General features: G+C 37.0%; 1 protein-coding gene across 2 annotated transcripts; it reads right to left on the bottom strand.

Annotated features, from left to right (window-relative positions):
• Positions 1–25104: 25104 nt before the first annotated feature.
• LOC131038959 (phosphatidate cytidylyltransferase 1) lies at positions 25105–84671 on the bottom strand. Of its 2 annotated transcripts, none has more exons than XM_057971582.2 (11): positions 84119–84671; positions 81546–81796; positions 81139–81290; positions 80162–80303; positions 50718–50874; positions 50352–50399; positions 50140–50226; positions 29095–29223; positions 28904–28960; positions 25765–25848; positions 25105–25672 (listed from the first exon to the last, which is right to left on the bottom strand). In XM_057971582.2, exons 1-11 carry the CDS (start codon positions 84200–84202, stop codon positions 25574–25576), a joined length of 1290 nt encoding a protein of 429 aa, XP_057827565.1. In that variant the 5' UTR covers positions 84203–84671; the 3' UTR covers positions 25105–25573. The 2 variants fall into 2 exon arrangements, with proteins under 2 accessions (XP_057827565.1, XP_057827564.1); XM_057971581.2 differs by having other exon boundaries at positions 50125–50226.
• Positions 84672–144179: the final 59508 nt, after the last annotated feature.

The following is a 144179-nucleotide window of genomic DNA, read 5'->3' on the forward strand; positions in this document are numbered from 1 at the left end:
TGGGTTTTTTGCTATTATTCCATCAACCTTTTTATCTTTCATTCACAGGGAGCTTTTGTTTTATATTCATACATATTATATTGTGTTTGAGATGGTTTGAACATATATAGTTATTCTGCTATTTCTGGGTAGTTGTTTGTTTGCCTTTTGTTTCCTTCAAGCTTTTTTTTGGGCTGTTTATTCTTTGTGACAATGTTGTTTAATTTTATTTATATTTTTTTCTAGCTTTTTTTTGGGCTATTTATTCTTTGTGACAATGTTGTTTAATTTTATTTATATTTTTATCTAAAATAAATTTGATTTTAGTTTTGTATTCAAGTGGTACTTTTTAAGTCTGGTTTTGATCATTTGTTGTTATTTTAATGATATTTTTTTCTTTGTATTTTAATAAGGTACATTCTATTTATTTACAAGTATTTATTCAAAAAAATTTAGTTTAGTCTGTGTGAATTTTGTTATGAAAGGCATCCCAATCTTATATTCTAATGTTAAGAAAAGAAAAGAAAAAATACAATCTTCAGATTATAAAACACAAAAATATAATTTTTAATGTTCTAGAACTTAATTTTGGCTCCTCGCGTCAAAATAAGGCTTAACTAAAGCACTTTGGTTATATTGATGTGGACCTCTTCAAGATCTTGAATTTTGAAAAAGGGGGGCTTTGCTTCCCAAATCAAAAATAATGGCCTTGAGATGTTGGGTCTTCTATATTGAAAATGTAAGAGTGTCTAAAGTATAAGAAGATTCTAAGAGGAAGTCACACTCGTTGACCACTTTATAACGCATGTTATGACACATCATAAGGTATCTTTGATTGAGATATTGAAGCCAAAATAGAGCACCCAAGTTGGTGAGTGAATTATAATGAGCTTACAATAGTTGGAAGGGACATTTTATCGTGAGCCTATGGGCTCATCTTGTGATTTGGGTGATAAAGTTTGACTAAGGAGCTGGGTGCACCCAATTACCATTTGGTGGTTTCATGCACCTATTCATGAGTTCTATTTTTTTAGAGTTTGCAAGTGTATTGCAACTATTGATTACTTAATAATATAGTGAGTTGCTTTGGAGTGTGGGGTTTTTCTTAGGTAGGAAATTTCTCCATGCAAACTATGCGGGAAATGTGGGTGACAAAAACATAAAAGTCCAATTCCAAAGTGTCCACACACCAATGGGACTCTTGGTGCAAGTTATGGGAGCTATATTGAATATCTCAACTTCCCAAGGGGTGTTCCATTGTTCTGTATCTCACAGGATCCCTGAAGTCAATGTCTTTGCTCTCAGATCACTTAGCAAAGTGACTTAGGAATGACAACTATAGGAATGACAACTCCAAGAACGAGTAATGTTTTCTTATAAGTTTGAATTCATTCCTACAACATATATGATATTTGAGACTAGAATGATTTAAACTAGTATGAATATAATGCTATGATAAAGATTAGTAATCCTATCCTAACAATATATACTAGTCTAACATGGATATGCTTATGACATTAAAATGCTTCTAAATGTTTAATGTGTTTTAACAAAGAGAGGCTTGATGCTTAGTAAAATGACTATAAATTAGATGCATGAAACTTGGATATTTGAAAATGAGAGAATGAGAGCTCTATTTAATTGGAAAAATAGGGCAATGGATGGTCAAGATTGGATAATCCTAACAAGGGTCGGGATTGAAAGTTATCAATCCATGTTTACAATTCTCACCAATGAAATGGTGACAATTGTCAACAAGAGGTTGCTTGAGAGGAGATGAAAGAAGCATTAAATATTTGAGAAGACATGATGGTTACCTTAGGAGGTAAGGGTTAAGGTTAGGTTAGGGTTATCCATTGGATAAAGCTTTTACCCAAAGGATAAACTCTTGTGCAAGGGTTAAAGGGATAACCAAGGTCAAAGCCATGAATGCTTGATGAGACCCTTGGGTTAGATGAGGGTTGAGTTAGAGAGAAAGTCTCTAATCATGCAAAAAGGTTGAGTTAACCAGTAATGGTTATGTAAGAGCATGTAATGGTTTGGAAGACTTTAAGGGTTTGAGAAGTGACTTCCCTTTGCTTAGGGATGTGACAATATTTAGGAGATGGATTAGGTTAAATTAGAAGTGATCAGAAGAATCTAGAAGGGGTTTAGGGAGGCAAGTGGGAGATGTAGGAAAATGCAAGTGGAGGAAAAAGGATTTTAATTAAAATAAAATTACTTTATTTCAATCAAATAGATGCAACTTGCATAAATACAAGTGGGGGATTTAAATAAATAAATTAGATTTATTTATTTGCAATGATCAGTTTAATTAAATGTAAATTTAATTAAAAGAGGAGAAAGGGGAATTAATTAAATAAAGTGATTTATTTAATCAAAGGTTATGAAAAAGGCTTAGGTGAACTTGATTAAAGAAATTGAGTAATTCATTTAATTAAATAGATGAATGTGAAGAAATTAATTAAATGGAATTTAATTAAATAGAGGAATGAGGTTAAAATGAATACTAAATATTCACTTATGAAAGTGGTCAGATTTATACGTCTACACAAACCATTGTGTTATAGTATATTATTTTTGTGTTTGTTTCCTTATAATATGATGATTGATTTTTTTTTTAAATTACATATGCCTCATTTGAAGATTAGTGTAATAAGTGTATTCCACACCCCTACTTTCTTTCAAATTAATGGTGTGGCCTTGGTAAGGCATAAGGTTTCTTGCTCATTATTTTTTATTTTTTCATATTACTTGCATAGGATAAGTATGAGACTTATTGCATTGATTTTTCCTCTAATCCTACCTTAATTTGACCTTTTAATCTTTCCCTTAATGTGGATTATGGACAATAAGATGCCTCTTGTCTTGCCTTGTACAAACTTTGTTGTGAATGATAGAGAGAATGACATCAAAATGAGCCCAAAAATTTGCTTAAAGAGTTTACAATGAGTTGGTACTTCTGATACTCACATTGGTGTTTTTGTTTTAATAATTATCATGTGTTTTGTGTAAATAGTTTAAAATTGTAGTTTGCTAGCTAACTATGTAGATTGTATCCCTTAAGTGCAATCCTTTACCACTTGGGTTAAGCACTCTTAGCATACTCATGTTATTATGCTCACTTGGATGGCAAGAGCTCCAAAACCACCAATAAAGGTACCCAAATAAAGCTCTTCATTCCAAATGAACATCACCCTTGGCTTACCTCCATGAAAGCTGAAAGGACACTAATTTTGGCTCTAAACCACAACTTGAGTGTCCAATCTTGTAAGATAAACATTACAATAAATGTAATAAATGATGGAATACCAATACACATATTGCCTCTTCCAAGCCCCCATTTCGATAATCCCAAAGGTCACTCATTTATCCACTTCCTAAGTCATTAAATGTCTTATTCTAGGCATCCACAAGTGAGAAAAAACAATATTAAAAATTGTATTCAAAACCCACCTTTATCATTGCTAGTGGAACCCATCACTCCTTATGAAAGTATTACAAACAATAGTGGGAATGAATATTACAAAATATTTTTTCTAGTACACACTAAATGCCTTAGCAAACTTTCCAAGGGTGTTGGAACCATGTCTTAAGATTTTCAAGGTAGATGGCACCTTAATCCTAAAAAACACTTCATAATTATCACACTTGGAAAGTGAAAGTTTGACTACTTATTCAATCTAAGAGATTACGTCAAATGGTCTAGACAACAAATGTATACTAAATATTTTGAACAATTTACCAATTAGAAATAGTTAGGTGAGGCAATGGGTATCATAGGCCTTCTTCTTTTCAATAATTTTGCACTTTTACATTGCTAGTTGTACTACTCCTAAACAAATGTGGGATAAATTTAATACTCTTTGGTATAGTGGATGAGTTCAAAATATTACAATTAGATGCAGAATTTACAACATTGTCTCTTGATGCCTTCCCTTCTATTAAGACTTCTTGGTTCAATTTAACCCTTCGCTTTCTAGTCTAAATGGTTGTGGAGAAACAAAAATAGTCAAAGAATGTTTGTTTATGGTCCTATCTAATCTAAAAGGTCCTTATCATATGTTTGCTTCTTCTTTTTACTCTACAATATATGCTCTTGGGACAACACATGTCATACATTTGTTTGAATAGTATTGTGATAGAGTTACAAGAGAACAATCTAAGTTAATCTCTATGTGTGAATCACCTTCAAAATTCTAGAACTTCTTGTACAATAATCCAAAGAAAAAGGAATGAAATCTTCAGACAAACCTAAGATAGAATCAACTTCAATAATTGATCAATCATCTAAGAAAAAGACTAATGTTGACACAAAGGCATCATCTTCAAAGTCAAAAAAGAGTACTTCCAAGTACAAAAAGAAAAGCAAAGTTCAATGTACCTATTGTGGATTACAAAATCATGATATCAATTATTTTAAGAGAATTGCAACTTTAGAAGAGGCCATGAAGAAACACAACATTATCTTCCCAAACCTACTAGGACATGTCCTTATGGCTAGAGGTTTAGATTCATCCAAGGACAATCGAACTGTTGTCCTTGAGTATATTTCTGATAACACTACTTCTCATATCTCAGTAGGAAACTAATCAAAAAATCTCGTTTTTTTTACAAGTATAGTACAATTGATAGAGGGTAACATTGAGGATATTCTCTATGTTCCTCAAATTTTAGCCAATGTTCTTTCAATTTACCAGATTTTTCATACTAGTCATGGAAAGACAATTGAGTTTTCACCAAATTATGTAGCTATTAAATAACCCCGTCATCCAAAGAGGATCGTTGCATCGAGAAGAGTAGATCATGGATCTCAATTGTACAGGTTTCATGCTTTTGAGTCATCTTGAGTCATTTGAGTAGACTTTGGCACAAGAGGTTTGAACACCTCAATTACAGGTATCTTTAATAGTTGAGTACTCGTCATATGGTACTTGGACTCACTAAGATTTCATGGACCAAAGGCATTTGTTGAGATTTTATATTTGGCAAACATCATAAAGAACCCTTTCCAACGAGTAAGGCCCATCACGCTACTACCTTACTTGAGTTGGTTCATAGTGAACTCATGTCATTTTCAACTCCTTCATTTTCAAGAGCCAAGTATATACTCAATTTCATTAATGATTTCTCTTGTCACACTTAGGTGTACTTTTGTAAGAACAAAAGTGATGGCATAAGAACTTTCGGGACCTTCAAGGTGTTCATGAAGAATCAATTAGGCTCTTTTATTTACTAAATATACATAGATAATGGAGGGGAATATGTGAAATAAACCTTTATTGACTTTTGTGTTGAACATGGCACTCATTGTTAGTATTTGATTCCCTACACTCCTCGACAAAATAGTATTGTCGAAAGAAAAAACATATCATCAAGGGAGATGACAAATTGTATGCTTCAATTATGATCTATAAGTCCATCATTTTGGGTTGAAGCTATCAATTGTTCCAACTATATTTATAACCACACTTCCCACAAAGCAATTCATGATCTTACTCTAGAGGAGGCCTGGTCTAGTATCAAGCCTTATGTGTCCTTATTTAAAGGGTATTTGGTAGTGACGCTTGAGAATTCATATTAAATGTTCAACGTAAGGCATTGGAAAAGAAAATTCAAGAGTACATTTTTGTTAGTTATTGGGAGGATGTGAAATCTTACAGGTTGTTTAATCCTGCCACTAGAGATGTCCACTTTCATAGGGATGTCCAATTTGATGATTCTTTCACACATATTGATCCTCCAACTACTTCTTGTTCCACACTACCTACTCCACCTTCTTCACTTCATGAGGATATCTTAGCACTTGAGGATACTTTAGTGATGATCCTAATCCACCATCACCACCTCTTCCACCACTTCCACCTCCTCTCACGCATCTTGTTCCCAAGTGGACTAGGAATGTTGTTGAGGAAGTTGTTTCTTTAGTTGGTGATCCTACATCCTCTCGAGGAACTTGCTCACAAAATTCTAACACTAGTATTTTGGGTCATGTTATATCTCTAGATCCAAGGTTTTCCATAGGCTTTTGGTATTCTAAAGTGGGGCAGTGTTATGGCAAAGGAGTATTCTTCATTGATGAAGAATAATACATGGGATTTGGTTTCTCTTCATAAGGGAAGAAATATGGTTCGATGCAAGTGGATGTACTTCACCAAGTATGCAACAAAAGGTTCTATTGAGAGGTATAAGGCACATCTTTTAGCTAGGGGGATTTTATAAGTCGAGGGCATTGACTACTCTAAGGCATTTACCCCTATAGCCAAGATGGATTCAGTTTCCCTTGTTCTTTCTGTAGTTGTATCTTAGTGATGGTCAATGTATCAAATTAATGTGAAGGGGACCTTTCTACATGGGGATCTTCATAAGATCTATATGAAGCGGCCTCTAGACTTTGTCCAAGACACTTCACTTGTTTTTAGACTACATCATTACTTGTATGGTCTCAAACAAGCCCTATGGGGTTGGTATGATAATATTGATGGTTTCTTTCTTTCATATGGCTTCATACAATCTATATTCAAAGACATGGAGATGGTCTTTTGATACTCACCTTGTATTTTAATGATTTAATTCTAACCAATTGTTCATCATCCATGATACAAGATATTTAGAAAGGTTTGATGGCACATTTTGACATGACAAATCTTGGGCTTATGTATTACTTCCTAAGTCATCAAGTTCTTCAATCTACTAAGGGATTTGCATGTATTAGTAGAATTATGTCATTGATGTGCTTCATAGGTTTCATATGAATGATTGCAAGCCCACACCCACACCATTTCAATCGGGTGTCACTTTCACTAGCACTTGCACAACACTTAGTGGTGATCCTACTTTGTACAAAGATTTCATTGGTAGTCTTTTGCATATAACACACACTTATCTTGATATCACCTTCGATGTTGAGCTTGTATTCCATTTTTCACATGAAACTTAAGGTACATTCATAACACCACCCATTTTGGCATTCACTAAACACTAAGTGCTTCACAAATATAAGGCTTACCAGACTCAAATTGGGTAGGATATGTTGATTCTTAGAAGTTCACTTCCGGATTTTATTTTCATCTTGGTCATGGTCATGCGAGAAGGGTGAACCCACAATAGTGGGTTACACTTTTTTGCCAACTTTGACACTGCAATATTCATTTTCAGAAAAAACTTCAAATTCAGACACCTATTACTTGTAATTCGTAAGGAATTTGTAGATGATGTGAACTAGTGATTTGTGTCATTTTGTATGTAGATTCTAAAAATATTTTTTGATAATTTTTGGAATCAATTTGCTTCCATTTTTCTATCTCTCTCGAAAACTAGTTTTTTTCAAAAAAACATTTTTAAGGAGTAATACTCACTCTATATAGCATAACTTTTGTTCTATAATAGATATGAATCTGATTCTTTCGAATTTGGTTTTGTAACATCCATATCTAGTGTTTTCAATTGTCTTTGTAACATTATCTTCAATATTTCATATTTTATTAATATTTGAAGTCGAGTTAACTATAATTTTGAAATATGTCCATTTGATATTACACAACTTCTTGTATATGTAACGAAAAAAAAAATTGTTGGAAAGAGGACTTCAATACCTAGTGCATAAATATTTTTCAGAATTTTTTGGGTGACGTTAACTATTTTTCCATAAGATTGAACAAAGAAGTTCATGTTCAATGAAAACCCTACATTCATAAGAAATAAAATAAAAATATATTAATGAAATTAAATATATAAAAAAATTATACTATTTGGAAAGCTTATAATAAGGGCTAAATACTTTTAAAAAATAAAACTTTTAAATGAATTCATTTGACCCCCCAAAAGCTAATGTAAAATTGGTTTTTTATCAGCATTTGATAGATGCAAAGGAGACTCCATTGCAAGTATGATTTAGAAGTAGAGAGGTTCTATCCAAGAAATTTTTATCTAAGAGCCTTTGATCTAACTCTCTTCAATTAATTACTTCAAATGGGACCTCTTAAAGCTTAAATAATTATATTTTCTAAAAAATGTATGATTTCAGCAAAAATCAGGATGTACGAAAAAGTGGGAACCAGCATTGTGAGTTCACCCAAAAGAAAATTGTTATTGCATAATCATCCACTGAGATTAAGTATCAAGTAGCACTTCTTACTAGCTAGGAGGTACTAGGCTCAATAGCTTATGACAAAATTTGGTCATTCACCAAATCATCCTATTGTACTTTGCTGTGATAACCAAAGTGCCATTCATATTTCATATAACCTAGTTGAGAATCAATGAATGAAGCACATCAAGATTCATATACACTTCATTCAACAACTTATCCATTCAATGGTGTTCTATCCTTAGACTATTTAAGCAATAAGGAACAAGTTGTAAACATCTTCACTAAACCTTTAATATCGCCTTGCTATCTTGTGTTGTGCCATTTGCTTGGGGTGAAGGAAGTTATCCTTGGGGGATCTTGATTCCTACTTTCTTTGTATATACTTCTCTAGACTTTTATTTGTACAAAAATACCTTATTGATGCAGGAGTATCCCCGGTCTATGATCAATCTTTCATCAACCAAAAATATTTCCTTTCAGTTTTGTTCTTGTTCAATTCGGTATTGCAGCTTTTGTGTTCTTTCAGTGTGTTCTGGTAGTTGGTTGCTTTTCGATGCGGATCAGATTTTTTGGTTTTCAGGCTTTCTTTTCTTCATCATTCCAGATTTTTAGTTCATTTGGAATCTTTTCTAGAGAGTTATTCCTTTCGGGGTGTCTATTTCTTGGTTCCGAAGCAATTTTGAGCTTATCATCTATGTTGGAGATTTCTTCTCGTGCAGAGCGATTTCTTGGATTGTGGATCTATTTGGTGCCTTGCTTGATGTTCTTGAGTCCTTGGCCGACCTTTCATTCGATCCACACTTCTTGGTTGTTCCTTTTCAGAGGATTTTCCTTTCATTCTTGGGGCCGACCTATTTGCACATTTCATTTTCCTTTCTTGGTAAATGTAATCTAATGTGGCCAACCCGGATGTGTTCAGGAGGGTATATATATTGTTATATGTGATCCTTAGGAAGTAGTTCAAATTTTATGAGTATCTAGTAACTGGAATTGTAATTTGGATGCCTCTTGGAGGTCCAAATGGATTGCAATCTGGGATATGGTTTAAAATTGGGCATGTTGGCCTACATGTAACCAAATGATTATTGGATGTTCTATAAGGATAATATGATGGTGTGAATATTTGATTTTGCATTTTATCTATGTGTTGTTGTTGCTTATGTTGTGTTACTCTTGTTGCATGTTCTGGTTTGTTCTCTTTGACAACCCACCAGATTATGGATGCGTCAAGTGGTATCAGAGTTGGTTGTGAACCTTGAGACATTCCTTTGGGTGAATAGATTGCCAAGTTGAAGCAGGATGTGAATGTGTTCGATAGATCATCAAGTGAGAGGAAAATGAAACCGGTAGTCAGATCATCGAGTTGAAGCAGTTGCATCGGAGCAAGGGAGGAGATGTCGCTTAGAAGGATGAAACCCCAGAGGGTAGAACAAATGATGGAGGATTTCAAGAATGAGATGAGGAATGAGATCCAAAATGCATTGCCTGGTTTGCGAAGGAACCTGGAGTCTAAGGATGAGTATGAAGAGGTTGGAGAGGAGCTTGAGGTTGAAGAAGTTGAAGGATCGGAAGATGAAAGAGAGGAAAGATTTCTAAGAGCAGTGGCACAAGCAAGTAAAGTTCATAAAGTGGAGGTTTCAAACTTTTCTGGGACACTGAATCCAGAAGATTTGATTGATTGGACCGGAGAGTTGGAGAACTACTTTGAGTTTGAGGATATTAAGGACCCACAGAGAGTCTGGTTGGCACAGACTAAGTTCAAAGGGCATGCTTCTTTATGGTGGAAGGAGTTGCAGAGAGATAGAGTTGAGAATAGTGAGATGAAGATCACCCGGTGGAGGCAGATGGTAGCGAGATTGATGGCTAAATTCATTCTGATAGACTATGAGTTGGAGTTGTTCAAGAAGTTGCAGAACTTGAAGCAAAAAAAATGAGTGTGAAAGAATACACCAAGGAATTCTACAAGGTAATGATCAGATCTGGACATTGAAAGATGGATAGAGATAAGGTGGCTAGGTACATAAATGGACTTGCATTTAACATTCAGGATAAGATGACTATGTTGAAGATTTCCACAATTGAAGAGGCTTACCAATATGCTTTCAAGGCTAAGGAGAAAGTGAAAAGAAGAAAAGAAAATAACCCTAGAGGAAAGGAGAGATATAAAGAACATATGAGTGGAAATATAGAAAAGCAGAATGTTGAAGAAGAATCAAAACCTGAGTGGAGTAAAGAACTGGATCAGAAGACACAAAGAAAAGGGAGTAGCAGTAGCAACAGAGAATTTTTGGGTAGATATTTTAAGTGTGGAGAAACCGGAAATAGATCTTTTGAGTGCAAGCAAGGGATGGCAAGAAACTGTGTGGAAAATGAGGATCTGGAAGTTAGAGTTACCGGTGAAAATGTGTTGGAACCGGAGTAGGGAGAATCCCTTATCTTCAAAAGAGTCTTGATGGAGCAGAGCAGTGAAGATATCGGACCTACTCAAAGGAAGAATCTTTTTCAGATTGTGTGTTAATCTGGTGGTAAGTGTTGTAAAGTTATTGTGGATAGTGTAAGTACTAATAATTTGGTAGTTGAGGAGATGGTAGGGAAGCTTGGATTGAAGAGACTTAAGCACCCTTGTCCTTACCAGGTAAATTGGTTGCAGGATGATCAAAAGTTAGAAGTAAAAGAGTAGTGTTTGGTGAATTTTAATATTGGAACTTTTAGGGATGAGGTCTTATGTGTTGTTGTGACTATGAGTGCTTGTCATGTTTTGTTGGGAAGACCTTGGCAATTTGACAGAGGAGCTATTTATGATTGTAGAGGAAACCTAATCACTATTGAGAAGGACGGACAGAAGTTCACATTGGCTTCTTTGAGGGAGGAAGAGAAGGAAGTGAGGAATTTGAGCCTTGAGAGAAGTTGCAGTGCTAAGAAACCGATTGCAGAGGTTATACTAGAGGGAGGCATGGATTTGCAAAAGGGTCTAATAGATAAGCCCAATAGTAGGAAGAAAGCATATGGCAGTAAGGTTCTGGTAGAGAACCGGATGATGTCTTGTGGAAAAAATAAATTAGAGTTGCAAAAGAAAGAAAGAATTGGTCAAAGACAGTGTGCAGGTCTAAAGCAAGGAAACAGAAGCAAAGATAATCAAGAGTTAGATAATCCGGTTGAGGTTCCGAAGGAGGTAAGGAAGAGGTTTGCAGACAAGGAAAATTTTTGGATCATAAATGAGAATGGGGTCTATATTATGAATCCTTTTTGATGTTCACGAGTTGCCTCTCATGGAACATCTCTTTCTACCTAGGATGTTTGATGTAGGAGCATCCCCGGTCTATGAGCAATCTTGCATCAACCAAAAATATTTCCTTTCAGTTTTGTTCTTGTTCAGTTCAGTATTGCAGTTGTGTTCTTTCAGTGTGTTCCGGTAGCTGGTTTCTTTTTGTTGCGGATCGGATTTTTGGTTTCTAGGCTTGCTTTTGTTCATCATTCCATATTTTCAATTCATTTGGATTCTTTTCCGAAGAGTTATTCCTTCAGGAGTGTTTGTTTCTTGGTTCGAGAGAAATTTTGATCTTATCGTCTATGTTGTAGATTTCTTCTCATGTAGAGAAATTTCTTGGCTTGTGGATCTATTTGGTGCCTTGCTCGATGTTCTTGAGTCCTTGGTTGACCTTATGTTTGATCTACGCTTCTTGGTTGTTATTTTCGGGAGGATTTTCCTTTCATTCTTGGGGACAACCTATTTGCATGTTTCATTTTCCTTTCTTGGTAAATGTAATATATTGTGGTCAACCCAGATGTGTTTCAGAGGGTATATATATTGTTATATGTGATCCTTAGGAAGTAGTTCAAATGTTATGAGTATCTAATTACTGGAATTGTAATTTGGATGCCTCTTGGAGGTTTGAATGGATTGTAATCTGGCATATAGTTTAAAATAGGGCATGTTAGCATGCATGTAACTGGATGATTACCGAATGCTCTATAAGGATAATATGATGATGCGGATATCTGATTTTGCATTTTATATGTGTTGTTGTTGCTTCCATTGTGTTACTCTTGCTACATGATATGTTTTGTTCTCTTTGAGGACCCACCGGATTATGGTTGTGTCACTTATCAATGGTTGGACTCAATTTTTAGTGATCATCTCCCTAAATATCACTTAAGGGGGGGTGTTAGTGTGAGAAGTGTCTTTATGTATCTAGTTATCTTTTATCTTGTTCCTACACCTAGTAGTCTTATTCACACTAGCTTAAGTTCACTTTGAACATGATTTAGGTGTCTCACTTCATAGAAACTTGGCACATGCCTTCATACTTGTCTCAAGTGTTCTACATGTGTCACACTTCTTGGAGGATTAGTCAGACATTTTGTTTCACCTTCCTACTTCATCCCTAATCTTTACATGCAAAGAGAGTTCATTGGACATTTACATGTTTTATGACGGATTATTGGCTATTGCATTGTGCTTGATTCATTATTTGATGCTCCAACGGTCTATGTGTAACGCTAGCATCTCATGATATTTTATCATTAATAAGGCATTTTGAGACATTTTTCACTTGTCAACCTAATATGTCAATGAATACGGCTTTGAATGATTTTGTAATGAATTGACAACTCTTCCTTTCTTTCCTTTTCTTACTTTTAAATACACCTTTTTATTCCATAATCTCTTTGAATTCTCTTGGCTTGCTCACGCACAACTCTCTACAACTTTCTACAAAAACATCAAGCTCTTGAGATATTATCTCACAACTCTCTTCACTTCCTCAAACCTTCTTGGTAATATCCTTGTAACTTTGAGCATCTTAGGATTCATCGCATCCCTTATATATCAAATTATTTATCATTTTGTCTATTTGTCTTTAATCTATCTATTTTGCTAACTATTGTGGAGCTGGAAAGAAAAAATAGGGACTTTGACTTAGGCAAGTCCCCAAACTACCCCCAAGTATCTGTCTTCTCTTAGTGCATGCAAAGATTTTGAAGGCATTCAATTGCACTAAGGTTTTCATTTACTTGGTTATTATTTACACCTTTTTATTTATCTTGTTTCTTTATCTCTATTGTACAATATCTGCAAGTGTATTATGTTTCTAGGTTTTGTAAGTGTGTTGGAGCATTAAACTTTAATTATTTTTTGAGTGTTTTCTAGTTCATATGAGATGATAGTATTATGCATGTATGTACGTGCATCACATTGGCTTCCTTGATTGAGATGCTCAAATTTGAACCATAGATTCTATTTCTTCTATATTTTACATTTTTGTAATTAAAAAGTAATCATTTTCATTTATTGTTATATATTCTTGACAATTTACTTTCATTTAAGCATTTTAATCAATTAATATAATATAAGAGTATGTAGTGAGATCCACTTTCAAAAGAAAATAGTTTTCCTTTTGAAATTACCTTTCCTTTATAATATATATATATATATATATGTATGTATGTATGTATGTAAATGCATATACATGTGTGTGTGTGTGTGTGTAATCCAAAGTTTTCTCCTATATAAAAAAAATTATCCAATCACACAAAGTATACCCCTATTGTCCAAAGTCCAACAAAATCTAACCCCATCTTAGATAAAACTAGTGTGTTGAATTTTGAAGCCATCAAGGGATTCACAAGTCTAGAGTGACATTAGAAGATTCAAACCATCTTTAGATCTAACTAGTGTCGAATTTTGAACCCATTTAAGGATCCCGAATTTGGTATGGCATGAGAAGATCCAACAAGATTGGAACATGGAATAAAGCACTCTTATAAAAGACTTGGTTATAATTTCCATCCATATACCACATAATGAACTATTAGAACTTTCTTTGCTTAGGCGAAAAAAATGCATGTCCTATGTTTTGTATCCAAGTTTTTCAATTTATTTTGTACTCAATTTAATTAGTTATTTTTCTATTCATTGTTTTTTATAATTAAAGAAAAAAACAAGGGTGTTGTCCCTTAATACAAAGGCTTGCAGGTAAGAGAAAACCAAGGGAGCAAGTCCCCAACCAACAAAGTCAGCCAGGCCAACAAGGGAGCCTACCAAACCAATAAAATAAACCAAACCCCAAATCAAGGAGGGGTAGAAAAACCCTAGACTTGACTGGGAAGGTTTTGAGTGAGGGGGGAAAGCTTCCCCCTTCGCCTATGACAGACCACTGTCCAAGCGATACAATCATTAGGACTGGTCATCTAGAGAGAGATCATTCAAAAGAGACTCCGTAGGGTTGTAATTTGTAGCAGTGACAGAGTGTTGTTGTGGAGCTGTAGCAGGTAGCTGAGAAGCTACGACAAACTGCTACAAAGGAACAACATCAGCAGCAAGACTAGTAGGAGGCAATTGAGGTAGTGAAGCCTCACAAGCCGAAGGATCAGCAACAAGGTCATTATCAGCAACATCGACAATAAGAGGCATATCATCCCGAGACTCCTCACTAGTTGAATCCTCATCAGTAGCATAGATAGTCAGATGATCAATTGTAGCATCCTTCTACCAAGTGGCCACACCCTTATGTCGCTAAATAGAGCAATCTGAAGCCAAATGTCATGTGGAGAAGCATTTGCGGTAGCAAAAGGGAAGGCCCTCAAAATCTAGCGATTGAGTCCAAGGCCTATCCCCAACCATGAGAACCGCATCCCCCGAGAAAGGTAAAGCAATATCAATGTCGACTAAAATGCAGGCAAAGGTGGAGTGACCCATAGAGGAAGTGTCATCATCAACCTTCAAGAAACGGCCAATAGAGTTACCAATAACCTCATAGCAAGATTGCTCCCAGAAATGGAGGAGAAGATACGGGAGGTGAACCCAAACTGAACGCAGATTGAGTGGTTCAGTAAGAGGGTTAAAAGAAGTTGTCCAGGGATTGATAGAGAGAGGGTGGGCACCCCAGGCCCACAACTTGCCCAAAATCAAGTCTCGGTCAGTCAAAGAAGTAAAGGAAGCAATCAAAAAACATTTGGCACAAGGAAAGAACTCAATATTATAAGCAACCCAAGGCTTCCAGCAATCACTCACCCGACGATGGAGATTTGGTAACAAGGGCCATAATCTAGAAAATTTGCACACCAAGACACAGCATTGGTAGAATCCAATGTTGTCCACAACATCCTACCCACAGACAACCATAGGGGAAGGCTTGGCATAGGGGAGGGGACAAACACCCTTGGAGGGTCGAGTGGCAAATTTGGCCACACGAGTGAAGCCACGTTTTCCAGCAAAAGGAGGTTTGGGCGAGGCAACTACACCATCCGAAGAAGCATTTCCCTAAAGAGTAGAAACACCACGAGCCAGAGCAGAGACCACAATACCCATAGGCAAATGGTCTTTGGTTGAAGCATCTGAAGCAGCAACAACCCTAGAAGGGATGACTAATGGGGAACCCTTAGCCAAGCCAAAAGCACCAACAACAATAGTTACGATTAATATATTTTGACATTAAAGTTGGCAATTAAGCATGGCATTGACTAAACCTAAATCCATGCAATTTTAAGTATCCAAATCGATATATAGATTCCTCATTCTTTGTCCTAAATTGATCTATAGATTCCTCATTCCTTACCCTAAATTAAACCCACAACCTAAATCAATCTATAGATTTTGTTGATGGTGTTTTTACGCACTATGCAATACAGAATAAAATAATAAGTATTATATCCTCTCTTGAACAAATACTCCCCAAATGCTAAGTTGTGTGATCAAATGGGACGACTCCAAGGTTCTTGAATGTCAGGTCTTGACGTGCTCTTAGATAGACTCAGTTATTTGATGTGATATTATCGGAATCACAAAGTGCACTTATGTTGAATGTTTAATGCTTGAATGTCATTGGAATGTGGAATTTCACTTAACTTTTAAAAAAAGAGCAAAAGGATAGGGTTTAGAGAGCTAATTCTAATCCTCGGAATGTAAGAGCAATGGACAATCTTTGGTGAAATTCAACTAAGCTTTGCTTTGACATGCAGTGAACATCTTCACAAGGCTAGTGCAATCTTCTAAGGATAGCTTGATGATTTTCAAATCACCACAACAATCATAGATACCATCAAGGTGAAACATATCGATGAAGGAATAACAATTGAAGTTAAGCTTGGCTAAGACAAATCCAGTTTACTACACAAGACACTTTACAATCAGCAAGGTGTTAGTCATATGGATGTATGAATTTCACCATTGATCATGCACAAAGTTCTTCCATTCATCTAAACAACATGAAAATTAAACGAGAAGTAGAGACCGTGGAAATTGTTGAATCAACATATGAATTTCACCATATCTTCAATGAAGTTTGTGTGCTTCTTACAACAATGTCTTGGCAACAATCTTTTCCTTCTCTTCCTACTCTACTCTAATTGCTATCAGTTATTGAACTAATCTTCAACTACTAACTATTAACCTTTACAAATGAAAGAGTGGAGACTTTTATAGTGCTCTTATTACAATTGAGTGGCTCAGATTGATTCACAATCAATGGCCAAGATCAAAAGATAGAAACCCTAACTAGGGTTTGTTACACCCATTACAAAGCATTTAACGCTTGACCAATGATAAAATTACATTTAGTAGTACACATGCCCTTCATTGAATTATTCAACAATAGATGATGACAGTAGGTGCATCAAATTTTGTGCCCACATGTAGCAGTTATCCTCTTTGTTGGATGAGCTAGGTGCATTGAATCTGGACGCCTTAGCTTGAAATGATGCGATTAGATAAATGATGACTAGGCGCCACTTCCTTATATCCTTCTACCCGTTGGTAAAGCCTTCTATGTATGTCGTATCACATATTGCAATTGAAGTGTGTTGGTGTAAAAAAAATTTCATGTTGGATATTATTACACCTTACTTAAGTTTACTTAGGATAATACATTTCATAGTAGTTTGGGTATGAGACACTTGGGTGTTTGTGCCACATTGGGATAGTGTGTGTAGGAGAATTTCCACCTTTTGTGATCTTGTTACTACTCTATCATATCCACTTATTGTGGAGTGATAATTCCACCTTCGGTGGGTGATCTACCTCATGTGGAATATTTTATTGTTTCTCCTACCTACCACACCTATTTCCTACCTACCCTTGTTTCTCATTGAATCACATGTCATGTTTGTGTGCTCACATATCCATATAGCCTTGCCTATATAAGCAGGCTCATATTCATTGTATTGAACAACTACTGATCTATTGATCATTTATCTATTGACGAGAATACAGTTTATTCTTGTCCTATATTTTGTCTCTCTATTTTGTACTTTTCGTTGAGCTTTTGATCTTGGAAAAATCTCACATGGTATCAGAGTGGTTGGAGCACCTTTGTATAGCCTTTGGAGAGATTTTGAAGGAGTTCAAGAGGTAGATCTGAGGAGCAACATCTTTTAGACGTGTTCTAGACCATATTCGACCTCACCATTGAATCTGGAAGGCCATTTCCATGAATTTTGACTACAAATACGCCTATATTTGGGTAAAATTATTTTTGTAGCAAAACAAATTTAGTCAAAGGGCCATTTGGCCCCCACCCCAATAGCAGCTAACAGAAATTTTTTTTGTTATTATTTTATTTCTGCACATTCTTTTCAGATCTGGGATATTCAATTGTTTTGGGTGAAAAAGTATTTGTTTAGGACAATTTGTATTATTCAAGGCAAAATATTACATTGCGGCATTTATATGTTATTCAGACTCTGCACAGTTTACAAATTTGTTGTATATTGTCGCACATAATTTTGCATATTGGTATAATCTCTTTTGCAGATAGCATCGATTATTGCCCGTATTCTGGTTTTTCTAGGCTCATTTCATTGAACTAGTGGTTTCATTGCTTCTATCTGTGGTGAACTAGAGACATTCAACTCATGGGATCATCCTCTTGACCAAGCATTTGACCAGATCCGGTTCATTATTGTGTGACTTTTGCCATTTGAATCGTGTTATGCATTGTTCACCTTGTGTGCCTTGATCGATATTCATTATCTGCAGGATGTCATTTCTTATTGGCAGCTACTCCCATATTTTCTTTTGATTTGTCAGTGCAGGGAATCCTTGACGGGTCGATTAATTGGTGTCATAGTTTTATGATTTGGGGTAGAATTTCGTCTACTTTCTCATGGTGGAATTATTTTTTGATTTTGACGGACAGATTTTTCAGAAATCTCAGTTTTTGGTGACTGTACCTATCCAATCCCCGTTTCTGCAACTTTCGGAACTCCATTTAGGCTCATACGAACTCCTTTTCAGGGGCAGTTTTTTTGTTTAAGTTCATAATTTTTTCGTCTACTTTCATAATCTGCTATCATTTTGCAGTGATTTTGAGTAGAAATTGTACTTTCAGCATATGGTCTTTTTTGGCCAATTTCGCACTTGTATTGCATAGATCTATCATTTTGGTCTTTTGTATTGTAGTTCTTAGCCTATTGGGGGCAGTTGTAAAACAAACTCAAAATTCCACCTTGCCATTGTTTGCAAGTGGCCTATTGTACACGCACTACATATAAAGTGTCAAAATCATCATTTTTTTTTTTTTTGGGGGGGGGGGGTACTTTGATTGATTGAATTTGGGGGGGGTGTTTCTTGTGATTTTGTGCTCGTGTTCTTTATTTTTGTTGCTATGGGTTCTCCTGAGTTTCCTCTCTTAACTCCTCATAATTATGCTACTTCGAAAATTGATGCATGGAGTAAACTTATGGAAAAAGGACTAACTCATCATATTGATGGAACTATTGTTGCTCCCGCTGATCCTACGGCTAATCCTGTTGCTCACTCGGATTGGCTCACTAAAAATATCATGGCAATTGGTACCTTAAGAAAGTATGTATCAAAGGATCCCATCTTTCATATTGATAAATGTACCCTAATTAAGGATGTTTGGCAAATGTTTCAAGACTTGTATGGTCAAGTTGATGAGATTAGGGGATATCAGATTGATAGTGATCTCACTGTGTTAGATCCCAAGAACTTTGATACTATACAAGATTATGTCACTAAGGCAAAAGAGTTGAGGGCACAACTCAAAGATTGTGACATTGATAAGAAGGATACTCAATTGATCTTCAATTTGATGGGCAAACTTCTAGAAGAATATGCAGCATTTGTTTCTAGTTTCCAAACTCATAGGATGACAATGGGTTCAAGCTACACAATGCCTACATTTGATGCTTTCGCCGAAATGTTGATGATGGAACAAACTAAGTTGATAAGCATGGGCATTCTTCAGACTTCTAAGTCTCAAGCAGTAGTGGAAAATCAAGGGAGCAAAGGAAATAAAGGAAAGGACAACTCAAACAAGAAGAAATGGCAATCAAATCCTAAGGACAAAGCACCAACTTCTCACAACAAGCAGATTCATCCTCTTCCAAGAAGGACAATTCACCAAAGAAGGAGAGACCTACTTGTGCCTATTGTAAAAGGGTTGGTCATGAGGAGTGTTGTTGCCATTCTAAGAAGATTAATGAGCTCACACACATCCTCAAAAAGCACAACATTGATTTCCCTGATGCCTACAAGGAGGATTCATTAACTTCCACTTCCTCGCATTCAAAAGGGAAAGGGCAAGCATGAATGGCCTCTACAAGTGGGAAGACTCACTCTTTTGGGATAAAAAAGGAAAAGCTCTTTGTGCTACTACAAGTCATCATTCAGGGAGATGGCTTCTAGATTCAGGGGCTTCTCATCATATGGCATCTTCGCAGTCTATGTTTTCTACATTTGAGCCTTGCACCATGTTGTAGATTTTGATGGGCAATCATACATACATGGATGTGATTGGGAAAGGAATTGTTGCCATTGGCGATAACTCCTTCAATGATGTGTTGTGTGTACCCCATTTGACAAACAATCTCCTTTCCATCTATCAAATTACACATGGGGCAACAAAGAGAATTGTGGAGTTCACACCTGAGTCAGTTTTCATTAGAGACTTGGAGACTAGAGCTATCATTATGAATGGGGTGGTTGATCATGCATCTCGGTTATACTCATTTTCAAATTTTGTTGATGAGGATGATTTTGCATATAAAGATTCTTCACATGATGATTTTACATATGATGATCACACTTCTTGTGATAATTCAGATTTTGAGAACTTTGGGTACTTGAACTTGGGGATTCTCACATGTGACCTCATTCTTGAACCTTGTATTTCATCTCCTCCTATTGCTATCACATCACCTATTGCACCTGATGATGTGTATAGTATGACAATTTTGCCTTCTTGTTATTCAGTGCAGCAGGATATATCTTGTCTTTCGGCTTCAATTTCTTGGGATGACTACTTGACAAACATTGCAGGTTTGTTTGTGGGATCCTACATTGCAGATTTGGGAGACATCGTTGATGATATTCATCTTCTCTTTGATGAAGATGATCCTTCTCCGATTGTTGCGAGGGCACACTCTAACCCTCTTGTTCATTCTCTACATGATCATTCTTTCGAGGTTGACATGATTGTGGATTCTTATGTACAGCAGTTGGAGGAGGTCTCTTTATCGTTAAAGGAGACATGTGAGTCTTTGGATATTGTTCTACATTCTTCTCCAATAGATCTTGGAGTGCCTTTTTCAGCAGTGTGGAGCTGTTCACCACCTTTGGAGGGGGTATCTTTCAGCATCGACATGGGGACACTTGAGCAATTTTCAGAGACTTCATTTATCATGAGTTTTTTTCCCACATCTTCCCTTCATGATTGAAGAGACTTCATGGATACACCTTTGGTTTTGTTTCCTCCCAAGGGGAGGAATGTTGTTCGACATTCATGGAGTAGTTTCTTCATTCATTCTCGAGCTTCTATCATTGGTGCAGATTCTACATTGAGGGGGGGCTTCCTAGCTTCTCTTCTTCTTTCATATGGGGGGGGAGGGGGGGACTTTTTCCTCACATGGGGTTTTGTTCTTTACACACTTCTATGAGAGTTCTCTTTGTATAGTATTCATCTCTCTTTTGCGGGAGGGTTTTTTCCATTGGATTTTTCTCTCTTTCCCCGCTTTATGAAAGATTTTTTGGCATTGGTTTGCATGCATTTGCATTTGTACATGGGTACCTAACATGGCCTTGTAGTTGGGACCCATCTCGCATTGCTTAGTTGCATTGTAGACTTAAGTGCATTCCCCTAAGTTGCACTCAAGGGGGGGTGTTGGTGTAATTATTTATTCATGTTGGATATTAATACACCTTACTTAAGTTTACTTAGGATAATGCATTTCATAGAAGTTTGGGTATGAAACACTTGGGTGTTTGTGTCACATTGGGATAGTGTGTGTAGGAGAATTTCCACCTTTTGTGATCTTGTTACTACTCTATCATATCCACTTATTGTGGAGTGATAATTCCACCTTCGGTGTGTGATCCACCTCATGTGGAATATTTTATTGTTTCTCCTACCTACCACACCTATTTTCTACCTACCCTTGTTTCTCATTGAGCCACATGTCATGTTTGTGTGCTCACATATCCATATAGCCTTGCATATATAAGCAGGCTCATATTGATGAAAATACAGTTTATTCTTGTCATATATTTTGTCTCTTTATTTTGTACTTTTCATTGAGCTCTTGATCTTGGCAAAATCTCACAAAGTGTTGTAACGTATCATTATGCTAATCATGTTCTTTGCATTCATTGTCATCCTCATGTTGATCTTGAGGTCTTTCTTGTACAATGTTATCTTCTTCATGTGGTGGAAATCCTTCATTCCAAGCCTAGAGTCTTCTTGTTCTCCCCTTGATGTAGATGACTCCCACTCTTGCCTTATAGTATGTGATGACGATCCCATCAACTACCTTGCATGAGCTTGAGGCATGAAGAGCTACAATGTCATCCTTGGGCTCTTGTCTTTGCTTATGTAATGAAATCTTTATGTTGTATGTGTGTTGATAAGTCCTCATCTTGGAGTTGATCCTCATCACCTTTCTTTGCATGTGCATCTTACTTGCAACAAACCTGGAAACAAAAATAACTTGAATCAAAAAATTATAAAAAGTACTTATCCAAGCTTCCTACTACCTTCTCTAAATTTGGAAATGAATTTTCTAATCATGGAAACATCTGATTTTAAGTTTGATTTTGTGTCTCAGGCTTCTATGTATGATTTCTCACTTTATATGCCTAATTTGATGGGTTTTGGGTCTGAGAGGGGCCTGATTTGCATTGGTTACAAGTGGCAAAGGAAGTGTGTCGATCTCATAGGGCAAAGAAAGAGTTGTCAATGCCTTGGTTGAGCAAAATAAGTGTCGTCAAAACCTTGGTTGAGCAAAGGAAATGTTGTCAATGCCTTGGTTGAGCAAAATAAGTGTCGTCAAAACCTTGGTTGAGCAAAGGAAATGTTGTCAATGCCTTGGCTCGTGGATTTGACCCTTCATTGGAAGTGATTGATTTCCTCCCTAACTTGTCATCAATTCATCTTGCAATCACCTTCTTAGCAATGCACCTAGCATGATCATGATCTCATTGCAAACAATACAATGCAAAAACCTTAGATCGTTGATTGGAGGTGTCAATGGCAATCACTCAACCCTTAAGTCGCACTTTCAACATAGCAAAGGAAGTAATCAATCTCTTAAGTTGCACTTTCAGAGGGTCAATGGAAATCACATGATCCTTATGGCGCACTTTTAGGGGGGCAAAGGAAAACACCTTCATTCTTATGTCACACTTCCAAGGGGTCAAAGGAAGTAGTTAAAACCTTAAGGCGCACATCCATGGTAGCGAAGGAAATCACTAAGATTTCTTAAGGTGCACTTTCAACATAGCAAAGGAAATAGTGCAATCCTTAAGGTGCACTTTTAGCGGGGCAAAGGAGAACACCTTTATTCTTATGTCACACTTCCAAGGGGTCAAAGGAAGTAGTTAAAACCTTAAGGCGCACATCCAAGGTAGAGAGGGAAATTACTAAGATTTCTTAAGGCGCACTTTCGGCATAGCAAAGGAAATAGTGCAATCCTTAAGGTGCACTTTGAAGGTGTCAAAGGAAGTGCCACTTTATCGATTTTGAAATGCAATCAGCCATCTTGTTGATCTTGTTCAACAAATAAAATCCTTAAGTCGTCGATTGGGGAGGGCAAAGGAAGTGGCTAAAAGACCTTAAGTTCATGGATTTGATTATATATTTGTAGTAGCCAATCTCCTCCTTCACTTGATATCACTTGATCTTAGCTACATCCTTGTCAAACAATGATGGTTTTCATTCCAAAGTATTGTTGTGCAAGACTAGGGAAAGGAAGTGTCTAAAGTGCTTAAGGCGCACTTTCAAGGTGGCAATGATCGAGCTTGGATGCTTAAGCTGCACATTTAGGGGGTCAATGATCGAGCGTTGATCCTTAAGGTGCACATTCAGGGGGTCAATGACCAAGATCCAAAGTGCAAACCTAGAATGTCGATCCTCCAAAAACGACTTGCCTTAACCAAATTTCAACATTTCATTTCCATTAGAGCAAGCAAAGATGTGAATCATTCATTGACTAACCTAACTTCTCTAGAGAGGGAGACTTGATTACATCTTAGCCACTTAAGATGCAACACTTCTTACAAACAAAGGCTAATAGCTAAAAGACTCTACAACTATCCTAGAAAGCAAAAAAAAAGTAGGGGTCCCCATTTGCAATGGGGCGATGTGTGAAATGGTCGCAATAGATTCCTCATTCCTTGCCCTAAATTGAACCCACAACCTAAATCAATCTATAAATTCCTCATTCCTTGCCCTAAATCAAACCCACGTGTGGTTCTAAACCTGGTTCAAAACCATTGCTGTGATTTTGACTTCTAATCTTTCAAATTCAAATTAAATTATAGGCTCATGCTAACCCCCTTCCAACTAATCATTACTTCTCAACTTGTGCACAAAACAATTCAATCTACACATTTAAACCATATGTTTAAACATTCTGCAATTAGAACATCAACTTGCAATTAGAACATCAACTAGCAACATTTACATTGATAAAAATAGATTAGGCATCTTGCAAAAATTAGTACTGAAACTACATAATTGAACTAGTACAGAGAGCATTACCAATTTATCATAACACAATCTACATCAAAATATCTTCAAATCACAATGATTCTAAATATTAAAACCTTATTTATCAATTTTGAAAAACATATTTCTGTTAAAGACTTATCTCTAAAAAAGAAGTGAAATAACATATTATCCTGTTTTCACTTATGTAACTTTTATACCAACCAGCGCCCAGCGTACCTTTGGGTGCTAGCAGTAGAACATAAAATATTAATACTTCAAAATACTCGTAACTTTAAGATTGTGTAGACAGTAAACTAATTGCAAAATTAGTAAAGCAAGGGACTCGATAGGTTATTGTATCGAACTTTACACATCTTACACATCTATGTCATAATTGGAAGGACATTTAAATTTTTAGATTGATTTCTTTGGAAGAGGTCCAACTCAACCGAAAATGGTGCCACACATTATTATAAGATGTATGAAATAAAAATTGGATAATAACATGTGCATTGGCCGTCAATTGAGTATATTCTTTTGGTGTGCCAATGTATAAAATAAATATATATTACAGAACAAATATTCTATATTGATATCTAAACTACAATTTTGAGAAAAATGATATCATTTGAACATGTTGAGGTCTTTTGTTAAACCTCCATTTGAATTGACATAATGTGCTCGCAAGGTTTACATGTCTTAGAAATTTTGGCAACTACAAGGAATAACAGGAACTTGTCCAGGAAAAGCTTAAAACAAGAGGCAAGCTTATATAAGATCCCAGAAGTAAATAAGAAGGCAAAACCTGTACTTAATGCCAAGTTCATGTAATCTTTTTGTGAGAACATAAAGTGATAAAAATATCAATCAAGACGCAAAGAGATAGCCAAATAGGATTTCTTCTGAAAACAGTCTTGCTTGTCCAAGTTCTGTTTTACAGATAAACTCTAAACTAAAGTCACTATAACCTCGGCACACTTCTTCATTTCTGCAAATATCATGAAACTGCTTTTCCACCTTGACACATAAAAGCCACAGTTGTAATATAAGGAATTATAAAACAGAGCTTCAAATTATGCACACCGGTCAGACTAAAATGCATCATGCAATTTTCTCATGAATACCTACATGACACAAGTTTACTGCCTTTTTAGAATAGAATATCTCCATCAATGATACATTAAAATACAAATTATAAGGTACAGAGTCTGAAAATTTTGTCACAGTAGAACGGATCTACAGCTGGGCTTAATTAATTGCTTTTACAAAACGCAGAAATCCAGAATGCGCATTGGCCACTGATTGGCTAGTGTCCTATCTGCATCTTTGCAACTTCATCACTGATTGTGTAGGCATAATATACTAAATACTTTGCACCAAGAAAAAACTGTACACACTGTAAAATTTGCGTTTGGAGATGATGTGCAATAAGTGGGCAAACAAAAAATTTCATTGGAAAGCCATTATTATTTGATCGTGATGCAATGACTTGTGTTATTTGTGCCACTTGGATCCCAGCACGAGACACTCCGTACCATGAATCACATGATAGAATATATTACAAATAAGAAACTCCACCTTGTCCTCTCCTGTACAATACTTCCCCAAGCTGTTTGTACAAGCTTATCTGCTCCTCAATAGACAAGTTTCCTAGAATCTGAGCAATACGAAAGTAAATATTTCATGAGTACTAAGCATAGCCATCATAGAAGACGCCAGAAATTAACTACCAAAGTTGTCCAAACATACCTGATCTAGAATATTCTCAACCGAGTTCTGCTGAGGAATAACAACAGATTGATAATATATATATGCAAATACAGCCATCACCATCTACAAAAGAAATAAGGATAATTAAGCATGTTACTGCACAAGTAGTGATGCAAATGCCTATATTTCCTCCAAACCTCTACAGAAGCTCATGGTTTATGTAATTTGGTACTCTTTATGCTTACATTAAAACAAAGAAACTGAATCCATATACACTGATGGGCATCTTGTTGACTAGTATATTGGAATTTCCTCCGTAAATCAAAACTAAAGAGCTGAGATTCTTCCAGGAGCCCAGGAGTGATAATCCAAGCAACAAATTATGTAAACCTATGATACCAGGTTCTGCTGGAACCCCTGCCAACCCAACTCCCTGACCCTCACGGTGGTTTCCTAAAAAGCAAAAAATATGTTTTGGGCTGCGAAGGATGGAAAAGAAGAGATTTTCCATGGGGTCTTTTTTGTATAAATATATAATAGTTGAATTCCATTTATAATTTTGGTTTGCTGAGTCGGTCCTGATTCCAAGTAACGTTATTGATATAAACAATGTTGATTTATCTTCAAACATTTACGCTTTGACAAGTGACATTATATTAATAGGTATTTATAATTTTAGTTTGCTAAGTCAGTCCTGATTCCAAGTAATGTTATATTGAAATAAACCACTTTGATTCATCTTTTAACATTTATGCTTTGACAAGTGACATTGCATTATTAATTATCTGTTCTCAATTGTGTACTTAGTTTTTAAAATTTTGTGCAAATTATGGTTATAAATATAGTATGGTTGAACCCATCTAGAACAAACCCAGGGATAAAAAATCAGCAAATCACCAATCCCAAATCTGAACCAGTAACACATAAGTAACTCTTAGCATGCATAAGGAGCACTAAAATCAAGAGGGATGCTGTTAGTGACTTAGATCTGTCATAGATAATTTAATATGATTCTCAAACTTAAAGATCAAATGAGATTATGAATGCGCTAGTTGTTGGGTTTTTAGCTCAGATAAGAACTTCCGCACAGGTGTAGAGTGAATGTGCAGGGAAAAGTTCAAGCTGTTCAAGTTGATTTTTGAAAAATTAGATATTTAGCTGAATTAGGATAAAAATAGGTGCAAGATAGAAGAATGTAAGGCTTCAAAAGTTTTTTGAATGACTTAGAAACTAAAGTTGTAACATACCAGAACAACATAGTACAAGTTGATTTCCATGCAACTGTTAGTTTTATCAGTTGTGGGGGTTGCCTTGTAAATTTTGCGAAGGAATGAAATACTGATGTGAAGGTGTAATCATATATGCATGCTTCTGCATTTGAAGTTTTTATTATAGTGTTCTCTATGCAATTTAATTTAGCATTAGGCCATAGTCACTAGGTATTTTGAAAATTCTTCATTAATATGAACATATTAAATAAATCTATCTAAAAAAACACGGAGATATAATTTTTAATTTTTTTTAACTTAAGAATTATTAATTTTTTTTAACTTAAGAATTATTTTAATTTTTTACTTGACTTTTTACAAATTATTTTCTTTGTATTTGAAAAGCCAATTTTATTTAATTAGGAGAGTTACTTTATAGTTATTTTCTACAAGAGTTATTTTATTTCATTTACATTGTTTACTTTATTGTTATTTGAAGAAGTATTTTATTTACTCAAGTTATTTTATTTTATTTACTTCAGAGTTATTTTATAGTTTTTTTTTAACTTAAAATTATTTTATTTTACTATAGAACAATTTAAGAACATTTTTATTTTATTTACATTGTTTATTTTTATTTCAGAGTATGAGTTATTTTATGCTTATTCTTTTTCCTTGAGAGTTAATTTCTGTTTTGGTCTTTTAAATATATATTGGCTGTATTTTAGTTTTTAGGTACTCGGTACTAACAGGACTTCTTTGATGCCACTGTGGAGCGCCTATTGACATTAGTCATTACAAATTAAATTCATCTCACCCAGATGGTTCACTTTGTCTTCTAATGGCTTGTGGAAGGAAAATCACAATGTTTCAGCCTCTTGAAATTTAGGGATCATCTAAAACCTTTGTAGCAGTTATATGAGAATTTCAGCGATCGCTTAATTTTGCATAGTAGAGTAGTCAGATATTGAAGAAATATTCATGTAAGACCAATATGGTCCAGTTGCCCATTTCAGAGTCACTTTTTGTAATCTCAACTGCTCGTAGCAAATTTTGAATAGAACAATAGAGGCACAAACCATTTCCGTGCGCTAGAGTCTCCCACATAGGGTTTCTCCAGGGTAAAATGTGGTGTCTATGTGATGGTTTGCTGTTGTCATCTATCTCATTTCTTTCCGTGCTTTCCAATTTCTTTAAGTATAGCAGCAGTATATTTTAAATTTGCATTGAGGAATCACCCATTAAAATATCTGAAACAATTACAGACGTTTTGGTATCAGAGCTTAGTTAAATTTTTGTGTTGAAAAATCACCCATTGGAGTATCTAACACAATTACAGGCATAATGGTATCAGAGCTGTGTTTCTTGGAGTGAACCCCGGTTTATTTCTCTATGTTAATGCCCTTATACCAACAAGGAAATGGCAAGGTTAAAGAAGAATTGCAGCCTTTGCATCATGAGATATATAAAAGGAAGTGAAAAAAGGAATTAAGAGCTTTAGCAACAAATGATTTCTTTGGAGGACAACTTTAACACAGCCAGGAGACAGGAGGATTTGGCATGAAAAGAGATTCCTCAAGCTAGAGTTTGATGTGGCAAAACATTTCCTAATCCGTGAGTAAGCTTCATAGGTTTGAGTCACAAATAACAGCTCTAGGCAACAAGCTTAAACTTCCTTTGAAACCCAAAATTAAAGAGGAGGAAAAGAAAGAGCTGTCTAAGCTCAGAGAAGAGCTGCCTCAAGATGCACAAGCAACTTTTATGAATGCTCATGAAGGTAGTTAATGATTGGCAGCTTGTTACAAACATCAAACACTTTGAATGGGAGTGTATGCTAAAGTTTGCAAATCAAACTTTCCTTGTGAAGCAAGAAAAATAGCAAGCCTGAGAACCATGAAAACATTGAGATCACCATACAAAGAAAAACCCGAAAACAATGTGATTTTGAACAATTAAGACCCAACCATCACCTGACAGTCCATCCGATCGGTAATGCCACCATGACCAGGAATACTATCCCCAAAATCCTGTAATACACACAAATTATTTTAGTAAAATTCTAATGTCTAATGCACATAAGTTGAATACAATAACTCTTCCTCATCATGTATAAAGAAATGTGTTGGTAGATTACAAATGCCTATTCACATAAGAGAGTAACCTTAATTTTGAATGCTCGTTTGAAACCACTGGCAAAGAAACCTCCAAAAGGTGCAATACTTGATGCAAACAAACCAAATACCAATGCATGCTTTTGTACTGGTAGAACCGTCACTTCCTTCCATGGAAACTATATAAAGCAAAAGTTTGTGTTATGCCCATGTACAACATCTGTCAATCTTACATAGTGAGCAAGCTAGAATCAACAATAAAGTGACTTGCACCTCAATTCCTCAATGCATCAATGAATCTATAATGAGCCAAAGTGTAAATTTCAGTCAATGGAGATCATTAGGAATCATATCAACAGAGAATATAGGTTATTTATGACAAATCTTCAAAATGATAAATATCAAGGTAACAATTCCCTCACTTATCAGTACATATTTTCATTTTCATAAATCTTGTCAACTAACCAGAAAATCAATTTGAACAATAGATTACACACCCCATCAACATATTATCTTTTGCAAAAAACTATATTCAGACATGGAAAGTTTACCCGTGTAGCCTTTGATTTAAACAATGACTCCGCCTTGATGTTGAGTAAATTTTAACTAAAGCAGTCACTCTCCCATCATTTCGAGTCAAGAAGAAGTCTGTAATAGGATTCAAACTGATATTTATTAAAGGTCTTTGACATGAACATTGTCTCACTGATCTTGAACACGTCATTTCATTGCATGGTCTCTTGCAGCCCAAAACACCCATGTCTGGAAGTTGTAGGCAAATTTGGAACAAACAATACAGTAACATCCCAATTTCAATATTTTCTATCTATAAAATGAAACACCACAAAGATAAGCTGATTCTCATACCAAATCAAGGTCTTCAAGAATCCATTAGAACATCCAAAAGACAGTGATTTATCTTGCCAGCCTCTTTGTATATGGGGCGATTGACAATGAAATCATCCTCAAACCGAGGCTCTAGAAGAAAGTCTAAATGTAGGGGCTCATCTCATGAGAGGAAATGATTCAGCCCCATTCAAATTGATGATAACAATTCTCAATTTGTAAAGACTCAAGGAGTAATGTAAGATCTTACCGTTGGAGTAAGTAGTTTTTACTATTTATGTTTACTTAAGTTTAACTTAGGTAACTGGCGTATAATTGGGTAGTTGGATAGTTGTTGAGTTATGATTGGATTCTAACTCCTCTTATTTCAGATGGAGACACTTGTCCAAATCTTGTGTACTCTCATTTCCTGCTCTTTCCTATTTAAGCAAGGCCCCTTGTACATTTGTACTCACCTCTCAACTCAATACAACTTTGTGTTGAACCTCTCTTAGTTGTGGAGGATGTTCTGCAGATTAGCTCTTGGGATTGGGTACAAAACCTAACATGGTATCAGAGCTTTGCAATCTGCCCTCCTTCCTCTTTTGAGAGTTTTCACTATTCTTGAGTTTTGAGGTCCCAAGAGTCAAGCTGAAAGTGCAGATTGCTGGCTCATTTGCATCTCCAATTCCCGGTTTGTGAATAAATGATTCCCAGTTCATGGCTCAAATTTATTTTGTCTATTTTGAGTTTGTCAAGCCCAATATTGTTTAGGGGAGGCAAGTTATCACTTTGTCAGCCGATCTATGCTTTTTGCATGGTTCACAATCATAGATATCCAATCGGCATTTTGGGGCAGCGTTTTATCTCTGCTCAGCGCTTTTCTAAGCTTGGCTTTGCTTCATTTGTGACCATGCCATTTCATTTAGCAGTTGGAAGTTTGGTTTTGAGTTTCACCATGCTCAAGCTTCATTGTTTGGAGCAATCCAATTTTTGCATTGGCTTTCAGATCATTCATGGTGAGGGGTGATTTTGTGGGAAGTTCCCATGACCGGTTGGCAGGATTCTTTTCTGTCAATGCACCCTAAGGCTAGTGGAAGGGGCTCATGGTCTCTCTGTTTGCAAATTTTGCTTGCTTGACTGCATTTTTCAATGGCCGGTTTTTTCAAGACTTGAATCGAGCTGGGCATATTGCATCGTGGGCTCACGATATTTGGCCAGGCATTACCCTTGTAATCTGCTTGAATGGGTTCTTTCTTGTGAGGGAGCCTTGGCCTGTGTCAACCTCTTATTCCATAGGTGTATTGTTTTCCTTGTCACGAAGTGGTTTAGCCGTTTGAAGGCCCATTTTACTTTGCTCATCAAAAGGCTTCAAGTTTGTGGTCTCCATCTCGTATCACTGCAAACCAATTGGTAGGGTTTATGCGGCATTTCACATTTCTAAATGGACTTTTTGTTCTTGGCCATCTCTTGGCTGGCTGGTGTATCCCCATTGGTGTCACCCTTCTCTCAAGTGGGTGTATTGGCTCAACTCTTATTATTGACTACAGCACTTCACCGTGAATAGTGTGTGAACATTTGTGACTTCTGAAAGATTTGGTCAATGAATCTCGTCCATCACAAAACTTCTCTTTCATTGGCTCATTGTTAATAACTTTGAGTGGATTTCATGAAGTTTTTGTGTTAGGGTTTTGTGACTCACAGTTCAATGGACTCGTGAGACTTGTGACTGCATCAATCATTATTGTTCACAGCAGCGTTATTAATTGAGTTTGGCATTGATTTGACTCGAGGCATGGTTTATACTTTTGGTCGTCTTATTATTGTGGTTCTTTCTTTGCTCACGTCTTGCAAATTAACACCACAGGTTTATCACATATCTCAGCAGCTCAATTATTGTCAACACAAGCTTATGTGGCTTTAGAGAGCTACTTGTTTGTGCATGTGGTAGTCGTTTATGGTGTCGTTGAGCCTTGCTCAACCTGACTTGAGCACTTGCCTTTGTATGGTGACCTAAGTCCTTGCTCTCACAAGCGGTCTCATTGCATAGATGGTGGCGATACTGTTGCGAATGAGCATACAATTTTAGGGCCAAGGTTTTCAACCCATGTCATCTGTGGACTTGCAACTAGTGTGTGGTTATGATGCAACACGTGTCGATACTGTTGCAAATGAGCATACAATTTTAGTGCCAAGGTTTTCAACCCATGGCATCTGTGGACTTGCAACTAGTGTGTGGTTATGATGCAACACGTGTGGAGACTCAAATTTCTTGTGCGTAGTCATTTGATGGTTCATGGTTATGAGCTAAGTCACAGAATACGGCAAATTTCAAGGATGGAGTTCGAATTTTTTCGAATTTCAAATTTTTATAAAAAAATGCGTTCAAATTCGGCCATAAATTCGTATGGCCAGAACGTTGGTTTTTTTATTAAAGCAAAAATTTAAAGAGCGTTTTTTTAAGGGTTTTTGAAAAGCGTTTAGGGTTTTCGTTGATTTTCAATGGAATTTCTTTATAAAATGCTGCTCTCCGCCTCTGTAAACACACAACATAGATTTTCGACGGATTTTCTTTAGGATTTTTGAAGTTGGAGTGCGTGAAGACGCTGCGGAGTGCATAAAGAGCTCGCAGGGGAGTGCGTGAAGAGGCTGAGTTAAACTGTTGCAAGGGCTTCTTTCTATTCTCCCTTGGCTGTTGGGTGGTCGTCGCTGCCGGGTTTAGGCTGAGTTATTACATATATTTAAAAATACACAAAATTATATTTAAAAATAATTTTGATATAAGGTGAATTTTAAACTATTACATATATTTACAATAGTATTACATATATTTTTTTTAAAAAAAATTATTGGAAGTATTACATATATTTAAAAAATAAACAAAATTATATAAGGTGAATTTTATCCTAATTTTTTTTTCGAATTTTTCCCTTGTCAAATTTCATCCGAATTTCATGGCACCTTGTGACTTAGGTTATGAGTATGGGGGATGGTGCGTGAAGCCGTGACCAGTCCCCGCCACCCCATCGACAACATCTTCACCTTGCTCATCTCACCAACTCTCCTTGGTTGCTCTATGCATTGGCACCCTTTCCATCAAGGTGGGGGGGAGCATTTTTTTTAATAGCCTAATCTGCTAGGTCCCACGGAGGACCAAACCCTCACCCCTGAGTGCATAAGAGGGATGGGTCATTTTTTTTCACCTTTCGGCCCTAATCGACGTTTTCTCTTCAAATGGCCATATGTAATGTCCCCAATATAATTAAATAATATTAATTATTGTATGGCCCTAAATTTAATAATAAAATATGTCCGGCCCCCTTTTTTATTTTATTAGTTATGTTTGTGTCAGCCCGTTTGTAACCCTTCGGGAAGTTTCCCGGAGCCCATATTTATGGTCGAGTCTATCATTATTGTAGGTATGCGATTTGGTATTTTCTCTTGTTTGTGCGAATTCCAGTTGGAGTTTTGTTACCTGCCATTTCGGAGGTGAAAGACCCTCCCTACTTGGTATCCGCAGTTTCGGTGGGATTCATCCCTCACCCTATTCTGCTCTATGTACTTGTTCTGGATCTGGCAAATCTAGAAACTCATCATTGTTGAATCAAATAGCTTCATTTCTGGTATACATGCATATTAAGGGATTCTTATCATTCAAAGGTCAGTACTTGATATGCGCGCAGAAGATCAACCCTTGAACCACCGAAGGTAGTCCATTGAACCAGCGTCCACACGACAAACCCCTCCCTCCTACCACACGTAGAAGTCCACAATATGGCTTCACCGTACGGCCACCCCCTCCGCACATCACCGTACGATCACTACATCCCCACACCACCGTATGACCCCCTTCACCGTACGGTCACTCAATCCCCATACCACCATACACCCCTTCACCGTACAGCCTGCCTTCTTCCCACTATACGGCCTACTTGGCTCCACTGCACGACCTGCCTCACACCACCGTACGAACCCTCACTCCACCGTACGGTTTTCACACTGTACGACCCCCCTCTTCTTACCACCGTACAGACCTTCCTCTGCCAATTCAACAGTCTTTGCCAATTCACCGTACCGTCAGCGAACATTATAGTGTTATTAGAGCTGGTGATTCTGCCAGCCTGTCAGGAGAATCATGAAATCGAATGAAGGATTGATAGATACGCTGAAGGAGTTAAGAAGTCAGCAAGAGCTTTGCCAAATCCTCACTAGAAGGCTTGCCATATGTTCGCTATTCTAGATTTCGGCGGATTGGAAGGAACATATGTTGGTTGAATACTCCAAGAATACATTCACGTGCGAGCTGATGGATGGTCAAGTGCAGGATGACAGATACAAGGTGGTTGATGACATCATTTACTACAAGGACAAAATCTATTTGGTGCTTGAGTCCAAGATGAAGAAAAGAATTCTAAAAGAAATGCACGAGTCTCCCCTGGCCAGCCACTCGGAATTTCTGAAGATCTACAAACAAATCCGAGACAAATTTTCTTGGAAGGGCCTTAAGAATGACGTTCTGCAGTACATGGGTGAATGCTCCACCTGCCAACCAAACAAATCTGAGCACACCTTACCCGCTGGACTGCTGCAACCATTGCCAATCCCTGACCAGAAATGGGATAGCATCTTGATGGATTTCATTACCAGAATTACCCTAGTGCAAAGAAAGGATTGCATCTTCGTCATTGCAAATTGTTTGACCAAGTATGCCCATTTCTTTTCCATCTCCACCGAATACCAGGCAGCCCAAGCGGCCGAGTGGTTCTTCCGTGAGGTATTCTGCCTGCATAATCTTCCGCAGAACATAGTGAGTGACAGGGATTCTGGAACACCACAGTGGTATGAAGAACATGCGACAGACATGAGCGTTACTTTTCAGGAAGAGCGACATCTACATGAGAAGAACCTATTGCCGATGAGTTTAGGGATTCCAGACCACCATGGGAAAATGATTGATTGGCATGATGGCATGATAGCTTGGGATTCGGGCATCGATGTGTTTGATGATTCGTTTCAGTGGGATCGTGACGAATCCAGGCATGGCAACGTTTATATTACAGTGGAGCAATGGAAGTTGGAGGGAGGTTTACTCTTCTCACATACTTCCATGTGTGGGCACGTGGTCATGTTGCAACATGGAGATTTCAGACATGGCTATCCGTGTGCGTGCTTGGTTTGGGACCTTGGATCTCTGCAGTGGGCAAACCATTTAATGATGGATTGCTTAGGGCAAGCAATCTTTGGGCGGCGAGGATTTGTAATGTCCCCGATATAATTAAATAATATTAATTATTGTATGGCCCTAAATTTAATAATAAAATATGTCGGGCCCCCTTTTTTATTTTATTAGTTAAGTTATGTTTGTGTCGGCCCATTTGTAACCCTTCGGGAAGTTTCTCGGAGCCCATATTTATGGTCGAGTCTATCATTATTGTAGCTATGTGATTTGGTATTTTCTCTTGTTTGTGCGAATTCCAGTTGGAGTTCTGTTACCCGCCATTTCGGAGGTGAAAGACCCTCCCTACTTGGTATCCGCAGTTTCGGTGGGATTCATCCCTCACCCTATTCTGCTCTGTGTACTTGTTTTGGATCTGGCAAATCTGGAAACTCATCATTGTTGAATCAAATAGCTTCATTTCTGGTATACATGCATATTAAGGGATTCTTATCATTCAAAGGTCAGTACTTGATATGCGTGCAGAAGATCAACCCTTGAACCACCGAAGGTAGTCCATTGAACCACCATCCACACGACAGACCCCTCCCTCCTACCACACGTAGAAGTCCACAATACAGCTTCACCGTACGGCCACCCCCTCCGCACATCACCGTACGACCTCTTCCCGTACGGTCACTACATCCCCACACCACCATACGACCCCCTTCACCGTACGGTCACTTGATCCCCATACCACCATACACCCCTTCACCGTACGGCCTTCTTGGCTCCACTGCACGACCTGCCTCACACCACCGTACGCCTGTTTCGCTCACCGTAAGGACCCTCACTCCACCGTACGGTCTTCACACTGTACGGACCTTCCTCTGCCAATTCAACAGTCTTTGCCAGTTCACCGTACTGTCAAGGAGCATTTTTTTAAGAGCCTAATCTGCTAGGTCCCACGGAGGACCAAACCCTCACCCCCGAGTGCATAAGAGGGATGGGTCATTTTTTTCACCTTTCAGCCCTAATCGACGTTTTCTCTTCAAATGGCCATAACTTGGACATCCGACGTCCGTTTATGGAAATGATGTATCATCGAAAAGGTGGTTTCGTGCACTATTCATTGGTGCAAGTTTTTACTTGAGATTTTTTGTCCTTTTGGATCAATTTAAGCATCTTTTGTAAGCACATTCTTGTAGACACATTGAAATGCAATGTCACATCATGTATTTTGGGGGATTTTGCACAAATTGTGCCATATTCTTGTACTCGCACTGCATTATAAAGTACAATAGGGGGGTTGTATAAAGCCTTTGTTGTTTGCCAATCACAACTCTATCAAAGTGAGTGTCCCTTCGTGACAACAAATGAATTTTTGGGATTCATGACAACAAATGAATCTCTGGGATTCATGCCTCATGTTGTTTGTAGTTTGGTGCACACCCTTTGTTCAATTGCAAATACTCTTTTGGTCCATTCAAGTGTTGTATTGTCTCCTTATGAATCCCTTGGTGACACACAGGTTTCGTGAATCTGTCAAGAATCTCCCTAGTCAGCATTATGGGGGGTAGTGTACTATTTGTGCTAATGCCAGAGTTCCCAAACTCGCCGCGAGTTAGGCGAGTTTGCCGAGTTGGCGAGTCGAGCCAAGCTCGGCGAGTTTTGACAATTCGTGACTCGAACTCGGCGAGTCAAGCCAAGCTCGGCGAGTTTTGACAATTCGTGACTCGAACTCGGCGAGTTTTGCTCATAACTTCCTTGACTCGGGCTAGTCAGGCGAGTTATGGTAAAACTAGCCGAGTCCAAGCTCCAGGACTCGCGTCGTAGCATGTTAGACACGGCAGACAAAGAGGCTGAGGTTGTGGCTATGGCAGAGGAGGAGGATAGAGCACGATTCGGAACAAGCACAACTGATGTTGATCATTGTGGTACCTCACAAGCAGAGACTATGGCTACTTAGTCATCCAGGACCTACCTTAGACGCCTTTGTAGGAGGCAAATAGACTACTCTGAGGCTGAGGCTGAGGATGAGCTAGAGCTTCTATTTGATGATGTTATAGTGTCTTTAAGCTTTATTCAATAATGGGTGCATGAAACAAGTTTTAAATCGCTAAAAATCTCTAAATTTCAAGGGTTTTTTATTTTGCCGAGTCATAGCCGAGTCACGAGTCGAGTCGGCCTTGCCGAGTCACGAGTCGAGTCGGCCTTGCCGAGTCAGAGTCTAGGAACTTTGGCTAATGCTTACTTGGTTTCGCTCAGAGTGAGTTGAGACACTTGCATTCCTATTTTGTGGAAGCAACCTTCTTCCTCAATTGATCATGGTTCTTCAAACTATTGCACCTGTATTTTCAACTTTCATTGGTTGAGTAGTGATGATGATATCACTCAAGCAACTTCATTGGTTAAGTAGTGATGTTAAGGTCACTCATGCAAATTCATGTGTCATATGTATTTTCAATTGATGGATGTTATTGCCATTGTTGCCATCTGATGATTGTTCAAGTAGTGTTGTTTGGGGCATGCATGCAAATGGTTGTCTTCGTGATCCTAATCATCTTTTTTAGAGGAGGATCTTCAATTACAGCACCATATCAGTCTTCTTTGACAGTTGTCTACAGCTTCTTTGTGCTTCAGTGATGTTCTTCATGTTCATGCTTTTTGAACATAATTTTGGAGGCTTCTAACTCGTTCAATGTTCTCTTTTTGGAGAGGAGTTTCCCATAAGGTTTTTCCCCTTTTCTCTGTTGTGAGAGAATGATTTGCATTGTAATTGTACATGGGTACCTAATATGGCTTTGTTGTTGAGACCCATAAGGCATCTCATATTGCATAGCTCTACTCCTTAGGTTGCACTTAAGGGGGGGTGTTGGAGTAAATACTTTTGACTATTTACATTTACTTAACTTTACTTAGGTAACTAGCATTTAATTAGGTAGTTGGATAGCTGAGTTATAATTGGACTCTAACTACTCTTCTTTCAAATGGAGACACTTGTACATTTAAGCTCTTGCCTATTCAAGCAAGGCTCCTTGTACATTTGTACTCACCTCTCAACTCAATACAACTCCTCTGCCTGGTATATAGATTCAGGTGCCTCATGCCACTTCACTCATCGCCGAGATTGGTTCACTGATTTTCAGCCTTACTCAGATTCAGTAATCTTTGGCGGAGGGGAAGAGTACACTGTTGTCGGCAAGGGCAATGTGCAAATTCAATTCGGAGGAAAGAAATTAATTTTCCTCAATGTGTACTATGTTTCAAGAATGGAAATCAACCTTCTCTTTGTCAACCAAAATCTGAGACATTCTCCTCGGCTCGACGTGACCTTCAGTTCACATCAGTGTAGCATCATTGATCAGGAGACTAAGACAACTGTTGTTGTGGGTCTTGAGGATCATGGTCTTTTCAGAAATAGTTGACTCTGGTGATTCTCAGGAGCTTGCCATGGCAGCAAAGCGCTCCTCTGTTAGTACACTCTGGCATTAGCGGTATGGGCACTTAAATGTGCACTATCTTTCTCAACTTGTTCGGGAAGATCTTGTGATCAGATTGCTAGTGATCCAAACCCAGCACCTCGGAGTCTGAGGAGCATGTCAGGCTAGCAAACAACATCGGAATCCCTTTTCGGATGGCAACTCCTAGAGAGCCTCTAAGGTACTACAACTGGTCCATGCTGATATTTGTGGACCTATGGCTACTTCGTCTGCTACTGGGTCCAACTATTTTCTACTTTTTGTTGATGATTTCAGTAGAAAAGGTGGGTGTATTTTCTTCATCAGAAATCAGAGGTTTTTGTTGTGTTTCAATAATTTAAAGCATTAGTAGAAAAAGAGTCTAGTTATAATATTGTAACTGTTCGATTTGATAATGGGAGAGAATTATGTTCTTCTGCTTTCTCCCATTTCTATGAATAACATGGCATCAAGCACCAACTCACTACACCATACACCCCATAGCAAAACGGTGTCGTTGAGCGGAGAAACCGCACGATTAACAAAATGGCCCAGTCTATGCTTGAACACAAGAATGTTCCAAAGAAATTTTGGGCTGAAGCAGTTAACACTGAAGTCTATCTTCTGAATCGGTCTCCTACTGTGGCCATGAAGAAGAAGACTCTGGAAGAGGCCTAGTTAGGCCGCAAGCCCAAAATCAATCACCTCAAGGTTTTTGGCTCCACTGCCTTTGTTTGGATCCCTGATGCAAAACGCACCAAGCTCGATGCCAAGAGTCAAAAACTTATGCACATCGGCTACAGTGATAATCACAAAGCCTACCGCCTGGTTGATATTGAGACAGATCGTGTCATCTTCAGTCGGGACATGGTTTTCGATGAGGGTCGAGGGCCATTTCAGCTCTCTCCTCCTGTTGTGGATTCTGAGGATCTACCTTTGAAAGCTTCAGACTTGGGTGCTCGTCTTCCATTAGGTCCACCTTAAGGGAGGTTCCAGTTGTTCCAACTCATGCACCTTCACCAGTTCCTTCTCCTGCAGGATCACCTGGGCAAGCAGTTGCACCACCAGATTTTCCACAAGATTCATCCGATCTTATGTCAATTTTGCTCTCATGGCCAACATTCATAGTGTGTATGAACCTCAAACATACATAGAGGCAAAAGGGATACCTAAGGGGGAACAAGCTATGGCAACTGAGCACCAGAGCTTGCTGAAAAATAAAACTCGGGTTCTGTCAGATCTTCCTCCAGGCAAGAAACCCATTGGGTGCAAATGGGTCTATAAAGTTAAATACAAGGCTCACAAAAGCTAAGACACTATATGTTAGCTCACTCCATCAAGTTAGTAGCTAAGATTGATCCACTAAAATATCTTCTCAGTAAAGCTACCCTCACCGGTAGATTGGCTAAATGGGTCATGGTGTTGAAAGAATTTGATATTGAATATGTGGAAAGGAAAGCTATAAAAGGGCAAGCCATAGCGGATCAGCTTGCAGATGCTCCTCTAGAAGATGATCAACCCTTGAACATTGAATTTCCAGACGAATCAATTTTGCATCTCACTCAGAGATCCTAGAAGACGTTCTTTGACGGATCTTTCACCCATCAGGGGTCGGGAGATGGAATTCTTTTCATTACTCCTCAGAAATACTCCATATTTCCTCGATAAACTACAACATAATATTAGCATAATAACGATGTAAAATTCTCAGGTGCTGATTGAAAAATGAGAGCCTAAATTTATAGGAAAATCAAGAGGGAGACCAAAGGTCAAGGTTGATCTTTAATGAACGGTCGAAATCAATTCGAAGGAAGCACAATCCAGGTGAAACGATTTGATTGGACAATTTAATTCCATTTTAGAGAGAAAAGATTGAGTTCAAATTAGCAACTCAGATTCTTTCCATTTTTCTTGAGTTCAGTTGATTTGTTTCCTTTTTTGAATTTTTTGTGCTCATAATTTCCAATTTATTTTTCAAATTAATTTATCTTTCTTGATTTGTTTCCTTTTTTTGAAGATTTATGGCAATTTTTATTTATTTATTAAATATGCAAAAGATATTTAATTAAATAAATGAGATATTTGATTTTAAAAAGATTTTCTATTTTGAATTTTGAATTTGATCAATTAATTAAATAAGAATTTAATTAATTGTAATTTGCCATGTTGCATTTTTATACCTTAGGAATTAATTAATCAGGCTCTCATGATTGATTTAAATTGATTATTTGATTCAAGACCTTGATGAATTTTATTGAATTTAAGCACATTAGTCGATATTAGGGGCCCATGGTTTTGGATGACCATTTTTAGGGCATTACATTTGCCCCTTTGAATTGATGTGCGAGCAGCGCGTTGATTCAAAGAACAATTGATGTCTAGGAGATACCAATTCTGAACTTGATTGATCACGAAACAGATGAAGAGCGAGGTATTCAATTTGTTTTGAAGCGATGAAACTGAACAAATTGATTGAAAGCAATACCGATCCCGAACTTGATTGAACTAGGACCGATGAAGAGCAAAGATACCGAACTTGAACTTAATGGATCAAGAAGCGGATCTTACTGATCTAGAACTTGATTGAACTAGACATGTGAGCGAAGATAAAACCGATCTTGAACTTGATGGATCAAGACCCGATGAGCGAAGATAAACTGTCCAGCTTGATTTGATGCGATGAAACTGAACACCTACTTAGATTGAGTGTGCGAATAAAGATACTCTTTAAACACTTGATTGAGTTTAAACGAATAATCAGCTTGATGAAAAGCTATCAAACTGGTTAAAGTTAAGAGACTGATTCAGATGAAGACAATATCAGCTTGATTTGATGCAACAAAACTGATATGCCCCTAGAGATTGATTTGATTCAGATGATCGAGAAATCTCAACTTGATATGAAGCGATGAAGCTGAGATGCCCCTAGCGATAAGGTCTTGTTTGATGTTCGGTAAAGATTAGCTGCTCGACTTGTAATGAAGATTTTGAAAGAAATTCTCGACTTTGAGGATGTGATCACTGATGATGATGATGTCATGAGTATGCCCCCTCGGGAGCAAAATCGAAAGATCGGCAGGTTGCGCAGTGATTTCAAGCAATTTGATAAAAAGATTAAGTGATTAATGATTTGCGCACAAAGAATGATTCAGAGGGCCATTTGAGGATAATCTTTGTGCAATGGCACTTCAATCTTAAAGCCCTTAGCAGCTATTTTCTTGTGTTGGTCCTTGTCAAATTCATCCAATTTTCAGCCTTACTCAGATTCAGTAATCTTTGGCGGAGGGGAAGAGTACACTGTTGTCGGCAAGGGCAATGTGCAGATTCAGTCATAGCCATGGCAGCTCAGTATGGCTGGAAGGTCCATCAAATGGACGTCAAGAGTGCCTTCTTGAATGGTGAGTTACAGAAAGAGGTCTACATGACACAACCTCCTAGATTCAAGGTTGCCGGCAAAGAACACCAAGTTCTCAAATTGGTGAAAGCACTCTATGGCCTGAAACCGGCTCCCCGGGCATGGTACATAAAAATTGATAAGTACCTCACAAATCAAGGTTTCCAGAGGAGTCCTTCTGACTCAAACTGTATATCAAGACTACTAGTCGTGATATCATCATTCTGGTTATTTATTGTGATGATCTGATCATCACTGGCAGCTTAGCATCTTTGGTTCAAGGAATCAAACAGAATATATGCCAATCTTTTGGCATGACTGGTTCAAGGAATCAAATAGAATATATGCCAATCTTTTGACATGACTGACCTTGGGCTTCTACACTACTGCCTAGGTGTTGAGGTTTGGCAACAGTCTCATGGCATCTTCATTTCTCAATCCAAATATGCCAGGGCTCTGCTAGACAAGTTCAGAATGCAGGATTGAAAACCTGCATTTACACCTATGGAGCAAGGCCTGAAGTTGTCAGCCAAATCCGGTTCTCCAATTTATAATGAATCCGACTTCATGCAACTAGTGGGCAGTTTAATCTATCTCACCTCCACTAGACCTGATCTGAGCTATGCAGTGAGCTACATATCCCGCTTCATGACAGCCCCTACATCAGAACACTGGGCTGCAACGAGGTGAATCTTGCGTCGTCAAGGACACTTCAGACTTTGGTATCCTTTATGAACAGACCAAAGATCCCAGACTCATTGGTTTCACAGATTCAGATTGGGTGGGCTATGTTGATGACAGAAAGTCTACATCCGGATGTCTTCAGTTTGGGCACAGGTGCTATCACTTGGACCAGTAAGAAGCAATAGGTCGTAGCTCTTTCCCCGACTGAAGCTGAATATCGAGGAACAATCAAAGCAGCTTGTGAGGCAGTTTGGCTTCGACAGATGCTTTCAGACATCCAATTGTCTGAAGCCAGTCCTACACCCCTCTTCTGTGACAATCAAGGGGTGTTGAAACTCGCAAAGAATCCAGTCTTCCATGAGAGAACCAAGCATGTTGAGCTTCATTGTCACTTCATTAGCAAGTTGGTTGAAGATGGATCTGTGGACTTGCAATATGTTCCTACAGAGGACCAAACTGCAGATATCCTCACCAAGTCCCTACTTCCTGATAAGTTTGTTAAGTTTAGGGGGCCCCTTGGTGTAATAGATAGATTGACCATTAAGGGAGGGTATTAGAATAATATCTTCAGTATATTTGTTTCTATTATGTTTAATGGTCAATATATTGTAAATCTTGTATAATTAGTTTCTTTCTAATTCTAACGATCGTTTCTTATTACAAACATAGTGTCTTGTAACTCTATTTAATGATCGCTTTGATCATTAGTAAATACATCAAATTTTTACCAATTACATTTGTAATAGTTCAGCTAAGGAGGCTCTGATGTAGCCAAGCCTGAGGATAAATCCACAGTTTATTACTATGGAATTAGACAAGTAGAATTCTACTCTAATGCATCCTGAAGTAGAATTGCTTGTCCTAATTGAAGAGTTGTTGCAGAAGGAATCAAGAGAGGACACTCAGTTCTGGACACAATTTGGAACTCGATGGACTAAACCTCAGTACACTACTTTGACTAAGAATCTGCAAGATGAATCGAATAAAGTGATTTGGAATAAGGTCTAGAAGGAAAATTCTAAAATCTCAGCAGTAGCAGCAAAGCAGGCTGATTTGCCCATCATTGAAGTCATTAGTGACAATTCAGAACTGATTGCATTCTTGGAGCAAGATATTTTCCATGATTGGGACCATGTGAGCAGGATATGCTTACGTGACAGAGGGGGTAGCTAAAGGATCTGCTTCAGCTGACTTCCAAGGATCTTGGTTATATTGGTTCAGAGGGAGTAGAACATGTCGAGACGGTTTCTCTAATGATCAGGAAATTATGGCAATCAGAGGACTATGATTCATGGGATGGAGTTTCATGATACTTGGTGAGCTTGGAATGATGCAGACTCCAACCTTGTATTTCATGAAAGGTCAAAGCATGTGGAGATCAAGTATCACTATGTTAGAGACATGGTGGAAAGGTACGCTATTCACTAATGTATTCTTCCTTTCAAAAGATGTTTTAAAGTGTAAACTCTTGTGATTGCATTTCTCTTTGAGAGAGAATTAAGGAGAAAGCCCTTATCTACACCCTCTGATATGGTTCAAGGTGGATGTCATGTGTGTGACTCCATGACAATTTTGGTTTAGTGCTTGATGAGCCCCTGTGAACATTATTGTGAGGTGACGATCTCTCAATCGTGAACACTTGTACATCTGATCATTATCATAAGGTGACGATCTTACGATATTGATTGATCACACCATTCATAATGGTTTATATCTCTAGTAGTAATATCTATGGATAAGCCATAATGGTGGATATTATGAGACGTGATATCCATGGATAAGCCATAATGGTGGATATTACATAAAGAGATATTCATGGTGGATTTCATGTGACATGAAATCCGTGGACATATCATGTAGTAATATCTTTAGATATACCATAATGGTGGATATCATGTGGAGTGATATCTACGGATAAGCCATAATGGTGGATATTACTTGAGGAAATATCTATGGTGAATATCACATGAAGTGATATGGGATAAGCCATAATGGTTGATATGTCGTGAGGTGATATATATGAATAAACCATAATGGTTGATATCACGTGAGGTGATATATCTCCTTTCCACATATGTATGTAGCCATTGTGGTCAAAACATCATGATGAGGTAATGTGATATCACAATGAGGTGATAAGCTTCCTGCTTGCTCATGAGTATAGTCATTGTGTTGGTCATCTCGATGAGGTGATATGTCTTGTGCAGCTAGAAGTATCCTCCCTAGCTGAGAGGGAGTGTTGAAATTGGTAGCATCGGTCATCACTTCCAGCCTAAGGAAGACAAATATGTAAGTGGCCTAATTGGCCTAATCGACTAAGAGGGGGTGTTGATGCTATGGTCGGATTCCTTTAGGCCGACATAGACAACATGAAGATAATATTACATATGAGAGATAATATAATTATATTATATTATTATTATGAGATAATATAATTATATTAACATGATAATATAATTATATTATAATAATTATTATATTAATATTAATAATATAATAATTGGAGACCAACTTGAAAGAGTGGTGACCCTTGGTGAAGGGGCACCACTGATAGGTATAAAGGAAGAATAAATCTTCCTCTCTAAAGCGATTGATGTTAGAATAATATATAAAGAATGCGTATACCACATTTCAACACCACCAAAAACAAACCCTATAAATGCAATTTTCTTTATATATTGCAGTCGTGCAACCTATTTTGACCACTACTGCAATTTTTAGCACCACTGGAGAGAGAAAAGGGAACAGAGGAACATGAAAAAAGGTGTGACTGCAAATTTGAGCAAACAGAGGTAGGGGTCTTCAAAGATAATTGTTTGACTAATGTACTAAAGTATAGAATTGCCTGCCGTGAAAAATATTTGTTTATGTTTCAAGTGCATTGTCTATGTTTTCTACAATTTTTTACCCCGTAAGATATATTTACAGATTAGAAATTGTGGTATACCATGATCTTCTTTAATGTTGGGAATATTTGACTTCATTTGACTAAGTTTTCTTCAATTTAATTAAGTTTTCCTTAAATCCCAGATGTTTTCTTCACCTTCTTTAGCCAAAACAAAAACAATTAACACATCAAATTTGGTTGCCTCTTCTACAGTCTCCAATTCTTAACCAGTTAGTTGTGTTCCATGAGTCATATTCATAAATGATAAAAATTTAAGAAAGACAAACTGGCTCCACTACCCTCAAAGGGTATTCTAAATTATCTTGTCACATTTGTAGCTGTATTAGGGAGCATCATCACTCCATTGTGATGACTTTCAATGTCTCTTACATAAACTGCAAATGATTAAAGATCACAAATTGTTCCCTTGATTGTAGATTGTTTCTCATGTTGTTTGTGGTCAACATGCACACGCAATAAAGTCTCAAATCTTCTGCCTACCATTCTTCTGAAAAAGTGGATTATATCAAAACACCAATATCATTTAACTATTAAGGAAAGATACTGTGAAACATTTGTTGGGGTGTTCTTTTGTAGATTGGTAAAACTTAGGAAAATATATTTGTGGATGGAAATCATTTTTTGGGGTTAGCAAATAACAGAGCAGAAGAGTGGCTACAGCCACAACAGTAAGCACGTTAAAATCTAAATGGACGATGGAGAGAGAATAAGCTTTCATTAATAAATAGGTTCCAAAAAATTACCACTCTATTACAAAATAATATTATTGATCTGCTGGTTTCTTCATGTCCCCTAGTCCTTTTTAGGCAAAGTTCATCAAACATTTTGCCAGTTGCTAGTTTATTCCAAAAACCTTTTATGTTTGCCAATTTAATATAAATATTCTCTTAAATGTATATTAAAAGATTTATTTTCTTGCAATTGGCCAAACCTATGAAATTGATATTTTGGCATCCAAAATGGTTTTCCTAGACTGCTAAACCCTTAAGTTGCTGATTCAGGTTTGGGTTTGGCAGTTCACTTTTTTCCACAGGTTTGATATGGTTGGGTTTGGCTGTAATATACACAATTAATGACATAACACAGCTGATAATTGATAATTCAATGTCAAATGTTAAAGAACACAGTAGAAAACTTGCATCCCTGAGCGACAAGTAGATATGGAGTTTCAGGTGCGTAAGGAATGAAGGTAGTTTTGCTTTCATATTGTGTTGTGACTTTTAGGGTTGATATGCAATATCAGACGGAAAACAATACAATCTATGTAGAGACTTTCTGCATTACAATCTACGCAATGCCAGCTCTATCATGCACTCCCAAGCTCTACCCAAAATCTTGTCAAATCAAGTACATCAGCCATATAAAATGGTTTACCCAATACCAGATAGAAAATAAGTTTCCACACTTGCTCTAAAAATGATTTCATATTTGTATGAGGCCATTGATAAGGCCAAGGAATTGATGAGGGGTATGATGGAAAATAATAGGTACAAATATATGCCATTATGGGACATGATTGATAAAAGATGGGATCAACAAATGCACTTTCCTCTCTATGCTACAAGATACTATCTCAATCCAATGTTGTTCTATAACACTTCATTCAGACATGATGATGTTGAGATCATGCGAGGCTTGTTCATATGAATGGAGAAAATGTTCCCTACCACAAAACAATTGCAGGCAGCTATGATAAAGTTGCCAATGTACAAGCAAGCAGGGATTTTCTCTTACCTAAAGCTACCCCAAAAGGCGGGAAGACCTTCCAACAAGGTAGACTCTATAAACTTATGACAATGTCTCTATTTTGTGGACATGTATATTAAATTTGTCAATATTTTAAGAGATTCTTACATGATATCATCTCCATATAATGTGTTCTTCAATGCAAGAGTGAGATTCTTCTGGTCATGAAACCAATTGGATGGCAAGATGCATTTTGAGCCAGTTACTTGTGAGTGTACTTGGAGTGTTTTTTAACATGCATTCCAAAAAACGCAACCACCTAACACAACAATGAATGAATGGCTTGGTGTTTGTTTACCACAACCTCGGCTTGAAGCCAAAGAAAGCCCAAGGTTGAACTTTTGATATACTTATAGTAGGTTGAAATTATATTCATTATGTTATTCACTTGTAAGGCCAAAACTAATTTCTACATGGACAAAAACAAGTACTATTGAGGATGCTGAGCCAATTGACCTTGATGAGATTGATTCGGAATCTAAGTGGATTGCTGCTGATGATGAAATTCTTGAGCCTGAGGATTTTGAAATCTTACCAGAGGCCAATTTGATATACTTATAGTAGGTTGAAATTATATTCATTATGTTATTCACTTGTAAGGCCAAAACTAATTTCTACATGGACAAAAACAAGTACTATTGAGGATGCTGAGCCAATTGACCTTGATGAGATTGATTCGGAATCTAAGTGGATTGCTGCTGATGATGAAATTCTTGAGCCTGAGGATTTTGAAATCTTACCAAAGGCCAATTTGGATCCTAGTGATATTGAACAACTTGGAGGAGGCTCTTACCCAGGAGCTTCATCAAGACCTGCAGCCCTCTAGCATAGCACTATTTGTAGTAGCAAGTCATTGGCTACATTTAATTTTTTGGAATTTTGTACTTAGTTTATAGGTTAACTTTGTACATGATACAAATAATATTGTGATTCACATTTTGTCAACTATCACCATCTACTTATATTTATGCATTGTCAACAATTCATGTGTTAAACTCTATTTTTTTTACTCTATACATCTCTATGCTATGGAAATGCCATTCAATTTCAGAAAAAAAAATATAGTCCCTTTTTCTACAATATTCTATTTTTTTAATCCATTTTTTCCCAAATATTTTCAAAAGATTTAAATTTTGAACTTTTGGTTTGCCAATTTTTGGGGCTATGCTCCAAACTACACATTCATAGTTTAAAAAAAAAGTATGAAGTGCACCTTTTGGGGACAACAATAGTAAAAAGTTTCTCCCAAAAAAATTTAAAAATTGTTGGCATTGAGGAAAACTTTTTAGCAATAAACATAGTAAAAAGCTCCTCCAAAACAATAAAGAGGTCATCTTTCAAGGATGAAATTGCCATGGCTGGATACTCAAGTTCATTTGTTTAGCATGTCATCATGACTAAAAAATTTAGAGAATTTTCAAAATATTTGCCAGGTTCGAAACATAGGAAAATCTTTATTAGAACCATCCAAAGTCATCTATCCAGAAGTCTATTTTTAACCTAAACTATTTTTAGCAATCACCTTTTTGGCTTTTTCATAGGAAAGGGCAAATTTTGGGACTTGTTATTTTTAGGTGGTATTATTTTTTAGTGTCTCTAATTTTAGCACAAGGAACTTTTTCAGGAGTTCGCTATTTTTAATCTCTTGCCATGCGAAAGACGTGACTTCTAAGGGATGAATTGTAATAATTTTAATCATCAATTGAGCTAGCAATCACAAATATTGGAATGGAAGTTAGTGGATAAAATTAATTTGCAATAAAAGTAAAACGTGCATTCATGTAATCAAACTAATCAAGGTAGAAGTAGCAAATAATTTCCTCCTTTATTTTCATGCAATGCTTTCTAAAAAATATAAATAAATGTTATTTTTGCACTTAATCCCCAATGATAATTCTCACACCTACATATTGTCTCTAAGTTGCTATTCATTGAGTACTCAATCTTTCAATTAAATCTAGAATTTGTCATCCAATAGAATTTACTGCGTCTATTTCACTTCTAAATTACTGTTGATGTGTTTTCACCTTATATTATTATGCTTTTATAAATGAGAAATTAATAAATATAGAAATCTTTGAATTGTTGTAGGTGTTAGGTCAATAGTTGTAACTTTGAATGCAATTATCACGTTTTAACCTATTTTATCCTCCTATTGTACTTGCATTGTTTAGCTTTTGTTTCTAGCTAATTAGCGCAAGTGACTAGTCTTGAAATTTATTTTTAAGACAAAAACATAAAATCCTTTGTCTAGTGTTTGGTAAAGCATTTCAACCATTTACAGTAGGCAACCCCAATAAAGATGCACATTAATAGTTTATTCTGCCTGAATGTGAAATCCTGAAAAAAACATTGTAAAATTTGTAAGTTGCAAGTACATATTGTTCATAGTAGATTAATTTTCATTTTAATGGGAGCTTCCTCTTCTAATTTGAAAAGCAATTGTACTGCACATCTTTTCCATTTTGTGTTGCACTGAGAGGTGCGAATTAAAACATTGACATGTACAAGACAATGTTTTTCTGTGGAAAGGCAGATTTGTCTTAATTCTTTGATCACCAAGATGGCATACCCATCCCTATCTTTGCTAGACCTAAACATATAGAACTCTGGAATTAATTAGTGAACTAAGAAAATTTTGGAAATGTCATCTAAGATCTTCAAAGTTTGAAGTTAATTTGTCTCTTTACCTGTCAATTTATACTCTATTCAGTAACTAGAAAAGCTTCAAGAAAGAAACAATGGACATGGGTCAAGACAAAAAGCCAGTAAACTGTGACAACTAGAACTTAACAACTAGTCTCTATACTGTATGAAACACATTATTTGGAAGATATACACCCCATATACTCTATCATAATAGAAGTAGAACAATATAAAAGAATACACAAGAAAAGGAGATAGTACATAATAATCCATTACCCACAATGGTAACCAACTTTCAAAGGAGTAGAGCTTTGGCTTGAACATGGGACCAGGATCACATGATAACCAACCAGTCGACAAATCCTGTATTTTTTCATCAGTGAACTTATAAGCATTCCATATCATTATACCAGATAGAAAATACGAAAACTTCCATTTTGTAAGAGATGAACTATTGATGAATATTTCAGTGCATTAAGTAGCATCACCTTGCGTGGGCAAGTCAACCACTGAAAACGTCCCAGTAAATTTGCCAGCTAAAAAGCACAGTTCAAAGTTAAGTTTACATTAGAGATAAAGGAACTCAAATCTCTATTTAAGCAATCTGGTAATGCCCTTGATTAAAATCTTATCAGGTGAGGCCTTAAGATTGTCATCTCAAAAAATCAAATGCTTGCTTTAAAATTAAGGAGAAAAAACCAAAACTGTAAGGATTGTTATCAAGCCATTTATGTAAATCATAATGAAAATCAGAAGAATGTAGCAATCTAAGAGCTTTCATATGGAGGAATTGTATCACAAAATATATAAAACATAATATAAAAGTAAAAAATAGAGACGATTGTAGTAACAACCAGAAAAGCAGAAATTATAGTTGTCACAGATGCTCCAATGAATCCCTCCCAAGTCTTCTTTGGAGAAAGTTTAATTAAAGGTGTTCGTCCAAAGAAAAACCCAAAAAAGTAAGCTGCAATGTCATTGATGACAATCAGTGAAGCTGGCAATAGAAACCTGCAACCAAATAGAATGAAAAGTTAAAAATAAGTGCACATCCAATCAGACAGTATGGCATACAACAGTAAATAAATCTCAGTTAAAATTAAAAAAACATATACAACTCTACCAAAAAAACAGGGCACAATTGCAATAATTGTTGGGAAACACCAATAATAAAGTGCCCTGCATGCTTCTTGCATCAGCAAAGACAGAAAATATGTAAATGTTCATCAATAGGGAGCAAGGGCTAGAAGGTCAGGCACATTCTTTTGCTCCAAACTATGGACACATCAGAAGGAAGAAAAAATGAAATTATATTAATGTCGCAATTAACTAAAATAAGTCAATCTGACTCGAACTAAGTTGCCGCATTGGGTACGGATACAGGAACAGGTACATGGGTATGAAACGCTGGTATGGCAGAAATGTTTTTGGGGGTCGGGTACATTTTCGGTACGTTCATACAATTTTATTATGTATATATACAGCTAAAAAAATGAAATTAAGTTTAGAATGTCATATATCAATACATATGCTAAACAAAACCATTGCAAATCTCAAACTTTAAAACATAACATATTAATTTAAATTCAGTTTTCGATATCAAATTTTTTGGGAGGGTTGGGTATGTTTTCAGTACATTCCATACAAAATCACACACACACATATATAGCTAAAAAATAGAATTAAGTTTAGAATGTCATAAACCAATACATATGCTAAACAAAACCATTACAAATTTCAAACTAGAATCTCAAGATAGCTAAGTTCTGAATTCACTAATCACCACTATAGGTCTTAAGAATATCAAAAAGATCAAACTAGAATCACTAAACATTTTAAAAACATTTCAACATCTAAAAACATGAACCCCGAACACACCCACAAGAGATTCTTTTCAGATTCCGATTCCGGTACGTTTCGTACCTGGAATTGCTCAAAAAATTCCACGATTCAGCAACTTAGGACTCGAAAGTACCTTCAATAATAATGCAAAAGGTGTCTTAACTGGTATTCCATCTACCAAAAGTAATGTAGAAGCTTACAATGGAATGTAATTCTAAGAGAAGGAAAACCCTTAAAAAGTGCACACAGAAATGGAAGCAGGAGTTTGGAAATCCAAACTTAGAACATAAAAAGAGCTTCTCCACAAATAGAGAAACCACAAAACATAGTTTAAAATTAGAGAAAGAATAAGCGAAAGCAGTAAAGGTAAAAGAGGTAAGGGCAGAGAACGCGAGGGCATAAACCTCAATCTGGTGGTGTGCAGGGAGAATGGCAGAATCGTTGAAAGGAAGGAGCCCCAAAGGGGAGCTTGCAAGCTAGGGCATCTTTTTGTTGAAGTGGAGCAGAGATCTTCTCACAGAGCGGCAAAAGGGTTTAATGCTAAGATTGTCATGGGGAATGTTAATGTCTCCATAGCAGGAGTACAGAACATAGCCATACCGAATGCTCTGCTCAATTTGAAGGTAAAACGGTTGAAGCAAACAGTGGTTATTGCCAAATTCATTGGCATTTGGCCCACGATGGCTCAGACTAAAACTTGGTGCGCCCTTTCCTGGAAAGGTTCAAATCCACTCATCAGCTTATTACTGCAAGGGTTCATCCAAATTGTGTTTCCTTCAAAATTGGAGAGTGATCGCGCCTTGAGAGGTGACCCATGGTTTATGAGGCATGAGAGGCTATTAATTAGGGCTTGGTCCCCCGATTTCATTCCGTAGGACGAGTGTTAGTTTTTAGTGATCAGATTAGCAGTATAGAACATAAAATCCGAATGCAAAGTAAATCATACACATAACACACATGTACCCTGGGAAAACCTCCCTCTTGGAGGAAAAACCCAGCAACCAAAGATCTCAGATCTGATTAGATTAGGTATAGCAGCAGATTACATTACTGCCCTTCTAGGGCATACAAAGAACTTATTTGAATCACAGTTCAGGTCAGATTTGAACAATCGCCCAAATTGTTGATTGCAGATCATGTGAGGGAGTTCGCTTGCCCTAGAACAGATGTAGCACCGCCTGAAGTAAGTTCAGCAGCGTTGGAGCAGGATCGGCAGCCTTGGGGCAGGCTTGACAGACCTAGGAGCAGGTTTGGCAGACCTAGGAAGATGTTCCCCCAGCTAGAAGACAATTTTGCTGACTTCAGAATGTAGTTCGCTGATCTTTTGGAGCAGAACAGATCGCATTAAGGCAGATGATATTCGCTTATGTTATGTAACTTGTGACCTCAAGTCACTTCCTTTATATATATGCCCTTAACCCTTATGCCTTGGGCGGCTTTGGCGCCAAATTACAAATTCACAAGTTACATTATAGGGTCAGACCCATTTATAACCACAAGTTACATTCGCCATTATAGGGTCAGACCAATATCACAAGTTACATTGGTTAGGACCTGACCAATAACACTTTACAAGTTACATATTAATAGGTCCTGACCTATTGAATTTACAAGTTACACAATACCTCAAATAGGCCCATACACAATAAATTTTAAGGCCGAAGGCCACATTAAAATTTACCAAGCTAGGTCGGCCCAATCAAGGGATACGACCTAGCTACATTTTCAACAAGGAGCAAATATGAAAAGTCCCTATGTAGCTTAGGTTATCTAGATTGCCGCAAGAACTCTGTTCAGAAGAGAATTATGAGTTGATTCGTAATTTGTTGGGCAGCTATATCAAAAGCGAGCAGATATTGATCAATGGCAAACCATTAGCGGGAATAAGGTTATGCTTCTAGGTGGATCTCACCCTACTGACTCAACTATCAATTCAGCTCTCCTCGGCATTGGGGATGTGGATACAAGCAATGGACTATGAGGGATTGCCTATTCAATGCTTCAAATGCACGAGAATAGGGCACAAGGCCAAGGTGTGTGTGGGAAATGGTACATTTTTGACAAATAAGATCACAACTAGGCCTTCCACTACAAATGACAATACTGATGCAAAAAATTTAGAGGTGCATGCTGGAGAAAACAGCAACAAATTGAAAGCCCTAACGGTGGCTACAGGGCGCATAGCTTAGGAGTGTGTTGGTCCCAACATTGATATGGGCGAGACAGGCAATAGTGTGCATCTAGAGAAGCCCAATGAGGAGATTTCAGGTGTGCTCCATGAACTAACCAAATCAATTGTCAGCAAAGCACAACCCCAATGTCGAGCAAATAGTGATTCTTCCTCTATGCCAAAGGAAGGAGAGATTCTTAAAAATGTGGTGGTGAAGCTTAAGGATGCAGAGGGCACAACTAAAAAAGGAGTAGGAAGCCAATTGCATGCGATGGTATTAGATTTTGTAAGGTTATAGGAGGCAAGGTCGACACTAGATCATGATGATGATCAAGAGATTGAATGGACCATAGCTACCAAGAAAACAAAGAAATTTGGAGGTAGGACTACCCTTACAATGGACACAGGTGGTGCTAATAGCAAGGGAAGGAAGTCAAAAGTAAGGCCAAGTCAAAGGCACGTGAAAATCTGGAGAATGGCTCTCAAGCATCAATTAGGAAGTATGTTAATGCTGGAGGCAAGCACTTCCCTATTTCGGGTTTTAATGAAGGTTCTCAATTGGAACATCAAGGGGCTTAATGGCCTTGAGAAACATCGTTTTCTTGAACAATTGATCATTACGAAGGTTCCTAATATTATGCTTATCCACGAAACCAAAATGGAGGAAGAAAAATTCAAAGAATTGATAACTAAGATATAGGCTAATGGTGATGGTGTGGCTATTGATTTGATTGGTTTTGTTGGTGGTCTAGCTTGCCTGTGGAACAAGTACAAAACTATTGATGCTCTCATAGAAGTAAAGCAATACTGTTTGTCTGTTAGTTGCAGGAATCTGAAGGATAGCAGTTCTATGATGATTTCTAATGTGTATGGGCCTACTACAAAACTAGAGCATGTGGAATTCTAGGACTATCTTAGGAACTTTAAAGGCCTTCACCGTAAGGGAAATTCGATTGTTGGGGATGATTTCAATGCCACCTTGGCACCTAAGGACAAAATGGGAGGGAGGATTCAAGAAAGATGCGAGTCTTTGGGCTTCTAGATGTTGAAATAGTAGCTAGCTCGGATACCTATCTATTGTATTTTAATGTTGTCAATGACAATTAAAATACACATGTATTATCTATTATGTAAATTGAACTTAGGGCTGGGCCCAAATACATGTAACTTGTAATTATGTCTTGTTATAATGTAACTTGTGGATAGGACAGGCCCTACAAATGTAACTTGCAATTTGGTCTCACCCTAATTGGGCGATGTAACTTGTGGTCCTATACTGAATGTAACTTGTAGATAGGGTAGACCCAAATGTAACAATTAACTATGTTTTGGGCTGGGCTCAATTGTAACGTGGTGGCTATTGGGCTGGACCCAATACCTAACGTGGGAAAATGTATAATATTAATTATTTATCTTGCAAGCCGACTTGAGGATGTTTAGCGCCAAAAGGATGGTATATAATCCACTTGAAGATGAAGTCATTTATACAATCATTCTTAGCAAATGCAATCTGCTCTCCTACACTTTAGCGAACTCTTCACTTGTGCGAATTCAGTCAAGGATATTGTTGGGCGAAGTTGTCAAGATCTTCTGCAATTCTGCTCCAGCCTATTGTTGTCATCTACTGCTGATCCTCTCTTTTCGTCATCTACTGTTGATTAGGGCTACATCCTTCATTACCTTGTCAACTTGCTGTTTGGACAGCAATCTGAGATAAGTTTGCTATATTGTAATTGCCTACAATTGAGATAATACATATCATATTTAAGGCTAGGTTTTTCACCTCCAAGAGGGAGGTCTTCCCAGGGTATTAGCGTCTTGTGTCTTGTGTTTTATTACTATTACTGTTTATTCACAGTCTGATTATAATTAATTGGGTTAGTTTAACATCTGATTGCTTGAAATTAACACTAGAGACTATCAGATGATCTTGCTTTGGCTTTCTGGTATGAAAATCCAAACTTTGATCGCTTAGTTGGTGATTGGTGGAAAACTGAAATCAGAAGGTGTAAGAGTTTTATTGTGGAGAGGAAGTTGCAAGAAGTCAAGAGGAAGGCCAAATCGTGGAATAAAGAGTTTTGGGGGGATTTGTTTGACAAAAAAGTAAAGAGAGAAAACGAATTGAAGGAGGTTGTGGGGGCAATTGTCAAGCGTGACTGAAATCAGGGGGTGTAAGAGGTTTATTGTGGAGAGGAAGGCCAGATCATGGAATAAGGAGTTTTTGAGGGATTTGTTTGACAATAATGAAAAGATAGAAAACGAGTTAAAGGAGGTTGAGAGAGCAATTGCCAAGCATGACTTTAATCAAGCCTAAAGGGAGAAAGAGACCAAGTTAATGGAGAACTTTAACTAAGTGTTAAGAATGGAGGAAATACTCTGGCACCAAAAATCCAAGGTCAAGTGGCTCAAGGTATTAGAATTATATTGGCAAATCTTACTATTAATGGTCAATAATGTATATTTAGGTAGATTAGATTTTTTCTAATTTTGCTATCAAATATCAATTGTTTCTTTAGGAAACAGCAGCAATGTAATTGCCTATATGTACATTTCATTCTTTCAATAACAAACAAGCAATTACCATTGTTTAACATGGTATCAAAGCAGGAATAAAACAATGAAAAACTTTGTAATTCTAAAAATTTCTTCAACTAAGTTTTTTAGTGAAAATTTTTTCAAGAGTTTTTTCTCTGCACTCATTTGTGTGGTTCCGTTGAACTTTTGTGGATCGTTTCTGTTCAAAACCCACAAAGGGCTTCTGATTCTGAGAATTTGAAAAGGGATGCAGAAGATTGTGCTTTTTTTTTTTGCAAATTCATGGGTAGATTTCTTTTTGCCACACGGGTTTCTAAAGGGTCGTGGGTCCGCAACTGCTCGCATCGTGTTTTGACACCTACCTTCGACGTCTTTGTCTACCTTTCTGCCTCCGTTTGATGACACCCTATGTTTTCTTTTTGCGCATGCAAGAGGGAATTTTCACTTCTGCTACTTGTGATTGGTTCTTACTTCCATTTTGCACGAACTTTTTTCTATTCATGTCTCCTTTGTTCACGTGAATAATTCATGTTTTCTCCTGTTATTCCCACGTGATCTCCTTGCATCGGGCTTGTGCTTGTGTCCGCGTGGTTTCAGCTCGCAGGTTTCTGGCTCGAAGGTTTTCCTCCCATGAATTGACTTCTTGTGCTTTTTTTTGCAGACGTTCACAACTTTCTGTCAACCCTCATTCTATGATGGGAGCTTTGTCTGTTCTTTTTTTCCGCAACCAAGTTCTCTCAACCTGGATTTCTCACAGGTTTGTTCTTGCCTACGACCTAGACCCAACCTAGGGCATTTTGCATTTAATTTGTGTATCTTGAGATTTGTGCCTCCAAAGTCTATGCTAGGTCTTCAAACCTATTTTTCTGCCTTGGGATTTGTACCTGCATTTTGAATCTTTTTGAGTATTGGGATCTGTACCACAAATTTTGTGCAATCAACATTTGACTGTCATTTCACCCATTTTCAGCCTCTTATGTTTACCTCATTTCTTGTGCCTCGAAAAGCATGAAAGATGGCATCTTTGACCAACATAATGTTGGAACACAGTTAGAAGCTCAACGGCCGCAACTACAACACGTGGAAGCGCCAAATGATGACCATATTTGAATATCATCGTCTTGATGCACTTGTTTTGGGTACAGAAACTCGTCCTACAACAATTGGACAGGACCAAGACAAATTTGATGAGCACAACGAGGAAGCCATGATGCTCATCAAACTTTTAGTTACTGATGATCAACTGCCTCAAGTGTCGTCAAGCAAGATAGCTACAGAGATCTAGACTCATTTGAAGGATCTCCATGAAACATCAAACAAGATTCGTGTATTCTTTTTGAAGAACCATAATGATGCCTGAAAAGACATCTCTACAAGAGTATCTAATGAAGATCAAGGAAATTTGTGATCAGTTGGAGGCAATTGGTCGAAATATGGAGGAAGACGATATGGTGGTCATAACTCTGAAAAGTCTACCAAAATCTTATGAGAGCTTCATTGAGACGCTCAACTTACATCAACAAATGTTGACTTGAAATTTCCTAATCTTTGCAACAAACTTCTGCACCAGGATCGATGGAGACAGCAGTTTGGTAACAAAGCTAGTTCGTCCTCCACAGAATAGACTTTCACAGCAAAATCCTCTGCTAAGGAAAAATAGATGTATACTCAATGTATACTATGTTCCAAGCATGGAACTCACCCTCCTTTTTGTTAGTCAAATTATGAGACTCTCGATTGGATGTGGTATTCAGGACGCATAAATGCAATATTGTTGATTGAGAGACTCGCGCTACAATTGTTGTGGGTATTGAGTATCATGGTTTTTATAGATTTGTTGGCACTGGTGATTCTAAGGAGCATGCCATGGCAGCCAAAAGTTCTTCCATCAGCAACCTCTAGCATCAACAAACACTATCTCTCTCAGATAGTTCGGGAGGGTCTAGTCGTTGGCTTACCTGAGATTCAGACTCAAAATCATGTAGTTTGTGGAGCTTGTCAGGCTAGAAAGCAGTATCGAACTCCATTTTCGAATGGTGATACTTGATGAGCTTCCAAGGTATTACAATTGGTTCATGCAGATATTTGTGGACCAATGAACACTCCTTCAGTTACTGGGTCCAAGTATTTTTTTGTCGCAAAATGTGGGTGTATTTTCTTAAACAAAAGCAAAGGCGTTTAGCAAGTTCCAGAAGTTTAAGGCCTTAGTAGAAAAAGGGTCCGGTCATCATATAATTACTCTTAGGTCAAATAATGGGGGGGAATTTTGTTCTTCTAATTTCTCCAACTTCTGAGAACATCATAGCATCAAGCATCAACTTACCACACCTTACACCCCTCAGCAAAACAGTTTTGTTGAGCAGAGAAACTATACAATAACTGAAATGGCTCGGTTTATGTTGGAACATAGAAGTGTTCCAAAGAAATTATGGGCAAAAGTAGTCTCCACTATTGTCTATCTTCTAAACCAATCTCCTACACAGGCCATTAAGAAGAAGACCCCAAAAGAAGCAGCTGCTGAAAAAACCGAAACCCTCGAGGAGAACTCTGGCACAAATTCCAAGGCACGAATTTCGAGGTTTGGAAGAAACCTAGAAATTAAAATTTCTGCAAACTTACAACCTGAAATTTTTCCTGAAAATAATCAGAAAAAATATAGACTATTTTTTTTCCAAAAAAAAAAACGCAAAAAAAGCGATTGAAACCCTAAGTCGAATGTACAGCATAAACAATGCCCAGAAGACACCAAAATTCCCGATGTCCATAGAATTAGCAGAAATCGCGGATTGTTTTTAAATTCTAAGGCAAATTCACTAGCACAAAATTTGAGGCACGGAAAAAGAGGCACCCAAAAAAATTTGAGACCAACCCAGAAAAGCTCTCAAAAAACCCACCAAGAATCTAAAATCAAAATGCAGATCTAACTGCTCAAAAATCGAGGCACGGAAAGCGATGCACCCCAAAAAATCTGATAACGACCCAGTTGAGGTCTCGATAAACCCACCCAAGAATCTACAACCAAAATAAAATTGACTTGAACTGAAGGGTCAAAACCCTAGTCGAAAATTGCAGAAAGCCTAGGAAAATTTTCAACCTACAAAAAAAAAAAAATCGGCCCAGGAAGAGGAAAAGAACCTCCTCTTTTTTTTTTAAAAAAACAAATTTAAAAAAATCTCTTCAATAAAAACTTCGAAAAATTTTAATAACAAAAACTTTCAAAAATTTTAATTTCCATGCTCTGATACAATGAAAAATAAATTGAATGAATGATTCAATAATCGGATAATTACATTGAACGATATACACACGTATATATAGAGGTTACAAGACGATGTTCTATAAATAGAACTAATCGTTAAAGTGAAATCAAATAAGCTAAAAAGCTTAAAAAGCTAAATATAGCTTAAAAGGCTAAATAATACAAAGCTAACTTAACAAGCTCAATAAGTCAACTAAAAAGCTAAATAGCTAAATAAGTCGACAACTAAGATGACCACTAAAAATAAAAGATGACCATTATAGAAGTTATTAATATTATTTTAACAGTCATGCCAAACAGAAGAGATATACAAATTTTCATTTGCGACTGCCACACGTCAATTGCTCTCTTCAACAATTTTTTGAGGAAAGAATTCTTCAAACTCATGGAAACAAGATGTACTAGCTAATTTATTTTGTTAGGGAGGATGCTCGAGGTGCAAAAATCTCTATAACTAATGATGGTTAATGCAAAGTGGACTCTTAGATAGGAAGAGGTAACAAAGTAAAAAATGTGAAGCAAATTATGGGGTATTGTTCTTGAAGATAGAGGAAATAAGCTACACCTAGACCGACAATGGGCAGTACAAAGAGGGGCTAGTAGGTCAGTTGGTAGACCACTCCAATAGAAAATGATAGGTCCTATCTTCAATTCCTAGCTGATTCTTATGAGTTGTAGCTCAACATGTGGTATCAAAGCTTGTTGGAAGCCTCAAAAACCTACAGTGTGGCTTAAGGTAGGTGGGCTGTTGGAATTAAACTGCATTCAAACCAACAATGGGCTGGCCAAAAGAGGGGCCAACAGCTCAATCGGTAGAGCACTCCAACAGCAAATGGAAGGTATTAGGTTCAAATCCTAGCTGGTCCATATGAATCATCGCTCAACATTGTACAAACCTTAACACTTACGTGAATTTGACTCAGAATAATAGATTGATTCAAAATACCTTTGATGGATAAATCTTCCCCAAAAACAAGCAAAGTTTCATGCCCTAGCTGCTGTTAAAAAAGCAAAAATATAGAAATTTGTGCCCTAGCTGAACAAGATGGTCTAAAAAACTCTCATACACATGATTTTCAAACATGAATCAAAATCATACATCTCTAATAGGTGCAAAATATGATGCAAAAATAGGCATGATTCCCACTTTGCTGGACACAATTTTCACCAAACAATCCACAATTTTTCTCATTAAAATCCATGATTTTTATCAAAAACAAAGTCTGCCATTGTTCAACAACTCTAATCCATGATTTTTAGCATAAAAAGTCTATGATTTTTCCTTGCACAAACTTCACATGATTTTACACAATGAATAAACCCACAATTTTTCACATGAAAAAAAATCGATTTTCAAAGAAACAAATATTAGATTAATATTTGCAAATGGTCAATAATGTATTTTAGGCGTAATCTTAGTTAGATTAGATTCTTTATTTTGTTTCTAGTTATCGAATGTTTCTTTAGGAAACTTCGTCTGTGTAATTGCCTATATGTACATTTGCATTATTTTAATAAAATCGTGCAATTACCATCTTTTCATGGTATCAAATCGGGAATAAAGAATTTTTTTGAAAAAAATATTAATCATCAAATTTTCATATTGAATATTTTAGTGAAAAAATTTCCAAGTTTTCCTTCGTCTTTTTTTTTAGCTCAAAAAATTAGCTCTCATGTTGGCATATACTCATGAAGCTTTTTCGTGGTCTATAATTCGCAATGTTTTATATCGTGTGAGACTGAATGCGTGCGAAGGTTTCTAGCGCCTGTGTTTATGAAGGTTGTCGAAGCTTTCTTCCCCCGCGTGCTATGTCTTCCTCTTGATTTAATGCAACTCGCGCATTTCTATTCCAACCTACAATGGCTTCTTTTCGTGTTTGTTGTTTCTCGGCCCACGCGACGTCTGCAACGACTATGCATTTTCTTCCTTCGTCTATATTTCGCAAAACGGGTTTCTGCATTCTTTCCAACTCGTTTTTTTTCTTGTTTTGTGGGCGTCTGTGATATTTCCACACGAAGTTTGTTTTCACTCGCGTTTTCCCTACAAATGTTCATGGGTTTTCTTCTGCACAGGATGATGCAATTTATTTCCGCATTTTTATTCATCTCGCGTGTTTTGACACGATGGGAATCTTCCCAAATTGACGACCTTTCTACATTTTTTTCTACACAATTCTACTCTGCTACTCCTCAACTAGGGCATTTTTTTGCAGGTAGGGTTTCTTTTGTGTTTTTTTTACGATTTTTTGCTAAAGATCGTCTCGTTCTTCAATTTTTTGGAACCTGGGGTTTGCCGACCTAGGGTTTTGTATTGGAATTTGTGCTGCCCTCTTTTGCAATGCCTCGAAATTTGTGTCAAGTTTGAGTCTTTTTTCTGCATTAGAATTCGTGATTCAGTATTTGCCATTTTATGTGCTTTGGGATCCATGCCTTGGGTTTCGTGCACTCAATTTTTCAATCAAATTTTTGCCTCTTTTGTTTACTTTGTTTTTTGTGTCTTCTTAAGCATGAAAAATGGCATCTTTGACCAACATTATGCTGAAAGGTAGTGTGAGGTTCAATGGTCGAAACTACAACACCTAGAAGCAGCAAATGATGACCATATTTGAATATCATTGCCTTGATGCACTTGTTTGATGAAACTCATCCTACAACAACTAGACAAGACCTGGACAAATTTGATGAGCACAACCGGGAAGCCATGATACTTATCAAACTTTCTATTACTAATGATCAATTGCCTCAAGTGTCGTCCACCAAGACAACTACAAAGATGCATGTGTTCTTTCAAAAGAATCAGTTGTTCTCCATAATGATGCCTGAAAAGATGTCTCTACAGGAGCATCTCACAAACATCAAGGACATCCGTTATCATTTGGAGATGATTGGTCGGAAGATGGAGGAAGAAGCCATGGTAGTCATCACTCTAAAAAGTCTACCAAAGTCTTATTAGCACATTATTGAGACGCTCAACATTACCTCAACTAATGTTGACTTGAAGTTTCCAGAGCTCTACAAAAAACTTCTACAACAAGATTGCTGGAAACAGCAGTTTGGTAGCGGTGCTAGTTTGTCCTCCACAAAATAGGTTTTTCAACTAAATCCTTTGCTAAAGATAAAGATTAAAGTCAGTCCTCTCAGCAAAAAGGCTCGGGTCAATCCCACGACAACTATTAGAATATTTGATTATATTTTAGTCACCTATATTTAGTTCCTTGTTTAATGGTCATTTAGCTTTATTTAGCATTTAGCTTTTTAAGTTTTTCTTTTTAGTTAATTACCTTTTAAGCTTTATTTAGCATTTAGCTTTTTCTTTTTAGTTAATTAGCTTTTAAGCTTTATTTAGCGTTTAGCTTTTTGGTAGTTCACTTTAAACAACTTGTTCTTAATTTAGAACGTCGTGTTGTAATCTCTATATATACGCTTGTATATTGTTGAATACATTATCCGATTATTGAATCATTCATTCAATTTATTTGTCATGGTATCAGAGCGGGTCAATGGGATTATATAAAGTTTGGCGAATTTTTTAATAAAAATTCATGCCCTTCTTTCTGGAATATTTTCCAAAAAAAAATTATTGTTTTTTAATAAAAAAAAACGATTTTGCTTTTTAGAAGGCTTTTCAAGGGTTTCTGGTTTGTGGGCGAATTTCTGTGTTGGGCAGCAGTTCATGTTTTTTTTTAGAGTCTTGGAGATTTTCGGGCCTGCAACCTGGAGTTTTTTTTTTGGAGATTGAAAATTTTCCTAGGGTTTCTGCAATTTTCGACAAGGGTTTGACCCTTCAGTTTAAGTCGAAATTTTATTTTGCTTGCAGATTCTTGGTGGGTTTTTTGAGACCTCAATTGGGTCATCGTCAGATTTTTTTGGGTGCATCATTTTCCGTGCCTCAATTTTTGAGCCGTCGGATCTATATTCTGATTTTAGATTCTTCGTGGGTTTTTTGAGAGCTTTTTTGGGTTGATCTCGAAGAGCACGCGATTATACTGAGAGGGGGGGGGGGGTTGAATCAGTATAATAACGTGCTCTTCAATTTAATACTTTGTAATTAAAATAATTATGCATATGAACACAATAACACAAAGGTTTAAGTGGAAACCCAATGCGGGAGAAAACCACTAAAAATGCTTGCTATATATAAATTTCTTTTACAATGTTTGTGAGCACCAACCCACTGGAAGCACCAACTCCCCAATCTGATTTTGTGAGCAACAACCCACTGGAAGCACCAACCTCCTAACTCTGTTTTGTGAGCACCAACCCACTAGAAGCACCAACTCACTTCACTTTGAATCTGAAATCTTCATTTTGATGTGTTGCTGTACCAACTAATGAAGGATAATTTTTCAACAAATTTGATTATCACTCTTTTGTTCAAACTGTTATGATTCCCTTCTCAAACCTGCACAATTTTATGTATGTCTGCACGTATGCTTCTTATCAAATCTGATGTAATATTGATCAACCTTTGTATAACCCACACTCCTTCCATAAATCTGTCAAGATTTTATCTTAAATCTGCTACAAGATAATTATCATCTTCTTTTACTTCCGCACTACACTTCCATTATTATCTAACACCACACTTCATATTTCTCCACACGTTTGAATTTTTCTTTTTAATATTTTTACATACAACACTTCTACCTCTGAATTTTCTTCAGCATATATGTATCATGCTTCACACACACCTTACCCTCTTCTTCTGAATTATTATTTTTGCATTGTATATCACTCTCCACACACTTCTGAGAACTACTTTATTTTCTGAGTTATAAGTCAGAATTATTCTCTCACTCTCAACACTCAACAGTTACTATATATATATTCATCAAAAAGACGTGCCTCTTTATTGAAGAGTCTTCTCCATGTAAAGACAACGTGGCTTTTCCTTACTGCTTTTGATTAAAAACATTTGTTTTTGTTTTTTAACATTGTTTTTATATTTTACAACTCGCACTTATTCATATCATTAATCGCTGCATTCTTTAATTATAATCACTTCTTTAATGACTTTTGTTTAATAACTCAGACTTTATTAATCATTGCTATCGCTGCCACTTTTCTCTTAATCGGCCAAGCTTATATTGTTAAGTTGCTGTTATCAACATAATATCCTTTGCTCCTTTCTGAAATCGCAATATTATTATTACAACAGAAAGCTGCTCCTTAATAAAGTCGATTACATTATGTCTTTAGATTATAATATACTTCTCTTCCAATATAAAGTCGCCGCATTAATATTAGATCTGCCATCTGTCTTTAATATACCAATTGCTGTTCCATTATCGTCTGCATATATTATCTCTGCATGAATCAGATGATCCAACCAAACACGTCATGCCGTATATCCAAGTCGATAAACTTTCCGCCGTTTTTAATTAGGCCCGATAAATATATATATAGGTACCGCTTCATTTTAATATTTGCTTTGTTAATATAGTCTCTGTCGTTTTTAATTTAGGCCCGATAAATATATATAAATGCCGCTACAAAATATATTTACGGTATATGTATGATGTCTTCTATTGTGTAATAAGAATGTGCCGCCTCTAATATAAACATGTGCCGCTAAATATCATATTTAGTATTCTGTATAATATACCTGTAGGATCTGTGTATAATTTATGAATTTCCTGAATGCACCTGTAGGCTCTGTGTATATGCTGCACCTGTAGGCGGCTCTGTATATATTAATGACATCAATGACAATATCTTCATCAGATCTCAGATTTTTTTGGTTGCCTCGTTTTCCGTGACTTGAATTTTGTGCCAACAAATTTGCCTTGGAATTTAAAAACAATCAACGATTTATGCTAATTTTGTGGGCGTTGTTTATGCTGTACATCCGACCTAGGGTTTCTGCCCCTATTATTTTTTGCATTTTTTTTGAAAAAAAATTGTCTATATTTTTCTTTTCTTTTTTTACAAAAAAAAAATCAGAGGTATTTTTTTATTTTCTGCAAATTATTATTTTTTCTGATTATTTTCAGGAAAAATTTCAGGTTTTAAGTTTGCAAAAAAATATAATTTATGGGTTTCTTCCAAACCTCGAAATTTGCGCCTTAGAATTTGGGCACGAATTCTCCTCCAGGTTCGGATTTTTTGTGCAGATGCTTCTATTCTGATTTTTGAATCAAATTCTTCTGCCTCATGCTTTCACTAGGTTGACGTCGTTCAACCTCCATTTTTGTGATGGCATCTTTGACCAACATCATGTTGGAACATAGTCAAAAGTTCAACAGCTACCACAACACCGGGAAACAGTGCATGTTCACGATATTTGAATATTGTTGCCTTGATCAGATTGATTTAGGCCAAACCTCGTCCTACAGGGCCCAGGGTTTTCACTTTTTTTTTTCCTCAAAAATTGTTCGAAGGGTTTAGAATTTTTTCCTTAAAATTATTATCTGTCATCTGTTGATATTAATTAGGGAATGGCGGATTCCAATTGCCTTAGGCAACATTGGAATCCGCCCTAAAGGGCTGGGCCCTTTTCCCAAAAGTATAGGGCAGAGCCCTATCCCACAGCAACCTTAAACTGCGCCTCACAAAGCCTAAAATACTCATCGTGTTGCTAATAGGGCCGACCCTACTTACAAGGCATTTAAGTAAAACAAATACAATTAATTAATTAAAGGAAGCCGACCTACACAAAAGGGTTCTCGCCACATATAAGTAAAGGAAAGATCTTATCATTATAACATCAATTCAATCTGCTTCTTCATGCGAAACCTACATGCCTAATGTGAACTCCAAGGAATCACAAGAGATCTGCACTTAAAGCAATCTGCATATTGAAGGTGGTGCAAAATACATGATAGCTACAGCAACATACATATATAGGAGGTGCGAAATCATGACAGCAACAGCAATATACATCTGCCATTAGAAGGAGGTGCGAAATCCATCACAAGGAATCAGTGAACTTCTTAAAGGTCTGCAATTTAGGTTAAGACAACATCAGCATCCATCTCTCACATAATAGCAAGTAAATGTTTAAGGCAGCCACCGTGATCTACCATACCTCCAGTGACAGCAAAATCTGAACCTACAAAGCACATCAGATAAGTGTTGTATTGTTTGCATAACTATAATCCATAATCAGATCTGAGGATCTTTTCTGGCTGGGTTTTTCCTCCTAGGAGGTTTTCCCAGGGTAATCGTGTCTTGTCTCTATTTCTTTATTTTCTTTGCTGTGTTAAATCTGAAACTATAAATCTCTAAATCTAATGAATCTAATTAGTAAATAAATTCTGATTTTCTGAGTCTTAGTTAATCTGAAAGTGTTAAAATTAACAATTTTTTCCTTAAAAATTATTATCTGTCATCTGCAAAGCTTGCGTGGGTTTTCTGATTTTTCTCCACAAAAAAATCATGGGAGGGTTTTGCTTGATTTTTTCCTCAAAAATCAGGGAGTGTTGTTTTACCACGTGATGTCTGTTATTTTGCCGCGTGAGGTTTGTTGTTTTACCACGTGATGTCTGGCATTTTACCACGTGATGTTGTCTGGTGTTTTCCTGCATGATGTCTGATGTTTTAGCATGTGATGTTTGGTGTCTTACCATGTGGTGTTTTGGGTCTTGCCATGCAAAGTTTCAGGGTTTTGTTCGATTTTTTCCACAAAAATCGTTTCAAGGGTTTTTACCATTTTTTTCCACAAAAATGATGATTTGTATCTTCAGTTTTGGAGGGTTTGCCGATTTTTCCTCAAAATCATGGTTTTAGGTTTCAGTTTGGTTACCCAACGTCAAGTTGGATGGATTTTGTTATTCTTGGTCATTAACACTTTTCAGATCCAGGGAGGGTCTCCACCACAGCAGAGTGTTCTTTTCATTTGTGATCAAAAGACTTGCAGTGTCTTCTGTAGGGTAGTTAGTAGATAGAATGATCATTAAGGGAGGGTATTAGAATATTTAATTATATTTTAGTCACCTATATTTAGTTCCTTGTTTAATGGTCATTTAGCTTTATTTAGCATTTAGCTTTTTCTTTTTAGTTAATTAACTTTTAAGCTTTATTTAGCATTTAGCTTTTTCTTTTTAGTTAATTAGCTTTTAAGCTTTATTTAGCGTTTAGCTTTTTGGTAGTTCACTTTAAACGACTTGTTCTTAATTTAGAACGTCGTGTTGTAATCTCTATATATACGCTTGTATATTGTTGAATACATTATCCGATTATTGAATCATTCATTCAATTTATTTTTCAACAACTCCATGAAAGAGAACATTAAGTGTAATTATTGCCACAAGTATGATCAAATGAAGAAAGACTGTAGGTAATGCTTGGCTTCTAAATAGAAGAAGTAGGGAAGGTCTTAGATGAAAGCTAATGTTGCAAAGCACACTAAGCAGAAGGAATCTGCCTTTTACACCTTTATGGCTAAAAAACTTGTAGATCATGTTAAGTCCTCTGCCTGGTACATTGAATCAAGTGCTTCTCGACACTTCACTCATCGGAGGGATTGTTTCACAAAATAGATGCCTTTCACCGATTCAATGATATTTGGAGGGGAGGAGTATACTGTTTTTGATTATGGGAAAATCAGGTTTTGAAGGGACCCCGAAACCCTTTACAAAGGAACCATAAAAGATAAAAGCATTAAGAAACTAAACGGGACAGACAACGAAAAAACCAACAATACTGTTGTTGGCAAGGGCAACGTGGAGATTCAATCTGGTGGGAGAAATTTAATTTTCCTCAATGTATACTATGTTCCCGGCAAGGAACTCAACCTTCTCTCTGTCAGTCAAATCATGAGACACTCTCCTCTGTTTGATGTGGTGTTCAGTTTGCACAAGTGCAATATTGTTGATCGAGAGACTAGCACTACAGTTGTTGTGGGCATTGAGGATCATGCTCTTTATGGACTTGTTGACACTGGTGATTCTCAGGAACATGACATGGTAGCCAAAAGTTCTTCTATCAACAATCTCTGGCATCAACAGTATGGGCATCTGAACATACACTCCCTCTCAGCTAGTTTAGGAGGATCTAGTTGTTAGTCTACCTAAGATTCAGACTCAAAATCATGGGGTTTGCGGAGCTTGTTAGGTTGGAAAGCAGCATTGGACCTCCATTTACGAATAGTGATTTCTGGCAAGTTTCTAAGGCATTGCAATTGGTTCATGCTAACATTTGTGGTCCAATGAACACTCCTTCAGTTACTGGGTCCAAGTAATTCTTATTATTTGTTGATGATTTTAGTTGATAAATGTGGGTGTATTTTCTTAAACAAAAATCAGAGGTGTTTGGTATGTTTCAAAAGTTTAAGAGTCTAATCAACAAATTATAACTCTTAGGTTAGACAATGGGGGAGAATTTTGTTCTTCTGATTTCTCCAACTTTTGTGCACATCATGGCATCAAGCGTCAGCTTACCACACCTCACACACCTCAGCAGAATGGTTTTGTTGAGCGGAGAAACTGTACAATAACTGAAATGACTCGGTCTATGTTGGAATATAAAAGTGTTCCAAAGAAATTTTGGGCAGAAGCAACCTACACTGATGTCTATCTTCTAAATTGGTCTCCCACATAAGCCGTGAACAAGAAGACTCCAGAGGAAGCCTAGTCTGGCAAGAAGCTCAAAATCAATCACCTAAAAGTCTTTGGCTCTACAACTTACGTTTGGATTCCAGGTGCTAAGCGCACAAAGTTGGATTCTAAGAGTCAAAAACTCATGTTCATCAGATACAGTGATAATCACAAAGCTTACCGGTTGATTGATGTAGACATTGATGTCTCATATTCAATCAGGATGTTTTTGATGAAGAATGAGGGCTTTTTCAGCTCTCTTCTCCTATTTTGAGCCCTGAAGATCAGCCTGTGAAGGCTAAAGGTTTGGGTGTTCATCTTCCCTTAAGTCCACCTGATGGGAGGGATTCAGTAGACTCTAACTCTAAAGTTGTGGAGTCTCCTCGGCATGTTGTTGCACCACCCGACTTTCCTCGGGAGAATCTTGAGCAGCATCTAGATGTTGGTACTTCTACTCTCCAGCCTAAGTGGTGGACCAAGACTATTGGTGATCTTCATGATGATGAGCTCATTGAGGGTAGATCTTAGTTAGATTAGATTCTTTCTAATTTTGTTTCCAGTTATCAAATGTTTCTTTAGGAAACTTCGTTTGTGAAATTGCCTATATGTACATTTGCATTCTTTTAATAAAATCATGCAATTACCATCTTTTCAACAAAAATCTGCAATTCATTTTTCAATGTACATGAGTCTGCAGATAAATGGCATGATTATAATCAAAAACCCACACAATTTCTCACATTTGTCTCGTGCAAATTTCCCAAACTTAAAAACCTTCACAATTCTTTGAAAATATCATGATTTCTTCTTTGCAGCAACAAAAACCCTTTTCACGCAACTCCCTACTCTAATACCATGTTGTGAAACAAAATAGAACACAAAATATTATTCTATTAGATTCAATAATCAATTAAATTAGTGAACACCTCTATATAGAGCTGAAAGTGAAGATAAAAGCAATGCATGATAAATAATCTAAAAATAATAAACTACTAATAAATATAAACTAACCTAACTTAAGTCAGCACAGTGACTTATTACAAAAGTAAGTCTTCTCTTCAAATAATGATTCAATATTGTTCTAATGAAAGATGCAATGCAAATTGATAAGGAGGCAAAGGAGAGGTTGGTTGGAGTTCCATTGGACATTGGCAATGATGTAGATACAAAACCTAATTTTAATTTAACCTTGGGATAAGATGAGACAAAGGCGTAAGAACAAAAGATGTACATGTCTACATTTTGTCGTTTTGCTGTTGTATTCTTTCAACCATTTCCTTTTGTTGTACGTGCACATTGATAACAAAAACTCAAATGATTAGATATTGAAATGTTGTTTGTATATCGGCTCATGTGAATTCTCAATTCAAGTTTAATATTTAATAATATGTTTAAATAATGAATATGGCAAATGCCTTAACATATGAATATGTGAAATCTCTTATATTTAAATTTTCACCATTTTTATGTATTTTCATCCCATGTTGTCCCAACAAAATGGCCTCCTAGAAAAGTTATCTTCAAAACATATCCTCCTATCCCCACCATCCTTGTCCTCGAAACTTAGTGGAACATAGGTCCAAACCTAAGCCATAATATTTTTTGATTCAGATAATTTTTTTAATTTACTAACTCTTAAGACAATTAAAGAGCTTTTGTAAAGTCCATAGTTAGGCTTTATATTTTTTATGTTTTCAAGTAAACCCTAATGGCTGGTTCTTGCTTTTGTTTTGCAAATTTTGGGTAATCATGTGCTAGAAAAGTATTTTGCATGGACTTATGCAAAGGCAATTCTAATTCAAACAAAGTCAAATTCAATTTTTATGGCATTGAATGATTTGGGGCTACTTGTAGCTTCAAATGGCATTTACCAAAGGTGCCAAGGCTAGATGTCAAGACTTGAAAACAATTCCTTACAGATGTCATCCATCAAGCTTCAATAGCTCTTAACTTTTATGCAGAAAATAAAACAAATAAGGCAAGGACGACAATAGCATGTGTAGATTCAACTACACTTTTTGGTATACAGACCTAACACAAGCACTAGCACCATTAATGCCTTCTTTGCACCTCACACCATACTTAAAGCGCATCCCTTTTTAGACAATATAGGATGGAAGAAGCTTCATGAATAAGCCAAAAAGGCCATTGCTAACTTTTTGTTATATTCTAGCCTCCCATTTAATCTTGCTTGGTCTATATGCTAATCAAGAGTGTTGGATGTAATTACAGTTGCAAATAATGGGTTCAAAGCCCCCTCATATGAGACTTTGAGGAATGAAATGTTGATGAATGCAATTCAACATTTGAGAAATATCCTTGTTCAGCATCACAAAGAGTGGGCTAAGACGAGGTGCACTATCATGTCCAATGGGTGGACAAATAGGAAGAACTATACTCTCATTAAGTTCAATCTGGCATCTAATGACTAGCACAATTTTTCTAAAATGTGTGGATGCATCAAATAGCTCAAATCAATAGAGGCACTTTTCAGTCTTTCTAAGATGTTTGTTGAGGTGGGGCCATAATATGTCATACAATTTATCACAAGGCAGTACTGCAAGTTGTGTGGCCATTGTAAGACATTTAATGTAAGGAAAACCAATTTATTTTGGAGCCCACGCACAATGCACTATCTCAACTTAGCCCTGGACGATATTAACAAGTTTTCATGGGTTGAAGTTGTTGGTGTTGGAAATAAGCCACACCCGGACCGACAATGGACTGGTCCAAGAGGGGCCAGTAGCTCAATCGTAGAGCACTCCAGCAGCGTATGGAAGGTCCTAGGTTCAAGTCCTAGCTGGTCCATGTCTCAACATGGTATCAGAGCCAGGTCCAGGCTAGGAGCCCCAAGCACACGAGAGGTGTGACTTAAGGGGGGCTGTTGGTGTTGGAAATAAGCCACACCCGGACCGACGATGGACTGGTCCAAGAGGGGCTAGTAGCTCAGTGGTAGAGCACTCCAGCAGCGTATGGAAGGTCCTAGGTTAGAGTCCTAGCTAGTCCATGTCTCAACAGAAGTTGTACAAGTGAGGGGTCAAACCAGTATCAAGCTTATCGACAATCACACAAAAGTGTTCAGTATGATACACACCTTCACAAATGGTAAGGAACTTCTTCACCTGAAGGTGATGAGATTTGCTAATTACTTCCTTGCATTGAAGTCCTTTTATGCACAAGAAATAAACATGAAATGAATATTCATTACACTAAGTAAATTGAGTCTAACTTTGCTAATCATTTCCATGGCAAGATGAGAGTTTATATGCTAGTTTTTCAAGTAAATTAATTGCTGGTTTCCAGCTTTTTTCCTCTGTTTTTTTTAAATATTTAGAATGTTTAATTTCCCCATTAAATACCGATAAATTGAAAAACTCTTAACTTTTTAGTTTGCCAACTAAATCCTAAGAGTTTTGCTAATATGATGTGAGCTTATTACACTTTTTGTTCTCACAAATCAAGTTGGTAACTCTTCACTATTTTATTTATAGTTGTTTTATGTTTTATCATCCTTCTCCAGTAGACACTTCATAAAATGGTTTTTCATTCAAAGTGATCATTTCAGCTTCTCGTTATTGTTGTGCTTGGTGTCTTTGTGGTTTAAATGATCTAAAGTAAGTTTTTTCTTTAGTTGAATTGTTTCAAGAATTTGTATGTCTCGTTTGTTTGTGTCCAATTTTGTGAGTTCTAGCATGACCATTAAGGAGACAGCCTTGAAAAGGTGCACGGGTTGCCAATGATTAAAACCCACTTATGTAGGGCTTAAGAGAATCGACAAATTTAAGTATTTGAATCTTGTCAACAGTTTTGAATTTCATGCACACAGCAATCCTCATGTACCTGTTTGTCTGTGTTATCTATTTCCCAAAGGCTTCTAGTATTTATATTTCGAGTCAATTTACTCCAAATATTTGCAGGCTGCCGTTAAACAATCATTTCTTTCAAGATTAGAACTAATAATGGAAGCTTATCATCATTGCCTATCTTGGCAAAAACAAAATATTACTAGTCTTAAACTTCGTGTAATATTCCTTCATTTCTCATTGTTGTCTCAAGAAGAACGCTTTTTATGCTCCATGGATAAAGAAGGAAACAAAGTAGGACTTTGTTCTCTTCTTTCATATGCGATGTGTTTATATGCCATTTGTTTCAATGCTTGAGCTTGGGTTGGCATGTGTCAAATCATATCATTGGTCTTATACCTCTTGGCAGCTAAATTCGTATGTTTTGATTTTTGATCAAATTGTTTCACATTGTTTAGATAAATGAAACTTCAGATTTGCAATTGTTGTTCTTTGTCATGGTGCTAAGGAGGAGGAAAGGGTTGATTTCTAGACTTTTGTATCATTGTTACATGTCAACTGCCCATTAATGCCAACGCATAAGTTTATAATACCAACCAGTATATTATTTGAAAGTAAATGTTGATTAACAAGACAAACCTAGTAGGATTAAAAAGAATATTACAGACTTCAAAACTACAAATGGCCCCCACTATTTTTGCATGCGTAGCTGTCTTGTCAAAACATGAACTCACTAATGTAGGGTTCCAACATATGTTACCCCGAGTTTCTGGGATGGGGACGGCAGGGGACGGGGGTACGCATTTCCGAGACAGTGATTTTTTTTGCCAATTTTGGGGACGGCTAGGGGACGGCAAAGGGGAAAATAGGAAAAATTAAAATATATAGGGAAATTTAAAATATTCATATGAAAACATGGATAAAGCATGCACATATACATTATAGAACCTTAACATATAAGCACTAGTAGAGTTCTTATGCCAAATTTGTGTTAAATTGAGAGTCAAAGTCAAATTAATTATAGAATTCATTGTCAAAATTTACTGTCAATATGCAGAATTTATGGGGATGTCCCCTAGGAGTCCCCTCTCCCCAGGACGGGGACGGGGACGCATGAAAAAAATACCAGGGACCCATCCCCAGGTAACATAGGTTCCAATCAAATCAGCCTATCTAACTGTAAGTTATATTTAATTACGCTTCAGTTTTCAAAATATATTTCTAATATAAGACTCTTTTAGGCCATGGGGTTGCAACAACACATAATCCTATGAGATTTCCTCAATCTAATTTATAACTCTTCTCCCCTTAATCTTCCAAAATGACCTCAATCAACATATAACACTTCTTGCCTCAACATGTGGACTTATGAGAGAGCATATAAACCTTCCATAGTCAATTCTCAAGAATGGCCACCATTAAGATACATGTCTTATTATGATTTTTGCAGTATCTGGTACTTGGCCTAACACAAGAACCAACATATAAGCTTTTGGCCCTAATCCTTAGAAGTGCCTCGAGCAGGATACATGAGTCTAGTGGCCTTCAAATTCGGGCTTTCACACAAGCTAGAATAATGTGAGATGATCCAATAATTTTTATTAATAAAAATGATTTTTCTTCTAACGATATTGAGCTCTTAGAGAGTGGTCCTTTCTCACCTCTTTATCCAAAAACTGGTTTATGAGGGTAAGAATGGATAAAGTAACTTCAGTGTTAATTTCAAGCCTTCTAGGGAACACAAACACACATCATTCAAAAATTTAACCTTTGGAATCTTAGAAGTCTTTGAATACAATCCCCTCCCTCCAATAACATATATTTCATTAGTAACCACGACAAAAAACCATGCACATCAAACAACCTCTGCAATAGATCATATAAACTTACATAGAACGTATCAAAATTTATACATGCAACTGAGACAAGGCATGCACTTTATGTTGGCAAGTTAACCTTTGGCTTGTGTCCAACGCAAGGCACAACACATTCAAATGTCACAATATCCTTCTTCATTGTATTAACATAAGACACATAGTAAATATACTCATGAGACTACCAGACAAGCAAGGCTGCAAATCTTTATACAGGGTGGCATATGCAATGACCTGCATGGCACCAGAGTGTCAAAATCCTGCATCTTCTTGTGCAATACTCCTGACTGAATGATGCTATTTATCACTAACTGTGAAATTTATAAACCTTAAAAAGTTGTGGCCCAAAAGGCCAAGTAACACAAATGTTCAACAAAATCTGTTCCAAGGATCATTTTCCCCACCATGATAAAGGAGATTCCATGTCTTAACAACTCAAATCAAATCAACTCAAGGTTTGTCAACTAAAAGATTTATTCTTATCCATAATAAAGAAACAAATTTCTCCTGGACAAGAAAAGGGCAATGGCATAACTTATTTTACTGCTATTGTCGTTTTCAAGTTTCAACTAATAATGGTAATTATGTGTTGGTTGAAAATTTTGTACGCTTGGGAAATATACAAAATTGTGGTTTCAACCACAGTGTGTGAGTAAAACTCTCCTAATTAAGGGAAGGCTCCCCCTATCTAACTACAACTTTAAAAATAAAATAGGATGGGACTGCAATCTTTCTTCTTCTTTCAAGAAAGACAATATCCTTCTCTTCACAGAAAAGTGATAGCGATTCGATATAAAACAGCAGTAACAACTTTCGAAATGAAATGAGAGAAAGGAAATGAAGTTTCCTGAAAGCTCAAAGACTTTCGTCACTTCCTTCAAGATGGGACATCAATATCAAGCTCAAAGACTTGATTATGTGAAGTCCTATCTACCCTTTTCTATACTAACGCTATCAGGGACAAATTATAACTGCTCAAAGACTGCAATATCTTATTTTTTTCTACATAAAACAATGGGAAGTAGTATAAGCTCAAAGACTCACAGCTATTTCTCACAAAATCTGCTCCTAAATTCTCTTAAGAACAAGTGAAAGCACAAAGACTTACAGCTTCTCTCAACAAAATACTTATTTTTTATCTATATTAACCTCAAATACTTGCAGCACAAAGACTGCAAATCAGAATCGATTAAGCTCTTTAAGAAACACTTGCAAAAAAGATAGTATAGAACACTAACTCAAGAATGTAGCACAAAGACCCAAAGCTTGAGCAATTTCCTTCTATTCCTTTCAATTCTTGAATTTACACATGAAAGCTCAAAGACTTCTTTGCTGTAAATTTGCTTTCCAAAAAAATCAAAATTACAATAGACCCCCTCAAGTATTTATAGGAGAGGAGTCATGAGAAAAAGGTGGGAGGATCCCAACTAACTCGAGAAATTCTCTCAACCACCTAGACTTATTCAATAACTAACTATGACTTATTCCAACTACAGTCCTAATTGAACACAACGTGTAGTTGTTTTACATGTAATTACAAAAGTGCAAGTAAAGAGTTAACTTGCAATTACAAAGTTATTTTTTTACATGTAATTTGTCAAAAGAAAATTACAAATGCATAGCTAAAACTATTCCATATGTCTAAAGACACGACTCTAACTGCATCATCCTTTGTCTGTGATGATCTTCATGTCGCTTCAGGATGCTAGAACTTGAAGTATTCTGGATTGGTAAAGACATCTTGAACCAGAATGGGAACTTGCATCCTTGTCTTCTTGCTTGGGGTAGTACTATCTTTTCAGGAGAAAAAGGGTTGCCTTCCTCTTTTCATGTCATGACCATCTTTGTCTTGAAAGCATTCTATGCTCTCAACCATGAATTGTTGTTGTATCTCTTCTTTGTATCATCCTTCATTCTTGAAATCTTCTTGCAAAATAAGGCCCATGCCTTAATCCATTGATTTGGTAGATCGTGTGTGCAAATCGAACTGACAAGGGAAGAGATAAATTGATGCGAAAATGGGCTCACAAGTGAATTTCAGGTTTTGGAAGTTGCATTACATGTGTGGGGAAAACAAGAGCATTAACTTACAATTGCGGGGAACAAACATGCAACTTCATATGTGTAATGGGTAACTACAAGTTTGCACTTGTAATTGGACCTTTAGAACTCATTTTCAAGTGTATTTTTAGTGCATTTTGGACCAATTTCGGGTTCTAGATGGCTAACTGCATGTAGACTTTAAATGGGGAAAATGAATGAAGGTGTGAAATGAGTGGATAAAATGGTATGTACGGATGATGGAAATGAATATGAGTGAAAATGGAAAAATTTTGGGAAGATCGTCTTTCAAGAAAATGGGAAGAACTTTCAACATGTAATCCAGTTCTAAAAACCTGATTTTGAAAGAATGGGTATTTTTCATCTTTGCAACTTGGAATTTCAACCAAAGATGGTTAAATTCTTTCAACCGTAAGGGAAGAACAATGATTTCCAGCCAACTTGTAATTGGGATTTAAAATCTTGAATACAAGTAAAGAGGGAAAATGGGGAAGAACAATGCAATTCTAAAATTGCTTTACAAAGGGGAAAATCTCTCTCACAAAACCCATTTTTGAGGAAGAACCAACCATTTACAACTAGAAAGGAAAAAAAAAAAAACAAGAAAATGAAAAAAAGAAAGAAAAGAAATCAAACCTTGCTTCAAACCAAAAAATGCCTCTTCAAAAAGATGACCAATCTTTGAAAGAAGGAAGGAGAACTCTTAAAAAGAAATTAACCGCATTCCAAAACCCTAGCCACGTTTTTGAAAAAACGCCATATATATCAAAATGCCCATTAAAAGCATGAAGAATCGGTCAAGTAAAGCACCCAACCTCCACGCCTAGGCAAGACAAGCCAAAACGATTTAAGAAAGATAAGATTTGTGGCACTTGAATGAGGCAAACCGTGGCATTTTTCAAAAACGTTTTTGCTGTTAAAACCCCATAAAACCAGCAATAATGTCTTCCAAATGGCATGAAGAGAGTTGGAAAATGCATGAAAATAGCAAGGAATCCAAAACGCCTTCCTCCTCCTTGAATTTCTCCACCAAAATCGTTGGAAATCTTCAACAAAATCCTCCAATATTGCTGGTCGGGTTTTCGGGAAAGAACAACAAGTTTAAAATTGCATGCAATAAGGAAAATCAGGTTTTTTAGAGCAAACAACAAGTTTAAAATGTTACTTTTCCATCAACAAGGCAAAATCGGGTTTTAAAATTGCAATTACTAGTTTAAAATTTCACTTTTTCCATCAACAAGGCAAAATCAGGTTTTAAAAATGCAATTACAAGTTTAAAATTCCCCAATTTGCACTTTATGGAGAAAATCGGGATTTTTGGGCAAAATAGCAAGTTTAAAATGTCACTTTATTTCAATTCTAGGCAAAATCGGATTTTGGAGAGATGTGCAAGTTACAAATTACTTGTAAAGGGAAAATAAAATCCCTACTACAAGTTTTAATAACTTGCACATATGTAATAGAGGTTTAAAATCCCTATTGCAAGCAAAAGACATTAAAGTAGGGGTTTTAGAAAAGAATTACAAGTTTACTTGTAACTTATCCAAAAAATCTCTATTTTAACTTAAAAAGCCAAAAAGCATCAAGGGGGAAATAAAAAGCAAATTACAAGTTCTTATTTTTCAATAAAGTGCACTTGTAATTAGCCAAAAATTTCTCTACAAAGACCAAAACAATGAAAATCATTAAAACTTGCAATTCAAGAGAAATTTCCCACCTGCAGTCAGGGAGAAAAAACCCGAAATTGAAGGAAAGACATAGCAAACGAATCCAGAATGCGACAAAATTCAAAACTTGGTTCGAGGATGGATTGAGGATTAAGCCAATCCAAGGATTAATCGAAATTATGCCTCGGGAAGCATGCCATAGAGCAAAATTTTTATTTTTTCACAAAAATTTTATGTAATGGTCCTTCATTTTTTAAAACAAAAATGAGGACAACGTTATGGGAATACCACCTCTTTGAACAGTGCATTTACACAGGATGCACGTGGATGAAAAATAGCAATACAACTAATACATATACATTGCCCATATCATAAGATTGGGAAGTAATAGTTTAAATTTCAATTTCAGTTTGACCACAGTTGTCATCTTTAAAATAAAGATTTCTTGTTTATATTTTATTATTTTCATGAGGGGATCATCCTGGAAAAACAAATTTTTACATCACCTCCAGTCAAGACATATCTGCACATCATAACAACAAACACCTAGGGCTTTCACTCTGGAATAAACAACAGACCACATGACACCATACAGATTTATCTTGTCTAAATTGTACTTCTCCTCTGTTTACACTATTAATGGTGCAATACTTCTGTAATGGAGTCCCTGGATCTTCCTTGGGAGCCATGATGACTATGGGATGAAAGCCTTCCAAATACCCAATTCACGCTGTTAAAAACTCAGCCTGCCTAAATGTTAAACAAAAGATAATTCATGTGCCCACAATGCAGAAATAACCCACACAAATGAAAAACAATAATGCAGGCCCTTCCAATAAAAAAGGCTACAAAACATCTTCCTAAGAAAAGCTTCATAACTTTTGCCTTCAAAGGATAGTAAAGTTCTGTCTTGCTTTGATAATTAACAAATAAGATTATTCAGGATAAGAACAGCATCTTATTAGTTTAACAGTATTTTTTATCTCTTGCTTTTAACAAATGCGTTTATTTATAATTAGCATAAAATTTATAAGGTTGGAGTGCTTTTTATTCTTCTTATATTATTTCACTCAGTTCATAGCACTAAACATCTCTGAAAACAGGGAAAACATGTCCTAGCTTTGGGATATGTTTTTGGTGCATCAATATGGCTTCTGGTAAATCTCAAACACTAATCACCATACCAAATACGGGCCATAACTTTTCAGGCCATTTTTAGCCCCACTTACATGCACCCAAGTAACTCTCACCTACTCTTTATATTGGAGGCTAAGAATGGGTATAGGCTTACAGCTAAGCCACAGACCATGTGACCTATGGCACCACATGTTTGTAAGTTTGCAAAGTCCAAACAACTAATTCTAAAGGTTTGAAATACAAAGAATGAAAAGTCCCTTTCCAGATAAGACTTTACTCTCATTTCACTCTGAAGAATATCTAGTTCGGTTAATTTAAAAACTCAAATGGTATGTAATGTAATGTTGCTTCTTGTTAGCGACTTGCCAGAAGATTGACCCTCTGACAGAGAAAGTAGACAGCACAGAATCTTACCAGAAAATGCCTTCAAAGATGTTTCCTACAGTAAAAGATGACTGGGCAAACACCACAAAGAGAATCATGTGTGTCCATGCATATTGTCCAAACTGATACTTGTACATTTTGCTCTTCAAGGTTAAAATAAACCAGACAAAACCTGTAAAGAGCAAAAAAGTAATTAGCCTGTTGATTGTATAAAAAGAAAAATTCAATCTTGTCCACCTGATACTTGTGCAATTTTTCATTTCCAGGTAAAAAGGAAATACAACAGACAGAAAAAGATATTGGCCTATCAATGTATTTAAAAAGGCAGCTCCCAATCATTATATGTAATTGTGGCTAAGTCAAAATTTTCATAATTTGACAAGCCCATGATAAGCATCAACTCAATCCTTTGAACATGTTGATTATTAAAAATCATTCCAAAATTTGCACAGGAATGTTTAGGAAAATTTGCATTTTCATGGCAATTCAGATCATGTAACAACTAAAATGTCTGTGATGTTTATATGTCCCTCTTGTTTGATTGTTTTGAGAACATCCGAGAATGCTCCAAAAAAAAAAGCAACCAATCATCTCACAGATTATTTAGGAAACCTATTCGTTTACAAGGATATTTGCATTTAGAAAATCAATATCAATCTTGGAAGTGTTGTTTTTGGTTCAAAAACATGCTTACAGTGTTTAAAGTCGTTTAATGTTTTCCCTGAATAATTTACACCACCAAAAGTGATAAAATCATGAAATTCAGAATGATATAAACATCACATGCACTATTAGTAAAGAATTGTACTTATAAAAAAAGCACTGATTAAACTTGTAAGTTCTACTCAGATAGATTGGTTGCTAAACTGTCTATGCAAATCCAAATCCAAGAATTTATTCAGGAAAAAAGTTGATAGACAAAAGGAGTCAAGGTATGAGCCTCTATCACGCGTCATTTACTTTACACCTTGACAAAGCAGAATTGGTGAAAGAGTTTGCATAGTTACCTGCTATGTACATGAAATAGCATGTGAGCATGTGATACTTGATAAGGTTACTGAAAATTTGTGAGAGAAATTTATCTGAAGATACACTGTTGACAAGTTGCCTGCTGAGAAACCGTCCATACACATAAACCATTGCTGTGAAAAAGAAGTGCCTGAAAGTAAATGGCCAAACATTTTTGTTAGAACTCATCAAAAATCTTTGTTAATATTTATCCCAAATTTTAAAAAAATGCAATTGCCTATGGCAAGTTCACTAATTGTGGCCTTATTCTTACACCTGTGAAATGCATTCAGAAGTCAAAGACAAGGAAAATATATTGCCTAATTCTAACAATTCAATGGAGAACTTCAAAACTGCAATTTGACCTTCACCGGAGAAGGTTAACTGAAGAGGTAGCAATCCATACCAGTTCAGCAGTCTAAAGCCTGGAAGATCTCTCTCCTCATGGGTAGTCCTAAGCAAATTAAAAAGCTCCTTTGCCATAACAATTTGAATAACAACAATCATTGCCCAAATGTATAAATGGCCCATATAGAGAATAAGAATAAATCCTCCAATCATCCAGACAGAAGACCAGATACGAGTTCGCATAGATTTGTACTTGTTCCGATCATCCACCAGCAAATGGGTTCCATTTGCTCTGGGAGACTCTGCTACCTGTCAAACAGCTTCTAAAACTATGAGAAAGACAAGCTCTCAATTATGCAAATCAAATAAATAACATTAATGAACAAGCAAATTAAGGATAAACATATTTCAACACAGCATTGAGACCTTCCAGTAATACATATATTCAACGGCTCAGACAATGGTTAACAGTTTATCTCATAGCATTAAAAATAACTAAAATTAGAAATTTGGTCCATGAGGCTTTCTAATACCACTCTTCAAATATGCATGTGTTGATATTGCAGCAAGAAAAAGAAAATGGGTACATATAATCTTAGGAAAAGCAGAATCAAAAATTACTTAATAATCATAGCTAGAGTCGATAAACAGAAGAAATTTCAGGTATACTTCTATAAACAACTGATAAAGCAGAAGCAGCAATAAACATCGTGAAAGGATAGCAGACATGCAGGAAACATTAATGAAATCTTCCATGGAAAGAAGTGAAATCAAATGTGATTTTAACCATCTGCACCTCAGAAACAACAATAGAAACATTCCCAAGGACATAGAAATGAATACCCAAAATCATAGATATGGTGTCCATCATTTGCACCCACTTGTGCTATTTATAATTCATATACACTTCTTGGCATTTGAATCAAATGAACTATAATTATCAATAGCTTATATTTGTTATAAGTAGGGTTTTTCATCATTATTCTGCATGACAAGGTTTCAGTAGTTTGTTTTTCCTGAATTTTTTTCTTTTCCCCAAATATTGCTACCATGGAGAAGGCTACGGTTGGTCTAGCAACCCATACAACAGCCCAGATTCCAAATAGTTAAAAATCATCTTACTAAATGGCAGCCCTGGTGGTATATCTGGCATAGATATCAAACTGTATCTCACTTTGGGAAGCTCAAAAATTGATGAGGGTTGCCTTGTTATGTAGCCAAATATCAGTCCCTGTGGAGCTGGATAATCAGGGACACAGATAGCAACAGCAAAAATCATCCCTATCCACACACATTGCTATGTGTTATCTTATAAAACAAGCTAATGCAGGTGTGCCCTTATTATTAACTTAGAGCTTAATGGACAGAAAATACATGTCCTCGTTTCAGATTTTGCTTTCCTTTATTTTCAGAAGCAAAACGTGCAGAAATCATTTCAGATGCACGTGTCTGAATTTTAATAAGAGCACATGTACAGAAATTGTTTGAAATATAAAAACCCTTAATTTCAATAGGGTAGAATGGGAAGAAACTGTTCAAACTGTGGGTTCTATCATTTTCAGAAAAAGCAACGTGGGCTGAAAATGTTTGGGATGTGGTTGTTCTTAAAAAAAAAAAAAAATTAGATCTTCTATAACCCCACAGAATAAATAATTGCATCCATCTGCTAACAGAGTTGCAAAGAAAGTCTCTAACTAAATATGCCAGAAATGTGAACATCATTGTGAAAATATTTATTCTTTACTTTAAAAACAAAGCATGAAAAGTAACCTTACATCTTGACTACCACATGAATCCAATAAAAGCCAACTGAAATGTAACATATGATCACTTGCAGTCTCCGATAATCATCCGCAAAGATTTCCTTGAGAAGCGTGATGGGGCATTGAATAACTCACTCAATTCGGCAAAACGGACAAAAGATGTGTGAATGTGTGTACCCTAAATCTTCCTGGAGGTCCTCCACTAAAACAGGAGCCCTAAGTAAAAACTAAATACAGCAGAAAGGAAAAAATGTGTTTAAGATGTGGGTGTTCTAAATTTCACTCGACAAAATGTGAAGGAATATTTGAAGCTATAAAATTGCAGAATAGACCAAACGTGTTTGGGATGCGAGCGCCCTTATTTTTAACAAAAGTGAAAATTTACAGCATCCACATGCCCCTAACAAGAGGTCCTTGGACCTGAGAGCGGTAGACGGCATTCAATAAATAACTAAATCCACCAAAATGGGTAACTAGAGTTTGAACTGCAGGTGCCCCCTTGCCCCGACTTCCAGTGGAGCAAATGTGCAGAAAGAGTTTGAGGGTGAAAATTTTGTAAAGCAACTGAGAGGAAGAGTGTTCAAGCCATAAATTTCAATAAGAGTAAATGCGTACAAACAGTTGGTAACATGTATACCCTTACTTCCAACAGAGCAATATTGACCAAAAGAATTTGAGATGTAGGTACCGTTTTTCACGATAAGACCAGAACGGGTGTTAAACATATATCTGTTGGTGCTCAATCTTCCATTAGGGCACAAGACCCCAAATGCATTAGATTCATAAACGAAGTTCTAACAGTTCAGCAAAGAATGCAAGGACAATAGATATGATAGAAAGAAAATAAATTCAAAACTTAAGAACTAACCTCACTAGTTCGCTGTCGTCTGTGGCGAACCCGAGCCGAGGGCGATGATACAGGACCCGCACTGCCTTCCCTATCCTTCTGCATTTTAAACCCCAGAAAGATCTTCTCCGAAAATTACCGTTCACAGCAACGAACCCAAATCTAAAACCCCTCAACAATTCTGAATACAACAACTTCTCTTTCTCACGGATCTCAATAATACCAAATTTGCAGTGAAAAATATCAGAAGAATATAAATATTGAATGTGGTAATAAACCCCATTGTTTCTTTGTCACTAAGACAGCATAATAATCCAATGCAAATTCATCAACATTGCCCAGTGTTATTCCCTGCAAACTTTAATTTTTACTTGAAAAAGAATTCCAGCAAATGTACCGAAAGTTTTTGCAGAATCTAATATTTCATTTCAAACCAGTTTGTCAATGAATTTAGTTTGGAGCTCAAATTACTTCAAGTCTTTATTAAAAATATTACTCCAATAATCTTGTCAAGACGACAAATTCAGAAGGCGGCTTCCTCGATAAATTTTAAGCAAAGTTTAAGCTTATATCACGAACAAATTAATGTGTCCATCCCGCATATGTTCGATTCTGTGAATATGCTTTCTTGTGATTGCACGTGGATCCTAGTCTGGCGTTTTTTATTATCATTGTAAAGTAAACAAAAATAAAGAAAAGCACAAGCAAATATGAAAGTAAAAATTAAGGAATCGATTCTAAAACAGGATAAAACGGAAGGAATAAACTATCTAAATTTAGGCATTTGCATTTTATCTTTTTGAATTCCCTTTAATAACCTAACTTGTTTATTAAGTTGTTTGAATGAATGAATGATTTTAATGACGTTCACGAGACTGATTAGTCTATGGGACCAAGAAAATCACAGCACTAGACCTTTTGAATTCCTTTCCATGTCAGATCTCTTGTTATGAATCTTGACCAGATAGCTAGTAGTTTGGTTGATATTGTCCTCATCAAATAAATGATACATGTTGTCGGCTTTCAAGCTAAACTCATATTGAGCACGTATATCATCGTAAGCAATGCACTCAATGAGAAAGTGGCGTTCAATCTCTATAGCACCCGCCTTGCAGAACAAGCAAGTTCTCTCCTCCCAGACCTCTTTGGGTCTTTACCACCTACCCGTTTCACATCTGAGATGATGTGAACCAGTCCTTAGTTGAGCAAGTAACAGCTTTGCCTTCCCTTTAATAATTGTCCCTAGGTATGCTTTCTCATCATGTTCTTCGGTTGGGTTAAACTCTTTGATGTAATACGCCTTTTTATGACCAATGTGATTAGTCCACATGGCAGTTTGAAACTTTTCAATGACGAACTTCTTTATTTTCCCATTAGTATTAGGACATTCGTGTAGCTAGATGTTCCATTTGTTCAACCATTTTTTGTTTTGTTTCATCCAAGCTTTCTTCCTACGCTTAAGACCTTCTTCCATCACAATCTTGGGCCACCTTTGGTTACTCATGTTTTCAGCCTTCTTTAGATAACTTATTAACCGAATTATAGTTGATGCCTCCAACGGAAAAGTACCTGCTTCAGCTAAAAGGATATCATAAGGCACTAAAGTTTTAACTTTGAGATAGCTTGTGATCGAGCGCTTTTGAATTCTTTCTAACTGTCTCCACCCACAATTTGACATGTTGCCCCCCCAAACCTCACATCCATATAAAACCACTGGTGTGACCAACAAACCGAAAAGAGTTTTCTTGGTTTTCCAATCCCATAGCTCATCTTTTCTACACCTATTTTGAAGTAAATATGACGCTTTCCATCCCCCATGTATCCTTTTCACTCTACAAGTTTCCCAGCTAAGTTTACTTTGAAATTCAATGCCAAGATATTTGTATTCTTTCACAATTTCCAACCGACTACCTTCAAAAAGAAATGTTATTTGCTTAGCTTTCCTCTTTAGAGAGAAAATCATGATCTTGGTTTTGGTAATGTTCACCTCCATCCCTACCTCTTTACAAAAGTGCTCTAGAGCTCTTAAGTGTTTTCTCAAACCATAAACTGTTTTAGATATTAGGATAAGATCATCCGCATATAAAAGTAATTTCACCACATAGTCTGCAAGATGGACACCTTCACCTTCCGACATGCTTAACCATGTTTCTAATTTATCAATGTATAAACCAAACAAAGTGGGAGATAGGGGGCACCCCTACATAACGCCAATGTCACTGCCAACACACTCAGACATTCCTTCACTAGTTCTGATTTTAGCTCTAACTTTCTCATAAAGTTTATGGATAGTCGCTCTATATATGTTAGGTACACCCAAATCTTTCATTCTATTCCAAAGTTTGTCTCTAGGTACCATGTCAAACACTTTCTTAAAATCTACAAAACAACAATATGCTTCTTCTCCTTGATTGTCCCATATTATCTATCAAATACCAAAGAGTGATGCAATGATCAATGGTGGAGTGTTTAGGTCTGAAACCAGCTTGACCTTTGGCCTTTTTTCCTTCTGCTTCTACCCAACTACTAATTCTACTCTCCACCAAGCTCCCAAAAAGTTTGCCTAGAAGGGGGTTGACCATAATAGTGCGGTAGTTAGATGGGTTGTTGATATCCCCACTCTTAAAGAGAGGGATAACCATGCTAGTTGTCCAATCAACCGGAAAACCATCTCGTATGTTCCTATTGAAGATACCCTTTATGTGAGGAGCAAGAAGCTCAACTCCCCACTTTAGGAATTCCGCTTGAAGCGCATCAATATCACTTGCCTTACCATTTGCTAAACTCTTTATTCCCTGCTTTATATCATCCGTCGTGAATAACTCCATCGAAGTGGTCACAATGGGAGGAGAATTATTATCATGTAACCGCTCATAAAGAAGCTTGGCATAATCCAACCATTGGGCATTTGTAATATTGTTTTCAGTTTGTTTCCTCCTTTGTTGCAATTCCTTCCATAAATCTTTGGGACTATGTTTACCAAGATAGATTAACTCCTTCCTTCTCACCTGTATATAATCTTCTTTTTTAGTTTGAATGAGTTTTGTGTACCTCTTCTTAATTTCTTTGTTCATATCTTTCCCTTTCAAAGATCTCTTGGCAACCTTACACTCTTCATCATACCATGGGTTTGTTGGGAAAGTATTTGCAGCCCTCTTCCTACTGCCAGTCCTTTTGCAGGCACTCAAAGCCTTGTGTATTATAGGGATCAACAAGCTACTATGGGCATGGTCTTCTTTCGTATTGAATCTTTCATCAGCCAAAATATTGTTTATTTCATGAAGTTTTTGTTTAAGGGTAGCATTAAAAATGTCCATGTTTTCTTGGTTTATGAGGATTTTGCCTTTAGTAGTTGTTGTCTTTTGCATGTACGGAGCCTGTTTATCTTGTGGGCTGCTTGAGGCAAAGTCCAACTTCATAAAAAGAGGCATATGATCCGATTCCATTTCTATAAGACAATCTCTGATGTCAAACTCCAACACTTTAGATGTAAGGTTTTGGGAGCAAATCAAGTAATCTACCACACTCTGACCATTATAAGTTTTGCAAGTAATACTCCCCGATGTCAACCATCTTCTCACGTCATTGCAAATAACCAAATCAAACAAACTACACATCCCCAATAATTCTACTCCAAAATGTGAGACCTCCCCATCATTATCTTGTGAAGTTCTTTCCCAAGATTGACCCTCAATTTCTTCCAACAATATCGGATTATTTTCTCCCTTTTTACCACTACTCAACTGTAAAGATTGGTTATTAGTCGTCCTTGCATTGAAGTCACCAATTAGCATTATTTCTCCTAAGGTGTTGAATAAGGAGATATCCTTTTTTAGAGATGCATACAAATCCTCTTTGTCTAAATTCCCCCTCTTGTAGAACTTAGAGTTTTTAGGGGCAAACTAGCAAGCAACCAACCTAAAAACCATCGCATTCATTGTTATTTGAAGCCAAATGTATTTTTTGTTCGGGTCCTCTTTTTCAACTTTAACCACTGCATACCACTTCTCATTTATAAGTACTGTAACTCCACCATGACCTTTTCCTATCCCATTCCCCTTGTTCCAAACATAAAAATTCTTGTAACCTTCAAAATTTGGGACCTTGTAGCCGTCATGTTCATGCGTTTGAACAAAAATAATAATATCTTTCTCCTCTACTATGGGCCCCACCCCAGGACCTCTTCTCCATGGATAACCTCTGCAATTCCAAATCACTGCATTTAAGCAGTCCCGTGGGGCCCCTGATTCCTATTTCTTATTCGAGAGGCGCTCCCTAATCTGAGCTTTTCCATTCTTCAACCATGCCCACTTTCCCTCTCCTCTTGCTGCCTTTACTTTATTCCATTCCTTCCTTTGTTCCTCCTGCTAAGCAAAAGTCAAATCTTCATCTAGATAGAATTGTGACCCTCTGAGTAGTCTTCTATTTCTAAGGACAATTTTTTTATCCTCTACGTTTCTCAGGGTAACTCTTACATGCCTATCTCTACCTTCTATCTTTCTTCCTAACCTACTTGCTTGTTGAATATCCCCTGTCCATTCTAGCTTATCTCTAAGAAAGTCTCTAGCTAGAATTCTAGTTCTCTCTTTTTCTCTGAAGTCTTTGAGACCTTTGATAATGATATTTGCAGTCTTGCCACGTCTGTCTTGTTCTTCTCTTATTTGTATTTTAATTTGTTGCTCAATGATTCCTTTTTGTTTGTTTGTTGATCTACTTGCTACTTGTAACCAGGATTTAGCCTCTTCTATCTGCTCCCTTAGTTTAGACTCTTTATTTTTTAAATCTGCTAAGGTTGATTGAATTTCCCTTACTTGTGTTGCATCCTATCCCTCTGTTAGTTCAGATCTCTTGTCATTATTTGATTTCCATCATTCTAATTCTTGTTGTCCTGATTCCATCTTGATCTGCATGTTTGAAATTTGCTCTTTTAATCTTTTGTTCTCTCTCTCTATTTTTCTTGTATATTCTATTGCTTCATACACTTTGTTCTCCTCTTCCCAATTCCTTACTTCCAAAGTTTCGAGCCTCTTTTTACGTCCATAAGCTCCTCCATGTATAGCTCTGAAGACCACAATAAAGGTGTTGATGTTGGACTATAGAAAACATTTTTTCTCGGTTTATCTTCCATGTTGTTCTCTTTGTGTAATGTGCATACTTCTTCTAACTGGAACAATTTTGATTCGGGATTCTCATTAACTTATGCTTGTGTTTGTACCTCTTCTATTTCATTCTCTTTATGTCTCGCTTGTTCCATATTGGATTTATAAGACTTGCCAAAGAAATTGCCCATTCTTGGTAAAATCGTTGCGAATCTTTTTTTATGCTTTTGCTTGAGTTTTTGAATCTACCTACATCTTAAAATACCTTTGTATTGTTTTGCATTTACCAATATTAGTCTGTCATCTATGTTGCCTGCTTGCTTTAGGAGGAAATGTGTCATGACAGATTCCCAAGCCCCTGTTAAACCCTCAATATTTGCCATATAACGAGGTGTCTCAGGTGAGGTTGGAGACTGTTTCCAGCCATCCTGATAAAAAAAATTGGACATTGATTCCATCAATTGAGCTTGTAGGTTATTATTGAAGCCTACTCCCATCATTGACCCTAGTTGGAATAAACTATTGTCCCCCATTGAGAAATGTGACCCTCTCATACTGTCTCCTTGACAAATAACTGCTAAGTTTCTCTCTACTTCACCATTGTCGAGTTTCATGTTATATTTGTTTTGAGAAAAGATGTTATTTCTCTCTGGTTCACCACTGTTGAGTTTCATATTGTTTTTGCTTTGCGTAAAGGCGTTGTCTCGGTAACCTCAGTTTTGAATTAACCCATATATAAATAGAAATGCAGGAAAAGAGAGTGTAGACAAGACAAAATGTTTGATGATGAAGATTTATTGTTTGTATTTTTTGAGTTTTTATGTTAAGTCTATATAATCACTTGGCTATATGATATGAGAGTATGAGTTATGCGTTGAAAATTCTTGGACTATTCAATACAAGAGCATGAGCTTTAGACTGAATTTTTTTTTAAGTAATCAATATGAGAGTACAAGCTTTAGATTGCAAACTTATTTGACATCAGGGATATCGTTTTGCCTAAACACCAAATACATGATTACAACCTCATTTTTTATAGTGTTCATATGTTGCACTCACAGAGTCGATCTCTAATGAATGTTTGATTGGAGAGAATATACGTGTGTGTGTGTGTGTGTGTGTGTGTGTGTGTGTGTGTGTGTGTTTATTCTCTTCCAATTTGACTCTTATAAAATTTACTCTTCCATAATAATACCTTTTAAACATGTGTGGTATTATCTATAAGAATTATAAGTTGAATTAAATTTGACTATTGAATTTCCTTTCAATTCTCATACCCATCTCTTTTAATGTTCTAGCAACCAGAATATTTGTTTTAATGTTTAAAAAAACAAAAAAAAAACATTATTAATTATTTTCTATTGGTGTTATAATGTGAATCATTAGGATTTTTGAGGACTGTTGTATAAGAAGGGACATTGCTTTGGACAATGTGTGAAATCCTTAAAGAAATTGGAGCCCTCTAATATGTTTTGTGAACATACTTCATAGGGCCTCTTAAACCACATGCACTAGTTCAATAGAGAGACTATCTTTCACCATAAACTCTTGAAAATTACTTAAGTGCTAATCAAGATTGTGTAGATAGTTGTCAAAGACTTTCTTGACAACATGATGATCAAAATCAATATCCATGTAATGGACATCAAAAGGTGGGGAGCTAAGTTGTGCATATATTAGAGAAGAAAAAGGCGTTCGTGTAGTGAAAGAATCCTTAGCGAAATTTATTGATGTCAATGTTGATTCTCCTTCATTTTTTATCATTGTCTAGATTAGTTGACATTCACCTTACAAATCCTAGACAAGTTATAATAATTTTATTTAACATTGACAATAAACAATTATTATGTTTCTAAGGAATATGGTGAGGGTAGAATTGTATGCCCCTCTATGTGGCATGAAAAATATTTATTCTCTCCCATGTAGTTATAATGGCATATAATTCAAGAGTTATTTTAGGGAGATAATAAAAATCAAGAAAAGATCAAGATGCAAAAGAAAGCATGAGAGTGTCTTTGTATTATCGAGTCTTATGATAAATTTGGTCAAACTTCCTATAGAATTTTTAGGATGGGATCTTGGTCAATTTTAATGTTTTAATAGAATATATAATGTTTGTGGTGTAAGAGGTGGATATAAGGTTTCTTAGAGGAGTTACTTATTATTTAGGGTAATGTTGACCAATATGATGAGGTGTGAGATGTTCAGTGAGGATTTGGGATCCTAATTTTGGGTGTGTGGTATTGGCCAGTTGTTTTGGAATTCCATTCATATAATCTTGTATTTATCTCCCCTATATATTGGTGTTTTGAGATGATAGTATGATTAGGCTCTTTTTTGAGTAATTCAAGCACTGTTTTATAGTATTAAAGTTCAAAGGAATAAGTTAATGTTTTGAAAATCATTTTAATGGCTTGATTATCTCTGTATGGGGGGTATTTTCATGAAAGCGTTTCTTCACGTAAATTTTCATGTCATGGTTTCTTCACACAAACAAAATCTAGTGATGTGATTAGCAGTATAGAACATAATCATTCTCCAAAACCTGAGATGATCATTGTCAAACACAAAGTGAATGAAATGAAAAACATGGCATGCTCGACTCAAGATTCTACAAGAAATATCATTGTTGCTTTGTGTTCTAATATTTCATTACCTATGTCAAGAGCAATACCATCAACCAATGCATTATCCAAAATGATTCGAAGAAAAAGATTAAGATTTGAAGCATCGCCACCAAATCCTCAAACATCGATAAATCTTATCTTACTAGTTGAATATACAATTACTAATAGATGGGAAAAAAAAATCATGACAGTAATGATGAGAATCATTTCTTAATATTCACCACCACATAGAATTTGCAATTACTGAAAGAATATGAAAAATTGGTTTAGTGACGATACATTTAAAATAGTACCAAGTATTTTTCAACAGTTGTACATGATTCATAGCTTGAAAACTAATGCAATATTTCCACTCATTTATATTATTGTGACCAACAAAACAAGAACTACTTATACATAAGTACTTGCAAAATTAAAACAAATTCAACCTGGTTTAAATTCAAAAAATATACTTATTGATTTTGAATTAGGTTTCATGGGAGCTATTTCTGAAAATTTTCCAAATGTAACTATTCGAAGATGTTTTTTTCCATTTCTCTCAATGCTTGTGGAGGAAAGTTCAAGAAGAAGGTCTACAAACACGTTATAGTGTCGATGAAGTATTTGCATTTGAGATCAAAAAACTTGTTGCATTAGCTTTCGTGCCTCGGATAGACGTAATTGATGCATTTGAAACACTTCTACAATCTCCTTATTATACAGAACACGAGGAGACTTTGCAACCCAAAATTGATTATTTTGAAGACACATGGATTGGCAGACTAACCAGAAGAGGCAACAGATGATCACCCAAGTTTCCAATCACAACGTGGAATTGCTATTCAGCTATTCAAGATGGTCTTCCCAAAACCAATAATACTATTGATGGATTGCACAAAGGATTTAGTGAATTGCTTCAAGCATTGCACAACTCAATCTGGAAATTCATCAAAGCAGTGAAAAAAGAACAAGGTCTCCAAGGGAATAAAATAGAGAAATCTATGGTTGGATACATTGGGCAACCAAGCAGGAAAAAATATTGTGAACTCAAAGAAAGACTAAAAAGACTGCTTGATGGTTATGACAACCATAACATTTTAGATTATATAAGAAGAGTCACTCATAATTTGACACTTTATTGAAAATTTGAATAATATTTTTTTTAGCAACATACATGTAATTTATAAATTTTATTTTCCTTTCTCCATATTCTTACAGGGATATTATATCCATGGGTTATTCTGACCATGAGTTATTTTGGCTTGGGTTATTATGACCCTAGATTATTTTGTCCTTGGGTTATTTTGTCTAAGGGTTGGTTTATTATGTTCTACAACCATCTCCAAAAATTAGGAGGTATATGGAAACTCATGAAAAGTCTCGAGAATGAAAGTGGATGAAAGAACACAAAGGTTCAAATAACTAAACTTATCTTTAAGAATGTAATCCACTTTAGATGCCTGAGTGTATATACCAGTCAGAGGAACTACAAGATCATGTAGAGTTAAATGTGACAAGGCATACAAGAAAGATGCATAATCAACCATCCCAACAATAATAATTTCACTACTCAAGAAGTCTCTAATAATCATTAAATCCAGTTTGAACACAAATCTAACAGATGGAAAGGATATTAGTTGATGATGAAGACTAAGTACATAATTAAACGCGTCATCTCCAATACCCATAGACCTTTTTCCCGCAAATACTCATATATGTGTTGTTAGCCATCAAAATGTGTGGTATGGTGCAAGGATCGATTGAAGAGAACATACCTTGTGATGAAGCCACATGATGTGAGGCTCTTGAACCAAGAAATCATCACCCTAATTGAAGACTAGTAGAAGAGAAGAGTGTGTTTATTTTCATCTTTTTTATCATATTTTTCCACTCTAGTTGACCCTGACTGTGTAGATGATAATGACGTTTAATAAGATGACACACCAAATGATATATAGATAAATAAAATTGTAATTATAAAGAGGGTGATTAAACTCATCAATCTATTTTGCATAACATCAATGTTCATCACATCCCTTATTTTTGCAATAAGCATATTTTGGTCTCTCCTTCCTAGATGATTCCCCATTTGAATCTTTTAAATATTTTATGCCTTGATTAGCAATAAGAACAAGTGGGTTTGGAATAATTCAAAGTACTCATTTGTACCAAATTTTCCCACTCCCTAATGAGTGATCTTGAATAATGAGAAAATAAAGGCATCCCAAAAGCAATATTGAGAGCATCCATAGTATCATTAAATATAGAAACAAAAACCATATTATCAAGACCAAGATTGGAAAGGATGGAAAGAATTAGGTGGGGATCATGGGCCAAAGCACAAACATGTGTCACACTTTTGGCCAACAAAGGGTAGTCCAGCTAGACCGACATGGGCCAAAGCACAAACATGTGTCACACTTTGGGCCAACAAGGGGTAGTCTGGTCAGACTCAGTTTGGTCAGACTACTCGGGGGCCACATGGTGTCGCGTGGCACTGCGTGGCTGCAGGAGTCCGGCCGGACTATCGGCTTTATAAACCAAAAATTTCGCTGACCCCCCTTATTTGCACCTTGAGGAGCTTTGGGAGTTTGACCGAACTACCTAAGAAGCTTATTCCCAACCCCCAACTTTTCAAGTAGGTTCATTTTTTTTGCTTTTTTGTTTTGTTTTGTATTTATAATTTAAAAAATTATATTTATTGTTATAATTTTTTTATTTTGTAGTTTATTGATTTTTTGAAAAAAAATTAAAATCAAAACATTAGAAAAATGTTTTAAAAAAATATGCACATATACCTATTAAATTAAAAAAAAAAAAAAAATCATTTTCTCATTACCCTTACATATAAACTATAAAAAATTATAATCAATACACTATATATTAAAAAACAAATCCTCCTACTCATAGAAAGACATAGACACGTACACACACACCCACACCTAGACTCGCGTGCATGTATACATACAAATATGCATGCACACGTGCATACACATGCATACATAGATGTACATGTTTGTGCATGTGTATGTGTGTGTATGTATGTGTGTATGTCCATGTGTACGTGTATATGTATGCACGAGTATATGTATGTATGTGTGTATATATGTGTGTGTATGTGCACATATGTGTGTATATATGTGTACGTGCACGCATGTGTGTATGGGTGTATGTGTATACACACACATACATACATACATACATGTATACACACATACACGGTCCATACATACATTCATGTATACACACACACACATACATACATACATACATACATGTATACACACATGCACAGTCCATACACACACACACATACATACATACATGTGTACACACACATACACCCACATACACACATGCACGGTCCATACACACATACACATACACATGCATGCATATGTACATACATGTATACACACATGCATACATACACAAGGGCATGGCTACATACATACACACATGGATACACACACACATACAGTCACATACACACATACCTATACACATGCATGCAATACACATACATGCACATAAACATGCATACACGCACATGTACGGGTGTATGTACATGTGCACATGTATGTTTGTATGCATGCACGTATGTGTGTACAACATGTATGTATGTATGCATGCATGTGTATGTGTATATGTGTATGTGGGTGTATGTGTGTGTGTGTATATGTGTGTTTATACATGCACGTGTGTATGTATGTATGTACCTGTATAGTATGTATGTGTGTGTATGTGTATGTGCATGTGTATGTGTATGTGTATGTGTATGTGTATGTGTATGTGTATGTGTATGTGTAAAACGGAAAAATCGAACCCTAGTCGTTCTCCCCTCCCCAACTCCAAGGAGAGAGAAGGGAGAGTCACTAGGGTTGATGGTTTTCACTTAGGGGAGACTTTACATTCAAAAGAGGGGTTGAAACCCACAAGATCCAATCCCACACAATGTAGGATTAGATTCTAAATGAGTTTCAAGGGTTAAGACATCAAGGATAGCCTCTTTTGTAAAGAAATGTAGATAGGATGATTGAACTAAGAATGCATGTAAAATAGGAAAGATTCGCTTATAAACAGAGATAGGCATATGGGATGAAGTTGCGGACCTGGAATTAGCAGTAAAATGTCGAGGCGGTGCTGTTCTGCAAATTTGAGCGAAAGTTGATGGGACGATGGCGCCCGGCGTGCACACGGTCCTCCGAAAAATCCGCGAAACGAAGGGGGATCTGTTCATCTCTGCACAAGGATTCCAGATCTTCAATTACAGCCGCATACCTGCAACCTACACACAGAAAAGAGAGGATGATTGGGGGGTTAGGGATGAGGGGTTTGCCTTTAGGTCAAACCTCAGTTTTGGAATTAACCAAGAAATGAGAATGCTGTAAATGTAAATATTTGTAATGTAAACAAGTACCGATACCTTGTTGTAAGAATGTTTGTATTCTTACATGCGAAGGTGTAATGTATGTAGTATGTTGTATGTGATCTCCTCTTCAATGGTTGAATCCTTGTCTTGAATGCAACACCTAGCCTTGAATGGAGACTTAGAATGCTCAATTGCTTGAAGGAATGCTTGAATGCTTGAATGTTTGAATGTTGCTTCCGCCTTTTGCGCACATATGTCCTCCTCTTTCTCTCCCTTTCTAGGAGAGAAAAGTAGTTTATATACTTGTCAATTAGGGCTGATAGACTGATTTTCTCGACCTTAGGCCGACCTAGAAACAATATTTCCCGAATTGCAAACTTAAAGACCCGATGCCCAAAAGAGACCAGGCCCAAAATAGGGCCAGGGACCAGGGCGCTGGGCGCCATGGTCCTGGGGGACCAGGGCGCTAGGTGCCCTAGTCCTGAAGGACCAGGGCGCTGGGCGCCATGGTCCCACCTCCAGGGATAGCAGGGTGCAAGGAGAATCAGGCCAGGGTGCTGAAAAATGCAGTTTTTGATGTCATGAACAAGTTTCGGGGTCTCCATTCAGGTTCTGTGTTGCATCACCATCGTGAAGACCCAAATGCAATCGAAATTGCAAGTGTCGCAATTTTAGGACGCTACATTTAGCCCCCACTTTAGCGGGAGTATAAGCGTACGCTCATACTTTCGGTAAAGTACAAGGAAACAACATTGAAAAACTTTCACCACGTCAAGGAGGCAAGATACACCAAGCCCCCAGTGGACTAAGGATCTTACGACTTCGATTGACAAAGTAAAAGGGAAGATCACGAGGGAGAACCATGACTGTTAGTAGTAAGGTTCCCTCACTGTGAGTCATACAAGAAAGATATCAAAAATTTTCAAGGCAAAGCTAAATTTGTCAAGAAATTTTCAAGTATCTTGAAAAGATATGGACGGGATGTATGCCCCCCTACATTAAAGCGATCGCACATGCCTCACCGGGGGTGACTGCTTTAAGGTAGTGATACATATAAGAAATGAGAAAGGAGCACGTTATCAAAAGGATTTAGCCCCCAAGTGTGAGATAAGCCCAAGGATAATAGACACGAAACACAAAGCACAAGGTGACTTCGCTTTCCTCGGGGTCAGTATGCTGTATGATAATTCATGTATATCATATGTATGTATGCATAATTGTTCTTCATTCCCCAATCAAGGAAGGTCACCTAGAAGAAGGGAACACATGTGTCTTTTGAGTCAACATGAGAGAGACCAAAAGAGATCTCAATGCTTTGCATCGTCCTCAAGTAGACAACACTAAGGAAAACAAATAGAAGAATGAGAGTAACATATAGAAGAAGTAACAAAAGAGATCAAGAGAGGAGGAGAGAATCTGCTATGCTAATGAAACTAGTCTAGCACGTCATCTACCCCCCGATCTTGCTGATCAATATTTCGGGAAGGTAGGAAACACGCTAGAGGAGGAACATCCAACACAGCAGACGGAGCTATCACAAGATCCAAACAAGGGCTATGTTCATGTTCCGAGCCACGTTGTTCTTGTCTAGGAGCTAGGATAAGTGCTTTAGAAAATTCGTTAGATAAATGGTTATCAACATCGACATATTCATATTCACTATCAGAATGAACACGAGTAACATTTTCATCATGAATAACATTTTCATCTATATCATCATCAAGATTTATAAAAATAGGATCTTTAACTCGCACAGGATCAAGACCATCATGCATCTTATGTTTAAGAGATTTTGGCTCAATTTTCGGCTGAGGAGAAAATGGAATAATACTAGCTGAAGGTGTTTTTGGGGATTGCAAAGTTTGAGAAGCAGCTGCCTGAGCTCTAAGACGACGCTTTCGTCGGCGTTCACGTGGAGAACGATTTCATCTAGTCTTAGCAGGAAGTTGAGAAGACTGAGGAGGAGGAATGTTCTCATCCTTATCACTTGGGTGTTTAGGTTGTGGTCTCTTAGGTTGAATAATAGGAGAAGAGAAAGGTCTCTTCTCTCCATAAGAGGAAGGAGGAGGAACTGCTCCATATAAGGGAGGAATATTTGGTTTAGGAAGGAGACCAAGTCCATCATGACGAGGAGGTATAGGTCTACTTTTAGGAAGTTTATTAGATATAGACATAGTCACATTCATAGGGATGGGTTGGGAATCTTCTTGAAGAAAGACATTGGTTTTATCTGTCAAAGGAAGAACTTCCTTCTCAAGAACGATAGGAATGTCAAGTTTGGGTGTTCTAGGTTCACTTAGAGATAGGATCATATCTTTTTTCCACTTTTGATAACATTTAAAAAGATGATCACTTCGCGGAGGAAGAGATTGAAAATGTTTAGGCCAAAAATAATCAATAGGAACGCTAGAAGTTCTTTCAGCTGGTTTAAAGAGACTATGATTGATAGTAACAACTTCACCATTATGGGGAAATTTCAAGCACTTGTGAATAGGAGAAGCAATAGCTTTCATGGAAGATAGCCAAGGATAGCCTAGCTTCACACGAAATTGTTCGGACGATGGAATAATAGCAAAGTCCACATCAAGGGATTTGTTATGGACCTCAATAGGTAATGTAATAGAACCAATTGCAGGAGAAGAAAACGCATCAAATAATTTCACAACCACATTTGTTTCGTCATAGATCACTTGATTCAATTGCAAAGTAAAAAGAAATTCTTCAGTAATGACATTAACCATACAAGAAGGATCAATAAGCACTCCACGACAAGGTGTATTCTTGACTTTTGCAACTATATATAAAGGACCATCAGGTGCCCTGATAGTCTCACTAGAATCAAATGTGATGGAAGGTTCTTTAGGGATTTTCTGCTGCTCTACAAAGTTAATCACATTCGGAGTCATAGACACAAGATCATCAGGTGAGACAGAGGAATCATTAGTATCAATCGCATTAGAGGTATGAGAAGGCAATGGATCAGTAAAAATCTTAAGATTTTGGTTAGGAGGAGCTACAGATGTGTTGCCTTTATCATTCACACCAGAAACAGAAATAGTATTATTATCAATCAAATCTTGAATTTTACCCTTTAAAGCAAAACATTTTTCAGTATCATGCCGAGGATGACGATGAAATTGACAAAAAGATTTGTTATCAAAATAGGGTGAATTAATATTTGCAGGATCTTTTTGCCTTATAGGAGGAAGAGTAAGCACATTTTGTTCCAATAACTTATTCATAATACTATGCAATGATTCATTCAAAGGAGTAAACTTTCTTTCTTTCTTGAAAAACTTAGAAATAGGAGGCACACCTGATGCTGCATTCACATTGTTGTTGATGATGTTTTCATTGAATTTAATGGACTCTCTGTTCGGTTTAAACTTCCCAAATGGTTGTTGACTACTATCACCCTTATCACTCGGAGCCATAGGATTTGCTTGTTCCATTTGACTCACAGTCAGTTGATAATTGTGAAGAGTTGCGCACAACTGTTGGAAAGAAGTAAACGCAGAAAACAGAAGTTTTTCTCTAATATCTTTTTGTAAATTAGAAATAAAGATTCTTTGAATATCATTGTCAGGTACTGGAAAAGAAATTTGAGCATACAAATGCTTATATCTACCAATGAAATCAGTCACTTTTTCTTTAACACCTTGTTTACAATGCATTAAATCAATCAAAGTAACTTTAGGACTTATATTGTTTTGAAATTGTTGAATAAAAGCATTTGCAAGTTGTTCGAAAGAACTAATAGAATAAGAAGGCAACGAGCAATACCATTGTAGGGCTTTATCTCTTAATGTTCTAGTAAACAGTTTTGCAAGCAACCTTTGGTCATAAGCAAAATCGGTACATATTGTTTGAAAGGTCTTAACATGTGTTAGAGGGTCACCCTTACCATTATAAAGCTCCAAATGCAGAATTTCAACATGTTTAGGGGGAATAGCTCGAACAATGTCAAGAGAAAGTGGGCTCGCAACATCAAATGTGGGCACACTAAACTTAGATTGATTCATAGAGGCAATTTGTTGCTGTAAAGAAGAGACAATTTGTGCAAGATTGTTAATGGTCGCTTCAGTCAAAGAGTTCATATTAGACGTGTTAGATTGTGATGGAGGTGTCATGTTATTGAAAGAAGGTAGAGAGTAAGGTGGTGGGACACTATGATAGTTAGTCATAGGAGATGATTGGAAAGGAGGAACACTACAAGGAGGGATGGAAGGGTTAAATGAATTGCCCCCTTGCGCCAGGTTCATTCATGGAGATGAAATAGGGACACTCATTGAAGGAATGAATGAAGAAGTTGGATTGAATGAAGGAAGAGGGATTGCCCCCATGACTGGTGATCATAGGAGGAATGTCCTGTATTGAAGTAGTCATTATGTTTGATGTAAAAGTAGGTATACTAGCAATAGGAGTTGTCAAAGGAATAGAATGATTAATTTGAGTAGGAGGTTGTGTATAACCTAAAGTTTCGGCACAACTTTTCATAGGCATCACATTCGAATCCACAATGTGTGCAATACCACGTAAAATATCAATTCCATTCTTATCACTTTGAACCATACGTTTTAGACCCTCAATTAATGAAAGAGCTTCGCTATCGGGGTATTCTTGAGACATCCATTGTCGAAAATCATCAAATTGGTTATCCAATTTTGAAAGTTGTTCTACAGAAACCTCATGGAGAGCTTCTTCATCATTAAGAGGATTAGAAGAATTACCCATGTCCTCGTTAAAAAGGCCAGTCAAATTAGGTTCCATCTCCTCGGTAATTACGCCTTGGAAAGACTTAATTCTAAGGCTTCGTCTAACGGGAATAGTGTAAGTAGGGCTTATTGTTGTAAAAATCATGCACTAAAGAGAGAGAGAAGATTTTGAATTTTAGAGGTAGCAAATTTCAATAAAACCAGCCAATCTCCTAGATTTAAGCTGTTAAATGCAATCAGGACAATCTCCCGAAATTTCAGAAAAAATGTCCGGGACCGTGGCGAACGGAGTGCACACGGTCCTCGCAACTTTTTTCGAAATTTTCAGGGATGAAAGTTATGATGATTTTAAAGCTAATCTGAAAAAATTGAGTGATTTTACGATATGTAGATAGGCCAAATTAAAGTTGCAATATCAAAATTGAACCCTACCAAGATTGTTAAAAAAATGTAAAATTTGAATTTTGAAAAAGAGAGGGAATCTGAAATTTTGAATTTTATGATTTTAGAGGGAATACTGAAAGCAATGCAAGCTTTGAAATTTAAAATTTGACTCAATTTCATGCAAAATTTGAAAGTGGAAATCAAGGTTGTTGCAATTAAACACTTAATTTCAAAAGTCACAAACTGCAAAAATTTGAATAAAGCACTGAAATTTCGAATGAATGCCAACACACTTTTCAGATTTAGGACTGTAAGAAACACAATTTTGATACAAATTTCAATTTCAACAATTTTTGAATGATTAGAAGCCTTTATCCAAGCAATCACTAGACCAACTTTGACTTTAATTTTGAAAGTGTTAAAATTGATAAAATCAGCCAAAATTCTGGATTTTAGCAGAAAAATACAGTAAGATCTAGCTCCCGAAATTTCGGAAAAAATGTTGGGGACGATGGCGCTCGGGGTGCACACGGTCCTCGCAAATTTTTTCCAAATTTTCAGGGATAAGAGATATTGTGATTTTATTGCGGAATCCAAAGTTACAGCCGATTTGGAGGTGTTTTGATTAGTGAAATTATCAGTCAAAGGTTGAATCAAGAAGGTTTTAAAAATTAGGGTTTTGACATTTAACCACTTAATTTTCAGAATTAAAGCACAAATATGAATTGACAATTTGCAATAGAAGGGTAGATCTGAAACAAGCATTAACAATTAAACATTTCACAAGCTTAATTACTAAAAAAAATTTTTTAGGGTTTTTATGCAATTAGCCTCTAAAATTTGTAAAAGATCAAACATGGAAATGTAATTAAGGAAGCAAAATTTTCAGATCTAACCATGAATAATCAGAATGAGGATGTTCACGTCGGGTTCACCAAAATGTAAAGCGGAAAAATCGAACCCTAGTTGTTCTCCCCTCCCCAACTCCAAGGAGAGAGAAGGGAGAGTCACTAGGGTTGATGGTTTTCACTTAGGAGAGGCTTTACATTCAAAAGAGGGGTTGAAACCCACAAGATCCAATCCCACACAATGTAAGATTGGATTCTAAATGAGTTTCAAGGGTTATGACAGCAAGGCTACCCTTTTTTGTAAAGAATGTAGATAGGATGATTGAACTAAGAATGCATGTAAAATAGGAAAGATTCGCTTATAAACAAAGATAGGGATATGGGATGAAGCTGCGGACCTGAAATTAGTAGTAAAATGTCGAGGCGGTGCTGTTCTGCAAATTTGAGCGAAAGTTGACGGGACGATGGTGCCCAGCGTGCACACGGTCCTCCGAAAAATCTACGAAACGAAGGGGGATCTGTTCGTCTCTGCACAAGGATTCCAGATCTTCAATTACAGCCGCGTACCTGCAACCTATACACAGAAAAGAGAGGACGATTGGGGGGTTAGGGATGAGGGGTTTGCCTTTAGGTCAAACCCCAGTTTTGGAATTAACCAAGAAATGAGAATGTTGTAAATGTAAATGTTTGTAATGTAAACAAGTACTGATACCTTGTTGTAAGAATGTTTGTATTCTTACATGCGAAGGTGTAATGTATGTAGTATGTTGTATGTGATCTCCTCTTCAATGGTTGAATCCTTGTCTTGAATGCAACACCTAGCCTTGAATGGAGACTTAGAATGCTCAATTGCTTGAAGGAATGCTTGAATGCTTGAATGCTTGAATGTTTGAATGTTGCTTCCGCCTTTTGCGCACATATGTCCTCCTCTTTCTCTCCCTTTCTAGGAGAGGAAAAGTAGTTTATATACTTGTCAATTAGGGCTGATAGACTGATTTTCCCGACCTTAGGCCGACCTAGAAACAATATTTCCCAAATTGCAAACTTAAAGACCCGATGCCCAAAAGAGACCGAGCCCAAAATAGGGCCAGGGACCAGGGCGCTGGGCGCCATGGTCCTGGGGGACCAGGGCGTTGGGCGCCCTCGTCCTGAAGGACCAGGGCGTTGGGCGCCATGGTCCCACCTCCAGGGATAGCAGGGTGCAAGGAGAATCAGGCCAGGGTGCTGAAAAATGCAGTTTTTGATGTCATGAACAAGTTTCGGGGTCTCCATTCAGGTTCCATGTTGCATCGCCATCGTGAAGACCCAAATGCAGTCGAAATTGCAAGTGTCACAATTTTAGGACGCTACAATATGTATGTGTATGTGTATGCGTATGCGTATGCATATGTGTATGCATATGTGTATGTGTATGTGTATGTGTATGTGTATGTGTATGTGTATGTGTATGTGTATGTGTATGTGTATGTGTATGCGTATGCGTATGCGTATGTGTATGTGTATGTGTATGTGTATGTACATGTATTTAATTTTAATGTTTCTTTAAATACACACATACATGCAGACACATAAACACACACGCACGCGCACACACAACACACACACACATAGTATATACACAAACATACACATACGCATACATTCATACACATGCCCACATGCACATATATGTCAAGTCAATTGGACCCATCTTTAAATATAAATATACACATATACACAATATATACACACATACATGTAGACACACACACACACACATACATGCATACACACACACACATACACATATACATAGTATACACACAAACATACACATACACGTATACATAGACGCACACACGCACACACACATATACACTATATATACACATACATACACATACACACATACATACACAAACATACACACATACATAGTATATACACATACATACACATACACATACATACACACATACATACACACACATCACATACACATACACACACATACACAAATACATAGTATATATACATACACATACACATACACATAAATACATAGTATATACACATACATACACATAAATACACATAAATACACACATATACACATATACACACATATACACACGTACACATACATACACATATACACAGTATATACACATACACATACATACAGTATATACACATACACATACACATACACATACACATATATACACATATACACATACATACACATACACATACACACACAATATATACACATACATACATATACACATACACATACACACACACATACACATACACACACATAAATAGATACACATACACATACACATACACATACACATACACATACACATACACATACACATACACATACACATACACATACACATACACATACACATACACATACACATACACATACACATACACATACACATACACACACATACATACACACACATACACATACATACATACCCCCATACATACACACATTCACACATACATACACACACATACACTCATACACACACACACACATACTCACACACACACATACACACACCCGTACACACACACACATGCACATGCACACACATAATATACACAACTGCACACACACACACACACACACACAGATACACATGCATCCACACACACAGATACACATGCACACACACGTACCTACACACACACACACACACACACACACACACACACACACACACACACACACACACACACACACACACACACACACACACACACACACACACACACACACACACACACACACACATGCACACACACACATACACACCCATACATGCACACACATGCATACACACACATACACTCACACACACATTCACACATACATAGACACACATACACATACACACATACATATACACATACATACACATACACACATACATACACATACATACATGGATACGCATACATACCCATACGTACATACACATACACGCATACACACACATGCACACACACATACATACACACACACATACACACACACGTACACACCCATACATGCACACAAATGCATACACACGCATACACTCATACACACATTCACACATACATAGACACACATACACATATACACATACACTCATACATGCACACACACACACATACTCACACATACACATACATACATACATACATACATACACACACACATACATACACATGCACACACACATACATACACATACACATACACTCACTTACACATACATGCACACACTCATACACACATACACACATACACATACACACATACACATACACACACACACACATACTCACACACATACACATACATACACACACATACATACACACATACACACATACATACATGTAAATACTCACACATTCACATACACATGTACGTGCACACACATACACATATATGTACTCATGTGCATATATACTCACACATACACACATGCACACATACATACATACATACACACACACATACACACACACACATACATACACGCACATATACACACATACACACATATACAAACACACACACATGCACACACATGCATATACAAACATACATGTATACACATACACAAACATACTCATACACACATACTCATACACACATACTCATACACACACATAAACACATACATGTACATATATATCTAAACACATATACATAATTTTTTTTGTAGCCATTTAGATCAAACATCGCAAACAAGAATACACAATGATGGTTACAACTAGTGATACTATAAAAATTAACGTGACTAATGTTTATGTTTAGAGGGCATATTCAGCCCAATTTTCACGGGTCTAAACACAATAAAAAACACATCAAACATTTTATTATCTTAAGGTCAATGTTCTCATGGCGGTAACTTCAGCCCACAACCTGGAATCTCCATCAGCTCAAGTGTAGGGACACCTTGAGGGGTGTATTCACTAATTTTGCCTTTTTTGTGAGCGAACAACTAGGGGCCTCTAGGACTGGAAGGATGACCCTGTCACCCTCTCCCAGGAAAGCTACAAGTAGCTTATGCTAAGCCAAGGATTTATATCTCAACCATGAGAGCCTTATGGTGAGTGTCTAGGGGGGAACCATTTATCCCCTTGCACTGAAGCTATCGCGATGTTCAAACAAAAAAGGGTGGGCCACTACTCTAAGGTGTTTAGTGGGGGAACTTCTGTGGAACTTGGTTTCTACCCATGTGGCGACAACTCATTCAAGAACCCACTCCTCGTTCTCCACACAAGTGCGTACACATAGTGTAGATACTAGGGAGTACCGTCGATGTAGATACACGTCACCAAGGCATCACATATTTTGCCTAACGTATTAATTTATATAGTGGCCCTTCTACCTACAAAGAAGATGATAACAATCTCTTACACCCAATGCCCAATGGAAGACGAGGGGAGTTCATATACTTTTGTTATCATATTTAGGGTTCTATCTAAACACAAAGCATGCCAGAGACATAAAACACCTCAAACAAGTTAATTAACCCCAAAATCGAATAAAGATGTGAGCCTAATTAAACTAGAAAGAAAAAACAAACAAACATGTAGAAAAACTTTCTAATAGTATTTAAATGACAAATGGGTAAAAACTCAAATTATACACGTAATTTAAATATTAATAAATTAAAATTAACATAAAAAATATTAAATTGAATAAAAAATACCTTGTAAAAGTCGTCAACAATATGTCCAAATGGTTGTCAAATTGACCCTAATAAACCAACTAGTTGACTTTGCAAAAAAAACAAAAAAATCTAATTTTGCCCCATGGTCGGATGGGGGACCAAGTTTGGCAGGAAGGAGTCCGGTTGGACTAGTTGATGTGGCCTACCATGTGGCACCAAAATGGCCTTTTTCTTTGCATTTTTACCAAATTGAACTTCTAGGCAATTTTTTGTCACACAATTTTGTTTTCTATAAAAAACAAAAAATACCCTTTTGCAGAGCTTGAAGTCACAAATCCTGTCATATAATGTTTTTACTATTTTGATAATTTTTAATATTTTTTATTAATTAAACATTGCGAGTAGCTTTTTAATGTTAAAAAAGAGGTTGATTAGAAATTAAAAATAAATATTAAATGAATTTTTTTATAAAAAAAAAAATCATTTTACACTAGATGAGAGAATCTTCTCGAAAAGTTTTTTTTTTTGGTTAAAATTTCGGATAATGATAAATTTAGTAGTCGGAAGATGACGCTGAACGAAAACTGTCAAATTTAGCTATGCTGGACTTCAAAATATTATAACGAGAAAAATATACATCAAATTTTTTTTTATTTTTTTTAACACTGCATATATATGTTCTCTATTTGGGAAAAAAAAGTTTGAAAAAAATAAGTCCATTTTCACTTTTTTTGGTGGCGCCGACTAGAACCCCTGATTTTCAACAATGAAAAAATTGTCTTTGAATTTATATATATATATATATATATATATATATATATATATATATATATATATATATATATATATATATATTTTAAAACAACAGACACAAATTTCATTAATAATTATACATTTGATCAGTTTACATCATTTCAAGATTCAATTTAGAAATGTCACTTTTATGCAATCGAAGTTCAACAATTTTAGTTTTGTTGGTCGATGCCTTTATAAAAGTGTGACACAAGTTTGTGCTTTTATCCTCATGTTTCTCAAAATAGAAATGTTTCAAGTCTAATATAAGTGATTTAATTTTGGTGAAGAGGTCCTGGATATTGTAAAATTCTATAAAATTCAAACCAACAAGTTCAGTCTCCAAGTAATAACATCTTAAAGTATCATTCTTCCCAAATAAGTTCTCTAATAGGGTCCATACCTAATTTAGTGTAATGCAAGACTAAATGTGAAAAAAAAGAGATATTAATAGAAATAAACATGTGTAAAGTACCATAGGATCCATCATGTAATGCCTCTCCCTTGATCATACCTAATTTAGTGATGCAGGAGCACTGGAGTAGTTCAAACTTGCACCTTGGATTTGATCCCGGTGAGACATCGATCCTGGAATTGGTGTGCTCTTACCGGTTGGATTTGATCCCGGTGAGACATCAATCCTGGTATTGGTGTGCTCTTATCAGTTGGTTTTGCAGTGTATGGAACGAAGAGGAATCAGGTTGCGGGTGGCTTCCGTAACTTGTAGATCATTGAGCGATGTTGTTTTGGGCCTTGTTCAATGTTCCCAGAGGACCACATGAAGTTTTATGCATTTGAAGATGTTCTTGGTGATTTGGGGTGACATGTTATCATTTGCACGTTTCATCATGAATCGGTTGGTCTTTGGCTGACTTGATCAAGTTGTTATTGCTTGCGGATGGTATAAAGGGGAAGTTTAAAGATTCATTTTGAGGGGACAGAGGTCCAAGAAAGTAGAGATCGAGTGAAGATGTAGTTTCCAAAGAGATTCTGGTCCGGGGGGACTGAAGTCCAGATCAGTACAAAACAATGCAGATTGTTATCAATGGCCTATTTGTCGAGCAAAAGATTTACAGATCTTAGATTTGTGTTGTATGGATTGTTTTGTAATCCTGAGTTGCGGTCCAGCATGTGTAGCCACTAAAGGCTTATGGAATTTTGTAAATGATTGTAATGATGGATTTATTGGCTACCAGTTATATTGTGTGTTGCTTCTATCAGTTAGGGTTGCTTACCAGTTGCATCTTGTGATCTGTTACCGGTTGTTGATATCTTGCATATTGTTTTATGTTATATCGGTATCTTGCATGGTGTTTTGTGTTATGAGCTGCAAGGCGAGGATGTCCTTCATTGGATCTCCCTACCTTGACTGCGTTATTTAGCCTAGTTTGACTCAGGATGACCTTTGCTGCAATTTAGGTGGCTATCTATGCATGGTATATGCTTTATGGATCGATGATTTACATATTGATGTGATTATATGTTGTTACTTGTGCTCTGATGGTTAGATGATACAGGTGATGCTAGGATTTAGTCATTATTTTCATCGATGTTTAATTTATTCTGATATACAATATGTTTTATTCTTGATGTGCTTGGGTGGAAGGGAAAAGTGTCGCACTACTCTTTATGGGCAAGCTACGTTGCTTCCATTCCCTTTTCATGGTATGATATTATATGGTTGTATGTGCATGTGCGACAGTTTGTTTATGCAGCCAAGCATCGACTCCACCCGAATCTCTAGGTCCGAGTGTGCTCTATTACCCAATGGTAAAGTGGAAAATTAGAGTTATTAGTCAGACCCTTTTGACGTGTCATCATTCCTATGGAACGAGATCTTAGTTAGGTATCCTCATGGTTGTTGTTAATATTGTGCATTTTTGTTTGGTCATATCAGTAATCATCGGATTGGTCCTTCGCGTTTGGCATGTCACAGTTTGTTACCCCTGTGTATAGTTTAATATTTATTTAATATCAATGATAATTAAACATTAATGATTAATTAATTAATATAATTGAAAGATTGTGCATTAATAAATTTAGTTAATACCTTAGTCAAGTGTTTTAATCTAATGTATTATTCAGAAAATAATTTATTGAAAGGAAAATTAAATATTAATTACGAATTTTATGGTGATAATGGAAAATGAATTTTAAAAGAGTAATTAATATTAATTACGGATTGGCCAAAAAAAAAAAAAAATTAATTACAAATTTTATGGTGGTAATGGAAAATGAATTTAAAAAGGGTAATTAATAATTAATTGTTATCTAATTGAAAAATTTGCATGCGTGGGAGTTACAAAAAGAAAATAAATAAATAATTAATGAATTTAATGTGGAGGATCTTGCATGCTCTTTTTCTTTTTCTTTTTTTTCTTTTATTTTTTTTGGGGGGGGGAAAGTATTTTGGGGAAAGAAATGCTTTTTGGCTCCCCATGAAGTTTTGGGGAAGTATGTAGGGAATTGCTGGTTATTATTTTGGAAAAATCTAGTTGGAAGAAGAAATTGGAAGAACAATGGAGTTTGTATTGGGTTTTGTTGTGGATTTTTTGAAAGGGGTTTGAAGAATTTGTTGAAGCTACTGGTATTGTGTGCCTGTCATTTTGTGTTCAACAATCGTGAATCTTCTAGAGGGTTTTGCTTCTGCCTCTGTGCATGATTACTAGATAATGTTTTACAGATAGGGTTCCGGATCCGTTTCTCGCATGTAGAAATTCTTTTGATTTGGTTGAAAACAACTTGTTGATCGTTTGAATAGAGAAAATTTTAAATGGATTGTCTATTAATGGGGGAAATTTGGGTTATTGAAAATGATTTGTGAATTTGGGTTAAAGTTAATGTGAATTGGGAATTCAGGAAGAAAATTTTGGGGGTAGAATAAATTTAAGGGTGTATTTGTGCAAGTGGATTTCTTGGTTTTGATAAGATTATATTTTTTTCCTTCTTGTAGAAATATTTCTGAAAAAAATTTAAGTTGTTTTGTGTTGATAATATATATATATATATATATATATATATATATATATATATATATATATATATATATATATATATATATATATATATATATATATATATATATTAATAAGTGTAATCAAAAGGGGATAGCTCCCGTACATTCAGTTCATTAGAGACTACATATATAGTTTAGATAATATGCAACTACTTAGATACTATTCCAGATAATGGAGGATAACTGTCAGTCTTTCCCCGATATCTACCACATGAACCGCTAAAACCGCAGTGAGCTAGTTATCCGCAAAGTTCAACAATCTCCTAAACAAACCCAAGTTACGGTTCATGACTCCCACACAAAACACCTCCCAGGCCTAAAAAATGAAATTCCTCTTCCTCTCTCTCTCTCTCTCTTTGCCCTTACCTCCATGGCCTCCTCGTCCTCAGAATCAGAGCTCTCCTCCTGGGGTTTGGGAATATGATGGGCGGGGTTAAAGTAACAATCAAGGATGCTCGTCCACCCACCCAAATCCAGGTCTAGAATGGCACTGGCTACGACCTACCCATCCACGCTCTCACAAAGCCATCAATTTTATGGATGTAGACTTCTTTAGAGTCCATAACATCTACCATGGGGCAGATCACTACTTCATATACAAAACCATCACACCAATGCCTCTCGCCACCTAAAATGCCACTCGCCAGTCTCCACACCGCATCCCATGTTCGCTCATCTATTTTGTGACTGTGTGGGAGCCATGGTACCCACGACGGTGGGTAACCACCCACCGTGGGTACTCGTAGTGGTGGGGAAACCCCACCCATGTTTAAATGTAAAACATTTGCATATTTATTTTGATGTTGGTTGAGTAAGTAGTTAAATGCATATATAATCATACTTTGGAAAATGTAGATTATTTGATATGATAATATAATTAGTTAAAATAGTTTATTTTGGATAAATATAGCTCAACATTGATAAGGATAGTTATCAAGAATAGATTTAGATATTTTTAAGGTTAATGTTATTATATTTGAGTATAGAGATATTTTTGTGATACATATACATTCTTTTGCTAAATATGTATATATTGGGAAATTAGTTATGATTTTTGAGAAAAGTGGATGTAATTAGATTTATATAAATGTTATTTCATTTAATCAATTAATCATGTGGTTAAGTTTTGTTTAGGATTAGTTATATGTATATGTTTTCATATGAACATGGGAAATCTTCTTTTAGTTTGTTGCTGAACAATTATAATGAAAGCAAATTTGTGGGGATGGATTACAATGTTGTGCAATAATATAATGTCAGTAAATTGGGCTAATGTATTAATGGAATCAATGTTGATTTGGAACTATTTAATGTATTAAGTGTTATTATGGTCTTTGTGGTAGATTTGAATGAACTCTTTTGTATTAGGCATCATGAGACCTTGCTTTTGCTTTGGATCTTGTCTTTCATTGTGGGGATACTCATATGTGTGGTTTTATGTATTTGATTTATAGGGGCTAGGGGTGGGAGTTTGTGGATTCTTTATTGCATGGTCATGCTTCTCTTTTGATGATAATAGTTCAAGCCTTGTATGGTTTTGAAGTTGGATGGTGTTTCCTAGCCTACTTTGGATACTCCCTATATTTTATCGTATTCTAGCAAGAGAGTCAAGCCTTGCTATGATATTTTGGTGCTTTACCATCCTGTGATATCCAGTTTGAGATCTTTGGTGTTGCTTGGATTCCTAGGTGCAATCTTGGGGAAGTGGCTTTCATTGGGGGTTGGGACCCAAAGTGGTCACTAGGGTAACTCAATGAGAATTTTGTAATCAAGTGAAAATACTAAATAATAAACTTGGGTGGGTAGTTTTTCACATTAATAAAGATTAAATGGTTGTCTCTCTTATGCTCGGGTGCTTGTTTAGGGTTGAGGTAAGTAGAGAAGGGCTTCGAATGACTTCCACCAATCTTGTCCTTTCAAAAGGTTGGTGTGGTCCACTAGTGCTTGTACGGGGGCCGGGGGTCGGGAGAGGTCACCAAGGTAACCCAGGAAGGGGGGCAAGACCTAGTGAAGACTCACCAGGGCAACTCATGACAACCTAGTGATGACATTCTTCCCTATTGCATACCTAGTGGTAACTTATGTTATTTATCCTTTCGTGGATTGCTCAGGCCTTTGGAAGTTGGTTGTTTTACTGTTGAGTTCCTGTGTTTATGGCCTTGTGAGTCTCTTGTGATCGTAGCCTTGTGAGTCTCTTGTGACAGTAGTCTTGTGAGCCTCATGTGGGTCATTTGTATCTTCTTGTATTTCCTTTTGTCTCTTGGGCCTGGTTGATACCTCCTAGCTTGGGGGGTGGACCTAATGGTACCACATGGTTGGGTGGAGTGTTATTCGCACCCATTGGGTTTTGGTTCATCCTGCTTCATGTTCGTGATGGCTCATGGGAAGATTGAAGACTTCCATTATGTACTAGATTTTTGTATCCACTCCATTGTTGTACTCATGGAGATTATATCCTTACAGATACCCTTTGTTGTTGTATATGGTGAAAATGGATAACAATAATAACAATATTGAAAGGCTAAATGAATTCAACCACAAAACCCTAGCCTAACAATCAACAAAGATCCACCATAACATATGAAGATTACCTAAGACAATGCAAATCACATGAAATCACAAAGATTATACCATCACATGTCCAATAGGGTTTTGATCTCCATTCTTCCTATCTCCATTGATCTTGCTTGATATATTTGCTCTCAGATTTTATGTGCACAAGAGCTCAACAAAGAACGGAATGTGGTTGCAAGTAGGATCGTAGTGTAGTCAATTGATCAAGTAGTTAGCTCATTAGGGTTTGATAATGAAGGAAGCATCTCCTTATATAGAAGACACTATATGAAATGGAGGGATAAGATTGAGAGGTGTAAAAGGAGGTCGGCTATGATTATAGGGTAGGTAAAAGAAATAATAAAATAATGAAAGGGGTAGGTAGTGTATGAATTAAGAGATGAATGACATGTGTCATGGGTAAAAAAGGTTAATGAATTAATTAAATAAATAAAGATTTATTTAATTAATAGAAGAAGTGGGATAATTAAATAAATAAGAATATTTATTTAATTTAGGAAAAGGATAATTTAAATAAATAAATGTATTTATTTAAATTAGAAATAAGGCTAGAAGAGGATAAATGAATTAATTAAATAAATAAGGATTTATTTAATTAATAGAAGAATTAGGCTTAGATAATTAAATAAATAAAATATTTATTTAATTAGACATGACAATTTTAGGTGTCTACATTTTGCCCCTCTTTGAGACAATGCGGCTTGTCGCGTTGTTTCAAAGAAGATAAGATGAACTAATACAGAGTTGCCCCAGAATGGGAATGATATGCCCCCTCGAGAGATTGGATGAAAATGTCTGAAAAGATTGCAGACAATCTCTCGATAAGAAAGAAAGGCTAGAATGGATTGACCGGATAAAGTGACAAAGTCACGGGATAACGAAGACTGACTCGGGAAATGAAGGTGAGGGCTAGGAGTAGTCTATAAGATAGACCACGGGGGAAAATACATCCTCATTGTCCTCTACACATCCACGAGAGCATATTGCAGAGCGAGAATAGAGTAGGAGCAGTCAACAGCGATGGCTTTCACTCACAGATTCGATCGCGTTCGCCGATTTCAGAGGCCAACAGAGGCAGGAGAGCCGGTAAGTACCACCAAACCTCCTCGTACTTTGACGCATTTAATTTTGTCATTAATGCATGTCGAATAGGGTAATAAATGCACTTAGACTAGGGTCCAAAAAGTGTCAAAAAATGTCCAGGCGCGTCTGCGTTGGTGCCTGGCGCGTCTGTGTTCGCTAGGCGCGTCTGTGTTTGTGTCAGGCGCGTCTATGTCTGGACCCGCGTCTACGTCAATTGCGGCCGCGTCTGTGTTGTTGAGGCGCGTTTATGCCAAGAAGGCACGTCTATGTCAACTAGGCGCGTCTATGCAGAGCATAGGCACGTCTGCGTCAGGTAGGCGCGTCTGTGTTGTTCAAGCGCGTCTATGTAGTCTTTGAGCGCGTTTATGTCATGTAAGCGCGTTTGCATTTGAAAAGTATGAATTTGCATCTTCTAGGTCAAATCGGCAGTTCTGTGATGAACATATGCTGTCGATTGGATAAGCTGCTGAGGGGATACACTCAAGCAGGTCCTCTAGGAAGACTAGGATAGATCAAGGCACTTTGTGATGAACAGTGAGTACCAAGATAGAGTACTTTGTGATGAACAAGGAGTACTGAAATATGAGCAGCACTTTGTGATGAACAGGGAGTGCAAATGTGAGTAACACTTTGTGATGAACAGGGAGTGTCACACACGTAGTACTTTGTGATGAACAGGGAGTACCACTAGGATAAATAGCAACACTTTGTGATGAACAGTGAGTGTCACTAGGGTAGATAGCCATGTGCATTTAGATAGCGAGTAGCATTTTGTGATAAATAGTGAATGTCACTATAACTGACATGATTGAGTTGTTTGATTGCAGGAGTATTTGCCGATGCTAGAGTCACGAGAGAGATTCCCGTCGACGCAGAGGTTGCGACCTGAGTTGTCGCTCGAGGACAGAGCATGCCATCGAGGAGATGGGTTTGAGACATGTGTTGTATGTGCATGAGTTTCGGGCAAACATGGGTTTGCTGACTGCGCTGGCTGAGAGATGGCACTCTGAGACGTGCACGTTTCATCTGCCGATGGGTGAGATGACAGTCACCCTGGAGGATGTATATAGGATTATGCGGATACCGATTGATGGGGAGCTGATCCCATACGATCGAGATGGCAACAGAGAGGCCCTGAGACGAGTATTCCAGGACCCTGGACTGGAGATGAGGGCAGGACACGTGGCATGGGACACCATGACAGCTACCGGGTTAGCATTGCCGGCAGTGATCGGAGGAGCTATCAGTGGGTTCCTGTGTCCGAACAGGGCGACACGGGGGTTAGCTGTGGGCTGGGGAGGAGCACTGGAGACGCTAGTGACACAGCATACCAGATATGCCTGGGGACCATGTGTGTTGGCCCACTTGTATTATGAGCTTCATCAGTTTGTTTATCATGGGTCAGTGGGATTGGGTTGCGGAGTTACCTTGCTGCAGGTATGGGCTTACGAGCATCTGCCGGTTACCTGACTGATACACTTCAAGGGCAGAGGTTATGGACGCAGCTTTGTGCATTTGTATGATATGATCACATCGCAGCCACGGATTGGCAGGCTAGAGCATTGGCGGCGGGTGATTGATGACATTGATGAGGTCATATGGCGACCCTATCTGGGCTGCGAGCAGTGGGAGGATGACGCAGTTGAACTTCCCTACACCTTCCAGAGCAGGTATTTGATTGGGCGGACGCCCTATGTGCTAGAGAGGCAGCTGGTAGATAGGATTGGCTGACAGTTTGGCCAGATTCAGAGGATGCCACGGGGCTCAGCCATGTATGCTCGCACAGTGAGAGATCAGGCACAGTTTGGGCCGTTGCTGTCGTATGATCAGGTAGCGACACAACTGGTGGAGATGATACCTCTACCCTAGGACATGTGGCCAGAGATCGAGGACGCCGACATGGATGCCGAGTATACAGCTTATTGGGCAGAGCATCCGTTCCCACGGTTGACAGATCCAGGAGAGGCACTGGAGGGAGATGGTGGGGGAGATGATGATGATGGTGGAGGTGATGGGGGTCGAGGCCGACGAAGGAGGAGGGGAGTAGTTGGAGAGAGGAGGGTTGCACCTCGGAGGGAGGGTGGTGAGGAGAGGCCGACTCGGGTGGTGAGGGGTCGCGGTGGATTGCCGCTACAGGTACCAGCAGCATAGAGTCCTGGACAGGTACAGGCACAGGCACAGGGACCAGTATAGGTACCAGTACAGGTACAGGCACAGGGGGAGCCACAGGCAGAGGCAGAGGGGGATGACCCGGTGGAGGCCGAGTTGCTAGATCTGAGGGAGATCTGTCAGGGCCACGCAGATGAGATCTAGGAGTTGGAGAGGGAGAGGGATCAGCTCAGGACAAGGCTCAGGGATACTGAGCGAGAGCGGGATCTGGCTATCCAGCGCTACACAAAGGCTGAGACAACATTGAGGGCAGGGAGACAGGCAACTGAGGACATAGGGGCAGGATATGCTTATGTCTTGCGGGCAGGAGAGGAGATAGCCTACTGGAGAGACCTCTACTATGGTGTAGTGCCAACAGATTAGTGGACGAGGAGCTTCCATAGACCGTCGCGTACAGTGACAGCTACAGGAGGGAGCCGGAGGAGACAAGCATCGAGTGGTGGGGTTATGGGTCCTCCACCACCACCAGATAGAGGAGACAGGAGGGATGATCCTGGGGCGGGTCCTTCAGGGGCTCAAATTCCACCGAGGCCAGGCGGCTCCGAGGGAGGGAGTTCATCATAGCCTTAGAGGGCTCCCTTTGTATCAATACTGTACCATTTTTGTATTGTAGACACCTGTGGGTGCTTTTGTAGCCATATGATTTTGACATCATTGTATCATGACACTTTATTTATATATATGAGATGATTCATCTTTGCGGTAGCTATATGCATGTGTACCTATGTGATGAGATGTTCTTATGTGATGCTTATGATATGGATGCAAATATGTATATGATGCAATGCAATATTTTTGTTCTTTTATGTTTTTAAAATGTTATGCCAATGCAAATGTAAATGTATGAAGTGCAGATGAATATGATAATGCAAATGTAAATTGTGCTAACAGGTGTTGTGTGCAGGATGTGATGCAGTTGTGATATCTATATTTATGTATGAAATGCTTATATGTGGTAATGCAGGTGCAACTACATGAAATGCAAATGTTTTTGGTGTGTCATTATACTCAGTCATGTGATAGCAGGCTACGCGGACTCGAGAAGGATGATGGGAGTCAACCAAGAAAGGGGGATGGAAGACAAAAGATATGAAAGTGAAAGAGCTTCTTGTGCGTTATCATCATTGAGCTTTATTATGGCAAGTAGGTTATGACAATCGAGGCATATGTTCGACCCAGAAAGTCATTGTACTTGTTTGCATGGAGATAAGATAGTCACAAACAAGGAATGCCCCAGTTCACACTAGACTCACAGTGTCCTCATATCCTTGGACAAGTCATAGCATTACTAAGAGACAATCCACAGACAGCAAATACAAATAGGTGACGATACCCCATCCTCGCCTTTCTAGTCAAAGACATCCTGGAGATAGAATCTCTAGTCAAAGACATCCTGGAAAAGCTAAAAGACATGTCACCAGAAAGATAAAATCAAAAGAAAACCAAGACTCGACACCAACATCCACTGTAGTCCTCAAGGTTAGTGTCTCTTGTCACTTGTATAAGTCTTATTTGATTGTGGTCACAATGTTTACTTTCACAAAAAGGATAGATAGCACTGAACCATAATGTTGTCTGAGTCTGTTGAAAGATTTGATTTGTTGAAGCCCATTGTTGCTGATGTGTCTCATCTGAAACTGACTGGATCCATGAAACTGATACTTTATTGCGGAGAAGATGAAACTTTATTGCGGATTGTGCGCGGATAGACTGAAGGAAGCTGGAAGAAACTGTACTCCTCGAAACATGTGATGTTCTCAGTTCCACACCCATTACTAGACGTAGGATTTGCCTTAGCCACAGATAGGATCTGATTTATTATGGATGGAAAGGGAGGTTTATTATGAATGGCTAACCAATCTTAGGGAGATCAATAACAAGCCATGATGGGAATGGGTAAGTTTATTATGGATGAATAGGTTGTGAGTGTGTGCAAAGTGAAAGGATGAAAGTGGAATCCTGAAGGAGGGAGGAGCAATGTCTCTACGCATGGCGTTGGTGACCCAGTTTTCACCATGGTACTTGCCGAGGGCGCCATCGAAGTGGTTTTCACCATTGGATGAAATTATTTCTCTTTACTTTTTTTGATTTTTCAATGTTTTTTGTGTCACAAGGCGCCTGTTTGCCAGGTTTTCACCAAGTAACGATTTTTTTGTTTTATAATTTTTATTTTATTTTTGAATTTTTTGATTTTTTTTGTATTTTTGAAATTAGGATACTCTGAGGAGCTATGTGTAGAACCTGTGAAGGTGCATGCTGTTGATAGGATCCTCCAAAGGTTCACCTTCTGTAGTTGAAAGCTGATATGCACCAGATCTATATGCTGCTGTAATAATGTAGGGACCAAGCCAGTTTGGTTCGAACTTGCCCTTCTTCTCTCTGTCTTGTTGATTTTTAGGATTTTTTCTGAGAACTAAGTCACCTACCTCAAATGTGCGAGGCTTGACCTTGTGATTGTAGCTACGACTCATTCGTTGTTGGTAAGCCTTGAGATGACTATAAGCAATTTATCTTCGTTCATCCAATAGTTCCAGCTCTTGTAAGCGAGAGACCCTGTAGTCTTCATCACTGATGATGTTTTGCAAAGAGACCCGTAAAGAGGGTAGCTTGACCTCAATAGGCAAGATGGCTTCAGAACCATAGACTAGTGAATAGGGTGTAGCTCCTGTAGGTGTACGGACACTTGTGCGGTAGGCCCAAAGTGCAGGATTAAGTTGAATATGCCAATTACGACCAGCATCGTCGACTGTCTTCTTTAGGATTCTAAGGATTATTTTGTTAGATGCCTCAGCTTGGCCATTACCTTGGGGGTAATATGGTGTGGAGAAATGATGAGAGATATGGAAGCGGTCACAGAGTTCATGAACATCCTGATTTTTGAAGGGACCCCCGTTATCAGTGATAATGGAAACAGGAATACCGTATAGACAAATGATATAGTTGAGGATGAATGTAGCAATCTGTTTTCCAGTAACTTGTGTAAGAGGCACGGCTTCAATCCATTTTGTAAAATACTCTGTGGCGGTGATAATGAATTTATGACCATTGGAAGAAGGAGGGTGAATCTTGCCTATGAGATCGAGTCCCCACTGACAAAAGGGCCAAGGAGATGCAAGTGGTTGAAGTTCTTGTGCTGGCGCATGTATGAGATCTCCATGAATTTGACATTGCTTACATTTCTTGACAAACTGATATGAGTCTTTCTCCATATTGGGCCAGTAATATCCAGTCCTGATGAGTTTCTTGGCCAAGGTAGGACCACTAGCATGTGGACCACATATTCTTTCATGCACTTCTCGTAACGCAACCTGAGCTTCGTCACTTTCTAAACATCTAAGAAGAGTGCCATCTAGACCTCGTCGGTATAGGATATCAGCTAAAATGACATATCGAGAGGATTGGCGAATGAAAGTGCGACGTTGGTTATTTGATAGATCAGAAGGTAAAGTATTGTCTCGTAGGTATGTGAAAATGGAACCATATAACTGGGATTCGGGACCGACAACACATATCATCTCAGTAGGCATTATCTCATATGAAGGGACCAAAAGGTTATCCACCAAGAACTCATAGCGGGTCTCGTTTGGAGGTAAATCGATCAATGAAGCAATTGTAGCCATGGCATCTGCGGCTCGATTCTGCTCTCTTGGTATCTGCTCAAAGTCTATCTTTGTGAAATGTTGTTTCAGACCATCCACCATTTGTTTATAAGGCATTAAATTTTCATCTTTTGTTTGATAATCACCAGTTGCTTGACGGATAACAAGTTGGGAGTCCCCAAAAACATGAAGTTCCTGGATCTTCCATTGAACTGCAATTCGTAATCCTGTTGTTAATGCCTCATATTCTGCTATATTGTTAGTGCAAGGAAATGATAAGCGGTATGATTTTGGTATAGAATCCCCTTGAGGAGTTATAAAGAGGATGTCAGCTCCTGCCCCATGCTGTGTATATGAGCCGTCAAAGTATAGTTGCCATGGCTTTGCATGTGACATTGTCAAAATGGATTTATCTAGAAATTCTGAACTTAGAGGAACATCATCTATCATGGGAGCATCTGCTAATTGATCTGCGATGGCTTGTCCTTTTATTGCTTTTCTGTCCACATACTCGATGTTGAATTCACTCAGTATCATTACCCATTTGGCCAGTCGCCCAGTAAGTGTTGCCTTATTGAGAAGGTATTTCAACGGATCTATCCTTGCAACTAACTTTGTCTTATGAGCAAGCATGTAATGTCGTAATTTCTGTGAAGCAAAGACCACAGCAAGACATGCGCACTCAATTGGTGTGTAGTTTAGCTCGTATCCCACCAATGTGCGACTGATATAGTATACTGCTTTTTCCTTGCCTTCAACGATTTGTTGCGCTAAGAGTGCCCCCAGTGCTGTTGGAGTAGCTGATATATATAGTAACAGTGGTTGATCTGGAACTGGTGGCATCAAAACTGGCGGATTTAGAAGATAATATTTGAGCGTCTGGAAAGCCTGTTGACAGTTGTCATCCCATTTGAATTTGATGTTTTTATGTAGCAGGTGCTGAAAAGGATTACACTTATCTGCCAGTTGTGCTATGAATCTTCGGATGGACTAGAGTCTGCCTTGTAAGAATCAAAGTTGACTGATATTTCTTGGTGGTTGCATTTCCAAGATAGCTTTGACTTTTGCTGGATCCGCTTCAATTCCTCTTTTAGATACAATGAATCCTAGGAGCTTCCCAGAGGTTACTCCAAAGACACATTTCTTAGGGTTTAATCTTACTTTGTATTTTTCCAACCGATCAAAGGCAACTGAAAGTATGTCCAAATGTGTATTTCTATCTATTGATTTGACCAAGAGATCGTCAACATAATCTTCCACAGTTACATGTATGAGATCATGAAGGATAGTAGTCATGGCTCTTTGATATGTAGCACCTGCATTCTTTAGCCTGAAAGGCATGACATTCCAGCAGAAAGTTCCCCACAGACAAGTAAATGCTGTTTTATGTTGATCCTCGGGTGTGATCTTTATTTGATTATAACCAGAGAATCCATCCATTAATGATAGCATTTCATGACCTGCTGTGAGATCAACAATCAAGTCAATGTTTGGTAATGGGAAGTCATCCTTTGGACAAGCTTTGTTAATGTCTCTGAAATCTGTGCAAATTCTGATGCTGCGGTCTGGTTTACTGACAGGTACCAAGTTAGAGATCCATTCAGGATAATCAATTGGGCGTATGAATCCGACATCGAGTAATTTCTCAAGTTCTGCTTTGACTAGTAATGCCACTTGTGGATGCATTTTTCTTAATTTCTGTTTTACTGGTTTTGCCCCCGGTTTGACCGTTAGATGATGCATTACCAAATCCGGATCCAATCCAGGCATATCAGCATATGACCAGGCGAAGTTGATTTGTCGCTTTTTGAAAAAACTTATGAATTTTGACCTTTCAGACTCTGTTAATGATTGAGCTAGGAATATGTTGTGTGGAACCTCTTCTGTACCGATGTTTGTTTTGATAGTCTCCTCTACCAACATGGATGATTTTTCCTCATATGATGCTGGGAGAATGTCGAACCTTCCATCTTTGGGTGCCTCAGAGAGGTTTTCACCCTCAGATACGTCCTTTCTTTTTACTTTTTTGGGGTCAGATAGCGCCACAATGTGGTTTTCGCCATAAGACCCTTGATTTGTTCTTATTTTCACATTTTTGTGACTGGAAGGTCTGACACCCTCACCAAAATATGCCACGCTATTGAGTTCTATGGTGTATCCTGCTTTATGGTCTCCAAGGGGAAGATCGTCTCGTATGCCTAGATAATCAATAAAAGCTTCATCGTTTTGGAATGTATCCAACTATGCAGGTCCTTCATGATCCCAGTCAATGAGTTGGTGGTGAACAAGGGGAAGGCCATTAATGTCTTCGAAGTTAGCGGGGCTAAGAGTGAAGATGTGGTTATATTCGAGTATGTCAAGGTAATTATCGAGGTCATCGATGGCACTCTCCTCATCAGTCTCGATCACGAGTGAATCCAAATTATCATCACTAGTAGCGCATTCTGAAACAGGTGTTCTCATCCTATGTGATTTCAACCTAGAACCTTGAGACAAGGACTGTGTAGACTCCTCATGGGTTGTTTCTTGACCAACTCTGAATTTGTTATAAAACTCCTCCTCTTCTGTGGGTTCACCCGGCTCTCTGAATGTCTCGGTGAGCTCATAGTCACTGGAAGACTTGTCGGAACCCCATTCCCATTCGTTGGAATCTGTGGAATAGCGATTCTCTTATTGAATCTTGGCAGCTTTGATTTGTAAGGCTTCTTCTGTCCTTTGGGTGTGGACTTTGGAAGTTAAGAAACCAAGTCCTTTCGAGCGTTCCTTCTTGAAAGTCAATTCAGGTTGTAAAGGTTCAATGATGCCTTCCTTTCGTAACCCCTGAGGGCTTTTTCCATCATACCCAAATTTTTGTAGAATTTTGAAGCCTTTGCCATATTTCTCACATGGTAGATTGATGTGGTCTTGTGTTTCCTCTTCATTGTCTCTGAAAAGCATTTGGTATAAATCTTCCTCTTCTAGTTCACCCCATCTTTGAAAGGTAGTAGGGTCCCATTTGAGCGTCATGATGGAGATTTGCTTGTTAGGATGTGGTCTTCCATATTCTTTTGGGGAACTCATGACTTGTCTTAAGTACATGGTCTGATTGAAAGTATATTCCCCCATGTCTTTGTCCTGAAACTTGCCTTTAAGCTCACCTTGTTTTGATGTCGAAGGTTTTAATGACTCAGGATCAATGTATGCCGACGAAGGAACAGCCTCCCGATTACTAGGAATGATGGTTTCAGTTTTTGATTTCAGGTTATTGCAGTATATGAATGGATTAGGATCACCGTTAACTGTTACTTCCACTCCATTATGAGGAAACTTAATGCATTGGTGATATGTGGATGGGACTGCCCTCATTTCATGAATCCAAGGACGTCCTAGCAATATGTTATAAGTGAGATTTAAATCCAGGACTTGACAGACCACATCCTTTGTAACTGGCCCAACTCTGAGAGGTAAGATGACTATACCCTTGGATGAACGCTCTTCATCATCATATGCCTTAATGGTGATCTTGTTTGTAGAATTTACAGCTTTATCAGAATATCCCAATTGTGTGATAGTGCTTAATGTGCAAATGTTTAGACGTGCTCCTCCATCTATCAGGACTCGTTTTATTCGGTGTTTGTGTATGAAGGCTTCAATGTGTAAAGGTGCATTATGTGGCTGACTTACAGAGGCGTCATCAGCTTCCGTGAAAGTAAGTGAATGTGGAATGGAAAGGTATCCCACCATGGCTTGAAACTGGTCCACGTTTAGATCAGTAGGAACAACAGTATCTCTCAAGATTTTGTCAAGAATGGCTTTATGTGCGGGAGATATGCGTAATAGTTCAAGGATTGAAATGAGCGCGGGTGTCTTCCCTAACTGTTCTACAAGGTCATACTCAGGTTTGGTTGATGAGGAGGCTGTGTTTTTAGTTGGAGCACCTTGCAAAGTGATTTTGCCTCGACGATTTGTAACATGACATTCAAGGGTAGGTTCGGAAGAAGATCCAACACCTTTTAGGACAATCCTGGGTCTCTGAGTAGAATTCTCGGACGCTTTGTCCTTAATATTAATGGTAGAGACATAATTTTCCATTGAAATGTGATTAATAGTTGAATCATAATTGTAAGATGCTCTGGTATAGTTGGTTTGATCCTCTGTGACTTTAGCTTTTCCCTTGTCATGTTTTGGGAATGGTTCCTTAAACATCTCATGTTCTTGATTAGACGAATGTCCCTCAATCTCAATGTCACCTCTATCAATGAGATCCTGTATGATGTTCTTCAGTCTATGACAATTTCCTATCTTATGACCCTTGCTCTTATGAAATTCACAATATTCATCATCATTCCACCAATTTGGTTTGACCTTTGGTTCATATGGCGGGAAATCTGGAATTGTGATCACCTTGTTTGCCACTAACTTCTTGAAAACTGACTCAAGTGGTTCTCCCAAAGGGGTATACTTCCTTCATGATCTAGAAGTTGTTTGAGTATTCACTTGATTGTTTGTAGAACTTGATCCTGAAAAGATGACTTTGGGTCGCACTGTGTTGGCATCGACAACACCATCATTGACTGTGTTCTTGTTTTTATTCCAAAATCTTGGCTTGTCTTTTCCTTTAAAGTCATCTTTGTTTTCCTTGAATATTTTAATGACTCCTTGTTCAATTAGGACCTTTTCTGTCGCTAAGCCTTTTTCAATGACGTCCTTGAAGGTGGACAAACAAGCTTTCCTTAAGTCATAACCAATCTCTTTGTTAACATTTTGGTGAACATTTCTACCATTTGTTTTTGTGGAATTTCACAAGAGCATCTGCTGGCTAGATTTCTCCATCTTTGTAAAAATGATGCAAAAGACTCTCCCTCTTTTTGCTTGGTGTTGCACAAAGTAGTGACTGATATGTCTGTCTCTATGTTGTAGGAGAAATGTTGAATAAATGTCTCTGCTAAGTCACCCCATGACTTAATACCAGGTGGAAGTTGGGAGAACCATTCCATAGCTTGATCACCTAAGCTTTGTGGGAATAATCTCATCAAATATGTCTCTTCTGCTGCTACCTCAATGCAAGCTGTGAAAAACTGTCTTATGTGTGCCTTAGGATCCCCTTTTCCTCTATACTTATCAAATTTAGGCCTCACAAAGTGTGTAGGAAAAGGAGGCATTGGAATGCTCTTGTCAAATGGATAAGGACATATGTCTCTCATTGTGTATGTTGGCTTCGGTGTATTTATGTCCTCCATTTTCTTTTGTAAGTCCCTGATTTGTTGCTCCAAATTGCTCTTAGGTGGAGATCGACTTCTTGGACCATATCCTATGTTTGAGGTACCCATTGGAGGAAGAGCATGTTGCATATATGGATGGTATTGATCATACACATGTTCATATGGAGGAGGTTTGTAATGATGCTGCATATGTGGACCACTTGGTATAGATTCATGTTGAGGAACACCATATCTATTTTGTGCATGTATACCATATTCTACAGGCATGTCATGTTCCATTGTGTTGCCCCCAAATTTGACATGAGGTTTCCTTGTGTCCAAATTTTGAGCATGCCTTTGAACATCCCATTGCTTTGGTGGTTGATCCTTAGCATTGGTATGTGATTGAGCATATTTTTCTCCATAAGACTTCCATAATGGTCTGCGAAGGTAAGTATTATATGTTTGACCATGTGTATGTGGGACCTCTAGTTTTTGAAGCAAAGCTGATGGTGATTCAGGTACCATATGTGGTCCTCTATTTCCTCCACTATTAGGTCTCCTTTGATCCATATTGGAGTGAGGTTGTTGCAAAGGTCTATGTTCCATTATTTGAGACATGTCAAAATCATGAGGTATCTTGGCTCCACTTTGTGCCATCATTTGTAAGAAGTATTGTCTATCCCTCCTCATTATTTCCTCAACCAATCGATTGAAATGGGGATTCATAATGGATTCTTCCACATCTGCTGAATGTACTGAAATGTTGTCCACATTGTCATTGTGTGTAGCATTGTTGTTAATAGTGTCCATGTTCTCAACATTTGGAATGTTTCTATAGGCATCCATGTCAGGTAATGTGGTATGATTAGAATTGAAAAAGACCTCATTGTCATACTCATAAGAACTCATGTTTGCGGACTCTTGAGCCTCTTTAGTTTCTCTCCTAGATTTTTGAAGACGGGTTTCAACCATGAACTAGGTATTGACCAAGATGTGTGAGACTAGATGAAAATGGAAAGAGTATGGAAGACCAAGAGTTGAATGGAATGTAAATGAGTTTGAAGTGTTCTTGCAATGTCCAAAGTGTAAGACCAAGTATGTATGTAGTAGAGTAGGTTTGGCTTCCAAAGAGAGGATAGTTTCTCTTGATGAGGTAAGTTGACCTTGACTCTAAGTAAGACCAAATGAGACCCAAAGGTAAGAAACCTTGATGAGGGACCACTTAGCAAAGTGTTGTTGTATGTAGTGTTTTGACAAAGTATGATGAGGACAAGCAAGTGACCTTTTGACTCAAGTTTAGACAAATGTGAATGTAATGTAAGGTGTAAAGCAATGATGGACTTTGTGAGACCTAAAGACAGGTTGAATGCTAAATGAAACCCTGGAGAAATGACCTAGGAAGCTCAAGAATTCTGAAACTGACTGTGTTTGTTTGCTGGACTGTAACAGTTTTTCAATTCTAGACACAGACGTGCCTGTATACTTCACAGACGCGGTTTCCCGACACAGGCGCTGCTCTGTTTAACACAGACGCGCTTCTGAGATTTTTTTGTTTGCCAAATGAAATGTTGACTGTAACAGTTTTTCAATTCTGGACACAGACGTGCCTGTATACTTCACAGACACGGTTTCCCGACACAGGCGCTGCTCTGTTTAACACAGATGCGCTTATGAGATTTTTTTGTTTGCCAAATGCAATGTTGACTGTTGGAACACATACGCGATTCTGTCCTTCATAGATGCGGCTAGACAACACAGACACTATTATGCCCGACACAGACGCGTTTCTGCAAATTTTGTGCAATTTTTCCAATCTATGAAGTTGTTTTGTTGTGACCCAATCTGACTGCTTGACTGTTTTTCGTGACAAGAGGACACAGTGTTGATGAAGACCCAATGTTTGCAAGTGTTTAGACTCAAAATGACTCCAAGAAAAGTGCGTTGTTTGATGTAAAAATGTTTTGCATACACTTGAAGACACAAAAGACACAATGTTTTGCTGTTTGGTCTTGAATGTTTTGAATGTTTAACATAAGTCAAGCACAATTCTTATGGCTGGCCAAGACAATAGTTGTTGATCCCACATGGGGTTTTACCCCCGAGGCTACGCTATTCAGAGCGGATACTTAGATGCTTGACCTCACTGGCTCCACCCTCGGCACTCACTTCTCGGGTCAGCCAAGCATCAGTCCCCATGAAAACTCTCCATGGCGAACTTTGTATCTTTACTAAGAACCGTATGTGTGTGGGCCGCTACCAGAGGTCCGACCTCCTGCCCCAACAACTAGAAGGATTTGGGCTTCTAAAACAAAAAGGTGCTAGTAAAGGCATCTGCTCGTGTGGCCATACATGCGGCACTTTCAGCTCTGTAAATATAGAAGGCTCCCAGCCGGTAGGGGTTATGCCCTACAAATGATCAAATAAATTTGATCAAATGGGTTTATGGGGAGACATAGTGTCGGTATGAACTAATTAGCACACGTTATTCATAGTTTTCACCATGAATACATTTATTTATAGTGGTTCGGAAGAAGATGGCTTTTCTTTTGCTACCACTTGGGTCGTTCTCTTCTCACTACTAGTCCTAATGACCACATGGGAAGACAGGCCCTCTAAAGATTAAACAAAAAGAGCCTATTGCTCAAGACACAAAAGACAATGATTCAATTTTAGTGCACCAATGGAAGTGTTTGCTAGTCTATGAAAACAAGGCACACAATAAAAATCCCAAAAAACCTTGCCAAGGACCTGCACCAAAGATTTGTTAGTAGTTTGGGTTGTTTTCAAATGATCACCCCTTCCTACAAGCACACAAGTTAGGTATATTTTTAAAACCCAAAAGACTTTGTGAAAATAGGGGCCTTCAACCAACTGATTTTGCTTCCAAGACAAACTGCACCAATTTTGTTAGCTAGATCTGAAAATGTTAGTCCAAAAATAAACCAGATCTGAAACCCTAAATGCAAAATCCGAAAACTGAATCAATAAAACTTCAAAATTTTGGAACAGGCGATACACAGACGCGATTACCCTTGACACAGACACGACTCTGCGACACAAACGCGGTTATGTGTGGCACAAACGTGGATAAAAACCACAGACGCGCTTCCCAGACACAGACGCGGATAAAAATGACACAGACGCGTTTCCTTAACACAGACGCGCCTTTCGGAAACCTGCAAAATAAAAATTTGTCAAAAACACGGACGCGATTACAGATGTCGCAGACGCGCTAGAAAATCAAAAACGCGATCTGAAAGTATGCAGATGCGAAAATGTCGAAAATGTTGTCGGAAATGCCAGATCTGCAACTTCAAACACAAAATCTGCAACAAAAGGTTAAATGCAAAAGGGACAAGGGTCCCACCGGGCGTGCCAAAATGTATATGGTGAAAATGGATAACAATAATAACAATATTGAAAGGCTAAATGAATTCAACCACAAAACCCTAGCCTAACAATCAACAAAGATCCACCATAACATATGAAGATTACCTAAGACAATGCAAATCACATGAAATCACAAAGATTATACCATCACATGTCCAATAGGTTTTTGATCTCCATTCTTCCTATCTCCATTGATCTTGCTTGATATATTTGCTCTCAGATTTTATGTGCACAAGAGCTCAACAAAGAACGGAATGTGGTTGCAAGTAGGATCGTAGTGTAGTCAATTGATCAAGTAGTTAGCTCATTAGGGTTTGATAATGAAGGAAGCATCTCCTTATATAGAAGACACTATATGAAATGGAGGGATAAGATTGAGAGGTGTAAAAGGAGGTCGGCTATGATTAGAGGGTAGGTAAAAGAAATAATAAAATAATGAAAGGGGTAGGTAGTGTATGAATTAAGAGATGAATGACATGTGCCATGGGTAGAAAAGGTTAATGAATTAATTAAATAAATAAAGATTTATTTAATTAATAGAAGAAGTGGGATAATTAAATAAATAAGAATATTTATTTAATTTAGGAAAAGGATAATTTAAATAAATAAATGTATTTATTTAAATGAGAAATAAGGCTAGAAGAGGATAAATGAATTAATTAAATAAATAAGGATTTATTTAATTAATAGAAGAATTAGGCTTAGATAATTAAATAAATAAAATATTTATTTAATTAGACATGACAATTTTAGGTGTCTACAGTTGTAACTGAAGATAATATGTATTCTCTCATGGCAATGCATTATGTATCATGATCCTTGTAAGACAGTGCTATCATATTTTATGAGAGTTCTTATGTCCATGTTTGTTGGGTTATTGTTGTCTTGAGTAACATTGTTGTGGGGCCTTGAGGACTTTTGCTAGTTAGTATTTGTGCATCTATTCCTTATCTTGATGTTCCATGTATCCCAATGCAATTGTATGGTTTATCTTTTAAATAAAAAAATTATTCACTTTTTCCTTTGATTTATTTGTTTAAGTCCTCTGGGCCTCATAGCAGGGCGTTACACATCACACCCATTATATCATTTTCTCTTCTTTTTTTTAGCTATTGTTGGTTCAAATTATGTAGCCATGGTATCTTGGTATAATGCCAATTTCTTCAAATGTATCCCCATTTTTATTTTCACCCATAATAATTGTATGGGATGAGTAGATAAATTTGGGTTTGGTCCATGATATTTACTCAAAAATATAAGAAATGGATGATAAAAAATAATATTCTCCTCCCAATGTAAGAAAATGTTAGAATATTTAATCTTTACTTAGCTTAGGTTTATTTGTATTTAGGATATTCCTTTGGAATTCCTACATGTAATTTGTCCTCTAGTACATGTGTGAGGACAAGTCATTTCTTTTATTTTCCATTATTAAGGAATATTAGATTTCCTCCATAAGAGGATGTGGACACATGGCACACACATTTTATGAATGGTGGCATTCATAGATTTGGGAGTTACTTTGTAACTCCTCTCCTCATCTCTATTTAAGAGATGTCTCCTCTCTCACTTCTTCTTAATGACAATATTGTAAAAGAGCTTCTTGCTCTCTCTCTCTCTCTCTCTCTCTCTCTCTCTCTCTCTCTCTCTCTCTCTCTCTCTCTCTCTCTCTCTCTCTCTCATTTTAGGCATTGCCTCATTCATAATATCACAAGGGGTTTTTCTTTGCTTTTCCCCTTTCAAAAGTTCTTGTGCCTCCTTCTTCACATTTGGGTGATGCTCCAAAGTTTTTTGCTTTTCTCTTGGTAACAATTACTTCATCATAAACTTTCTTGGATTTTATTTTCCTTTCCTTGCTCTTGTATTTCCTTTCATGGTTATTATTTGTTAAATTACATCTCTTTCATGGTATAGAAAGAAATATACATATGGATTAAATTAGATCATGACATTAATCCTAATCTAACAAATCGAGACAAAAAAACACATGATCTATATGAGCTTAATCATGCTTACGTGTATAGATCCCACTCGTAATTAATTAGGTAATTTATCTTTTTTACTCTAACATAATATTTCTAACATGTCCATTTCATGTAAATTATGGAATAAAATAAGAGAGATGTAAAATTAAAAAAAACTTACAATAAGCTATTTATAAAAGGGAAATTGCATTCTCTTAAAATGAAGGATGGGGACTTGATTACTCAGCATTAAAATAATTTTAATATAATCTTGAGTTAGTTGTCATCTATTGATACCAAGATAAAGGAATATGATATGTGAATCTTATTTTTATGTTCATTTCTTGAATCTTAAAATAATACAATCATTACTATCAATGGTTATTTGTCAAATTATCCAAAGTTGAATACCCTCATTAGCATCTTGTGTATAAAAGAAATAAGGGGAAAGTATACAAATGGGTCCAGTGATTCATTTAATGTGCAAGGTAGATCTAAATAGAGAGAAAAATGCGGTGAGAACAAGTCTAAGTATATATCCAATTCCTAGTGAAGGTCTAAGACACTTGGAAAGTGCAGGTTGAAGTGCTAGAATCATCACAAATAGGAGCATCTCATAAAGGAATGTCATATTAAGAAGAAAAATAATGATGATTTCTAATAGATAAATCCTTTGACAATGAAAGTTAGTTTAATTTAGTTTAGATAATTGGAGCAATACAAGACCCAATGAGTTTTTTTTTCTAGTATACTAAACTAACCTCTATTATATTTTCTTATCTATTATTGTTGCCTTCACTTTAGATGTAAAGAGAATAGATGTAAGAACAAATTTTCCATGTAGATATATTGATGATAAAATGTTTTTAAACAACTCAACAATTTTATGGTGAAGGGACATGAATACTTGGTTTGCATATTAAAGTGATATTTTGTGTGGTTTGAAGTATTCATCAAAATGTAGTGTAAAAAATTATTGTCTTTGTATTTTATATTGGATTGTGAATTGATTAGAGTAAAGTTTGATCACTATGTTTATTTCAAATTAGTTGATGATCAAATACTGATGATTTTTCTATATGTTGATAATATTTTATTCATTCAAAAATGACAAGAGGCTGGTTAGGGAAATTAAGGGTAAGCTATTTGATACTTTTAATATGAAATATTTAGGGTCTAAAAAAATTGTTTGGGTACAAATATTTATAGAGATCGGGTTAAAATAGAATTATGATTAAATTGGAAAAAGTATGTTGACACTATTTGTAACATTTGCCACTCATGATTGCAAACCAAATAGTTTTCCCTTTTTGATTGATACTAGGTTATCTCTAGATAAATGCATTAAGATAGATTATGATCATTAAGAGATGCATACAATTCTATATGTTAGTGATGTGGGAAGCCTTATGCATGTCATGGTTTGTACAATATTTGATATAGTAAGCAAGAAATGGGAGTCCAAAGTAGGTTTATGTTGAACCTTAGTAAAGGACACTAGACTCGTGTTAAAAGGGTTTTTAGATATTTGTGAGGAACATCTAACTATTATATATATTTTTATCATGTGACTACTGATGTGGGAAGGATGTTTTATTTATAGGTTTGTGTTGATTTGTATTTGATGCAATCAAGGTAGGGAGATCCAATGAAGGTCATCCTCGCCTTGCAGCCTATAACACAAAACACCATGCAAGATACCGACAACTGGTAACACAACACACGATATAACTAGTAAAAAGATAAAGAACAACGTAACTGATAGAAGTAACACATGATATAACCGGTAAACAGATAAATCAATCATTACAATCATTTAATAAATTACATATGCCTTCAAAAGCTACACCTGTTGGACCACAACCCAGGATTACAAAACAATCCATACAACACAAATCTAAGATCCGCAGATCTTCTGCTTGACAAATAGGTATATGGTAACAGTTTGCATTGTTCTGCACTGATTCGGACCTTAGTCCTTTTGGACTTTAGTCCCCCCAGACCAGAATCTCTCCAAAAAATACATCTTCACTCAATCTCTTCTTCCTCCGACCTCTGTCCACCAAAAAGAATCTCTAAACTTTCCCTTTATGCCATCCACAAGTAATAACAACTCGATCAGGTTGGCCAAAGACCAACTGGTTCATGATGAAATGTATAAACGATAACATGTCAACCCAAAACACCAAGAACATTATCAAATGCATAAAACTTCATGCGGTCCTCTAGAAACATCGGACAAGGCCCAAAACAACATCTCTCAACGATCCACAAGTTACGGAAACCACCCGCAACCCGATTCATCTTTGCTCCATACACTGCAAGACCAACCGGTAAGAACATACCATTACCGGACTAATACCGAGATCGATGTCTCACTGAGATCAAATCCAAATGTTGGTTTGAACTACTCCGGTGCTCTTGCATCAAACTCTTGGGGTTAATTGAAAAGTGAGTCCCATCACTTAATCCGGTTTGGCGATCTATCAGTAAGTACTTGCAACTGCCTCAGGGGTTTGACGGTTTGACTACAGGTTCAGGTTGCCTCTCCTTAGCGATCTACCAGTCCAACCTGCAGCCTGACTCTGTTCGACAATATGTTCAAGTCTCCACCCACTAACAAGCTCAAGCTCTAGGTTCAGCGGTCTTCTTGCAAGCCTTGCACTGCCTCACGTTCGATGATCTGAATAATTCTACAAGCTGCCTCAACTCCCTTTCCAACCAACCGGTACATAATCGGGTCTTCTTCAATCAACAGGTTCACAAACCAACTCTGATACCACTTGACGCAGTCAAGGCAGGGAGATCCAATGAAGGACATGCCCACCTTGTAGCCTGTAACACAAAACACCATGCAAGATACCGACAACCGGTAACACAACACAAGATATAACCGATAAATAGATAAAGAGAAACCTAACTCGTAGAAGTAACACATGATATAACTAGTAAATAGATAAATTAATCGTTACAACCGTTTAATGAATTACATATGCCTTCAATGGCTACACCTGCTGGACCGCAACCCAGGATTACAAAACAATCCATACAACACAAATATAAGATCCGCAGATCTTTTGCTTGACAAATAGGTCTCCGGTAAAAGTCCACTATTTTGCAATGATCCAGACCTCAGTCCTTTTGGACTTCAATCCCCTTGGACAAGAATCTCTCCAGAAACTACATCTTCACTCGATCTCTTCTTCCTCCGACCTCTGTATCCCAAAATGAATCTCTAAACTTTCCCTTTATACCATCTGCAAGTAATAACAACTCAACCAGGTCGGCCAAAGACCAACCAGTTCATAATGAAACATGTAAACGATAACATGTCAACCCAAATCACCAAGAGCATCTTCAAATGCATAAAACTTCAAGCGGTCCTCCGGAAACATCGGACAAGGCCCAAAACAACATCACTCGATGATTTGCAAGTTAAGGAAACCACCTGCAACCCGATTCATCTTTGATCCATACAATGCAAGACCAACCGGTAAGAACATACCAATACCGAACTAATACCGAGATCGATGTCTCACTGGGATCAAATCCAAATGCTGGTTTGAACTACTCTGGTGCTCTTGAATCAGTATTGGATTGGGGATATAGATTAAAAGAGGTCCACTAGTAACTATATCTTTACCTTGTTTGAAGGAGAAAACAGTTGGATGAGAAAATAATAACTTATGGCAATATTATCCATTCTATAAGTATAGTACATGATTGTGACACATTTTTGTAAAGATATCTAATATCGTTAGAAATATTATTTTCTAGTATTATCTTTTAGTGTAAATAGTCAAGAATTGAATGTCATCATTATAGTGCCATTTGTTTTTGAAAACCTAATGTATCATGCCTATTGAATACATTGATGTTCAATATCACTTTGCTCATAGAATGATTGATGGTGATAGATTCATGTTATAGCAAGTGGATACCTTAGATGATGTTACAAATTCTCTTACTAAGACAATGAGCATAAAGAAGTTTTGATGGTGTAGAGAGCCCATGAGTCTCTCATCTTCAAGAGCTTGATTTATTTGGTTTCTTGACTACGTCATTGCAATTTAAACTTGAAGTGGAAGAATTTTGAGATTAGGTACTATTCACTTTGCAAATCCTGGACAACTTATAATAGTTTTATTTAACATTATTGATAAATAATTATTAATATTTAAGAAAGATGGAGATGATAGACTTGGGTGCCCCTCTGTATGGTAGGAGAAATATTTATTAATAATTGATCCCTCCACATGTAATTGTAGCGACATTTAAGTTTGGATTTTTTTGTTGCAAATATTAAAAAGTGGGTAAAGATTGAGATGTGTAAGAAGGCGTGAGAGCATCTTCTATTGTTGGATTTTATGATATTTGGTCAATTTGACCACTATGATAGAAAAAGGCACCCATCTACTGTATATTTAATTTGTTTTCAGCCCATCACATTTAAACAACACAATGTTAACCCTTAATAAAAAAATTATTAGTTAAAATTTTACATTACACTGTCTCATTATTTTAGCAATATAAAACATTTTGGTGGTTCACAAATATCTTTCACAGTGAGATATTGTTGGGTGAAAATTTTGTAAACTTGAGGAGGTTTACAAAATGTGGGTTTTCACCACTTTATGCAAGACAATATCTCTTAGAAGGAAAGATACAATCTCTCCTACTTATAAGGGAAGGATTTGTTGGATATGCAAGGAACTGAAGTAGCAGAACAACTTCCTACACTAACCTTGAGAGGAGGATAATGCAAAATATTTTACAAATAGTTACAACAATTACAAAAACTTAATAGAAATAATCAAAATATCATGCATGCTACAACACAGTAACACAATGATTTACGTGGGGAAAACCCTTTCGGGAGAAAAACCCAACACTCAAAAAGCAGCTCAATATATTATTCAACAATCAACAACATAATACAATATACTTGGAGAGCAAGTTCTTCACAAGAGTACCAATAATCAAAGACTCAGAGGTAACTCAATCGCCATAAGACTCTTTACTCACAACCTCTATCTCACACACCTCATATATAGGAGATACAATATAAGAAACCGTCAAGCGGTATTACAAAACCATGAGCTTAAACCACCCAATAAAGTAGACCCGACCTTATATCCCTTCTAGATGCCCTATGACGTGTTAAAACACACATTAACACGTGTCCCTCCCTTTTACAACTCATTTATGTGTCCAATATATTTTATATTTCTTATTTTAGGAGTACAAACTTTCGGAGGCCATAACTTGAAAACCGTGTATCTTATTGACGAACCGTTTGAAGAGATAGAAATCTCGTGAAGTGCTCTATTACCTTGTAAAATTCTACGTTGTTTATGCCTACTATTTAGGATTTTTCAGAGCCTCTAAAGTCCACAAAATTAAATTTAAACCTTTCATTGCACCCCTTCAAAATGGAAACTTTAATATCTTCAAAACTAGTTGTGATCTTGCGACATAACTTTACCAGAATGCTTATCTAGCCAACCAGAAGCTTCGAGGAAAATTTCGCACCATTTCGTTCTCAAACAAAAAATTACTATAAATAGTAACCTCATGTAAATGCAAGGTTGAGACACCATTTTTCTCAACAGGATATTGTTGAGAAGTTTGCTGGAATGATGCGTTGTCATTGATGTCAACGTATTCCTCTATGTATTCCAGTGTTGCAGTCATATTAATGAGTTGGTTTGGCTAGTGTGTTGTAGATTAAAGGTTTTGAGATAAGCATCTCTAGTTGATTCAGCTAAAGTTTCAGAGGTCCGAATGATGATTTGATCAAGTTATGAGATCTGGTATACCAAATGCATGCCACTTGGTTTTTCAGTTGCTCAATGTTTTGGATTTTGCTTTGCATTGCTCCATGTTGCAATATCTTGGTTTGCAAATTTGGCAGTGTTTGGGACGTTCATATGTGTCCTCAATTCAGATGATTCATGATTTGGAGATCCACAAGTGAATCTTTCAGTTTGACAGCCAGTTTAGTGTGTGTTCTTGAGGTTCGATATAATGATGATGGAGATTCTAGTAAGTGGTGATGTTTTGGTAATTCATGATTCTTGTGGATGTTTCTAGATCGTTTTCTATCCATGTTGATGGTGTGCTTTGATCGCTGTACACGTTATTGATGATTTTCTTGATCCGATGGTGCTCTTCATGTTCTTGGTCGACGTGATGATTGTAGCATGTTGCGGATGTTTGAGGCTTAATTATTAGAGGTGTTTCTTGTTCGAGATGTTGATTTAGGTCCATACTATGTCTTAGCCGACATTGTTTTGGTCTACATATTATGTTGTAGCATGTGTGGTTATATTCTTGTAATTTGTGATGTATGTTGAGCCAACCTTGAAATATAGGTTGATAATTTGTATAAATATATGTAATAGTCATATGAGAGATGTATCTATGTGGTATCTACGAGTGTATCCAAATGTTTGTGATTGGATAAGTGTGCGAACAAGTGTTTTGATCTTTTAGAAGTGTGAATAAGTTTGGCAAAGCATATCAAATTGTGTGCTTAACCGAAACTATAACCATGCATGAGGAGATGTTATTCTATTAGTTCACGATCTTCCAAATGTAATCCAAATATTTGTGTAAGACAACGAGTCTTCCCAAGGGTTGTAGCCCTTCTTGTTACGTGATTTGAGCAGTGAGCTCTAGGCAGTGTGCCTGAATGCATGTGCATTCCCCATTGTAATATTTTATATACTTCTAACAGAGTATCATCTCATTGTGGGTAGGTTCCTACCATGGTTTTTCCCTTAACTGAGTTTTCCATGTCAAAAATCTTGGTGTTATGTGTGCTATTTATGTGGTGTTGATTTATGCTTTCACTATCAGATTTGAAATTGTGTTTGAGTGGAGTAAAGTTTGTGAGCAAACTGATTCACCCTTCCCCCCACCCCTTAGTTTGCTGCTTTATTGCCGATAGGATCCCCCTTTCTATTGTAATCTATATCTAATATTATTCTATCTACTAACTTTAAACTAATCTAGGATGATACAATTACTTCACTCTCTTTTTTTAGAGTAAGTATTTTCCCAATTCTCTATTTGGAATGGATTTCCTTCCTTGATACTGAAAACAATTCTCACTTGCAGTAATTCAAAAATCTATACTAATTAGAAGCAAAGTGCCCATGAAAGTACAAAGCCTCCTCTTGCTTCCTTTTCTGAAAATGACTTATAAGATGAGAAAACAACAACGAAGCTCAAAGTCTTCACCTTACCACTATCCTATCAACCTCTTTACAGATAAATCTTTTTGACCAATAATTTTCCAAATAACAAATGAAGCACAAAGTCTTTATATTGTTACTTGCACACAATTTATATCTTTCTCCAAGAATAATAAAGCAAAGCACAAAGTCTTTGAATGATTATCCACACACAAATCCTACTTCCAAATTCTCAAAGTAACACAAAGTCTACTTAGCAATTTCGAACTATTCTTCAATATGTCAAACAAGTCACACTACTCAACTCAATCTCTTCAAAATATACAGTATAAATGACATAAGAACATTTATATCATGAACAAATATTATTACAACACAAGTTTGAGAACCAAAATCACCTTCTTATTTGATTAAGCTTGCAAAAACACAATATGAACACAAAGTCTCACTTTTGCTTTTCACTTTGGCAGAGTTTTGTTGCATGAAATTCTAAAAAGAAGATCCTTGTTAAAAGGAGCACCCTCATATATTTAGGTGAGGAGTTGTGAGATAAACATGGGAGAATTCTAACTTACCTTGACTTATTCAATATTAGAAGTCCTAATCTATCCTAACTTGTAATGTGATCGCATGTAATTACATATCCTGATTTTACATGTAATATGTTATAATTTTTTTTTATAAAATTGTTTTAAAAAGCATGAAAATATATAGGGTAATTATTCCCTGTCTTCGACTTGAGCCAAGAACTCTACAAATTTATGTAGTGAAGTCTGCACAATATCACCATCTAGCCTAGAAGAGTGTTTTGCCACAACTGTAACTCTAGTAACAACATTTGTGTAACCAGTGAACATAGCTTGGTATGTCCTTAGAACATTCCTCATTTTATTCAAGAATGCTTATAGATTAACCAACTTATCAATAGAAGCTAAGAAAAAATGATCATCTTCTATTACCTCATGAATCAAGAGATTTAACTTTGAAAGTGTAGACACCTAAAATTAATTAAATTAATATTTAATTAATTTAAGCCTATCCACATAATTAATTAATTTAATTGTGTTGGTCCCTTTCTTCCTAAAATTAATTAAATCAAATTTAATTAATTTTATCACTATGGTCCTATAATTAATTTATCGAAATTAATTATTCCCCATTTTTCCAAAGTCATCTCAATCATTAATTCTTCTAAATTCCTCTTAGTTAATTAATTATAATTAATTAACTTAAGTCATGTGATTCCTACAAATCACTTCTTCTAATCCTCACTTAGCCTAATTAATTCTTCTAGAAGCATGATTATCATCATTCCTCAATTTTATATTCCTCCACTCATTATCTCTCCTCATGTCACATCTTCCTAACTTTCCCACTCGCTCCTTAATCACTCATTAAGCCACCTAATCAATCTCCTTAATTATTTGCACATCCCTAATCACCTTGATCCTTCCAAATAAATTCAAATTCTTTTAATCTCCCCATGCGTCCTCTTCCCAAGGAATTCTTAATTCCTTTTATCATTTAGTTTTCCCATACATCTCTTATTTTGGTATTTTTAATTCATCTCCCCTTTCTCCAAGGAATTTTTAATTCCTTTTTCTCTTCCCAATGTACTTCAGAGCTCTTCCCCATGTACCTTGAGAGGTGTGGAGATAGGAAATACTTTTATGGCATCTCTTGAATCTCACACCTTGTCCCCTCAATCCACGTACTCCCTCTCAAATTGATCTCAACCCTTCATTCCAAAATCAATCTTGGCCCTTCATTTTGGCCTCCTCCAATCTATAAATTGGAGTCTCCTCTCCTCACAAATTATCCACTTTTCATACATTCTTATGCTGTCCATTTTATCCCTTGATCCACTTTCATTATAATCTCATGCTATCTATTTGAATCTCAAATCCTCCATCACACCCTCATAATGCCCAAATCTTCCCTCATCTAAGATAAATCTTCTCTCATCTAATCCATATCCATCACAATCTAAATCCAATTTAAATCTTGTAATCTTGTTGTGTGTGGAGATCAATTCACAATCCTCATCCAAGGAGCAAATCAAGTAGAGCAACAAGGGCACCTCTACTTCATCAAGTTCAATCAGAGGAAGAAGTGAAGAACTAAGGTATAATGGTTTATTTGTGTATTTGAATGCATTATTTTAATGTTCTATCTTGGTTCATGCACTAACCATTAGGCTTTAGATTTTCCCCTCTTCATTCTAGCATGCTCGGTGGGACCCACATCCCTTTTTTCTAACATTTCTTGTATTTTAAGTACGCAGGTTCCGCTTCAGTGCGTCCGACTGTACTTCGAAACGTCTGATCCTTCGCTTTAGTGTGTCCGCAGTGGATCAAAGCGTGTGATTTAAAATTTGAATTTATGACCACCTTTTTTGTATATTTTTTGTCGATCTACACGTCCGCCTGCGAATCAACGCCTCTCCTCTTCACTGTTTTGACATCTCCATTTGAAAAAATATTCCCGCCTAACTTTATTTTTGAATTTTTCATTAAAAAAATATAAATCAGTGCATGCACAAAAGTCAAAATGCATGTGCTTAATTAAAAAATCTTCACGCTTAGCTTTTTCTTGAAACTGTGAATCAACGTCTGCGCATGCGAATCAGGGCCTGCGCTTGTGAATCAACGCGTGCATTTTGACACCTAAGTAGTTTTTGTAAAATGGGCATTAACTTTTTGCTCGGGTGTCAAATTTTCAAAATTCAAAATATGTTTAAAAGAGGACTCGAAGATATAAAATGGGTTGTCAATATATTTTTCATATCATTTTTCAAAAATTAGTTTAGCATGTTTAAAGTCAAGCTTTATTTTTTAACTTTAAATACACATAACTTTAGCATATGAGATCATTTTTCATTAATTTTTTTTTTGAAATTATCTATAAAATCATAAGGAATCCAATTTTGTGATTATAAAATCATAATGAATCCTCATATTTGTATCTTTGTACTAATCATCTTGTCTTTGTAGCCTTTTCGTTGGTCCATGACAAAAAACTCAAACTACTAATCATCTTTTGCAAAACATTGTCGAAGGCTTTTGGTTTTCCACTAAAGTAGATTTATTTCATGCATTAGATTAGAAAACACATATTTTTGAGTTAAAAAGAACTTGTGTTTTCCATGTCTTGTGCACTTGCACGTGTGTAGGGTAGACTCACCGTTACACTTAGTATCCTCTCCCCTCGCCTTCGTGGATATTGGGTGTAAAAGAAAAGCGAATAACAAAACCAGTCTTTTTATTTTCGTAGTGAGGGGTATTATTGATGAGGATTTGATCACCTCACAAGGGTATCTCGGATTGGTACACATCAGGGATATTGACTCTCCCGGCGCGATCTCGAGCGGGTTTTTCGAGCCACTATATTAATATGTTGGTCAAGCGGCTGAAGTGCTGAGTGAATTCGACGTATGTGGAGGCCCCCTCTGTATCGATAATCTCAATTAGAGCCTTACGTGGATTGTTTCAAGAATTCATCGTTGGATTGGTGATCCCTTAGAATTACACTAAGAACCTTGTTTAGTAGCCCAAAATCCCACATTCATAGTGTAGGGGATGCAAACCATACCCCGAAGTTACCTCTCATGTACCCACTCAAGATTAGATAGGAATTCCCCATATAATAGATCCTCAGATATTTGGGGTAAGAGAATCTGGTATGCTTGAGAATAGAGTGCATCGTAAGGGGGAGCCAATGCTACTAGAATCTCTATTTGTTTGCTTGTTTGAGGTATCGCTTGTGCGAGAGGCCTATTGAATGGTTTCCATCTTCCAACCTAAGTCATGTTGTCTTCAAGTGTCTTCAATTGTGATACACCTGTAAAATATTTTTGGGCTAATCTAGGTCCCTAGTCCCTCTCACACTTATCATAAAGCGTTATCTTGGCCAATATGTATTCATTTCTTGATATCTCTTGCCAAGTCAAGCAATTCCAACATTCCCACATCTAACCAAATCCTTCAAATTCCACCTTGTCACTATCAAATCCCTATCTCCTCGTCTGGATCTAAACGATCATCAATCTTCGACCAAACATCTTTATCCCATCATCAATCCATTCTCGGGTAGCCTTCCCCTTCTTCTTCCTTCCATCAATCCATAATCATTTTCTTCTCACCTTCGAGGACTTAGCACATCAACCTAATCAAATCTCCAAAAATCCTAATTAATTAGTCAATATTCCGTTAATCCAATCATCAATCATCAATCTTAATCCAAAGTCAACACTTTGTGAAAGTTTGATTTAGACCTTTATCTTTAATCAATCATGAATTGGCTTTTTCTGCTTGGGAAAGAATCTCCCCCAAGTACCTTTGCTTAATCATTTGGGTTGATCAAAACCATAAATCTTTTGCCCTAGTCTGCTTAGGCACGTAAGTCCACCCTAAGTAGAAGAAGGTTTAATCATTTGGATCATTTTTCCCTATTTTGCTTAGGCACGTAAGTCCACCCTAAGTAGAAGAAGGCTTAATCATTTGGATCCTTTTTCCCTATTTTGCTTAGGCACGCAAGTCCACTCTAAGTAGAAGAAGGCTTAATCATTTGGATCCTTTTGCCCTATTTTTCTTAGGCACGTAATTCCACCCTAAGTAGAAGAAGGTTTAACCATTTGGATCCTTTTTCCTTATTTTTCTTAGGCACATAAGTCCACCCTAAGAAGAAGAAGGTTTAATCATTTGGATCCTTTTTCCCTATTTTGCTTAGGCACGCAAGTCCACCCTAAGTAGAAGAAGGCTTAATCCAAAAGTCTGAATTTTACCTAGCTTGGTTGTCACCTTTCTTTGTGGTCTACATCATCAATTTCATGCCTTGCTTTAGTCCTAATCCAAGGGCTAAGGTTTCATTTTAATCCAAATCAATCTTGTCCTAACATAAAGACCAATCCAATCTAACCAAATTCAACCTGATCAAAGCAAATCAAATCAAATCAAATCAAATTGTCAATCCAATCTAAAGTTTCTAAGCCCTAGTCCCCATCTTCATCTAATCTTTATCTAACATCATCTCATTAATTTTTTATCAAGTCTATCCAATCCCAACTTATCCTCCCATTCTCATCATTTTGAGGTTACATGGCTACCCAAAATCCAAATCCAAACTTTAAAGCTTGGTATGAGAAAATGCTCATAAAAGTTCATGGATCACCCTATCAACCATCCACATCTAGCTCACACATGCCTCAAAATTATCCAACTTCCACCTATCCATGTCTCTTATCCCAGCCCATTTACCAAGTTAGTCCCAATTCATCTCGCACCTCTTATGCTTCTCGGTCTATTATAGCATATATACTATCCATGGAACTAGGTGCCTGAAACGAGTGTCACGTGTAGTCCCCCCATCTTCTTACACTCTGCACTTGGGAGCAAGCTTCATCCATGCTATCCTACCATCTACATTATCCCCTATCCACATCTTATCTAAGTCCATCCTCCTTTCCTATCTTTGGTCTCAACTATCCTATTCATATCCTCCATCTCATATCCCTCGTCTTATCCAAATTCATCCCTCATTCCTACCTTTGGTTTTGATCATGCTAGATAAAAAATAATGCATACGCATGCTTTGGGAAAATGCAAGCCCAAATTACTTCTCCATTCATATCCACCACACATTATCCTTCAATCTCACACATCTTTATCCATCATCCTTCTAGCCTTAATTGGGGCATTTGCCTCCTTTGCAACATAGTTCTTGGATCCCCATTCCACCTATCTTTCATCCTTTAGTCTTCCATATCCTATCACTATCCATATATTTAATCCCTCCATCTCCTATTCAAGCAATATACTCCTCCATTCTATCCTTTTACCAAACCTTGGTTCTCCCTTGTCATTGCTTCCAATTCATTTATTCTATATCCACAATCCAATCCTATATAATTCAATCATATTTCCCATCTCATCCAATCCAATCCAACCATATTCCCTATCCCATCCTATCTTATTCAATCATTAGTCCCCCTCCCATGTTATCCAATTCCTTTATGACCCCCATCACACTGAGCTTTTCCCATCTATTTGAGCTTATACTGACTCACACGTAATCCAAACACCCATCCATACTGTGTTAATAAAATCCAAGTGGAAATACTCTCACCTAGAGATCCCACACACCATCTTGTCTCTTGCATCTATCAATCTATATGTACCCTGCCCATCGAGATGCATCCTTCCCATGTCTGGCAGTTTATACAAATCCATCTTCCTTCCCATCAAGATGTATCCTTCCCATGTTTGGCAGTCTATTTGAATCCATATCCTACTCTTGGCAAGAGATTTTAGTTGGTCATGTGTATGTTGTTTGCATAATTGAGCTTTTCGCTTTGATTTTTATCTTGTGTCCTAGGACTATACCTATTCAGGGCTGCCTTGATCACCCTATAT

The sequence above is a fragment of the Cryptomeria japonica genome, chromosome 3 (assembly GCF_030272615.1).
Source record: "Cryptomeria japonica chromosome 3, Sugi_1.0, whole genome shotgun sequence".
Classification (NCBI taxonomy): Eukaryota; Viridiplantae; Streptophyta; class Pinopsida; order Cupressales; family Cupressaceae; genus Cryptomeria; species Cryptomeria japonica.

Excerpts from the sequence above, each read along its gene's own strand:
- LOC131038959 (XM_057971581.2), bottom strand. The coding sequence starts at position 84,202 with ATGCAGAAGGATAGGGAAGGCAGTGCGGGTCCTGTATCATCGCCCTCG. Across the intron at positions 28,961-29,094 it reads AACGAGCATTCAAAATTAAG|GATTTTGGGGATAGTATTCC; the intron begins GTTACTCTCTTA and ends TGTGTATTACAG. Across the intron at positions 25,673-25,764 it reads TTGAGAATATTCTAGATCAG|ATTCTAGGAAACTTGTCTAT; the intron begins GTATGTTTGGAC and ends CGTATTGCTCAG.